At 45.7% G+C, this 119,809-nt stretch overlaps 3 protein-coding genes across 4 annotated transcripts; 2 read left to right on the forward strand and 1 right to left on the reverse strand.

The window, feature by feature from the left end:
- Window positions 1-9,372: 9,372 nt before the first annotated feature.
- On the reverse strand, window positions 9,373-11,858 carry LOC137544766 (homeobox protein OTX1-like). Its single transcript, XM_068265856.1, has 2 exons — window positions 11,030-11,858; window positions 9,373-9,542 (listed from the first exon to the last, which is right to left on the reverse strand). The coding sequence occupies exons 1-2, from the start codon at window positions 11,856-11,858 to the stop codon at window positions 9,373-9,375; spliced, it is 999 nt and encodes a 332-aa protein (XP_068121957.1).
- Window positions 11,859-53,604: 41,746 nt separating this feature from the next.
- Window positions 53,605-77,222, forward strand: TBL2 (transducin beta like 2). The gene is made up of 7 exons (XM_068265858.1): window positions 53,605-53,758; window positions 56,509-56,636; window positions 62,370-62,554; window positions 66,100-66,248; window positions 71,043-71,169; window positions 73,539-73,691; window positions 76,716-77,222. Exons 1-7 carry the CDS (start codon window positions 53,650-53,652, stop codon window positions 77,167-77,169), a joined length of 1,305 nt encoding a protein of 434 aa, XP_068121959.1. The 5' UTR covers window positions 53,605-53,649; the 3' UTR covers window positions 77,170-77,222.
- An 8,122-nt stretch (window positions 77,223-85,344) lies between these two features.
- Window positions 85,345-114,233, forward strand: BCL7B (BAF chromatin remodeling complex subunit BCL7B). 2 transcript variants are annotated; one of them, XM_068270066.1, is made up of 6 exons: window positions 85,345-85,517; window positions 90,597-90,672; window positions 95,987-96,062; window positions 98,551-98,703; window positions 101,667-101,740; window positions 106,652-114,233. In XM_068270066.1, the coding sequence occupies exons 1-6, from the start codon at window positions 85,426-85,428 to the stop codon at window positions 106,739-106,741; spliced, it is 561 nt and encodes a 186-aa protein (XP_068126167.1). In that variant the 5' UTR covers window positions 85,345-85,425; the 3' UTR covers window positions 106,742-114,233. The 2 variants fall into 2 exon arrangements, with proteins under 2 accessions (XP_068126167.1, XP_068126168.1); XM_068270067.1 differs by lacking the exon at window positions 85,345-85,517 and adding an exon at window positions 85,801-85,877.
- Window positions 114,234-119,809: the final 5,576 nt, after the last annotated feature.

A 119,809-nucleotide genomic window follows, 5' to 3' on the forward strand; every position in this document is an offset into this window, starting at 1 on the left:
ATACAATTTTTTAAATATCTGTTCAATTTAAGAATTGCAATACATTTTTCTGACTGATTGTAACATTTCAAAAATATGACCAATGTACCACACACGTATGTTACATTTTTCCCCAATTATGATAAAAATGATTGGAAACTCTGAGAAAATTGCTAGGGTGTGTATATTAATAAATTTACAATTCAACACACACCATACAATCTTTAGTAGAAATTGAAGAGAAATATCTGGCATTCCGGATAGATTTAAATCGAAAAAAACAGGAAATCCGATCAGATTTTTCAATCGAATGAAAAAAAAAGCTTTAGATTTTTTCGAGAGATGCAATAGTTTTTATTGAATTACTGTAAAATTGGATCATTTTATTGTATCGTGTGTGGCCACCTTTAGAAGATGTGAGTGCCCTCCCCACCCAGTGTCACTCTACTCCTTCCCCAGTGTCATCCTCCTGGAGGGTAAGTGCGGTGCAGGGAGAGGGGGACAGGTACATGGGGGGAAGCAGCAGCTCAATGAACCCCCAACACCTAATGTACCACCCAGCAGCACCCAGTGTGTAATATCACCCTGCAGTACAGTATCACCCTCCATATCGTTCTGCAGCAACTAGTGTCACCCTCCCTACCTGCTGCACATAGCATCACCTCCCAGTGGCGTAGCTAAGGCGCTGTGGGCCCCGATGTAAGTTTTACATTGGGGCCCTCCAAACACTCTATACGTAATAATTCATACGGCACCCCAAAAATTGCCAAGGACAACTACAGTGTCAGAGGTGCAATAAGGGGATGGGGAGCAGTTTGTAAATGATTACTGCTATTCAAAGCATCTATACAGTGAGATGTATAGTTCCAATAATTAGTTCTAAAGGTTTTGGAATCAATAAAATGACAACAGTACCCAAATTTATGCACCTGCCTAAATTTATTTAAACAATTATTGCGCACTTTCTGTAAATCCAATAAACTTAATTTCACTTCTCAAATATCACTGTGTGTGTCTCCTATATGATATATTTAACGGACATTTTTTATCGTAATAGCCAACGATTTATACAGGAAAATCATGACGATTAACAAGGTTGCCCAAACTTTCGCATCCCACTGTAGAAGTGATTATTACCAGCACAGGACCAATAAAGAGCTAATACTGAGGTTGAGGGAGGGCCCTTCGGGGCCGCTCTGGCCTAATGGCCACGATGCAGTCACAATCTCTGCAACTCCTATTGCTACACCCCTGTCACCTTCCCTCCCACCCTGCAGAACAGTGTCACCTTCGATCCCACCCTGTAGCACTTAGTGTCACCTCCCCCCCCACACACACCCAGTGGTTCCCTCCCAGAAGCACCCAGTATCACCAGGGCCGGATTTAGGCCTAGGCCGCCTAGGCCATGGCCTAGGGCACCACAGGAGCAAGGGCACCAAAGCAGCAAACTAAACTGGTGCAGTATTTGCAAGACTGCAAATGCTGCAATGCAGGGAGATCAAGTGAGCGCCTAATCTCCCTGCTGCCAGCCACCTGTGCAGCAGCCACCTTGCTCTCTGTGCACGTTGGCGTTGTGGCGTGCGGCTACGGACTTGGGCAGCATTGGAGACGGAGGGAAAGAGGAAGGTTCTGCACTGGAGATGAGCAGAGAAGTGAGTGACACTTATGGCTGCTGCTGTGTAGAGGCAAGCTGTACTGAAAGGGGGGAGTGGGAAAGGGAGGGATTAAGGTAGTCATCTGGCTACCTAAACTGGAGGGGGAGGGGAAGGGGTCATCAGGCTACCTATACTAGAGGGAAAGAGGGGAGGGGTCATCTGGCTACCTATACTGGAGGGGGGTCCTAAGGCTATCTATACTAGAGGGAAGGAGGGAGGGGTCATCTGGCTACCTATACTGGAGGGAAGGGGGAGGGGTCATCTGGCTATCTATACTAGAGGGAAGGATGGAGGAGTCATCTGGCTACCTATCCTGGAGGGAAGGGGGAGGGGTCATCTTGCTACCTATACTGGAGGGAAGGGGGAGGGGTCATCTCACTACCTATACTGGAGGAAAGGGGGAGGGGTCATCTCGCTACCTATACTGAAGGGGGGCGGCTGGTGAAATTGGCCTTGGGCGGTAAAGAGTACAAATCCCTATGCCACTCAGCAGTTCCATCCCACCAGCATCTAGGGCAGGGGTCTAAAACTCAATTTACCTGGGGGCCGCAGGAGGCAAAGTCAGGATGAGGCTGGGCCGCATAAGGAATTTCACAATCGCGGCGCATCGCCACCTCTGCCCGCCCCTTTCACTCTTCCTTCACAGAGAGGGGCGGGGAGAGGCGGCGATTGACGTCAGGAGGGGCAGAGCTGAAGCTGAAAGCTCTGCCCCTTCCAGGAAATGCAGGCGGAATGCTGCCCGGGCGATTTGGGGGCTCTGCAGCCCTTGTTTAGCGGCGGGGATGCGGCGGATTACTTGGGAGCACTGAAGCAAACTATAAGGAAGCTTTTGGCGGCGAGGGCCACAAAATATTATGTCGAGGGCCGCAACTGGCCCGCGGGCTGCGAGTTTGAGACACCTGATCTAGGGGAAAGTACATTTAGGGCTGTTTCACACCAGGACGTTGCGTTTTAGGGGACGTTATGGTCACATAACGTGCCCCTAACGCAACGCCTGGGGGTGTTGGAGCAGGACGCTACCAAGAGCCGCGTTACAAGCAGCTCTTGGTGCGCCTGCTCTGTCGGAGGCACTGCGGAGACCACGCGAGCGGAGCTCTCCGCATCACGTGGTCCCGCCAGCCAATCCGCGGCCGCTCCAGGATGTAAACACTGCAAGTGCAGTGAATAATAAGTAGCCATGTGCCTGGCTACTTAGCGACCTCTCCCCGCCTCCTTTCCGCCCATAAAATAAAAAAAAACCCTACTGAGCATGTGCAAACCGTCTAATGCGGCTTAGCCGCGTGTAAAGTACTGTATGCAGTACGTTATGTAGACGTGCTGCATTACAATGTAACGCAACGTGGGCACTGTGAACAGCCCATTGATTTTTCATTGCTGTGCGTTGGGGTGCGTTACAGGCTGCTCTAACGTGCGCCTGTAACGTCCCACTGTGAAACCAGCCTTAATGCATTTATCTCAGTACAATTTGCAGCATTTCATGTTTTCTGAACTCCAAGTGTAGGAGATAACGGTTACTGCATTTTAACAACTGGGGGTAATGTTTGTCACCTTTAACGTTTGCTGCATTTCAAGTGTCGGAGGTAACGATGGTTGCATTTTAAGTGATGGAGGTAATGGTGGTTGTTTTCAAGTATCGGAGGTAACTGTGGTTGCGTTTCAAGTATCGGAGGTAACGTGGGGGGGGTCTACATCCAGATTCTGCATCGGGGCCCAGAGGTCTATAGCTACGCCACTGGTTAGCAGCCAGCAAAAACAGCTAGTAACACAGCTAATAACACATGGAGGTAATTAGAGTTCCGTACAATGCCTCCTCATTGTCTGATGCTTTAAATTGGGTGCAACCATAGGCCGCAATTTTATGATGTACGTGTGAGAAAAAATTGCCAAGGATAGACACCTTATAGGGAACCTAAAGAAAAATGACAACAAAAGAGTTTTACTTAGGGACTTCTACCAGCCACCCTGTGCTCGCGCCATCCTGGAACGGTCACCCGTCGCATGTAAGTTCCTTTTTTGAGCCACTGCACCTGCGCATACCTGGGTGTGCGTGACCTCGCCCTCGCCGTTGTCCTACGCGTGCATAGAAAAGAAAATCTTGTACTTCGCATGCACAGGATGGCAACGGCGGTGAGAGCGAGAACATCTATGGCCAGGGCCGCACAGGCGCAGCGAACCTAGCCGCAGTGGGGGGCAGGAACATCGTTCCAGGATGACGCAGGCACAGGGCGGCTGCAGGGGGCTGTTAGAAGCCATGATGAGCGCCACCATCGGTGCCCATTAAAGACTCAGCTATTACTGTAAATTTCGACGCTGGACTTTCCTGATAAAATAGCAGGTGAAGGAGGAGGGTCTTTAGGGTTAGGGGGGAGGATGTCAGGGTTAGGCGCCCACCTACAGTTCGCCATGGGAGTGGAGTATAGGGATAGGTCAGGACATAGTAAATTATCTGTTAAATGACCAATATTTTACTATAGTAGATAATAGAATATCTGTAAAATGAGTGATATTCTATAGTGCACTGGAGCATCACAGGGCCACACTGCACATTAGGGGGACAGCGTCAGACCACTGAGGCAGCGGATGTGGCATCACAAGGCTGATTCAAGATCAATTTCAGCATGAAATCGATTGGGAATCGGTCTGTGCTGTATGAGTAGCTGATTGTCTCTTGGTTGAATCTGCCCATCATCAGCGAGGTGAGTGGAGCAGTTCATTAGTTAAAAGGAACGTGTGCTATGCTGCCCTACCGCAGCATAGCGTGCACTCTATCTCTCCTCTCCACTTTTACCTGTTTCCAGCTGCAATTTTTTTTATATTGTTAGGTCTATTCCCTGAATGTTATTTCATATGCATGATTTTTCCTGCGAGGGGGGGTGGACGAGGGGGGCTGGGTCGTCATGGGGTATTGCAGATAGTGTGCAGGGGCCATATATAATTATTATCATATATGTCCCCTGCACACTTTCACACTATCTGCAATATCACGCCGCACTGCACACCGCCGCGGAGAGTAAAGATCGTGCATATAAAATAACATTCATGATCAGCCAGTCAGGGTGCGCATACCTCTGTCCCTGGCCCCTGCACAGCACGTCACTACACAGCATACAGCAGCTGTCTGTGTTGCCGGCTAGCGCTATGGTCATACCTCCACCACGTGCTAAGCCAATGGTTGTACAAGGTCGCCAGGAAGAGCGAGATCTCGTGCGCTGAGGAGAAGAAGCGCATCTTCCTGACAGCCAGGCACTTGTCAGTGAGTAAAGAGCGGGACATGTGGTTACAGCAGCAAAAGCGGTGACAGCGGGGTACGCTGTATCATCAGCCGGGCAGTAATTTATTTTACCTGGGCAAGCCGCCCAGCTGCAGAGAACACAGTATTACCATTTTTCTGTGCCCATTTTTACTCGTGCGCTATTATCTGTATGCAGCCCAGAGGCTCCCCATCCTCCTTCACCCCACCAATTTAGTGCTGGTCCCCCACAAATATATTTGACAAGGGTTTGTGGGAAATGTTTGTACAGCCGCACTCCTGCTGTCCGTGTATGAACGCTAGAGATGGCTCGAACCTCCGATTTTAGGTTCGATAACCTCGAACGCGAACTTCCGCAAAAGTTCAGGTTCACGCGAACTGCAATAGACTTCAATAGGGAGGCGAACTTTAAAAACAACAAACACTTATGCTGGCCACAAAAGTGATGGAAAATATGTTTCAAGGCGTCTAACACCTAGAGAAGGGCATGGTGGAGTGGGATACACGCCAAAAGTCCCGGGGAAAAATCAGGATTTGACGCACAGCAGAGTTTTAAAGGCAGAAATCACATTGAATGCTAAATTGGAGGCCTAAAGTGCTTTAAAACATCTTGCATGTGTATACATCACTCAGGGAGTGTAATTAGTGTACTGCTTCACACTGACAGACCAAACTCACTGTGTAAGGTACCGCAAACAGCTGTTTGTGTAGTGACGGCCGTGCTGGACTGGTGCGCACCATGGCAAGAGTGCAGACGATATCGGTTTTCAAGCCCATACGGTCGCCAGGCTGAGGTAGCTCAATGATAGAACAACAGTGACTGTCCTGCTGATCGAATATGGTCTGTCCACAATGAAGCAACAACCTTATTATCTTAAGTGTGCCCCCCCCCCCCCCCCCGACACACTCATATAGCCGGCGGTCATTGCTTCATTGTGATATGTAAGCCCCTTCACCGCGGCAAGGTAATGATCACGAAGGGGAATTGACACATGTACATGCCTTTTGTTTTGTTGTTGCAGCTGCAGTGCAGAAAAATTAAGCAGACATGGGCACACACCAGAAAAAATAGAAAAAATTGTTATTGGTTTTGTTAGCAGCCACTGCTAGCAGCGGCCTTAAAAATTCAGGAATCCGCCTGGAGTCCTGGACCCTGTTGGTGGTGGCAGAGAAGGCAGTCAAGCGGCATGCAGGCACAGATGCTGTGTGGGGACTGGGGACCGACTTAGTCTTGGAGCAGGCAGTCACACGGCGTGCAGGCAGAGATGCTGTGTGCGGGGACTGACTTAGTTTTCGGGCGGGCAGTAGCCCTCCGGGATCCATGCCTCATTCATTTTGATAAATGTGAGGTACTGAACACTTTTTTGACCTAGGCGACTTCTCTTCTCAGATGAAAGGGTTATGGAAGGCACACCATCTGGGTATGGTCGGGTGCTTGACACTGGGACATAGGCAATGTCTCAATTGAAACTACGACTTCTCTTCTCAGTGACAATGCCTCCAGCTGCGCTGAAGGTCCTTTCTGACAGGACGCTTGAGGCAGGGCAAGACAGAAGTTGGATGGCAAATTGTGACAGCTCTGGCCACAGGTCAAGCCTGCGCACCCAGTAGTCCAGGGGTTCATCGCTGTTGTCTACCTCCGCAGTTAAGGCCAGGTAGTCGGGTACCTGCCGGTCGAGGTATTGGTGGAGGGTGGATCCGGAAGGGGCTAAGGTGAGGCGTTGGACTAAAGAATGTCCGCATGTCCGACATCACCATGAGATCGCTAGAGCATCCTGTCCTTGCCTGCGTGGACATGGGAGAAGGATTACTGGCTGTGGCACCTTTATTCCGTTGTGCTGTGACATCACCCTTAAACGCACTGTAAAGCATACTTGCCAGCTTGTTGTGCAAGTGCTGCATCCTTTCTGCCTTCTGGTGAGTTGGTAACATCTCCGCTACTTTGTGCTTATACCGAGGGTCTAGTAGCGTTGCCACCACGTACAGGTCTTTCAACAGACGGGGGTCTTTCAACAGGCTGGACAGCATGAAAGCCGCCATCTGCACAAAGTTGGATGCAGACGTACTATCCATCTCCTCTTGCTCTTCCTCAGTGATGTCAGGTAAATTCTCCTCCTCCCCCCAGCCACGAACAATACAATGGGAAAGTTGAGCAGCAAAAGGCCCCTGCGACACCTGCTGCGGTTGTTCTTCTGCCTCCTCCTCAACAAAAAAACACCTTCCTCATCTGACTCCTCTTCCCCATACTACCCTTCCTCCTCCCCCCTCTGTGCTGCCGCAGGTGTTGAGGAAACATCTGGTTCTGCTGGTAATTGATCCCACAACTCTTCTTCCTGTTCCTGTTCACGTTCACGTTCCTCCACAGCTTGATCCACCACGCTACGCACGGCACGCTCCAGGAAGAAAGCATATGGAATCATGTCGCTGATGATGCCTTCACTGCGACTCACCATGTTTGTTACCTCCTCAAACGGCTGCATGAGCCTGCAGGCATTTTGCATGAGTGTCCAGTACTTTGGCCAGAACAACCCCATCTCCCCAGAGCATGTCCTTTTACTGTAGTTGTAGAGATACTGGTTGACGGCTTTCTCCTGTTGTAGCAGGCGGTTAAACATCAGGAGCGTTGAATTCCAGCGAGTCGGGCTATCGCAAATCAAGCGCCTCCCGGCAAGTTGTTTCTCCGCTGAATATCGGCCAAGCGTGCCATGGCCGTGTAAGACCGCCTAAAATGCCCACACACCTTCCTGTACTGCCTCAGGACATCCTGTAAGCCTGGGTACTTACACACAAATCTCTGAATTATTTGATTCAGCACATGTGCTATGTATGTCAACTTTCCCAAATTCAAAGCCGAAATGAGATTGCTGCCGTTGTCACACAACACATTGCCGATCTCCAGTTGGTGCGGGGTCAGCCACTGATCCACCTGTTTGTTAAGAGCAGCCAGGAGAGCTGCTCCACTGTGACTCTCCACTTTGAGGCAAAACATGTCTAGGATGGTGTGGCATCGTCGTATCTAGCATGCAGCATAGGCCCTGGGGAGCTGGGGCTGTGTAGCTGGAGAGGAGATCGCAGCACCAGTAGAGTAGCACTGCCACTCAGCCGAGGAGGAGGACGATGACAGAAGAGGATGTAGCAGGAGGAGTAGGAGAAGGAGAGGAGGTGGCAGCAGGCCTGCCTGCAAGCTGTAAAGATGTCACAACTAGGTCCGCTGCACAGCCACGTACTGCCTGCTTGCCAGCGGTCACCAGGTTGACCCAATGGGCTGTGTAAGTAATGTACCTGCCCTGACCGTGCTTTGCAGACCAGGCATCCGTGGTCAGATGGACCCTTGACCCAACGCTGTGTGCCAGAGATGACACCATTTGCCTTTCAACTTCATGGTACAGTTTGGGTATCGCCTTTTTTGAGAAATAATTGCGGCCTGGTATCTTCCACTACGGTGTCCGAAATGCCACAAATTTTCGGAAGGCCTCAGAGTCCACCAGCTGGTATGATAACACCTGGCGAGCTAACAGTTCCGCCAAGCCAGCTGTCAGACGCCGGGCAAGGGGGTGACTGGCAGACATTGGCTTCTTTCTTTTCTTTTTTTTTCTCTTTCTTATTTTTTTCTTTTCTTTTTTTTTTTTTTTATTATTTTATTATGGGAAGGGGGAGGGGAGGCAGATATGGGGGTGACGCCAGATACCATGTCAGTTTTACAAACAATTTTTTTCCACTTACACAGGGACAAACAGATCAAATCTTCATTGACACAAATGAGGCAAGTGTGGAGTGGAGATACATTAAATCGTGAGGCCAATTCAAATAAAGAGGCGCTATAAAAAGTCGTGTGAGGGGTGGGGTGGGGGTGGATGTGATCTATTAGGTACAATGTGCAATACACACGGAGGAAGAATGGATGTGGTCGCGGTGGGGCTACAGTCCATCAGATCACCAAGTCGTGGGAATGAGTGGATCCTTATCCTCCATATTCCTCAGTGAGGGTCTCAGGGCTGCGTCATGGTGGCCAGTTTACTGGGGGGCCCCCAAACACTTCAAATAGCATCTTACTGCTAGTCACACCTAACTCAACCTCATCACTATGAAAGGGGCCATCAATGTGGTGACATCAGTGCGATTAACCCAATATTTTCCAGGGAGTGTCTGGTGACAATTCACCTTCATGGTGGAAAGCATGCTGTGATTTGGTCCACAAACGCCTCAAGTCTCAGGGCAAATATTTTGGTTTCTCCAAGGGTGGGGGGGGGGGGGGACAATGTTAGGCGATATTAAATCCCAGGTTTACACGAAAAAAATAAATTAATCGCTTAGAGATGGTGGTAAGTCCAGGCACAAGTTATTTGACCCCTAGGGGTCTGGCCCTCCATCAAACTCCAAACATTGCCACCTGTCCTTTGCTAACAACACTAGACCTCCAGGGGGCGCTCCTTCCCATGTACACCACGTAGAGAGTTTCCATCACTGGAGCTGGTGGGATCTCAACTCTCACAAGACCTGGAACCTCCATGACACCTGATCTTTGTAGTCCAGACAGTCGGAGGAGTTAAAGTTCAGTTTCCAGGAGGAGGCGGCAACAGCAGCCTGGTCTTTGTAGTCCAGGCAGTCAGAGGAGTTGAAAGGCAGTCCTGTGCTGGCATAGCCTTGGTGGTGATGGTCAGAGGCGTCCGAGCCATTAGGCAGCTATAAATTTTCGCCTAAGGCGACAGGAAGAGGCAAGGGCGCTTCTGCACTGAGTAGTGAGAGAAGAAATGCCTCTCAGCTGACTCAGGTGTCAGTTTACACAGCAGCAGCGGGGCTGACTGGACTTCAGCTCAATGATTCAAAGAACCACAGTAATGAATGAGTCAGTGAGAGAAGGCACTCATCCTAGTCAGGGATCCGAGGAGTACAGCATCATCAGCTCCTGAGTCCGACTCCTGAGAATTCAGTCCCTCTCTCTCTGCTACTGCTAACTGAGTGGATGTAGAGACTGTGTAGCAGCCAGGCATTGACTTCCCCCCAGGCCGCCTTTCATTCAATGATTTAGGGTTGGTCCTGTGTCTGCTGTATTCAGGTTTGTTGATGTAAGGCAATGTAAAATACTAGGCTAGCTGATAAAAGTGCAATTAGAGGGCAGGCTAGCTGGTAAATATACACAGCATGATGTAGAACTCGTCTGGAGGGTCAGTGGGAAAAAATCTGTCTGGTCTCTCCCCATTGTTATAATGACTGCATGTGCAGATAAGGTCTTAAACAGGTTGAAAAGTTTTGACAGTCCCTAGACTCCAGGAGGGCTGCTTGCTGACTTGTGTAAGAGATTGGCAGGGACAGCAGTCCTATTACCAGCAACTAGTCTCTGTGTAATGTGGGACTGCAATACAGATAAACTGCTCCATCTCAGGCTATTCTCAGTCTCACTCCACTCCTCCTATCTCTGTATGTGTATAGTGTATGTCTACTGTGTGCTGTGTATAGTGTGCTCTCTCTCTGTGTGTGTGTGTGTGTGTGTGTGTGTGTGCGTGCGTGCGTGCGTGCGTGCGTGCGTGCGTGCGTGCGTGTGTGTGTTGTGTGCAGTGTGTGTACTGTGTGTGTGTGTGTGTGTGTGTGTGTGTGTGTGTAGTGTGTGTACTGTGCTGTGCGTGTCTAAAGTGTGTGTGTGTGTGTGTGTGTGTACTGTGTATAGTGTGTATGTTGTGTGCAGTGTGTGTACTGTGTGTGTGTGTGTATGTTGTGTGTGTGTGTGTGTGTGTGTGTATAGTGTGTGTACTGTGCTGTGCATGTCTAGAGTGTGTGTGTGTGTGTACTGTGTATAGTGTGTATGTTGTGTGCAGTGTGTGTACTGTGTGTGTGTGTGTGTATAGTGTGTGTGTGTGTACTGTGTGTGGTGTGTGTGAGTGCATGCCGCAATAAGTATATTTTATGGTGAAACGCTCTGCTGCATAACAACTATTTTCTGGTGAACCCATGCCGCAATAAGTACATTTTCTGGTGAAACGCTGCTGCATTATGATTTTCGGGGGTCTTGGGGGTGGGGTTCACCACAGGAGTGGTGTTCACCATGAGGGGTGCGGGGTATGGGACTGGGGGCAATCACGGGGGGGGGGGGGGGGGTGCCACAGGATTTCTCGCCTGGAGTGACAAAATGGCTAGAGACGCCCCTGGTGATGGTGATGATGGTGGTGGCTGGAGGTCTGGCTCAAATGATGGTGATGGCTGGACATAGAGGAAGGAGTCATTGGACTGAGCTGATGAGGGTGGTGGTGAGAGTGCATAGGCGCCAGATAGGAGCTACAATCCACCCCACTGAAGTAAGAGGATGATGGGGCAGGGTAGCCCTGGGTGTAACTGGCAGCCTGACTGTAGCACATCGGATAAGAAGCTGCAGATGAAGAGCCAGAGTGCTGCATGCAGGAAGCGCAGCCAGGTCCTAGGGGGTCGGACGCGGAGCCGGGGGCGGGGCAGGTGCCTGGAGAGATGGAGGCGGGGCTCCAGATGGAGGAAGCTGTTGGAGTGTTGCCGTTTAACGCTGCTCCCAGGGCGGGATTTCCGGAGGAATTGGAACTGTAAGAAGAGGAAGATGAAGATCCGGAGCTGGACACCGCCGGTGGAGTGAACTGGCCGCTGCTCTCCGATCCGGAGCTCTCCCGGGCGGGGCTGCACTTCTTCTTGGCCGGGTGGCTCTTGGCCCCCGCGGAGCTGCTCTGCTGTTGCTGCCGGCACTTTGCGCGGTGATTCTTAAACCACACCTGGACGCGGGACTCCGGCAGGTTGATCTTCAGCGCCACCTCCTCCCGCATGAAGATGTCTGGATAACGTGTCTTGGCGAACAACGCCTCCAAAATGTCTAGCTGCGAACGTGTGAAGGTGGTGGGTTCCCGGCGCTGCTTCCGTGGGGTGGCTGGGTACCCCACAGACGGGTGCAGCAGATCCATTGCGGGTCCTGTGAGCCCCAAGCCATTCATGCCATAGGGGGGCTGTTTGAGGTATGACATGCTAACCGCTGGACTGGGGGTCCCGGATAATCCACAAACGGAATTTATATTTTTTCCTCCCTTTTCTTCTCTTCTTTACAGCCACAAACTTGTATCTTCAGCTCCTTCAGTCCACCAAGGCGGCTCCAGTGAGACTCTGCTTGTCGGAAAAGTAGTTGTCGTACGCCGGGCGCTTTAGGTGATTGGAAATGTGGACTGATCGACATTGGCTTCTTTCTCTCTAAGATTTCCCTCACGGACACTTGGCTGCTGCTGTGGGCAGAGGAGCAGGAACCGCTCACGGTGAGAGGGTGCAAGGGAGAAAGCGGCTGAAGATAATGCACCTGAAGGAGGAACAGGAGAAGGAGGGTGGCTTTGCTTTTGTGTGCTGCTTTTCCTCAGGTGATCTTCCCATTGCAGTTTGTGCTTTCTCGTCATGTGCCTTCGTAAGGCAGTTGTCCCTACGCGGGTGTTGGCCTTTCCATGGCTCAATTTTTGGTGGCAGAGAGTACAGATGGCATTGCTCTCATCTGAGGCAGACACACAAAAAAATTTCCACACTCCTGAGTCCTGCGGTGATGGCACTATGGTGGCGTCAGCAGCTGGCGTTGAAGGGCATGTTGGCTGGCTGTCCATAGGTGGCGATACATGGCGCCGGACACTGCCACGAGCGGTTTCTGACGGCGAGCTCTCCCTGCTTCTTTCAGCAACTCGTCACCTCCTAATCCTCTCTGACTCCCCCCTCTGAACCGTCCCCCTGTTTATCTCCTCTATTAGAAACCCATGTGACATCCATATCATCATAATCCTCATCATCATAATCATCCTCCACAGCTTCGCTTGTATCAAACACCTCCAAAACTGCACCAACAGCAGGTGCTTCATGCTCCTCCTCACTCCCTACGTCCATAATGCCGCCTAACTCAAACATATGAGGTGGTGTAACTTGCTTAGCGCCTTCATCTTGTTGTAACAATAATGGCTGTGAATCAGTTAATTCCCCACCAAATAACTCATGCGAAGTGTCAAAAGTAGCGGATGTGGTGCTTGTAGTAGCACTGGTGGCTGTGAAAGATGAGGTGTTCTGTGTTAAATAGTCAACTACGTCCTGACAATCTTGGGAGTTGATGGCACGTGCCTTCTTCTGAGCACTGTACTTTGGTCCAGGGCCTGCACAAAATCATGTCAGCAGGACTGTTCACTGCACCTGTGTGTTTGACAGCTGCACATTTGTAATACCAGTCCGTGCATACCTGTTCACTGCACCTGTGTGACCGCACGCTGTTTTATATACCAGTCCGTGCATACCTGTTCACTGCACCTGTGTGACCGCATGCTGTTTAGTATACCAGTCACTGCATACCTTTCACTGCACCTGTGTGACTGCATATTGTATTAGTCAAGTCAGTGCATACCTTTCACTTCATCCCCCCCCCCCCCCCCCCCCCCGATATGGACAAAACAACAGGCAGAGGCAGACCCAGAGGCAGGCCATCCGGCAGGTCTGTTCGAGGTCGTGCTGACTTGATTTCGTGTGGCCCTAGACCAAAGTACAGAGCTCCGAAGAAGGCACGTCCCATCAACTCCAAAGGTTGTCAGGACGTGGTTGACTATTTAACACAGAACACCTCATCTTCCGCAGCCACCAGCGCTACTCCAAGTACCACATCCGCTACATTTGACACTTCACAGGAGTTATATCACTGATTCACAGCCATTATTGTTACAACAATATGAAGGTGCTAAGCAAGTTACACCACCTCATATGTCTGAGTTAGGCGACACTATGGACGTAACGTGTGAGGAGGAAGTTGATGAAGTACCTGCTGTTGGTGCAGTTTTGGAGGTATTTGATACAAGCGAAGCTGGGGAGGATGATTATGATTATTATGATGATACGGATGCTACGTGGGTTCCCAATAAAGGAGATGAACAGGGGGACAGTTACAAGGGGGAGTCAGAGAGGAGTAGGAGGAGACGAGTTCCTGAAAGAAGCAGGGGGAGCTTATCTTGCTCCAGAAACAGCTGGTGGTAGTGTCCGGCGCCATGTATCGCCACCTATGGACAGCCAGCCAACATGCCCTTCAACGTCAGCTGCTGACGCCACCATAGTGCCCACACCCCAGGGTGGCTCAGAGGTGTGGACATTTTTTAATGTGTATGCCAAAGATCCGAGCAATGCCATCTGTACTCTCTGCCACCAAAAATTGAGCCATGGAAAGGCCAACACCCACGTAGGGACAACTGCCTTATGAAGGCACATACAGAAAAGGCACAAACTGCAATGGGGAGACCACCTGAGCAAAAGCAGCACACAAAAGCAAAGCCACCCTCCTTCTCCTGTTCCTCCTTCAGGTGCATCATCTTCAGCCGCTTTCTCCCTTGCACCTTCACAATCACAGCCAACCTCCTCCACTCCGCCTCTCACCTTGAGCAGCTCCTGCTCCTCTGCCCACAGCAGCAGCCAGGTGTCCGTGAGGGAAATCTTTGAGCGGAAGAAGCCAATGTCTGCCAATCACACCCTTGCCCGGCGTCTGACAGCTGGCTTGGCGGAACTGTTATCCCGCCAGCTGTTACCATACCAGCTGGTGGACTCTGAGGCCTTCCAAAAATTTGTGGCCATTGGGACACCGCAGTGTAAGTTACCAGGCCGCAATTATTTCTCAAAAACGGTGATACCCAAACTGTACCGGGAAGTAGAAAGCCAAGTGGTGTCACCTTTGGCACACAGCGTTGGGTCAAGGGTCCATCTGACCACCGATGCCTGGTCTGCCAAGCACGGTCAGGGCAGGTACATTACTTGCACAGCCCATTGGGTCAACCTGGTGACCACTGGCAAGCAGGGAGTACGTGGCTGTGCAGCGGACCTAGTTGTGACATCTTCACGGCTTGCAGGCAGGCCTGCTGCCACCTCCTCTCCTTCTCCTACTCCTCCTGCTACATCCTCTTCACTGTCATCGTCCTCCTCCTCGGCTGAGTGGCAGCACAACTCTATTGGTGCTGCGATCTCCTCTCCAGCTACACAGCTTCAGCTCTCCAGGGCCTATGCTGCATGTCAGGTACGACGGTGTCACGCCATCTTAGACATGTCTTGCCTCAAAGCAGAGTCACACTGGAGCAGCTCTCCTGGCTGCTCTGAACAAACAGGTGGATCAGTGGCTGACCCCGCACCAACTGTAGATCGGCAATGTGTTGTGTGACAACGGCAGCAATCTCATTTCGGCTTTGAATTTGGGAAAGTTGACACATGTACCCTGCATGGCACATGTGCTCAATCTCGTAATCCAGAGATTTGTGTGTAAGTACCCAGGCTTACAGGACGTCCTGAAGCAGGCCAGGAAGTTGTGTGGGTATTTTAGGCGGTCTTACACGGCCATGGCACGCTTGGCCGATATTCAGCGGAGAAACAACTTTCCGGTGAGGCGCTTGATTTCTGATAGCCCGACTCACTGGAATTCGACCCTCCTGATGTTCGACTGCCCGCTACAACAGGAGAAAGCCGTCACCCAGTATCTCTACAACTACAGTAGAAGGACATGCTCTGGGGAGATAGGGATGTTCTGGCCGAAGTACTGGACACTCATGCGAAATGCCTGCAGGCTCATGCAGCCGTTTGAGGAGGTGACAAACATGGTGAGCCGCAGTGAAGGCGCCATCAGCGACTTGATCCCGTATGCCTTCTTCCTGGAGCATGCCGTGCGTAGAGTGGTGTATCAAGCTGTGGATGAGCGTGAACAGGAGGAAGAGTTGTGGGATCAATTCTTATTAAAACCAGATGTTTCCTCAACACCTGCGGCAGCACAGAGGGGGAGGAGGAGGAAGAGTCGTGTGGGGAAGAGGAGTCCGATGATAAGGAAGGTGGGTTTTTTTGGAGGAGGAGGAGGCAGCAGAAGAACAACCGTAGCAGGCGTTGCAGGGGGCTTGTGCTGCTCAATGCTCCCGTGGTATTGTTTGCGGCTGGGAGGAGGAGGAGAAATTACCTGACATCACTGAGGTAGAGCAATACGATTTGGATAGTACGTCTGGATCCAACTTTGTGCAGATGGCATCTTTCTTGCTGTCCAGCCTGTTGAGGGACCCCCGTATAAAAAACTCAAGGGGAATGAGCTGTACTGGGTGGCCATGCTGCTAGACCCTCGGTATAGGCACAAAGTGACGGACATGTTACCAACTCACGTGAAGGCAGAAAGGATGCTGCACATGCAGAACAAGCTGGCAACTATGCTTTACAGTGCCTTTAAGGGTGATGTCACAGCACAACGGAATAAAGGTACCACTGCAAGTAAAACTTCTCCCATGTCCACGCAGGCGAGGACAGGAGAAGAGAAGTCACCTAGGTCACAAAAGTGTTCAGTACCTCACCTTTATCAAAATGAATGAGGCATGGATCCCGGAGGGTTACTTCCCGCCTGAAGACTAAGTCAGTCCCCACACACAGCATCTCTGCCTGCACGCCGTGTGACTGCCTGCCCCAAGACTAAGTCGCTCCCCACACAGCACCTCTGCCCGCAGGCCACTTGACTGCCTTCTCCGCCACCACCAACAGGGTCCAGGACTCCAGGCGGATTCCTGAATTTTTAAGGCCGCTGCTAGCAGTTGCCGCTATAATAATTTTTCTGGTGCGTGTACATGCCTGGCTAATTTTTCTGGCTGCACTACAGCTGCAACAACAAAACAAAAGGCATGTACATGTGTCAATTCCCCTTCGTGATCGCTACCTTGCCGCAGTGAAGGTGCTTGCGCATCACAATGAAGCAACGACTGCCGGCTATATGAGTGTGTTGGGGTTGGGGGGCACACCTGACCCAAGAAGATAGATAATAAGGTTGTTGCTTCATTGTGAACAGACCAAATTCGATCAGCTGGACACTCAGTCACTGTTCTGTCATTCAGCTACCTCAGCCCGACCATATGGGCTTGAAAACCACCATCGCCTGCACTCTCGCCATGGTGCGCACCAGTCCAGCACAGCCGTCACTAAACAAACAGCTGTGTGCGGTGTGTTACACAGTGAGTTTGGTCTGTCAGTGTGAAGCAACAGTGAGATTAGGAGCGGCACACCTTTCCGTCCAAGATCGGGTGCTGAGTCCTGGATGCAAAGCCAACATCCAATAAATATAGTAGGGTCCAAGAGTGAGCTCGCACACCAGCTTCTCAGTAGAGCAAAAAGTGTCGTTTATTGATCCATTATATGTCAGACACCAAGCATGTCAGTGTGAAGCAGTACACTAATTACACTCCCTGATTGATGTATACACATGCAAGATGTTTTAAAGCACTTTAGGCCTCCAATTTAGCAATAAAATGTGATTTCTGCCCTTAAAATGCTGCTTTGCGTCAAATCCTGATTTTTCCCAGGGAGTTTTGGCGTGTATCTTGGCGTGTACCACTCTGCCATGCCCCCCTCCAGGTGTTAGACCCATTGAAACATCTTTTCCATCACTTTTTCGGCCAGCATAAATGTTTCTAGTTTTCAAAGGTCGCCTCCCCATTGAAGTCTATTGTGGTTCACGGAAGTTCGCATGTTCGCAAACTTTTGCGGAAGTTCGCGTTTCGCGAACCGAAAATCGGAGGTTCGGGCCATCTCTATTCGCGGGCGAACCGTTCAGGCCATCTCTATCATTCAGCTGATAACGCTGGTTTTGACGGGTACACTTGACGGATCGGTCAAATCCAGTCTGGGAGTGATCCGTGCGCATGTGGCTGGAGGAAGCCCCAGGTATGTAAAAAACTTTTATATTAACTCAGCTGTCAGCTCTGGTTTCCTTTCAGTGTATGGGGAACATTGACTGATTACCTTTAGGCCCCATTTATACCTCAAAACGAAAACGCAAATGTTTTGCGTTTTTGTGCGCTGTTTTTTTTTCCCCTTCCGGCAGTCCACTGCGCTCTGTGTTTTTGTAAAAAGTGCTTTTCTGTGCGCTTTTTCAGAGCGGTTTTGTAATTCACTCCCTGAATCAAGTCAGGAAGTGAACTCTTTGACCTGGAAAACAATAAATACAATTTATTTATTCTTAAAAACGCAATAGCTGCACAAAGCGATTTTGTGAGCGTTTAGCATTTTTCCTATACCTTCCATTATAGCAAAAATGCCTCAAAAATAGTACAGGCACCGTTTTGCTAAGCAGATCGGAAACGAACCGCTCAGCTGTGTACTCTCTCATAGGGAATCATTGCACAAGTTTTTTGTGGGTAATTTTAAAAATCGCCTGCGCTTGAAAAAAAGACGGAAAGCCCCCCTAGTGTGAATGAGCCCTCAGGGTCATTTTGCCTGACTGTGTTTTGGGAGGAACTTGGGCTCATTGCCTAACTCCCCATTTCCTATCTCTCCCCCTTCCCCCAATCCCAGGATGGGCCCCCAAAATCTGGTCACTGTAGGCAGGTAGAAGGTATTTGCGATTATTAGTGACGTTGGAGTCAGCTTTGAGCTTGAATAATCACAAATACCTTCTGTTTCAAGAAGGCAAACCTCTGTTTTGCATAGCATTATAGTAGGGAGGCTTTTGGATCTCTTTCAGCCCCTTACACACTCCTAGGAGTCCTGGTTTACTATGAGCTTGCTGGCAATCTGTAACTCTGAGGCCCCTTTCACACTAGCGCGTTGCCCTGTTTTGCGGCAGGGTAAGGCTATGCCAATGCAGGTCTCTATAGGGCATTTCATACCTGGCGCGGTGCGATACGCCGGAAGTCGTGAATTTGATACACAGGCGACAGCGCCTTAGGGTCTGGCTAAATTTTTTGATGTTTGCATTGCAACGCGCATGCGCTGAAGCATATTTTTTTCACTACACTTCAACGCAGTTCTAATTCCGGCCACAGGAAGTGAGCTCTAGAGAGCATCACTTCCTGCTTGGCCTGCAGCCAGAATGGTAGATTACCGCACGCAGTGGTACGATCAGCCGATTAGCAGTGTGAAGCCGGCCTCAATGGAATATCAAATTCAACTGATCATTTTTTGCCAGTCACTTAACGTTCTTCTGGCTTTGTATTATTCTGTTAAAAGTTATTACGTTCTGAACAAACTTAGTGCCCAGTTCAATTGCTAATCTTGTTAACGAATATTATTTCTGTTTGTATACTATTTGCACTGTGGCTGGGCCACTTTAGGCTCCAGTAAGAACAAATATTGAGATTATTATTAATTATGGCTAAACTAATTGTTTATGTATTCACAGTAGCATTTGGGCAATTATTTTTATACACATGGAAATTAATTATTTTGTTTTTATGTTTATGCACCATTGCTTCTGAACACTCATTTATTTATTTTTTGTGGATTTTGTTTAATGAAGATAGTGGATAGAAGCTTTCCTTTAGCTTAGATGAATTGTTTTTAACTTATTTTACAGTGAGTTGGATATGCATTTTTAAAGGATACCCGAACTGACATGTGACATAATGAGATAGACATGTATGTACAGTGCCTAGCACACAAATAAATGCTGTGTTCCTTTTTTCTTTCTCTGCCTAAAAGAGTTAAATATCAGGTATGTAAGTGGCTGACTCACAGGGAGTGACTACAGTGTGACCCTCACTGATAAGAAATTCCAACTATAAAACACTTTCCTAGCAGAAAATGGCTTCTGAGAGCAAGAAAGAGATAAAAAAGGGGAATTTCTTATCAGTGAGGGTCACACTGTAGTCACTTCCTGTCTGAGTCAGGACTGAGTCAGCCACTTACATACCTGATATTTAACTCTTTCAGGCAGAGAAAGAAAAAAAGGAACACATAGTTATTTATGTGCTAAGCACTGTACATGCACATGTCTATCTCATTATGTCACATGTCAGTTCGGGTATCCTTTAACAAATGTGATTATTACCTAATAGAGCATGGAGGTATGGTCTCCCCGTCAGGGCTGGTTCTAGACTTTTTGCTGCCTAAGGCACACTTGTAAGGATGCCCCCCTTCCCGATTTGGAATGATCGCACAGCACCTGACAATTCCTCCTCAGTCAGAACAGCAGTGCCACCTCCTCCCTTCTGCTGTGCAAGTTAACTGAAACACTGCTGCTCTCCTGCCTCCCCCTCCTCTCTCACAGTCAGACTCCTCACACAGCACAACAAGCTGCTTTTCCCCAATGATGGCCTCCTCCTACTCTGACTGCATGCTGTTAGTGTAAACACAGTACAAACATGCTGCCCCTGTAATCTCTGCCTCCTGATGCAAATGTTTCGCCTTGCTTCATGAGACCTGGCCCTGCTCCCCGTGTTTCAGCTGTGCAATCTGGTTTACTCCCATATCTCAAAAGCATCCTGGTAAGTTAATTTGCTTCTCCTCAAAGTGGCCCTAGGGACAATAGACATGAAAATAAATATAGTATAGACTATGAATGTCAGCGCTATAATAAATACTACATAATGATAATATAAAAGCAAATCTAAAATCATTCAAAAACACAGTAAATACTTAAAAGGAATCTTAAATAGAAAAAAAAAGATTTTAACTTACCTGGGGCTTCCTCCAGCCCCATGAACTCATACTGTGCCCACTATGTCCTCCTGATCCCCTCCGAGCAGCAGCCGCGACCCCAGAAAAGCTGGGCTACTGCGCCGCGCGCACCCTGGTCAAACTCCCGTAGCTGGGAGCATTCTACGCATACGCAGTAGGGGCCACGTGTGCACAGTAGCCGCCGTCTGGCGGCGACAGCCCAGCTTTCTCGAGGTCTTCGCCGCTGCCCGGAGGCGATCAGGAGGATGTTGTGGGCACAGAAGGAGTCCATGGGGCTGGAAGAAGCCCCAGGTATGTTAAAATCTTTTACTTAAAGAGACTCTGAAGTCTTTTTTTTTTTTTTTACATGTTTTTGTCATAAAATCCTCTTAAGCGTGAATGCCCCTGTTGAATCGACGCATCCCCGTGGCAGATGGGTGATTTATTACAGTGTAATAGCCCTGCAAAGCTTCCGGAATCGCATGGCAGAGCTTTAGGCTGTAGCTCTGCCTCCTCCGCAATCTCTGCTGATCGCCGCCTCTCCCCACCCCTCTCAGTCTTCTTTCACTGAAAGGGGCAGGGAGGAGGCGGAGATCCGCGGAGATTGATTGCAGAGAGGCAGAGCTACAGCCGGTTCAGACGGACGGTTTTGCGGCGTTAAACGCGGGCTTTCAAACGCGACTTTTTTGGGATCTACCGCCGTCTCATTCATGGCTGGCTGTTGCAAGTTTTTTATAAACGCCTGGCGGTTGATCCCGGCGTCGCGTCTAGTCTCGAAAGCAACATGCAGCTTCTGGAAGGCGGTTGCGTCTGGCCGCGTAGCGTTCAAACGCGCTCGAACGCCAGTGAAAGCCAGTGAAAAGTCTGCAAAGGCGTCTGGAGGAGGGGACAGAACAGGAAGGAGAACCATAATTCAATGCGAGAGGAAGTGATGAGACAGGCTAGAGCGATGGCGACAGCAGCAGAGCGCAATGTGGAGCTGGGAGAGCTGGTTGAGCAGGTTCATGGCCGCCCTGCCATTAGGGACAGTAGCTGCAGGGAATACAGCAATAATGTACGGAAATTGAAAATTGCGCAAAAGGTGGATCAGCGCAACACCAGGCCGCCTCCGAATGGCCTCCAATCAGAGGTGCGCTGAGCCCCCCCAGAAACTACAAACGCACCTTGAACCCAAACAGAAGCTCTGCATATACACCAAAAGCATGGCTGTTAAGTGGGAGCAGCTGACCAAAAACGAAATAAATTAGTACATAGCAAGGAAATGAACAGCGCTACTTAAAAACAGGCAAGCGCCTACCTGCAAAAGAGTGCAAGCCCCACTTGTGGAGTCGAATAAACACCGAGCATACACATGACCTGTCTACCACTGGAGGAGGATGTTAGTTTCCTGCAACAGCTTGCATGCAACCTATTAAGTACTCGTCCCTCGCACTGCGAAGAAGACGATCCTCCATGGGAGGGGCCTAACACGAACTAAATCCTAACCTATGTATATGCATAGCCTGGGTGCGGCTAATCAAATAAAATTGAAAATTGCTACAGGAAACGAACATCCTCCTCCAGTGGTAGACAGGTCATGTGTATGCTCGGTGTGTATTCGACTCCACAAGTGGGGCTTGCACTCTTTTGCAGGTAGGCACTTGCCTGTTTTTAAGTAGCGCTGTTCATTTCCTTGCTATGTACTAATTTATTTCGTTTTTGGTCAGCTGCTCCCACTTAACAGCCATGCTTTTGGTGTATATGCAGAGCTTCTGTTTGGGTTCAAGGTGCGTTTGTAGTTTCTGGGGGGGCTCAGCGCACCTCTGATTGGAGTCCATTTGGAGGCGGCCTGGTGTTGCGCTGATCCACCTTTTGCGCAATTTTCGATTTTATTTGATTAGCCGCACCCAGGCTATGCATATACAGTGGTGTGAAAAACTATTTGCCCCCTTCCTGATTTCTTATTCTTTTGCATGTTTGTCACACTTAAATGTTTCTGCTCATCAAAAACCGTTAACTATTAGTCAAAGATAACATAATTGAACACAAAATGCAGTTTTAAATGATGGTTTTTATTATTTAGTGAGAAAAAAAACCTCCAAATCTACATGGCCCTGTGTGAAAAAGTGATTGCCCCCCTTGTTAAAAAAATAACTTAACTGTGGTTTATCACACCTGAGTTCAATTTCTGTAGTCACCCCAGGCCTGATTACTGCCACACCTGTTTCAATCAAGAAATCACTTAAATAGGAGCTATCTGACACAGAGAAGTAGACCAAAAGCACCTCAAAAGCTAGACATCATGCCAAGATCCAAAGAAATTCAGGAACAAATGAGAACAAAGTACTGTAATTGAGATCTATCAGTCTGGTAAAGGTTATAAAGCCATTTCTAAAGCTTTGGGACTCCAGCGAACCACAGTGAGAGCCATTATCCACAAATGGCAAAAACATGGAACAGTGATGAACCTTCCCAGGAGTGGCTGGCCGACCAAAATTACCCCAAGAGCACAGAAACTCATCCGAGAGGCCACAAAAGACCCCAGGACAACATCTAAAGAACTGCAGGCCTCACTTGCCTCAATTAAGGTCATTGTTCATGACTCCACCATAAGAAAGAGACTGGGCAAAAACGGTCTGCATGGCAGATATCCAAGGCGCAAACCACTTTTAAGCAAAAAGAACATTAAGGCTCGTCTCAATTTTGCTAAAAAAACATCTCAATGATTGGCAAGACTTTTGGGAAAATACCTTGTGGACCGACGAGACAAAAGTTGAACTTTTTGGAAGGTGCGTGTCCCGTTACATCTGGCGTAGAAGTAACACAGCATTTCAGCAAAAGAACATCATACCAACAGTAAAATATGGTGGTGGTAGTGTGATGGTCTGGGGTTGTTTTGCTGCTTCAGGACCTGGAAGGCTTGCTGTGATAGATGGAACCATGAATTTTACTGTCTACCAAAAAATCCTGAAGGAGAATGTCCGGCCATCTGTTCATCAACTCAAGCTGAAGCGATCTTGGGTGCTGGAGCAGGACAATGACCCAAAACACACCAGCAAATCCACCTCTGAATGGCTGAAGAAAAACAAAATGAAGACTTTGGAGTGGCCTAGTCAAAGTCCTGACCTGAATCCTATTGAGATGTTGTGGCATGACCTTAAAAAGGCGGTTCATGCTAGAAAACCCTCAACTAAAGCTGAATTACAACAATTCTGCAAAAATGAGTGGGCCAAAATTCCTGCAGAGCGCTGTAAAAGAGTCGTTGCAAGTTATCGCAAAAGCTTGATTGCAGTTATTGCTGCTAAGGGTGGACCAACCAGTTATTAGGTTCAGGGGGCAATTTCTTTTTCACACAGGGCCATGTAGGTTTTGAGTTATTTTTCTCACTAAATAATAAAAACCATCATTTAAAACTGCATTTTGTGTTCAATTATGTTATCTTTGACTAATAGTTAATGGTTTTTGATGAGCAGAAACATTTAAGTGTGACAAACATGCAAAAGAATAAGAAATCAGGAAGGGGGCAAATAGTTTTTCACACCACTGTACATAGGTTAGGATTTAGTTAGTGTTAGGCCCCTCCCATGGAGGATCGACTTCTTCGCAGTGGGAGGGACGAGTAGTTAATAGGTTGCATGCAAGCTGTTACAGGAAACTAACATCCTCCTCCAGTGGTAGACAGGTCATGTGTATGCTCGGTGTGTATTCGATTCCACAAGTGGGGCTTGCACTCTTTTGCAGGTAGGCACTTGCCTGTTTTTAAGTAGCGCTGTTCATTTCCTTGCTATGTAATAATGTACGGAAGGCACGCGCATGAGCGGAAGTTTGCAAACATTTTTTCGAGCAGTATCCGGAGTATAGTGCATCTACTAGAGACAACATTTGTAAGTACATGATGGGGCTCACTGTATGATCTTATAATACATTGTACCTCCCTCTCTGGCCCACTGAATGCATTGTACCTCCCTATTGGCCCACTGAATGCATTGTACCTCCCTCTCTGGCCCACTGAATGCATTGTACCTCCCCACGGGCCCACTGAATGCATTGTACCTCCCCACGGGCCCACTGAATGCATTGTACCTCCCCACGGGCCCACTGAATGCATTGTACCTCCCCACGGGCCCACTGAATGCATTGTACCTCCCCACCTTCCAATAAGGATAAGTAATTGAAAGGATTTTGATTTTTTTGTATGGAACCGATGTGAAAATTACACATATTTGATCAAGTTTCTCTGCCTTTGTTTCTCAGTAAAAATGCTTAAAAAAAAATGGAAGTCCATAAGGGACCGGTACGGAAAAGACCTCCGCCACAGCAGGGAAAGCAGGAGTGGGCAAGCTCCTAGTCGATACCGCTACCACCCACTTTTCGAACAGCTAGCTTTTCTCCGCAACACACAGGAAAGGAGAAGGTAATAAAATAACCATTACGTTTTTAAAAACTATAACATCAAAAGTTTATAATTTTCTGCAAAGTAATATATATTTTTTTGTATATCTTTTCTTATAATTCCAGAACAACGACAAATGCTGCTAGAAGTGAGGCACAGGAGGAACCTGAGGAGGAAGATGACGGCAGTATTGCATCTCTCAGTCAATCGCTAAGGTCATCATCTGAGAACAGAGAGACAGAGGAGGAGTCGCTAGAGGACAATGCAAATGTGAGCACACAGTCAACATCCACACCGACTAGTGCGCAACGACCCTCATCACCTGTGATAACTGCCTCTAGAAGAAATAGGTCCAGAAACGTTCAGGAAGCTGCTAATGCGGATGTCGTCTCTTTAATTAAAGATGTGGAGAAAAATGTTGCAAAAATAATGGAGCCACAGGATAGTTTGGGGACATTTTTTAGGGCTCTGGAAAAAGAGGCACGGGAGGTTCCAAAAGACAAATGGGACGACATGAAACAGAAACTGTTTACTATGGTTATGCAAATGAAAACCACTAGTGCACCCACCTCAACTCAAACAACTCAACCTTGGCCAACTCAAGCACCACATGAAGCAGGCCCACCTTACTATGGCCCAACCCCCGGCACTTACACACATATGTTGCACCCTTACCCAGCAAGCTGGTATCCATATAGTCAGCAGCCAAGCACTTACGACCAAGGACAGGCCAATTGTCCAGCGCGTGCACCAACATCAACCGTTACCAGTTTAGAAAGCACAGCAGAGGCTGTATCTGCCTCTCTACGGATGCAGTCCAGGAGTGATGCACCAATAATAGACGACATATAATTACACTGTTTTGCTATGTTGTTTAATACTATGTGTACGTGCCTTGTGTGGTTGAGGTGGAGATGGTCCATCCCCTCATGGCAGGACTATCTGTCTGTGGCTTTGGTATGCTGCTTAGCTTCCCCCAGGCCACAGGCAGAGAGTCCCCCATGAGGTGATGGACTTTCTCTACCTCAGCCACAGACCTCGTTCTTGTGAGGCTATCCCCTGGTGCCTAGTAATGTGTGTGCTACTTTTGTTTACAGCATATGTGGTTGAGGTGGAGATGGTCCATCCCCTCATGGCAGGACTATCTGTCTGTGGCTTTGGTATGCTGCTTAGCTTCCCCCAGGCCACAGGCAGAGAGTCCCCCATGAGGTGATGGACTTTCTCTACCTCAGCCACAAACCTTTGCCCTCTCAGGCTATCCTCCTGTGCCTCCTCTCAGGCTCTCCTCCTGTGCCTCCTACTGTGTGTGCTACTATTTTAGCACAGCATAGACATGTATGTGCTACCACTGTAAACACCATGTGTGGTTGATGTGGAGATGGTCCATCCCCTCATGGCAGGACCATCTGTCTGTGGCTTTGGTTGAGGCTTTGCTTCCCCCAGGCCACAGGCAGAGGATCCCCCATGAGGTGATGGACTTTCTCTACCTCAGCCACAAACCTTTGCCCGCTCAGGCTATCCTCCTGTGCATCCTCTCAGGCTCTCCTCCTGTGCCTCCTACTGTGTGTGCTACTATTTTAGCACAGCATAGACATGTATGTGCTACCACTGTAAACACCATGTGTGGTTGAGGTGGAGATGGTCCATCCCCTCATGGCAGGACCATCTGTCTGTGGCTTTGGTTGAGGCTTAGCTTCCCCCAGGCCACAGGCAGAGGGTCCCCCATGAGGTGATGGACTTTCTCTACCTCAGCCACAAACCTTTGCCCTCTTAGGCTATCCTCCTGTGCCTGTTGTTAGCACGTCAAGGCTTTGTAATTATTTTTTGTACATACAGTTATATACAGTTAATATATGAATAATATTGAAACGAAAAAAAAATTCTGTTAATTTTTTTTATTAAAAAGAAATAATTCAGAAAAACAATGTCAGTTTTTACTTTATTCAATGTGTATTGCTTCCCCAAGGCCCACTATAACCGCATGCTTGTTCCCAAGGACTTTTCCAGGAAGTTGCAAGCGGCTATTGCTTCCCTATGCTACCCCACCACCCCTTATAAAGCGAGTAAGTAAGCATCAGAATATGGACCGGCATGCCATATTTTGCTGCTTCCCCAAGGGTCACTATAACCGCATGCTTGTTCCCAAGGACTTTTCCAGGAAGTTGCAAGCGGCTATTGCTTCCTTATGCTACCCCACCACCCCTTACAAAGCGAGTAAGTAAGCATCAGAATATGGACCGGCATGCCATATTTTGCTGCTTCCCCAAGGGTCACTATAACCGCATGCTTGTTCCCAAGGACTTTTCCAGGAAGATGCAAGCGGCTATTGCTTCCCTATGCTACCCCACCACCCCTTACAAAGCGAGTAAGTAAGCATCAGAATATGGACCGGCATTCCATATTTTGCTGCTTCCCCAAGGGTCACTATAACCGCATGCTTGTTCCCAAGGACTTTTCCAGGAAGTTGCAAGCGGCTATTGCTTCCCTATGCTACCCCACCACCCCTTACAAAGCCAATAAGTAAGCATCAGAATATGGACCGGCATGCCATATTTTGCTGCTTCCCCAAGGGTCACTATAACCGCATGCTTGTTCCCAAGGACTTTTCCAGGAAGTTGCAAGCGGCTATTGCTTCCCTATGCTACCCCACCACCCCTTACAGAGTAAGTAAGCATCAGAATATGGACCGGCATGCCATATTTTGCTGCTTCCCCAAGGGTCACTATAACCGCATGCTTGTTCCCAAGGACTTTTCCAGGAAGTTGCAAGCGGCTATTGCTTCCCTATGCTACCCCACCACCCCTTACAAAGCGAGTAAGTAAGCATCAGAATATGGACCGGCATGCCATATTTTGCTGCTTCCCCAAGGGTCACTATAACCGCATGCTTGTTCCCAAGGACTTTTCCAGGAAGTTGCAAGCGGCTATTGCTTCCCTATGCTACCCCACCACCCCTTACAAAGCGAGTAAGTAAGCATCAGAATATGGACCGGCATGCCATATTTTGCTGCTTCCCCAAGGGTCACTATAACCGCATGCTTGTTCCCAAGGACTTTTCCAGGAAGTTGCAAGCGGCTATTGCTTCCCTATGCTACCCCACCACCCCTTACAAAGCGAGTACGTAAGCATCAGAATATGGACCGGCATGCCATATTTTGCTGCTTCCCCAAGGGTCACTATAACCGCATGCTTGTTCCCAAGGACTTTTCCAGGAAGTTGCAAGCGGCTATTGCTTCCCTATGCTACCCCACCACCCCTTACAAAGCGAGTAAGTAAGCATCAGAATATGGACCCGCATGCCATATTTTGCTGCTTCCCCAAGGCCCACTATAACCGCATGCTTGTTCCCAAGGACTTTTCCAGGAAGTTGCAAGCGGCTATTGCTTCCCTATGCTACCCCACCACCCCTTACAAAGTGAGTAAGTAAGCATCAGAATATGGACCAGCATGCCATATTTTGCTGCTTCCCCAAGGGTCACTATAACCGCATGCTTGTTCCCAAGGACTTTTCCAGGAAGTTGCAAGCGGCTATTGCTTCCCTATGCTACCCCACCACCCCTTACAAAGCGAGTAAGTAAGCATCAGAATATGGACCGGCATGCCATATTTTGCTGCTTCCCCAAGGGTCACTATAACCGCATGCTTGTTCCCAAGGACTTTTCCAGGAAGTTGCAAGCGGCTATTGCTTCCCTATGCTACCCCACCACCCCTTACAAAGCGAGTAAGTAAGCATCAGAATATGGACCGGCATGCCATATTTTGCTGCTTCCCCAAGGGTCACTATAACCGCATGCTTGTTCCCAAGGACTTTTCCAGGAAGTTGCAAGCAGCTATTGCTTCCCTATGCTACCCCACCACCCCTTACAAAGCGAGTAAGTAAGCATCAGAATATGGACCGGCATGCCATATTTTGCTGCTTCCCCAAGGGTCACTATAACCGCATGCTTGTTCCCAAGGACTTTTCCAGGAAGTTGCAAGCGGCTATTGCTTCCCTATGCTACCCCACCACCCCTTACAAAGCGAGTACGTAAGCATCAGAATATGGACCGGCATGCCATATTTTGCTGCTTCCCCAAGGGTCACTATAACCGCATGCTTGTTCCCAAGGACTTTTCCAGGAAGTTGCAAGCGGCTATTGCTTCCCTATGCTACCCCACCACCCCTTACAAAGCGAGTAAGTAAGCATCAGAATATGGACCCGCATGCCATATTTTGCTGCTTCCCCAAGGGTCACTATAACTGCATGCTTGTTCCCAAGGACTTTTCCAGGAAGTTGCAAGCGGCTATTGCTTCCCTATGCTACCCCACCACCCCTTACAAAGCGAGTAAGTAAGCATCAGAATATGGACCGGCATGCCATATTTTGCTGCTTCCCCAAGGGTCACTATAACCGCATGCTTGTTCCCAAGGACTTTTCCAGGAAGTTGCAAGCGGCTATTGCTTCCCTATGCTACCCCACCACCCCTTACAAAGCAAGTAAGTAAGCATCAGAATATGGACCCGCATGCCATATTTTGCTGCTTCCCCAAGGGTCACTATAACCGCATGCTTGTTCCCAAGGACTTTTCCAGGAAGTTGCAAGCGGCTATTGCTTCCCTATGCTACCCCACCACCCCTTACAAAGCAAGTAAGTAAGCATCAGAATATGGACCGGCATGCCATATTTTGCTGCTTCCCCAAGGGTCACTATAACCGCATGCTTGTTCCCAAGGACTTTTCCAGGAAGTTGCAAGCGGCTATTTCTTCCCTATGCTACCCCACCACCCCTTACAAAGCGAGTAAGTAAGCATCAGAATATGGACCGGCATGCCATATTTTGCTGCTTCCCCAAGGGTCACTATAACCGCATGCTTGTTCCCAAGGACTTTTCCAGGAAGTTGCAAGCGGCTATTGCTTCCCTATGCTACCCCACCACCCCTTACAAAGCGAGTAGGTAAGCATCAGAATATGGACCGGCATGCCATATTTTGCTGCTTCCCCAAGGGTCACTATAACCGCATGCTTGTTCCCAAGGACTTTTCCAGGAAGTTGCAAGCGGCTATTGCTTCCCTATGCTACCCCACCACCCCTTACAAAGCGAGTAAGTAAGCATCAGAATATGGACCAGCATGCCATATTTTGCTGCTTCCCCAAGGGTCACTATAACCGCATGCTTGTTCCCAAGGACTTTTCCAGGAAGTTGCAAGCGGCTATTGCTTCCCTATGCTACCCCACCACCCCTTTCAAAGCGAGTAAGTAAGCATCAGAATATGGACCGGCATGCCATATTTTGCTGCTTCCCCAAGGGTCACTATAACCGCATGCTTGTTCCCAAGGACTTTTCCAGGAAGTTGCAAGCGGCTATTGCTTCCCTATGCTACCCCACCACCCCTTACAAAGCGAGTACGTAAGCATCAGAATATGGACCGGCATGCCATATTTTGCTGCTTCCCCAAGGGTCACTATAACCGCATGCTTGTTCCCAAGGACTTTTCCAGGAAGTTGCAAGCGGCTATTGCTTCCCTATGCTACCCCACCACCCCTTACAAAGCGAGTAAGTAAGCATCAGAATATGGACCGGCATGCCATATTTTGCTGCTTCCGCAAGGGTCACTATAACCGCATGCTTGTTCCCAAGGACTTTTCCAGGAAGTTGCAAGCGGCTATTGCTTCCCTATGCTACCCCACCACCCCTTACAAAGCGAGTAAGTAAGCATCAGAATATGGACGGCATGCCATATTTTGCTGCTTCCCCAAGGGTCACTATAACCGCATGCTTGTTCACAAGGACTTTTCCAGGAAGTTGCAAGCGGCTATTGCTTCCCTATGCTACCCCACCACCCCTTACAAAGCGAGTAAGTAAGCATCAGAATATGGACCGGCATGCCATATTTTGCTGCTTCCCCAAGGGTCACTATAACCGCATGCTTGTTCACAAGGACTTTTCCAGGAAGTTGCAAGCGGCTATTGCTTCCCTATGCTACCCCACCACCCCTTACAAAGCGAGTAAGTAAGCATCAGAATATGGACCGGCATGCCATATTTTGCTGCTTCCCCAAGGGTCACTATGACCGCATGCTTGTTCCCAAGGACTTTTCCAGGAAGTTGCAAGTGGCTATTGCTTCCCTATGCTACCCCACCACCCTTTACAAAGCGAGTAAGTAAGCATCAGAATATGGACCAGCATGCCATATTTTGCTGCTTCCCCAAGGCCCACTATAACCGCATGCTTGTTCCCAAGGGCTTCTCCAGGAAGTTGCATGCGGCTATTGCAGGCAACATGCAGTAACAAACCATACATCCATACAATCCACAGTATAAAAAATAAAAAAAATAAAAAAATTAAATCTGGCTGTACTGAAAGGGGTCTTCTCCCACAGAAGATACAAAATAATTCGCAAATTTGTCACGTACAGTTCCAGCTGCTGAGGTGTGACGTATGAAGCTGCCAGTGTGATCTGTGAAGGCCGCATCCACAATTTCATCATAATTCACACCTTCCTTTTCATGTACAAAGTTGTGCAGTACACATGCTGCTTTTATAACATTGTCTACATGGTCCGGGGTCATCACCAGAGTGCTGTGGAAAACCCGCCATTTGTTAGACAACACTCCAAAGACACACTCCACAAAACGGTGGGCTTTGGTGAGACGGTAATTAAACACCTTCTTCTTTGTGTCCAGATCTCTCTTTGGGCTTTAGCTTCATCAAATGGACATGAAGTGCAAAGGCTTCATCTCCGACCATCACATGTGGCATTGGTTCCCCATGTTCCTGGATTGGTTTAGGCCCCGGAAGGTTCAAAGTACCATTGTACAACCGGCTGCCAATGATAGACGATCGGAAGATGTTGGAATCTGCAGTACTGCCATAGGATCCTACATCAATCGTCAGAAACGTATAGTTGGCATGGACAACTGCCATGAGCACCACCGAAAAGTACTTCTTATAGTTGTAGTACCGTGATCCAGAACCACTTGGTAGTTGTATCCGAATATGTTTTCCATCCACGGCACCAACACAATTTGGAAACTTGGCCTTTTTAAGGAAGGAATCTGCAGCATCCTTCCACAACTGCTCAGTCGGTGAAGGCATGAAGATTGGCTGCAAGACTTCCCATATCTTCTGGCACGTGTCGTGAACAATCCCTTGCACAGTTGATCTACCCAAACGAAATTGGTAGTGTAAAGAGGCAAAAGTCTCACCCGTAGCAAGGAATCTAGAAAAATGAAAAAAAATTAGCCTTCACAAACACAAAAAAAAACTTGTAAAACACATCTAATAAACTACATACATATAGGTGTACTCACCGCAGTGTCACCAGGAGACGTTCAGCAGGACTCGCTGGTGAACGCATGTGGGTATGCTGCCTCTGAAGGGAAGGAGATAGCAGGACCAACAGCTCATCAAAGGAATCCCCGGTCATCCGCACGTAGCCAAAGAAACGAGCAGGATGTCTTCTGAGATCGTGGTAAAGGGACATAAATGCACCTCTACTGGACCTCTCTGCAACAATAGGATGAACCCACAGCCTCCCAGCACTCACCCTGTGACCCGTCGGAGGCCTCGACAGAAGCGCCCTGAGAGTCACAAGCTTCAGCTGAACAAGGCAAGCTTGAATCTCATCCATATCTCCAGCAAGAAAAACGCTATTCCAAATACAAACCAGAGCTCTGGGCAAAGTATGTCACCAGCACTCGGAGTACAGGAAGTACAAAGGTATTTCCGCTTCCTGCAGACACATAACCAAGCCCTTTCCCTTTAAAAACGCCCACTTCCTGTAAAAGCCAGCAAAAGCCAACAAAACGCAACGCTCGAAAACACTACTTCATGAAAGCTAATAAAAGCCTTTAAACGCTTAGTAGTTAAACGCTGGCGTTCTTGAAAAAAAAAAACACGGGCGTTTGAACGCGGCGTTTAAAAACGCTCCGCAGACGTCCGTCTGAACCAGCCCTAAAGCTCTTTCTCTCCAGAGCAGCAGAATCTGCTACCTGCAAAGTCGTAGAACTTTGCAGGTCTATTACACTGTAATACATCCTTCATCTGCCACGGGGATGCTGCGATTCAAGGGGGGCATTCATGCTTAATAGGATTTTATGACAAAAACATGTAAAAAAAAAGAACTCCAGAGTCTCTTTAAGTTTCCTTTTAAAGAGGAACTGTAATGCAACTAACATATGGAATAAAATTGCTGATTGTTCACAATATTAATTTATAGATTATTTATTCATTGTTTGCCCATTGTAAAATCTTTCCTCTCTGTGATTTAAATTCTGGAATTTTTCACTGGTGGTGACATCTATTGTTCTGCCAGGTAATCTGTACGGAATGTTCGTTGCTGAGAATTCTATGCACAGAGGGAGATATTGCTTGCTTGGCAATTGGAAAAATACGTTATTTCCCACAATGCAACGAGGTTCACAGGCAGCAAACTGTCAGGACCATGGTCATGACACCACACTGTGGGAGGGGTTGCACCACAATATTAGCCATACAGATTTCTCGTGGGAAAGGGGATGTCCGCTACTGATTGGAATGAAGTTCAATTATTGGTTCCTCTTTACGTTGGTAAAGGGAAACCTCTGTATGCTGTAGCTTAGAGGCTTCCATGATTCTCCTAGACCCCTCTGCAGCCGGAACCTTCTTTTTTGCGCCACTCTGCCCCCTCTGTGTACAAGCACAGCTGGACTACACCGGAGCGAGTCCTGGCCGCTCCTGCACAGTAGCACATGCAGGCAGGAAAAAGCCAAGAACGAGCGGTTTCATGCTACTGCGCCGGTGCGGCTAGGACTAACAGAGGACCATTGCCAAAAATGTGAGTTATCCTGTATTTATCTTTTATTAGATTGATTAAAAGTTTTGTGTACTGGACCTACTACTTAAAGGAGTGAGCCTGCTCTCTTTTTTTTCCCCCTTTGCTTTATATGGTTGAACAGATGAGAGCCGTGTCAAGGGAAAGACTCAGAGTATGGCAGATTTATAGTAACTGCATGTGGGAGCTGGTCAGCGCATCAGAGCATTATTGGTGACTTTAGGTTGCAGTGTTCTCCCCAGGCTCTTTTAGCTGGGTGCTCCACCCGGTTAGTTTTGGTGAGCACCAGGCTGTCATTAGTTCGCCTCCTCATCTTCCTCCAATACTGTAAGCAGAGTTGCGCCGGCCTTGCATTCCCCCATCATACCCCACCCGCCTACTTTTTCATTCCACCTGGCAGGAAAAGAATTCTGGAAAGAACACTGGGTTGGATGCACAAGTTACTATTTGTTAGTACAATGTTTGTACACTCACTTTTATGAAATACTCGCAATGCCAGTTCCAGACGAGATCTGAGGTGTTTTGGTGCAAGCATCGCATTTATTTTGAATGGTGTGCTAAATTTAGTTTTGTTCTGAAATGACATTAGAACAAATATTGCTAGGTCATGAAAGGAGAATAATATTTTACATGGGGGATATCCTATGGGAATTAGGATTTACAATAAAGAGGCAGCAGAGCAGCATGCAACTGCAGGAAATGGAGAGGACCGGTGTCTGTGGCTTATGTAAGTAGTTTCTCTGCTGCTCACTGCTCTGCAAAATGAGAGTGGGACACTCTCCGCTAACAGCCGGTTAGTTGAGGCTACTGGTTCATAGAGTGTCGGATAACAGGAACTCAACTGTATTTAGTCACAGTAGTCATATGCAACCAGATAGAAGCCAGAAGCCAGATGCCCTGTAGATACAAAAAGAGGATACGTCTTCCCCAGCTAAAAGAGTGAAATAGCCATGTGCGCCTAATGTCAGTATTAGATAGCCAGATGTTTCTCCAGCCAATTAGCAGCATTAGGTAGCACTGTGAATCCCCAAGATAGCAGTATTAGGTTGCCAGGTGGGCACTTAGAAGTGTTAAGTGGTGGCCATACACTGGTCGATTTGCCATCAGATTCGACCAACAGATAGATCCCTCTCTGATCGAATCTGATCAGAGAGGGATCGTATGGCCACCTTTACTGCAGTTTGTAAACCGATTTCAGCCTGAAACCGTTCACAATCTGTGGTGGTGGTGGTGCTGCCGCCACTCCCCGCCCCGCATACATTACCTGTTCCGCCGGCGCGAGTCCCGCTGACACCGCTGCTCCGTCTCCGCGCTGGTCTGGTCTCCGGAATGCTTCACTTCTTCCTGCCCGGCAGGAAGTTTAAACAGTAGAGGGCGCTCTACTGTTTAAACTTCCTGCCGGGCAGGAAGAAGTGAAGCATGCCGAAGACCAGACCAGCGCGGAGGCGGAGCAGCGGTGACAGCGGGACTCGCGCCAGCGGGATAGGTAATGTATACCTGCTGTATTGCGTCGGTCCTCGGGCATTCGAACGCCGCTATCGACGCACTCCCGACCCGCCGGCGCTCGAAAAAAATCTTCCGCACGGATGGATCGACTGGAGTCGACAGGAACGATGTATTTCGGATGGAAATCCATCGTTCTGTCAGCGGTGTGATCACTGTGATCGGAACGGCTGTATATCGGCGGGAAAATCGTTAGGTGTATGGGCCCTTTTTTGCACTCTTTTGCACACATGATTAGAGCATATTGCATTGTACAGTAAGAGTTTACGCACATACTCTGCTTACTGCAGTTTAGTGAATATACCCCTTAAACCGTCAAGTGCAATAATTCTTCTAAAGTACTCCCGTACTGAGCATTAGGCTTTCAGGACGGAATGTGGCCTCGGTGACCGTTGAGGAAGGCAGTGAGCAAAAAGATCATTTCAGGATCTATGGAAACCAATCACTACTAGTTGTAATTGGCCGCATATTGCATTGTGCGGTAAGAATTTACGCACACTCTGCTTACTGCACTTTAGTGAATATACCCCTTAAACCATTGAGCGTTAGGCACTCGCCTGTGAGTCCCCCATAAAGAATAGTCTACACATATGTGCCCCCAATTAGCAGTATTAGGTATTCCTGTGAGCCCTACAATTAGCAAATTAGGTAGGCACATGTGCCCCACAAATACTATTAGGCAGCTAGATGTACCCCCAATAGCATTAAATCCCCAAACATAATATGCTCCTGTCTGCAGTCCAGCCTCATAGCAATGCCTATGCTGTGCTCATCACAGTTTTTCCTGCGTACGGTAAAAAGGGGCGCTGGGAAAAAAGGGCGCCGGGTTTTTAACGATAAGCATGGATAACGTTTAAAAATGTATTGTACTATATTTCGTTTAAAATTAATGTTTTTTAAAGTTATAAATCATTAAATAATGTGCATTAAATCGGCAATTGTAAAAACGTTAATCTTTCGTTTAAATACTGAAACGTATAATAACGTTAAAAAAAAATTACTAAGTAACCCTCCCTGTACCTACCCCTAACCCCTAGACCCCCCTGTTGATGCCTAAACCTAAGACCCCCCCTGTTGGTGCCTAAGTAACCCTCCCTGTACCTACCCCTAACCCCTAGACCCCCCTGTTAGTGCCTAAACCTAAGACCCCCCTGTTGGTGCCTAAACCTAAGACCCCCCTGTTGGTGCCTAAACCTAAGACCCCCCTGTTGGTGCCTAAACCTAAGACCCCCCTTTTGGTGCCTAAACCTAAGACCCCCTGTTGGTGCCTAAACCTAAGACCCCCCCTGTTGATGCCTAAACCTAAGACCCCCCTGTTGGTGCCTAAACCTAAGACCCCCCTGTTGGTTTTTTTGTTTAAAAATAATGTAAAAAAAAAATTGTACTGTTTTTCGTTTAAAAATAATGTTTGAAAAAAAATATTGTACTGTTTTTCGTTTAAAAATAATATTTAATTGGGGGCGTGGCCAAGATGGCACACTGATCAGTCTAGCTTCTCGGAGCTCCGCTGCCCGGCTTTTACAATCTGAGTCCATCGCCTCTTTAACTGCTCCCATTTCTGTGCTAAATCTGCTCGACTGCACCAGCTTACCTCCCTGCCTCATCCTGGCTTCTTGGTTTGATCCTCCGGGCAACTCTCTCCCTGAAAAACCCGATCCTCCATCAGAGCCCCAGGAATTCAGCGGCCCCTCCCGGTCTCAACGATCCCCACGCCGTGTACAACCTTACGAAGTGATGGGGGGCACTAAGAAGCACCAGAAGGAGAGGGAAAAGGAGAAGGGGGACAATCATCCTTCTACTAGCAGTACACAGTCTGCCCCGCTGGTCTCTATAACGGCTGCTGATAATCCACCGGCTCAATCAGGAGAGAAGGAGATGGACCACGAGGCAGTCCCTCCTGCCATGCCGACTACTGCTGAACTACTACAGGCTATACAACAATGCCAGACAACTCTCACACTGAAAATCGAACATATCGAGACCAAGTTTGGCCTGCTCCGCCAGGACATAGGAACACTCAGACAGAGAACAACTGACCTCGAGCGCCGTACCTCCGACATTGAAGACCGTGCCCAGGCTCAGACTGCTGCTATTCCAGATATCCGAAAACGGCTCGCTCAACTGGAGACACGTGCAGTAGATGCTGAGAATCGAAACAGGCGCAACAATTTGCGCCTGCTGGGGCTCCCGGAGGGTACTGAAACCAACAACGTCCCTGCATTCATGGAAAACCTGCTCAGGCAACTGCTTCCTGCAGACACGTTTTCTGACTTCTTCGTTATTGAGAGAGCCCACCGCATCCCGGCTACCAAAGGGCCCCCTGGCTCCCTTCCTCGCCCGATCATATTCCGCATGCTTAATTTTAAAGACAGAGATGCCATACTTGCAGCTGCCAGGAAGATGGAAGACATCCAATACGAGAACACAAGATTGATGCTGTTTCCAGATTATACCACCGAAACACAAAAGCTCAGACGTACATTCCTGAATGCTAAAGCTAAACTGCGTGAGAAACAGATCAAGTATGCCATGATCTTTCCTGCACGGCTGAGAGTCCAGGACGGGGGTAATGTTCGATTCTTTGACAAACCGGAGGAAGTCATAAGATGGTTGGAATCACTCCCTGCACAAGGATAGGATAAGTATTTATTATTTAACTATGTCTCTGTGCTCACGGTACTGATACTACTAGCTGCCGCAGACTTTGTGTGGGGCATCCAAGGCTCCCTTACTGCCTCTTTCTGCTGAAATGTGCTCCCTTGGAGTCTGGACAGCTTAGTTGCACTCCCTCCCCTCATTTGTGACAACTCTATATGGTCATAAATGCCTGGGGAAACTTTGACAGAGATAGCATGCAGTGAACTGTTGTCCTACTCGGCACGGGTCAGTACTTTTACAATGTCCGTAATTACTGCACGCATATATACATGTACATTAACAGCGGCAGTGGACCGATACTCCTCCTAAGTATGCTTGGCGGGAATTCACCCGCGCTTTCTCTACACACTGAAGTGACTACTCTGGCCGTACATTTCATGATGCCTTTGATCTTTCAGCGGTCACAAGCCTTCAGGCGGTCTCACTCCACTGAACACTTAGATGCTATCTCCCTTCCAGGACTAAATTTCTTACTGTGAGCACGGGACAAGTTCGTGAGTTACGGTTCCAGTTAATCCTCAAGCTGGTGTTTGGAGACTGCACTAACTCTTGTTTGATCCTTGGGGATGACATTTATTCACTCCTTGGGGCTATACCTTGCAGTGTGTACCGATACCTTTCCCCTGTTGCTGAAATAACAGGTCCCGTATATACCACTAGTGCTATGTTAATACATCTCTCTCCGTGACTGCTCTTTAATCCATAAGCCAATGATTGTTATGGTTCTACAGTGATGCATGCATGTAATGTAAAAAGGATATGTTCACCAATATGTTTAAGATGGTCACCACGATATAGTATGATAGCTATGCTTTTGCTGAGTCTTGGGCTTAGAACTAGTGAGCAGCTCATTCATCTTTCTGCCACTCTGTCATACATATATGGTACTGCTCCAGTGAATGATAAACGGCATGGGTGCTCCCGCCCACCGGACCGCGTTGCTCCCAAGCAGATTTTATTCTAAACATGCATTTGGGCTCTATTAGTGGTGTTCCTACAAGTAATTCTGCAACATGCGGTCACTTCTGCATGGGGCTCTATTCTGTATTGCTACGTCAGCACTGCACTGCATAAATGGGGGAGCGCGGTCTGGGGAGTGGAGAGCACTCTCCTTATATCCCCTGACCTATTTTCATTTTCAATCATATCACATCCTATATACTGTGTATAAGTTATATAATATATCTTGCTTAGCCACGTTGTAGTGGTGCGATGGGTTAGATCTGGGGCCACTAACGATATACTAACGGAGCATTCAGGGGAGGACTGGGACCTTTTGGCCTGGGGGGACAACACAAACTAGAGGCCCGTTTCACGGCATCCCCAGCCCAAAGCCATATCTTTCTTGTGTGCAAATCTTCAAATTGTGATGACTAACAGCCCCAGCCACACACACACACACACACACACACACACACTATGTACCTGATGTCTAACCCCATTTCTCCGCACAATCTACCTGTCTGTCTGATGCCTAACCTTAAAGGAGTTATCAGGCTTTTTTTTTTTTACGAAAATAAGTGCTACTTACCCAGGGCTCGTCCAGCCCCAAGCTCCCAGCATGTCCCTTGCCGCAGCTCTGCAGTCAGCTGTTCGCTGCCGCTGCCTCCCAGCCCCCGGCGATGACGTCAGGCCAACTGCGCCTGTGCGAGCGGCGCTGTCAATCACCGCCACATGGACCAGATCGTACTGTGCAGACGCAGAACTACTGCGCCTGCGCAGTACACTCCGGTCCACGTGGCGGAGATTGACAGTGCTGCTCGCACAGGCGCAGTACAGGCCGACATCCAGGTCGGACTGGTGCCATCGCCGGGGACTGGGAGGCAGCGGCAGCGAATGGCTGACTGCAGAGCTGCGGCGAGGGACATGCTGGGAGCGTGGGGCTGGAGGAAGCCCCGGGTAAGTAGCACTTATTTCATTAACAATGCCTGATAACTCCTTTAAACAACACCCCCCCCCCCCCACACACACACACACACACACACACACAAAACTACCTACCTGGTGATGCCTAACCCCACTCCTGCCCACCCACCATACAAACTACTTGTCTGACACCTACTCCCTTCCCCCCCCCTCCAACTACCTGTTTGACAGTGCCTAACTGCCTGCCTCCCCCCTCCCCTGCCGCCAATCACACCACAAGAAGAAAAAACGTTCCCCCTCAGGCCAGGGTAAGAATGGGGATGATTATCACAGAAAATTTTTTTTAGAGGGCACTGGCCTGGGCAGAGAATTTAATTTGACAGCAGTAGCAGGCAGGCAGCAAAGTGTGAGTAACTCAGTGACAAGAAGGGAGAAGAAGTACAGAAACAAAATTTTTAAAAACCACCTTCTCCTCTGGCAACCTGGACCCGACCTCCTCTATCCTCCTGTCTCCTCAGTCCTACACCTCCTCCACAGCAGCAAGCAGCTATAGGTAGCATCTCCGACTCCCAGCCCCCAGAGTGTCCGACTCCTCCAGCCAGGACAGCCAGCCAGCCACTCGTAGCCGCAGCTCCAGGCCCCCAGCCCCCCCAGCACAGAAAGCTGAAGAGTGAGACAGCTCACTCCGACGACACCTCAGGCACAGCAGCACAGGGGAGGACTGTGTCCGACTCCTCCAGCCAGCCACTCGTAGCCACAGCTCCAGGCCCCCAGCCCCCCCAGCACAGAAAGCTGAAGAGTGAGACAGCTCACTCCGATGACACCGCAGGCACAGCAGCACGTTGCGGGCGGCAATGGCTCCAGGCGGGGGGCGGAGTCAAGCAGGGTCAACCCACCTGGCCGGAGAGGACCTAAGTTATTTGTGTCCTTGTGCCGCTCACATCCACCGCAGGAGCAGCCACGCACAAGGGCACACCACGGCCGGCCGCCTCAGCCCCTTCTTCAGAGCCGGGACAAGGTCCTCCAGCACCCAAGGCTGAGACACCAAAGTGCGCCCCTCCATCTCTCCCACCCCAGCCATCACACACTGATTGCTATTAGACTAAGAGGCACCACAGGGCCCATAGCCTCCCCAAAACCTTAATATCTACTTATATGGCTTGCAGTCACTGCCATGTATCCCCTTTTCTTATTTCTTTCTGCTTCAAACACAATTATTAATGACAGCTGAATGAATTCTGCGCCCCCTCCTACACTGCGCCCTGAGGCTGGAGCCTCTCCAGCCTATGCCTCGGCCCGGCCCTGCCCTTCTTTAATTGGATACTTCAACTTGCTGGGAAATATCGCGCGAGGTTGCGATCCCCACTGCGAACCTGTCATCTGTGGTATGTCTGCGGCCGCTGCGTATAGCAGTGGCCAGCCCTAATTACTTAAGATTCGGGCAGCCCGGGGGGCAATTGCCCCCCGTCCCCCTGGGCCAGTCCTCCCCTGGGAGCATTTCTATGGTCTCTTTCAGTGTAATGCCCATCTAGTTACGACAATTTTATAGTCAATTGGCTATCACCTATGTCTGTGCGCCTACTAGCGCTCTGCTATAGTTATTAAACACAGCCAGCTTCCACTAAGCTATGATATAATCATACAGCGATGTAAACCCGCTCTCACTGAACATATCACAATAGTATGCTATAAGATGGGTATGTGCCTGAATCAGTCCATGGATACCGTAATGCTGGAATCTTGCAGTGTTACTGCACATTATTTGCTAAATGATGTTCTCTCCCTCACAAATCTCTGACCAAACAGCAGGGCTTAGCCCGCATTTCTCTGCCACTATAAATGTACTTCTGTAACTCCGTTCAAGTGTGTGATGAGAATGCATGTGGGATACACCCACCAGATGGCGCTAGCCCCTAACAAACGATCAACATGGACACTGCAGGCAAGCAGGTTGGCAGATTACTTACAAACAACTCTGGCAGTCATTAGTATGAGATGATCATAATCTGGGTGTGTAGTACGAGAAATGGTGGATATGAAGATGACTATTCCTCCTGACTGATTTTTGTTTCATATTGAAATGTATCATATATATTTATATATACAATGTATAAGATCCTGCAATACACCTTGTTTGGCTGAGGGGTGACTAGAACAGAGGGACAAGGGTAAGCCCTAGTATAAGTTAATGGAATACTGTTTTGCATTGTCTACATGTATTATCCCGCCTGATAAGGGCATTAATCCTGTAGTTCAAATGTAATAGACCACCAGCAGGGATCCATTCATGGTCTTCTATAGCTACTAATTAGAATACAGTTAAATACAATTGCAATGCTTATCCAGTCCATAGCAGGTTAAATCTATATAATGCTGTAGGTCTTCCCCGATTAATGCATGCAATATAGTCATTTACTAAATCTTGTCCATACTTTAAGCCTGTTTATAGAGTTTTGGGACACAACTTAGCAATTTTGTCTTTTCACAGGTGTATGTAGTCAAAGCCTTTATTAACATGATCCCATAGTTGGATGTGTACTAATCACATACCAGTCGGTTCTGAGTCGAGTCTGGAGATACCAATCAAGCCTCCCGCGCCATTAAGATTTCCCACCCCTATACATCATATACTATGTATATTTATTCCTATTACCCCATATTGGGCGGTGTACTGTTCACTCATACACTATCCTATTTTAATTATTCGTCCACGAGGCTGGGTCAAATTCTTTAGCGGATATCTTCTTTAGTCGTGATACTGGAGGGATGTTGGTGGCTCACATACTCTCCTTTACCCCCCCCCCTTAATCTTTCCCCCTTCCCACCCCCTGATTTTCCCTATCTCTTTACCTTCCTGACAGTCATTCTATAATAATAAATTCAGGGGAAGCACACTGCAACAAGGGTTCTATGGGCTATATTCCCCTGTGATCAATCAGAGTTAGTTTATGTTCAGCTCCACTATCATTACTATTGTTTTGTACATCACAGGTTTCAAACTTTTAGTAACGTTTATTAAGATGGTACTTACCCCCATCTTGATGGGTGCAGCCGGGTAGCGGGCTAAGCTCCTGGCGTACGTCCCTTACAGAGACAACAGTTAATTCAGTTTGTTGTTTGGGGTCTCTGTTTCTTAGATTGTTAGGGTGCAGACACCTTAAGCATCCTCATGATGTATGGTGTAGGGTGGGGGGTTGGGATGTTTGTTTTTTTCTCGTTGGTGGTTAACTTTTCTTTTACAGGTACTCCACAGCTCCTGCAGGACCCTCTAATGCCGGATCAATATACCTTCTCTCTCTGTCTTCTGTTCTCTTCTCTCTTTTATTCCTTCTTTACAAACCTCTCTTCCAGTGCTTGCCTCCAGCCAAAAGCTATACGGACCTCATTTGGTAAATATTATTGCTACCTTACTTATGTCGACACTTAAATGCATCTCTTGGAATGTGAGGGGTCTAGGGTCTAAAATTAAAAGAACATTGGTATTCAATTATCTTAAAAAACACACCCCACATATTTGCGTTTTACTAGAAACTCACTTAACTGGGAACAAGGTTATGGCATTAAAACGCCCTTGGGTAGCTCATCACTTCCATGCTACATTCTCTACATACTCCAGAGGTGTCTCAGTCCTCATCCATAAGTCCCTCCCAATCACAATTTTGCACAATTTTTGTGACGACAGGGGCAGGTATGTACTACTTCATTTCCAGCTATATGGCACTGATTATGCCCTGGCGGGCCTATACCTTCCCCCCCCTGCTGACAAGCAAATACTCTATCAAATTCTTAACAAATTAGCCCAATGGCAATGTGACAAACTAATCCTAATGGGCGACTTTAACATGACAATGAATCCACTGGTGGACCGAACCAATACTTCTACCAGAGAGGGTAGGGATCTTGCTATTTGGGCTGACTGCTACCAACTACAGGACTTATGGCGATGGAAGTATCAGGCGGTTACTAGTTTCACATGCTACTCAGCGGCTCATAAATCAATGTCTAGAATTGATATGGCCTTTGGGTCCCCAGCGCTACTCCCAATGATACAGAATGTGGAGACACTCCCCTTGGGTATTTCCGATCATGCACCTATACTTCTGACACTTACGGCTCATCTAGCTCCAAAGGATCGATTGTGGCGCATCTCTAGGTTCTATATACAGGAACCTCAAATTCATGCTAAAATAACAAGTCACATTATAGATTACTGGGAGTTAAATCTAAATTCCTCTTCGTCTAGTATAGTATGGGATGCGGGCAAGGCAGTCGTCAGGGGATGCTATATGTCAGCTGTCAAGGAGTGTAAGGCCAGTCTTCGTAAACACATTGCTGATTTGGAACAAAAAACTATAGAGACTGAACATATTTTTAACCAAACTCGCACAATAGAAACATGGCGCTCATGGCAGGCGGCCCTTAGACAGTGGAAATTGGCTCTGGTGGATGAGACTAAAAACACATTACTCCACCAATCGCAAAGAATTTTTGAATTTGGAGAGAAAAATAGTAAATTACTGGCTTGGTTATCTAAGGAAGGCAACGGCTCTCCAGCTATAGCATCTATAATGAATGACTCTGGGGAATTACTAGTGGACCCCGTGACAATCAACCAAACATTTGTCTCCTTTTATACACAACTATATGCCTCTAAAGCTACCTACTCTAGTAATGATCTTCTTGATTATTTACACAATATTAATATTCCAAATTTCTCAGAGGAGACTACCGCTGAGCTAGATAAGGCTATTTCTGTAGAAGAGATCCAACAGGCTATTTTTGAACTAAAACCAAACAAGTCCCCGGGCCCCGACGGACTCCCCGCTGAATTTTATCAATCCCATTCCACTCTACTAGTAGAGAAGCTATGTACAATATTTAATGAGGTTCTGGAAGGTAGTACTTTGCCAAATACATTTAACGAAGCAATCATTATAGTACTTTTAAAACCCAACAAGGATCCTAACCAGTGCGGTTCTTATAGACCTATATCATTACTTAACTCAGACGCAAAAATACTTGCAAAAATTTTAGCTAATAGATTAAAAAAGGTCATCAGTGATGTGATACACTGCGACCAGACTGGTTTTATGCCAGGGCGCAGCACTGACATTAACATACGTAGACTTTTCACTAATATTTCCATGCCAGTACAGGACAAAGGTAGACGCACTGTTGCCTCCTTGGATACAGAAAAAGCTTTTGACTCCGTAGAATGGTCATACCTATGGCAATTACTAAACTTATACGGGATTGGAACTAATTTTATATCATGGGTTAAAGCCCTATATCACTCTCCAATAGCTAGGATAAAAACCGGCAGCACCATCTCTCCTCCTTTTCCACTGTCTCGGGGTACGCGTCAGGGATGCCCACTGTCGCCCTATCTTTTTGCGTTAGCCATTGAACCACTGGCAATTTTGTTGAGGGAATCAGCCGAGGTTGAGGGCATACAGGTTGGCTCCCTTAATGAGAAAGTCTCCTTGTATGCAGACGACACTTTGTTATACTTGGGAGACCCGGAAGCTTCTCTACAAACAGCACTTCATATTATTGACTGTTTTGGGAGGTTCTCGGGCCTCAGAGTCAACTGGGGAAAATCAGTTTTGATGCCATTAGACAACTTTGATACCAATTGCTATCCTAGCCCGTTACAATGGGTCAAACAATTCAAATACCTGGGGATCCAAGTAACTACGCAATTATCTGACTTTCACAAACTAAATATACAGCCAACAGTTGATAAATTTCAACAAAAAGCCTTAATATGGAAGACTCTCCCCCTTTCTCTAATTGGTAAAATTAATATATTTAAAATGATATTTTTGCCTAAATTTCTTTATATTTTTCGCCAAACGCCAATACTTATACCTAAGGCATTTTTTAAGAAATTACATTCACTGATTTCAAGTTTTATCTGGGGAGGCTGTGTGCCGAGGATTGGTCTTGCCACTCTGCAGCTACCAGCAGATCAGGGAGGTCTAGCACTTCCAAATATGTACCTCTATTATTGTGCTGCTGTTTTGGTCACCATAAGATGGTGGTTTTCTCAAGACAAATACAACGCCGCAGTTGCGGTGGAGGCAGCAAGGTTGGGCTCTTACGAGAGGCTAACCCTGCTGGCGTTCAGGGGCACCAGGGGAGATCCAAGATGCACGATTCCTATGTCCACCACAACCAAAATATGGAAAGACATGCTCGCCTATACAGGTAACGCGGGTAAACTCTCTCCCCACACACCACTCTGGGACAACCCCTCTCTGCTTCATTTTTCACAAATACCAGATCCAGGTTTGTGGGCCCGCCAGGGTATAAAAGCCATTCAACATATAATGGGGAATGACGGACTTTTACCTTTTAATTCCCTTAAAAGTGCCTTTGATCTACCTAATAAAATGTTCTTCAGATACCTACAACTTCGCCACGCTTATAATACTCAATTTAAGGACAGTGGGCCACTTTTGGTCTCCTGCGATATAGAGCAAACACTAATGGTAGAGGACCTGGACAAACCTCTTTCGGTAATATATTTTGGTCTTATGAATAATAATACTCATAGTCTTTCAAGATGTCAGTCCAGATGGAACGAGGAAGTTCCGGGATTGGATGACAAGGACTGGGAGGAAATCTTAGAAAACTTTGTCAAAGTACCGATATCTGCTAGAGACAGATTAATACAATTTAAATTTCTCCATCGCACTTATCTTACTCCTGTACGTATGCACAAAATCTCTACTTCCAATACTCCCAATTGTCCTAGGTGCAACGTCGATCCTGGAACTTTCTTCCATATGTTTTGGGACTGCCCTCATATATATTCATTTTGGTCTAAAATTAATGACCTAATTAATGAAATTCTGCAAACACAACTAATACTCTCTCCCCGGGCATTTCTGCTGGGACTGTTAGACGATACCCCACCGGGTAAACACCCCCAATACTTAATTAGAATCCTATGTTTCTATGGTCGTAGGGAAATTCTCCGCACCTGGAAATCTGATAAACCTCCCTCCTTCAACTACTGGAAATGTACTATCATGAAGGCCCTGCCTTTATATCGTTTAACGTATAAAAGCCGCAACTGCTCCGGTAGATTTGACAAAATCTGGGCCCCCTGGTACAATAATGTGGAAGCCCTCCCCTCTGGCCCAGAGGAATGACCTCACTAGCAAATTAGCATTCTTCTTGTTCAAATTAGGGAACTGGGTCGAACTTAGTGTCTACTAGTCCTGGTTACAGAGGCAAGCACTGGAAACTTAAAACTTAAGTCTGCTACTATCTTCACTTTCTGTCTTAATTCTTCCCCCCCCCCCCCCCCCCCCCCTCTTTTTCTCCTCTTTCTCTCCCTAATTCCTCTCACTTTCTCTACAGTTGGCATAGCTTAAGCAACTCTGACCAACTCAGGAGATGTAATAATGCTGGATATCCTTGCATATGTCTCAAAGACCCTAATATGTAATCCGGTTTTGTTCATACTGTATTAAATATATGTATATACTGCATAAGATGCTCACAGCTTTCTTTCCTTTATGTTTTACTTCCCATGTAATTTCATAATGTATACAACTGTAGCTCATCTAATTACTGTCCTTTTGGGTACCTGCGTGTACTTGTTGTGCGTGTTTTCTTAAAACTCAATAAAATTAATTGTTAAAAAATAATATTTAAAAATGTATAAATCATTAAATAATGTGTAATCATGAGAAGCAGTAATAAAACATTAAGTCTCCGGGCGCCGCTTTTAAAACGTTATTTTTCACCGGCGCCCTTTTTTCCTATCGGGCGCCCATTAAACGATATTTATTATAGGAGTGAATGGCGGCGCCCGATTTGTCCACTAGCCTCAGGCGCCCGAATTTACTGTTTCTGTTTTTCCTGGTGTTCTAGCAGTCTCCCCTCCACTGACACAGAATTAGCTGGCAGTCTAAAGGTCCCCGCTTACCTTTATAGTGTTCTCTGGTTTAATTTTTCCTGGTAGTCTAGTGGTCCTCGGAAATCAGATCGGACATGTTGGAAATAATCGATCTGACAGTAAATCTACAAAAAAATCTCATCGTATGTACCTAGCATTATGATCTCGTCCTCCCTCATCCATATAGCTTTCCCTGCTAGTCTATATGATCTCCTACCTCCCCCTCATTGATCTCCTACCTCCTTCATATCGAAGCAGGAAAATCGGGCGCATACAGTGGTTTGCAAAAGTATTCGGCCCCCTTTAAGTAGTCCACATTTTGTCACATTACTGCCACAAACATGAATTAATTTTATTGGAATTTCACGTGAAAGACCAATACAAAGTGGTGTACACGGGAGAAGTGGAACGAAAATCATACATGATTCCAGGTGTGCGTAATTATTCAGCCCCCTTTGGTCTGAGTGCAGTCAGTTGCCCATAGACATTGCCTGATGAGTGCTAATGACTAAATAGAGTGCACCTGTGTGTAATCTAATGTCAGTACAAATACAGCTGCTCTGTGACGGCCTCAGAGGTTGTCTAAGAGAATATTGGGAGCAACAACACCATGAAGTCCAAAGAACACACCAGACAGGTCAGGGATAAGGTTTTTGAGAAATGTAAAGCAGACAGGTTAGGGATAAAGTTATTGAGAAATGTAAAGCAGGCTTAGGCTACAAAAAGATTTTAAAAGCCTTGAACATCCCACAGAGCACTGTTCAAGCGATCATTCAGAAATGGAAGGAGTATGGCCAGTGGCGTACCTAGGGCATTTGACACCCGGTGCTAGGTATTGAAAGACACCCCCCCACGGTACACTACCTGCGGCGCGCGAAACGCGCCGCGGCGAAAAAATGGGCGTGGCTATGACCGGATGGGGCGGAGCTAATTTAAAAGTGCACCCACGTTTTAGTCAACCTTTCTCCAGAAAATTCACATCATTGCGCAGCTTTTCTCCAGAAAATACACAAAATGTCAGAAGCTTTCAACATAAAATACACGTAATGCGAGAACATTTCACCAGACATTACACGTTATGTGAGCAGATTTCACAAGAAAATACATTCAATCATGTCGGCAGATTTGACCAGAAAAAAATCATTCAATCTTGCGGTAGATTTGACCAGAACATACACAATGTCAGCACCAGATTTCACCACAAAATACACAATATCAGTAGTTAAACTGACCACAAAATACACAATGACGGTAGTTAAACTGACCACAAAATACACGACGGTAGTTAAACTGACCACAAAATACACAATGTCGGTAGCAGATCTGACCACAAAATACACAATATCGGTAGCAGATTTGAGTGTTGGCAAGCTGATAGCCTGGTGGGTAGGTGGTGAAGGGTGAGCAGCCTGATTGCCTAGTGGGTAGGTGGGCAGCCTGCTGGGTAGCAGTGGTGGGTAGGGGGGCAGCAGTGGTGGGTAGCCTGCTGGGTAGCCTGGTGGGTAGGTGGGCAGCAGTGGTGGGTAGGTGGGTAGCATGGTGGGTAGGGGGGCAGCAGTGGTGGGTAGGTGGCCAGCCTGCTGGGTAGCCTGGTGGGTAGGTGGGCAGCCTGCTGGGTAGCAGTGGTGGGTAGGTGGGCAGCAGTGGTGGGTAGGTGGGCAGCCTGCTGGGTAGCCTGGTGGGTAGGTGGGCAGCCTGCTGGGTAGCAGTGGTGGGTAGGTGGGCAGCAGTGGTGGGTAGGTGGGCAGCAGTGGTGGGTAGCCTGGTGGGTAGGTGGGCAGCCTGCTGGGTAGCCTGGTGGGTAGGTGGGCAGCAGTGGTGGGTAGCCTGGTGGGTAGGTGGGCAGCAGCGGTGGGTAGGTGGGCAGCAGCGGTGGGTAGGTGGGCAGCAGTGGTGGGTAGCCTGCTGGGTAGCCTGGTGGGTAGGTAGGCAGCAGTGGTGGGTAGGTGGGCAGCCTGCTGGGTAGCCTGGTGGGTAGGTGGGCAGCAGTGGTGGGTAGGTGGGCAGCAGTGGTGGGTAGGTGGGCAGCAGTGGTGGGTAGCCTGCTGGGTAGGTGGGCAGCAGTGGTGGGTAGGTGGGCAGCAGCGGTGGGTAGGTGGGCAGCAGCGGTGGGTAGGTGGGCAGCAGCGGTGGGTAGATGGGCAGCAGCGGTGGGTAGGTGGGCAGCAGTGGTGGGTAGCCTGCTAGCAGTGGTGGGTAGGTGGGCAGCAGCGGTGGGCAGGTGGGCAGCAGCGGTGGGCAGGTGGGCAGCAGCGGTGGGTAGCCTGCTGGGTAGCCTGGTGGGTAGGTGGGCAGCAGCGGTGGGTAGGTGGGCAGCAGTGGTGGGTAGGTGGGCAGCAGTGGTGGGTAGCCCGGTGGGTAGGTGGGCAGCAGCGGTGGGTAGGTGGGCAGCAGCGGTGGGTAGGTGGGCAGCAGCGGTGGGTAGCCTGCTGGGTAGCCTGGTGGGTAGGTAGGCAGCAGTGGTGGGTAGGTGGGCAGCCTGCTGGGTAGCCTGGTGGGTAGGTGGGCAGCAGTGGTGGGTAGGTGGGCAGCAGTGGTGGGTAGGTGGGCAGCAGTGGTGGGTAGCATGCTGGGTAGGTGGGCAGCAGTGGTGGGTAGGTGGGCAGCAGCGGTGGGTAGATGGGCAGCAGCGGTGGGTAGGTGGGCAGCAGTGGTGGGTAGCCTGCTAGCAGTGGTGGGTAGGTGGGCAGCAGCGGTTGGCAGGTGGGCAGCAGCGGTGGGCAGGTGGGCAGCAGCGGTGGGTAGCCTGCTGGGTAGCCTGGTGGGTAGGTGGGCAGCAGCGGTGGGTAGGTGGGCAGCAGTGGTGGGTAGGTGGACAGCAGTGGTGGGTAGCCTGCTAGCAGTGGTGGGTAGGTGGGCAGCAGCGGTGGGCAGGTGGGCAGCAGCGGTGGGCAGGTGGGCAGCAGCGGTGGGTAGCCTGCTGGGTAGCCTGGTGGGTAGGTGGGCAGCAGCGGTGGGTAGGTGGGCAGCAGTGGTGGGTAGGTGGGCAGCAGTGGTGGGTAGCCTGGTGGGTAGGTGGGCAGCAGTGGTGGGTAGGTGGGCAGCAGTGGTGGTAGGTGGGCAGCAGTGGTGGGTAGGTGGGCAGCAGCGGTGGGTAGGTGGGCAGCAGTGGTGGGTAGGTGGGCAGTAGTGGTGGGTAGCCTGGTGGGTAGGTGGGCAGCAGTGGTGGGTAGGTGGTGGGCAGCAGTGGTGGGTAGGTGGGCAGCAGCGGTGGGTGGCCGGGCCGGTGCACCTGTAAAAGAAGAAAACCTTACCTGCAGATGTCTTCCGAGTCCCAGGCAGCCTCCGCAGCTCCTCTTGAATGTCCCGCGCCGTCTCCTGCTGCGTCATCAGTGCAGGGCTACGGGAAGATGGCCGCCGAAGCCCACACTGGAGACAAAAATAGACGGCAAGATGGCGTCGGCGGCCATCTTGCCGTCTATTTTTGTCTCCAGTGCGGGCTTCGGCGGCCATCTTCCCGTAGCCCTGCTCGGGTAAACTGAGGGCGGCTATCAGCCGCCCTGTCAGTGCCCGTTGCCGGCGCCCGTGGAGGGGAAGCGCGGAAGGAGGGGACCCAGGTGAGGGAGATGTGGGGGGTATTTCCCCCCTCCCCGCCGACGCTGCCACCCCTCCTTCAGCGCTGCTTCCCCTCCTGTGTCATCAAGGCTTCTGGGGAGGCCTTGATGACACCCCCCCTGGAGCTGACACCCGGAGCGGAGCGCTCCTGGCCGCCCCATGGTAGGGACGCCACTGAGTATGGCACAACTGTAAACCTACCAAGACAAGGCCGTCCACCTAAACCCACAGGCTGAACAAGGAGAGCACTGATAAGAAATGCAGTCAAGAGGCCCATGGTTACTCTGGACGAGCTGCAGAGATCTACAGCTCAGGTGGGGGAATCTGTCCATAGGACAACTATAAGTCGTGCACTGCACAAAGTTGGCCTTTATGGAAGAGTGGCAAGAAGAAAGCCATTGTTGACAGAAAAGCATAAGAAGTCCCATTTGCAGTTTGCCACAAGCCATGTGGGGGACACAGCAAACATGTGGAAGAAGGTGCTCTGGTCAGATGTGACCAAAATGGAACGTTTTGGCCAAAATACAAAACGCTATGTGTGGCGGAAAACTAACACTGCACATCACTCTGAACACACCATCCCCACTGTCAAATATGGTGGTGGCATCATGCTCTGGGGGTGCTTCTCTTCAGCAGGGACAGGGAAGCTGGTCAGAGTGATGGGAAGATGGATGGAGCCAAATACAGGGCAATCTTGGAAGAAAACCTCTTGGAGTCTGCAAAAGACTTGAGACTGGGGCGTAGGTTCACCTTCCAGCGGGACAACGACCTTAAACATAAAGGCAGGGCAACAATGGTTTAAAACAAAACATATCCATGTGTTAGAATGGCCCAGTCAAAGTCCAGATCTAAATCCAATCGAGAATCTGTGGCAAGATCTGAAAACTGCTGTTCACAAACGCTGTCCATCTAATCTGACTGAGCTGGAGCTGTTTTGCAAAGAAGAATGAGCAAGGATTTCGGTCTCTAGATGTGCAAAGCTGGTAGAGACATACCCTAAAAGACTGGCAGCTGTAATTGCAGCAAAAGGTGGTTCTACAAAGTATTGACGCTGGGGGCTGAATACTTACGCACACCCCACTTAGCCTTTTTTTTTAATGTTTGGAATCCTATGGATCCTAATGGGGCTTCCCCATCCTCCTCCATCCCTTTGTTTAGCCTGCCGGGACCCCCGAAGTGCGGCGATGTAAATATTTACCTCTCTGCGATCCTGTGCAGGCATACTATCTGCTTTTCATTCCGGTAAGGCAGAAATAGCCAAACACGATCGATCTGCTCTACTGAGCAGGTGCGAGTCTGGATGTTGGAATTGAGTCTCCTGTAATGAGAGACCCACGGCACTTGACATAAGTTTTGAAGACAGAGATTTATGCTGCGAAAGAAGAAGACGACCTACTGGGTGTGCTGCTTATCATCATGTGGGGTTCGTCCCATACTTCTGTAATTGCACTTTTAACATTTTGGATATATTCTGCATATTCTGGTGACTGCTTCTTGGTTTTGAACTTTATTTACTCTGCATATGGTTATGTATTTATTGGCGATCCCTGATTTTTTTTAAAAAAGCGATATTTTTATTAGTGATGGTGAGGTAATGTAATATCATACCTCCCAACTTTTTGAGATAAGAGGTACACTTAAAGAGGAACTGTAACATGAAAAGATCCCCTGGGGGGTACTCACCTCGGGTGGGGGAAGCCTCCGGATCCTAATGAGGCTTCCCACGCCGTCCTACATCCGTCAGGGGTCTCGCTGCAGCCCTCCGTGGAGTCCGTGCAGCGGTGACGTCAATATTTACCTTCCTGGCTCCTGCGCAGGCGCTCTGACGGCTGTCGGCTCCGAACTACACGGAAATACCCGATCGCCGTCGGGTCCGCTCTACTGCGCAGGCGCAAGTGTCCTGCGCAGTAGAGCGGACCCGAATGAGATAAAGTATTTCCGTGTAGTTCGGAACGGAAAGCCGCCACAGCGCCCCCGCTGGAGCCAGCAAAGGTAAATATTGAACTGACAGTCGGCACAGTCGCCGGCTGTTCGGAGGGCTGCGGCGAGACCCCCGTGGGACAGAGGACGGCGTGGGAAGCCTCATTAGGATCCGGAGGCTTCCCCCACCCGAGGTGAGTACCCCCCAGGGGATCTTTTTAATGTTACAGAGTCTCTTTAAGCCTTGCCACCCCCTGACAACACCCCCATCACACCCCTATCAAAAAGATTTCATAAGAAAAATATGTTGTTTTAATAATTCAAACCACACTGGTCCTTTCCATCCTGGTTCATTTTCCTTCATATTAACATTTTAAAATTAGTAATATATCAATGTAAAGGATGGGAATAAAGTTTAGAAATAATCAAACACAATTTTAGTAGAGAAATATATATATATATATATATATATATATATATATATATATATATATATATATATATATATATATATATATATATATATATATATATATATATATATATATATTCATAGAAAGAGGGACAAAGTCCTGAAAGAGGGACAAATGAGGAGGGAAGAGGGACAGGGTTCCCAAAAAGGGACTGTCCCTCCAAAAGAGGGACAGTTGGGACCTATGTAAATGTGTAAGCCCACCATCAGTACACAGCCACTTCTGTCATACCGTTGTGCTTTGCAATAAAGTTTTGTTAAAAAAAACCCAGAGCGGCCGGTGCGCGCTCCCGCTACATGTGACGTGGCCGGGTGAGTGGCTTGCAGCAGCTATGGAGGCGGTGGCGCTGGTAGCGGTGACAGTGCTGATCGGAGGGATTATTCTGCTGCTGGCAGTGTGGCGGAGTAGAGGGAAGACTGGCAGCGAGCCGGAGCCCAGCGGTGAGGAGCAGCGGAGAGTCTGCGGGGACGTGCACTGAATGACTAGCTGTGCAGCCGGGTAACACGGGGGACACACTGGAGCTCATTCACAGAACAGGCGCCTGGAGGAGAAGTGCAGCTTCTGCCTGGAGAACCCAGTAGTAGTTATTCCATTTAGCAGCTGTATATGTTCATCTGAACAAATGCTCTGCTCTTGCGCCAGTGTTTTTGGAATGCACCTGACTTTGTAAATCAGCCCCATTGTAAAGCCAGTCTTTAGTGAGCACCATGTGATGTGTGCCCTGCTTAAAGGGACCTTGAGCTCTCCTGCACTTACCTGGGGCTTCCTCCAGGCCACCCTAGCCTGCGAGGTCCCCTGGCGTCCTCCTGGCTCCTGTCCCGTTCCTGCTGACAGCTCTGTTAATCGTCGCAATTTTAAGGAGTGCTCAGGGTCCCTTTAAATCTTTCATTGGCTGGGAATAGGTAGGCTTGCTTTGGTAGATATGTATATGGGTTTTCCTGTTTTGTCGCTTCATTCTTTCTTTCCAACCATCGGGGCCCTTGGGCCAGAGGGCCCCAAAGGGTCCACCCTCTATCAAAGTATTAGCTCTCTATTGGTCCTGTGCTTGTAATAATCACTTCTATAGATGCTTTGAAGAGTGGTAATCATCCCATCCCCTTCTTGCACCTCTGACACTGTGGAAATCCTTGGCAGGTCTTGGTGCGCCATATCAATTGTTATGTATAGAGTGCTTGGTGGGGCCCCCATGTAAAACTTGCACCGGGGGCCCACAGCTCCTTAGCTACGCCACTGTTTCCAACCCATAGTGCAATGCCTGCCAGGTAACCGTACAAGGGATCTCTTGATGGAGTTGGAGCTTTCTACACACGCTATACAAATGTCGCTGAAAACATCAAACAACAATTTTCACCATATCGGGCCACAATCATGAAATATAAGCCAAATGATGACGAGGAAACCAATATCGGGCATTTTGTCTGATTCATTCAGCAGACCAACTGACTATTGGGCAGATATTGTGCAGTCTGACACAAATATACAGTGTCGTTCAAATTACATTGTTACACAGAATGTGTGCATGTCATGTGAAATGTTTCTTGCGTTCCCAGTATTTAAATTACATAGGCTATCATTCATAAAGCATTTCCGCATGCGGAAATGCTTAAAACCGCTGACTTTACCGACCACTTAGCAAAGTCAGCATTCATAAAGCCTCTTTCCGCATGGAAAAATGACACTACCGAGCAGAGTGATAAATCACCGCCTTGTGCGGTGATTATCGGTACAAATGTAGCAAAATGTTCATTCATAAAGATCACCGCAAGCGGTGTGAGCTCGGGAAGTACCGCTCCCTCTGATGTGGCGATAACAATGTAAGTGAATGGAGACACACAGACCTCCCAGGCAGCTGCAGCAGAGTGGAACACGGAGAAATGTATTAACTCTGCAGCTTCCGTGTCTCCGCAAGCCTACCGCCTGCCTACCGCCAGCTTAGTTCGGGGAATCTCCGCACTGCTTCCGCACATGAATACTTTTTTATGAATGCCCACCCAGAAGTCTAAAAATCCACCAGCGGTGTTTTCCCACACTGATTCTCTTTACCGACAGCCTGTTCATGAATGATAGCCTTTGTCGTTTGTGTATCGGTGTGCTCAACGTGGTCTTAAGACTTGTTTTTGGGCGCAGTTATTTGCGCAACTTGAATTTTGTATAGCTTGTTTAATGCCTGGTACACACCATGAATTTTCCCATCAGACAAGTAAAATTGATTATTTCTGACTGGTTCAAACTAATTTTCATTTGTTTTTCTGATCACTTGTATACAAAATAGATCATAAAAACAATCGGACCTGTTGGAAATAATCGATTTGACCTGCCTGATGGGAAATTGCATTGTGTATACCAGGAGTAATACTTTACTCTCCAGTATGTTGCTTAGTGTATTTAAAGCTGTGTACACGCATTGGATTAAACTCTGTGTGTAAGCGTCTGATAAAGACCACCTCAAACAAGTATCAAGCGGGTGTATGAGATCCCTCAACGTTGCCTAAAGATAAAGAATCTTAAGTGACATTCCATGGCTGAACGCCTCCGTTCGCATTATTTTTCTGTGCTGGCTCTCTCGCTCAACACCCCCTCCCTAGCAACAGAATGCATTGCTAGTCTACTGGTTAGCGATTTATCTGTCCAACTTGCCGTTAACCTTTTAGTGACCATTTCTACAGATCAGCAGTAGGCAGCCTAATGAAGACCTTATGAATTATGAAATAAAATAAATGATCCAGGGCAGATAATGTTCCTATGGGACTTTAAGTGAGTGTGTGTCTCCTTATCAACCTAACAGCTGCAGTTCGGTTTTTACAAAAATTACAAGTGAGATTATGGCTTTTTTTTTTCTGACAGTATTCAGTAACTGAATCAAGATTGGTTGTATAATCTGCTAAGGCAAATGTACTGATACGATTCCGTTTCTCATATTACCCGTTCAATGTAGCCAAGCTATAATTAATAATAATATTTTTAGCCAACAAATTCTGTGGCTCAGTACAAAGTAAGGAACAAACCTGGGGTACAAAACATTAGACAATAGTGTACACCAATATACAATATACAGAATTGGAACAAAATACAGAATTGGTAATTACAGTGACAAAAGTAACAGGATGAATAGAATATATAACAAATTGCAAGCCACAAAAGGGTGAGCGAGCCCTGACCTTGCAAGCTTACAATCTATGCTGTGTTTCAGATCAAAGAGCAAATGGACAAGCTGTTCCAGAGAAGCATCCGTCTAAAAAAACGAAGCAACAGAAGCCACGGAAAGAAAGGGCTCAGCAACACAATTTTTCTCATCCACTGCTTGCATCTGCTCTCAAGGTACTTTTATTAATAATTCAGCATAGTTGTAAGCTTCAATTCCTTCTGAAGAAAAGCTCTGTACAGACATATCTCTTCTAACAAAACACAGTACATGGTTTTACAGTACAAAAATGTACAGATCTAGTTTGTAGTACAGTAGATTCCCTTTATAGTAAACTCCAAGGGACCAGGAAAAGTAGATTACTAAATCAGAATTGGTCATACATTGTATATTTATACCGATGCATTTGCTGGGACCTGAGGAATGAGTTTACTATATTGAGGGTTATACCATATCAGCGTTTACTATAACGAGATCCTACTGTATATTTCTAAAGCTGCCTTTACTGGGACCTGAGGATTGAGTTTATTATATATCGAGAGGTTGACTATAACGAGTTTCGACTTTATAAGAGAACTATAGTTTCTTGAACCAAACAAGTCATGTAATTAATATTTGCTGTATATTCTGTGTCACACTGGTTTCTGTATGTAACCGTGTTCTTCTCAGGCTCTTTTAGCCTAGTGCTCCACCCGGCTAGTTTTGATGAGCACCCGGCTGTCATCGGCTCATCTCCTCCTCTGTTGTAAGCAGAGTTGTGCAGAAAAGTGCTGGCCTTCCATTCTCTCATCTCACCCCACCCGGCTACTTTTTCATGCCACCCGGCTGAAAAAAAATTCTGGGTAGAACACTGTGTAATAAGCACCAATGGGGAAGTAAAGATTACAAAAGTAAAGATTTCAAAAGTATTCGGCCCCCTTGAAGTTTTCCACATTTTGTCACATTACTGCCACAAACATGAATCAGTTTTATTGGAATTTCACATGAAAGACTAATACAAAGTGGTGTACGCATGAGAAGTGGAATGTAAATCATATGATTCCAAACATTTTTTACAAATAACTGCAAAGTGGGGTGTGCGTAATTATTCAGCCCCTTTTGGTCTGAGTGCAGTCAGTTGCCCATAGACATTGCCTGATGAGTGCTAATGACTAAATAGAGTGCATCTGTGTGTAATCTAATGTCAGTACAAATACAGCTGCTCTGTGACGGCCTCAGAGGTTGTCTAAGAGAATATTGGGAGCAACAACACCATGAAGTCCAAAGAACACACCAGACAGGTCAGGGATAAGGTTTTTGAGAAATGTAAAGCAGGCTTAGGCTACAAAAAGATTTCCAAAGCCTTGAACCTCCCACGGAGCACTGTTCAAGCGATCATTCAGAAATGGAAGGAGTATGGCACAAATGTAAACCTACCAAGACAAGGCCGTCCACCTAAACTCACAGGCCGAAAAAGGAGAGCACTGATCAGAAATGCAATCAAGAGGCCCATGGTGACTCTGGACGAGCTGCAGAAATCTACAGCTCAGGTGGGGGAATCTGTCCATAGGACAACTATTAGCCGTGCGCTGCACAAAGTTGGCCTTTATGAAAGAGTGGCAAGAAGAAAGCCATTGTTAACAGAAAAGCATAAGAAATCCCCTTTTGCAGTTTGCCACAAGCCATGTGGGGGGCACGGCAAACATGTGGAAGAAGGCTATCTGGTCAGATGAGACCAAGATTGAACTTTTTAGCCACAATGCAAAACGCTATGTGTGGCGGAAAACCAACACTGCACATCACTCTGAACACACCATCCCAACTGTCAAATATGGTGGTGGCATCATCATGCTCTGGGGGTGCTTTTCTTCAGCAGGGACAGGGAAGCTGGTCAGAGTTGATGGGAAGATCGATGGAGCCAAATACAGGGCAATCTTGGAAGAAAACCTCTTGGAGTCTGCAAAAGACTTGAGACTGGGGTGGTGGAGGTTCACCTTCCAGCAGGACAAGGACCCTAAACATAAAGGCAGGGCAACAATGGAATGGTTTAAAACAAAACATCCATGTGTTAGAATGGCCCAGTCAAAGTCCAGATCTAAATCCAAACGAGAATCTGTGGCAAGATCTGAAAACTGCTGTTCACAAACACTGTCCATCTAATCTGACTGAGCTGGAGCTGTTTTGCAAAGAATGGGCAATAATTTCAGTCTCTAGATGTGCAAAGCTGGTAGAGACATGCCCTAACAGACTGGGGCTGTAATTGCAGTAAAAGGTGGTTCTACAAAGTATTGACTCAAGGGGCTGAATAATTATGCACAACGCACTTTGCAGTTATTTATTTGTAAAAAAAAATGTTTGGAATCATGTATGACTTTTGTTCCACTTCTCACGTGTACACCACCTTTTATTGGTCTTTCATGTGGAATTCCAATAAAATTGATTCATGTTTGTGGCAGTAATGTGACAAAATGTGGAAAACTTTAGGGGGGGGGGGGGGTTGAATACTTTTGCAAGCCACTGTACATTACTCGATTTGCCAATTTACTTTATTGGGAGGTGGACTAGTGGCCCACACTCTGCAGGTGAGATTCTATTTGATTCTCCTTCCCTAAACCAGCTGAACAATGCTGATCCTCTATGCTCTGAAATCAAAAATCAATTTTGTAATGATCAAAATTATCTAAACAATAGCCGATTCCTTTACGAATGACTTATTATTTATTGTATTTATAAAGCGCCAACATATTACGCAGCACTGCATAATAGATAAATGGGTTAACATACAAGGTAGGACATACAGGAAACTCACAACAAAACAAGATCATGCAAATGATGTGATAACAGTACAGAGTCATAGGTCAAAATAGAGACTGATTGTAGTCCACAAGAGGGGTGATTGACAGTAAGATTGCATAATCAAGCTGGAAACACTAGGGAGGAGGGCCCTGCCAGAGGCTTACAATCTAAAGACTATTTTCTATCCTGGCTAATCGAGTGGTCTATTCGACTAGATATCTAGCAATTTCCATCAATTGAGCAAAATGGAACAAAATTGATTCTCTTCCCAATCCAAAAAAATTATTGAATCGAATGGTTGACCGAGGAAGAAAATTGAGCAATGAATGGCACCTTAATTCGACCTATGTGCAAACTCCACTTTGATTGTAATTTTGCATCAAAAGAAAAAAAAAAAAAAAAAAAATATATATATATATATATATATATATATATATATATATATATATATATATATATATATATATATATATATATATATATATATATATATAAATTTTTTTTTTTTTTTTTTTATCTGCAAGATATCATGTAGATCATAAATGGCATCACATGTAGCGGCGTGCGAGAGACAACGGAAGATCAGCACTTTTATCTTTTGCATGCCGCATTCCACAGTTTCTAGCCTGCATGGCCCCATTTTAGTCAGACCTGTGCAGACTATTTATTAGGCTAGGTTTCCACTAAAAGCATGCGAACCCCATGTGAATTTTCGGATGAAAAATCGCATACGCATATATGTGAATTTTACATGCAAAGTCACAAAATACATTTTGGTGCATTTTTTTTACGAAGAAGGAAGTCCTATTGAGCATTACGTTTGCGCAAATGCCAAAACTGAATCACACGGCCTTTTGCTGCAAGTGACGTCCGAAAGATAGAAACATGTTTGGATGCGTTTTTAGCATCTAATGGAAACCTGCTCATAGCAGTTCATTGCTGTGCAAATTTGTGTGTTGAAAAAATGCAAAGATCTGCACCTAGTGGAAACACGCCCTACTGTATATCTTTTAAAGAGTAACTGTCGGGCATAAAATCAATTTTTACCTGACTCTTTATTTGGTACGCTGCCGCACAAAGGAAGTTGCAGGGTATGCTGAGTTGTATTTTTTTTTTTTTTTTTTGCTTGCTTCTTTATTTCCCTTCAGACGTAACTAATGTACATAAGCAAAAAAGGACAACCCAGCATGCCCTGCAACTTCCTTTGTGCGGCAACGTACCAAATAAAGAGTCAGGTAAACTGGGGAATGATCGTTTATAAACAAGAAAAGTAATGAGATTTTAACTTTTGGATTGACTGGTTAGCATCCTTATTACTTGTTTACCAGATGAAAATAAAGAATTGATTTTTGAATTTATGACTGACAGTTACACTTTAAATAAAAAGGTGTACAGTACATCTAGATAAATTATAGCATGTATATCTGATCTGTAGCAGATTGCTGATTAGTCATATTAATATGTTTGAATCATTAGCCTTTTAATGGTCAGTGTATTTATTGACGTCTAGCTTGCATTTACAGACGGTCTTGAGAGCGTACGTTCAACTAGGAGTTTACCATATAAAATAAATATTATACAGTATCAGGGCTGTGGAGTCTGAGTTGGAGTCGAGGAGTCAGTGTCGAAGCAATTTTGGGTACCTGGAGTAGGTGATTTAATAAACTGAGGAGTTGGAGTCGGATGATTTTTGTACAAAATCCACAGCCCTGGTAAGTATTAGACTAAGGAGTCAGTCGAGGAGTCGAAGCAATTTTGGGTACTCGGAGGTTTCATAAACTGAGGAGTCGGAAGATTGTTGTACCGACTCCACAGCCCTGTACTGTATGTAACCAATCATGATTGAGTCAGTATCATCCATCATATCCTCTTATGCAGAGGTGCCCACACTTTTTCGGCTTAGTGTTATCTAATGAAAATGGTCTGCAATCATATCATTCAGTCATCATGCAATGATCTTCTTCAACACACTTTTACAATCATCATCAGATCAACCAATCCACATTGTACGTTTACCATCATATCATCATCCAATCGTATCATCCAGTCTACATTGCTTAATCCACAATATAATATCAATCCATATTGTGCACACCTTCAGTCCGCATTGTACACTTCAGCTATACAGTCTATTGACCACACCTCATTGTACAATCATCCAGTCTGTATTGTACATTTAGCATTATACAATCCACATTCTAGAACAAAAATCATCCTACTCTGACTCCTCAGTTTATGAAACCTCTGGCTCTTATTCCAGGTACCCAACATTGTTCCGACTCCTTGACTCTGACTCTACAGCCCTTGCTGTGGTACAAAAATCATCCGACGACTCAGGTTATGAAAACACACATGGAGCTATGATTAAGGAGCCACTCTCGCTCCGATATGCGTGAGCTTTTATCTGTATGCTGTAATGCTGGATTATGGAATAAAGACTTTTCTACTTTCACCATAAAACACTGGTGCAGCAGGATTTTCCTTTTTACTTATGAAAACACAGACTCCGAATCTGACTCCACAGCCCTGCATTATAATATCATTCCAATCATTATTATGTTGTGATTTTCTTGTTACATTGCACATTTTAATATAATGCATTTCTGACCTCTACACTGTGCAGTTGTGGCCACGATTTCAGATGAAAAAGAACAGGATTTGACTAAATGGCAAATGCACAAATAAAACTGCATGTAGTAGAGAGTAGCTGCTTTTTTCACCTCTTCCCTCCTCCCTGGACGGCTGGAGCCTGATCTTTAGAAGTTATTGGATTGGTTGGTAAAATGTAATGTATTTCACAATAGTGCCCCAAAAAGGGACCTCAGCAGACCTCGAGGCACCTGTGCTCTTGTCAGAGACAGTCCCCACCCACCGGCTCAGTCAAGAGAGCTCTTTACAGTACATATATTACTATCAGCATCATGTCATCCAGTCCTGTTTGCATAGTGGGCATTATGCAGTGTAATCCATATTGTACAATCCCTTTTCCACATTACTGAACACCATATCGCCACCAATGGTACAATCATTTCATACAGCACTGTATGAAGCAGAAGTCTGATCCATTGTCTGACAGTATGTTCTTTATCCAGTTTTTTACCCACCCTTTTTTCTCTTCTTGCGTTTTCCGGCAGGCTCACAGTGGGAATATCACCTGCTTTGACTTCAGCAGCAATGGGAAATATCTGGCATCCTGCTCTGATGACAGGACTGTCAGGATATGGAGCACAAAGGACTTCCTTGAAAAAGAGCACCGCTGCATGAGAGCCAATGTGGAGCTGGACCATGCTACACATGTCCGCTTCAGCCCTGACTGCAGGTAATGCTGCGTGTTCATAGCTTGCATACACATTGTTTGCCTTCTGCCACATATTTCTGAAATATTTTCAAGGGACCTGGACAATAGTGTTTGCATGTTGAATGAAATCTGGCAGATTGAGATCTTGTATTCCTAGCGCGTACGAAAGATATCGTCGCGGGAGACTTGGGCGCAGGATACAGCTGGTATATGGCTAATCCTGCTGCCGCACAACTTCCCGGCCACGCTAAATACTATTCCTCCTCCAGGCCGCCATGGATGGTGGGGAATGAAATAATTCGGCTTCCAGCTATTGGTGTTGAAGTTGGATGTCAGATTGAGCCGCGTTATGCAGCTCTTGGTGCCTGTTTTAGTTCTATCTATACTGATAGAACAGCAGCTCCAGGATAGTGATGGGAAGTCCGGATCTTTTCAAGGATTCGGATGATTTGAATCGGATCATTGAAAAGATCCGGATCTTTGAACCGAATCATTTGAACCATTTTATTGGGGAAGCAGACTGGGAGTGAAATGATTAGCAGGACAGGACTTTCCCTGCACTGTACATTCTGTATGTTCCTGTTTCTTCCAGACATACACTGTGAACCGAATTGTTCATTGTGATCCGGATGATTCGACTCACAAAAAAGATCCGGATCAAATGAACAATTCAATCATGATCCGGACAACACTGAGTCCAGGTTACGTCATCACAGTGCAGTGAATATTACTTAGCCATGTGGCTAGTCACTAAGCATGTGCAAACAGTCTAACGCAGCTAAAGCCCAGTATAACGCACAGCATGCTGCACTTTCCCAGAACGTGCAGCGTTACAATGTAATGCAGCCTGGGCACTGTGAACAGCCCATTGATTTTTCATTACTGTGCGGTGGGCTGTGTTACAGGCTGCTCTAACGTGCACCTGTAACGTCCCACTGTGAAAGCAGCCTTAAAGAGAATCTGTACTCTAATATTCTTACAATAAAAAGCATACCATTCTATTCCTTATGTTCTCCTCTGCCCCTCTGTGCTGTTTCTGCTACTCCCTGCTGCAATCCTGGTTTGTAATTAACAGTTTTAGGCAATGTTTACAAACAAAAGACTGGCTTCTAAAGAGAGTATCATAGGCTGAGAACTAGCTTACTGTGTGACTCATGCAGAGCTTGGAGGAGGTGTGTAAAGCTTCTGCCAATGACAAGCAGTGCTGCACATTCCAGCCTCAGCCCGACAGAGGAAAGGAGATAAGATTTATTACAGAGACAGTGCAAGTAGGAAAGGCTGCAGTAAGACAGACCACATTAGAACAGTAATAGGAACTTATAGGATAGAAAAAATAAGGCTCAAAATTTTGTTACAGAGTCTTTTTAAAGTAACCAGCTCAGTCTTCTGACGGTGCCAAAGTTACTCCCTGTGCGCTGCTATAGCCGTAATTCCTATTACGGCCTATGGTGGCGCCGGCTGCGCCCAAGTCTCCAGCGCTAGCCTGTAACTGGGACCAGGGAGGGTCAGTGAGAGGCAAATAATTGTGAGCTGATGCAGAGGTATGTAAACTTATGCAACTTGAAAATTAGCCAATCGAATCCTGTCAAGACGGAATTCTAATGGCCTGTTTCCAGCTGGGTACATTTGCATACACAATTTGCATAATCTTGCACCTCAGAATTGTCTACATTTCATTGACCATGCCTAATTGTAAAGTAACAGCTTTTTAATTGTGAAAATTCTGATAAAATATTTTTACTTACTTTGTTTAATGTTTTGTGAATGATGGGGCAAAACAGTCCTGGCGGTGTACTTTATAAAAGGACTTTATAGACTTTGGGAAGGTGGAGGATGATTTAGAAGTAACCGAACACTGTTCCTCAAATAACAAAGTTCAGTTTTCCATCTGTGGGCACAAAGCTGATGTGACTTGTCAGAAAGCTCTGAAGGACATTCTCGAGATATTCTAGTTGTCAATTTACTTTTTAGCAACTTCCAGTCTGGATTTGTATGTTTTCCTTTTAACAGTGGCTTCCTTCTGGATCCTCTTCCACTGAGCCAATGGTCAATGGATGGTGCGATTACCGACCATTTTAGTTTTTTATCTTTGGAAGTTTAACTCAGCTTTTTGTCTACTGTTCTGTCTATCTGTCCATTTTATCTTTGAATTTCCCCTTGCATCTTTATCCAGGGTGGTTGACTACAGTCACATGAACTTCTTCACTCTGTTTAAAAGTTTGAATAGTGACGGCACAGTTGGAGACAGGCATTATCCCTTTTTAAAAGTAAACCGCTAGTTTGTAAAATCTCTTTTATCCATATTTTTCTAGGAATACTGACAAATTAGTGTAGGGCGTTTTATGCCTGGTACACAATGCAGTTTCCCGTCAGATTGACAGGTCGAATCAATAATTTCCGACCGGCCCGATCTGATTTCCGAATTTATTTTGTACAGAAGTGATTAGAAAATCGATAAAAACAATTGGAAATCATTCAGGATAGTAGAGAAGAGATTGGCATTAGATGTTGGCTGGCAGCGTGGCCCTGAGCTATTGGTGCATCTGAAGTGTACACACTAGAAAAAACATCCATATGTGTAAAGCAGATAAACCCCCACTTCATACCACTCTTTCTATACCCGAATGACCATAATAAAGGTACCGTTTCTTTCATGTAGTGCCGCTGTATCTGCTTTTCTTAGCTACTGATGATCTAGTAATTATCCGTACTACACAACCAATTCATTATATCATAATTTGTTTTCGCTTCAGCGTCTCTTTAAAGGGCAACTGAAGCTAGAGGGATATGTAGGCTGCTATATTTATTTCCTTTTAAGCAATACCAGTTGCCTGACTAGCCTGCTGAATCTCTGCCTCCAATACTTTTAGCTATAAACCCTAAACAAGCATAAGCAGGTCAGGTGTTTCTGACAAGATTGGCTGCATGCTTGTTTCTGGTGTGATTCAGACACTACTGCGGCCAAATAGACAAGCAGGGCTGCCAGGCAACTGGTATTGTTTAACAGGAAATAAATATGGCAGCCTCCATATGCCTCTCACTTCAGTTGTCTTTTAATTGCTTCTCATGAAGCACAAGGGAGTTTATCTATGAACCGTAAGGTCACAAACACCATTGTCTGTAAAAGTCTAGAATTCAGATAAATAAGTAAAGAGGTGCAGAGTTGCATGATCAAATTACAGACAATGTCCTATTATAATGGGGTGTACATTACAAGTGTGCAAAACTATTTTAAAGTGAAATTCCATTGTCACTAAAAATAGTAATATAGACATGCTATCAGTGCTGAAAAATATTTGTGCAATTTAAAATAATCTTCAGGTGTACATTTTAAACTGAAAAATTAAATAAGCACTTGAAAGGCTTTTCTAGATCACCTTAGTTGTATCACCAGTGGTATTATTATACCAGTTACAGTAGCCAAACCCTTTCGCTCCCATCGCTGTCACAACTTTACCACCTCTGATTTATGTTACAACTTTAGATTGTCCTGTTGTTCCTGTGTCTTTTTGTTTTGTTTGTTTTTTTTTTTGTTCACAAGCCTTGTTTCATTCTTTCTCATTCAGGGCTTTTATAGTTTGGTTATTTAATGGGGATACACTCAGAGTGTTCAAAATGACCAAGAAAGAAGATACCTTAACCTTTTCTCCAGGCCACGATGACTTCCCAAAGAGACACAAAGCTTCCATCATTAATATCGGAATAGCTGAAACAGGTGGGAATTATGTTATATTATAACATACAATAATAATTATAAACAAGATTAATGTTTTATAAGAATACAAGTTTTTCAGCCATGCCATCATGGAAAGGGCACACTTTAAACAGAGTATTTGCTTTTTGGCTTAGGTTTTTTTTTTTTTAAATGGACATATTGAACCAATATGTATTTTATTGTACGCCTTGTGTAACTTTCAGTAACTCATAACATCATTTTTGAAAACAAAAAAACACCTAACCTTGCCATATGCTTTCTCCATTTCTGTTGCCCTAACATTTGTTAATCAATAGTTAGGGCAACAGATTTTGTGTTAAAGGGAACCGAAAGTGAGATATATATGGAGGCTGCCATATTTATTTCCTTGCACTGCACATTTTCTGGCTGTCCTGCTGATCCTCTGCCTCTAATAGACTCTGAACAAGCATGCAGATCAGATGTTTGACAGAAATCTGACAATGTTTTTTCATGCACACCTGCTTGTTTAGGTGTGCAGGAAAGATCAGCAGGATTGCCAGGCAACTGGTATTGTTTAAAAGGAAATAAATATGGCATCCTTCATATGTCTCTCACCTCAGGTTCCCTTTAAGACATGTTGCTTAGCTTTGACAAAGCATAATGTGCTGCTCTATGGAAAGGGAAGGAGAAGCGATGAACCGTGAATGACTGAGCAGCGAATAAAAGATTATCTTAGAGGCGCACACACACACAGATGTTGTACTTAGGTGAGCACCACACTATAATAGTCTCAAAATATGAATCTGGTACACCTAGGAGTAATGCAATAAGTGGCTATTGATCCATACAATATGAACCAAATAATGTTGGTGGCCTTGTTAGATGCAATAACTCTGGCAGGTTATGCCAATTAACACGACCACCATGCCTTTATTTGGCTCATGTGCTTGAGGAAGGGTCCACTATGGCCTGAAACGGTCTAGTACTGCTGCACATTTCTCTATGACATTGGATGGTTTATATGGATCACTTGAAGTGTAATTGTCAGCCATAAAATCAAATTCCATTTACCCACTGCTCTGTTTTTTAAGCGGTCCACAACCTGACCCTACATTTCAAGCATTCTTATATAATCATAAATGTTTCTGCTGTAATCTTATATCAATCAGCCTGACTCTTATTTAGTATATTGCTGACAAGAAGGAAGGTTGATATCTCCCCTCCCACATTTCTGCTCCTCACTGATTGGGTGAGGGCAATTCAGTGTGACACAAAGCTGAGAGAGGGGAGAAACTGCTGAAATACGATCTATGCTGTGCTCACTTGTTTATAAAGCAAGCTAGATATGACAGTACAGTTTCTAGGATAAAAATAGAGTAAGGGAGGATGGCATCACGATTGGCTTCAGTTAGAGGCAGTAAAGATGGAAAATGCCTGAAACAGTTTTCTCTTTATTTACTATATCAAATTCACTGAAATCAAAATGTGGACAGTATAATACATATGTTACAGTATGTAAGTAGAACAATTATCTACCTATATATGCTTTTTTATCCCTGGAATAGTATGGCTGTCCCTGCTGTTTTAATAGGATTTTATTGCATTTCTACCAGGTGTATCAGATTTATAGTTTGAGGAAGTAAACAAAAGAGGCAGATCGCCAAGCAGTGCCAAGGCAACTCTGTAAATACTAGATTTTTGGCTAAGAATGCCCCAAACACTCATTTCGGGTGAAAAAGAGGAGAACCGAGAGCCCAATATGGTGTAGTATGTCAAGGTAATTGGATAATTGAAAAGAGTATAGAATGAATACTCACAAACCAGGGTTACCTCCAGGCAACCACTGTATAGGCAGGTGAGGAGATTAACCTGTCCCCACTCAGGATTAAGAAGTCGCTCTCTGTAGGCTTGAAAACAAGACGGGGTATCCCCCTCCACCAAAGGTGGATACAATCAGTGTTATAGTAGAGAACAGAGGCGCCAAAAAGATAAAAACAATATTTAAAAGTTTTAAAAGTTGCTTAGGAGGCAGTGGTGGACTTACCTCCCACAAGCAGACACAACAGACTGTGTATTCACAAAAGGGATATTTATTGGTATACTCCAAAAAAGATCGCAACGTGTTTCGCAGGCCAAGCCCGCTTCATCAGGCAAATACAGGAAGGAGCACACAACTGGGGGTAAGAGGCAACACATTTGTACAAGTCATAAACATACCGCATACAATTAAACACATTTTTATGTAGGAGAATTTGATAGTGTGATTTGAGTGTCATAACATACCAGGAAGGAGTGGCTAATTATTATATTATAGAGGTGGAAGGGAAGGAAAAGAAAAAGGGGAAGAAAAAGGAGGAGGGGGAAAACAAGCAAAGAAGGGGGAATGGAGGGGGGGGGGGGCATTGGTGGTGGGGGGGGGCCACAGGGGAAAGGAAAAGAAGGATAGTTAGTGGGGGGGGGGGGGGGGGTTTGGGGGGGAAAAAAACGGCAGAATAGTAATCATAATTTAAAGTATATAATTAAAATTATGAAAACGTAATATTAATAAAATCAATAATAATGATAATAATAAATATAGTAATAATGTTAACGCATTGACCTTAAGCTTGTGGCCACAAGCTTAAGGTCAACGCGTTAACATTATTACTATAATGATGCCCCCCCCCCAAACCCCCCCCCCCCCCCCCCCCCCCTCCATTCCCCCTTCTTTGCTTGTTTTCCCCCTCCTCCTTTTTCTTCCCCTTTTTTCTTTTCCTTCCCTTCCACCTCTATAATATAATAATTAGCCACTCCTTCCTGGTATGTTATGACACTCAAATCACACTATCAAATTCTCCTACATAAAAATTTGTTTAATTGTATGCGGGATGTTTATGACTTGTACAAATGTGTTGCCTCTTACCCCCAGTTGTGTGCTCCTTCCTGTATTTGCCTGATGAAGCGGGCTTGGCCTGCGAAACGCGTTGCGATCTTTTTTGGAGTATACCAATAAATATCCCTTTTGTGAATACACAGTCTGTTGTGTCTGCATGTGGGAGGTAAGTCCACCACTGCCTCCTAAGCAACTTTTAAAACTTTTAAATATTGTTTTTATCCTTTTGGCGCCTCTGTTCTCTACTATAACACTCATTTCGGGTGAAGATTATCTAGCATGTGTATGAGGCATAAGGTGTATCCATATGTTTTACTATATGAATTGTTGCATGATAGATCTCCATGTGTTATTTTAGATGTCTTTCTCAGAACTGACTTTAGCGGGGTTTTAGTTGTGCCCAGAAATTATTACATAGAATTTTACCCACAATGCTCTTGCCTACATTAGTGTAAATAGATATGCCATAGTTACATGCAATAACAGAAGTGTGTGTATGTGTATACACGCGCGCACACGCATTCCTATGCCCACATTGGTATGGACTAACTAAACTCTGGTGAAGGTCTTAAAAACTCATTGGCTTGCCAAATAGTGTAGCACTGAGTTTGCTTTGTTCACCACTTGCATTTTTAAATCAGAACTAAAATCCTAAAAAAAGAAAACTGCCCCCAGCATTATAGCAAAGTTGCAGCAGTGCTTGTAGTGTACCCTATCTGCTTCCCCCCCACCACCACCACCACCCTGCGCTATATCCCCCCAAAATGGGTGACAATGATTGTTGCTAATCTCGAGGGGAAAGGAGGAGAGGGATTCCCTGCTCAAGATGCCCACTGGGGGCAATCCTGCAGGCTTTTCCCAGCTGCCATTGGGCAGCTGTCTCTTCCTAGCCGCTCCCCTGCCTCCCTGCATGCTGAGAGAGCAGCTCGCTCTCCTTCCAGCGTCGTGACCCCAGAGGTCACGAAAATAAAAGTAAGAAGATGTGGGCCACAGGAGCAGCGGAGATGGCGGCTACCTAATCCACCCCCCGGATCAGGTAGCATCGGTTTTTTTTTGTTTTTTTAAACCTTTTATGTCCCCACCTCAGGTTCTCTTTAAAGCGGACCTAAACTAAAAACTGACCATGCTTGCATAATAAGAATCTCAGATGGAAACCTAATTGCAGAAAAATTGCTGACATTTGCATTTGTCATGCGTCTGAGTTTTTCAGCAGTTCTCATCTATAAGACCACTGTTATGTTTTTTTGTTGTTGTTAAAGAGAATCTGTATTGTTAAAATCGCACAAAAGTAAACATACCAGTGTGTTAGGGGACATCTCCTATTACCCTCTGTCACAATTTCACTGCTCCCCGCCGCATTAAAAGTAGTCAAAAACAGTTTTAAAAAGTTTGTTTATAAACAAACAAAATGGCCACCAAAACAGGAAGTAGGTTGATGTACAGCATGTCCACACATAGAAAATGCATCCATACACAAGCAGGCTGTATACAGCCTTATTTCTGAATCTCAAGAGATCACTTGTGTGTGTTTACCTTCTGTCCCCAGCTTCTCTCATGCACTGAACATTACAGGCTTCCTGCAGACAGCTCTGCCTATGTCGTTAATTCCTCAGTATGTGACAGACCAGCTCCTTTCACAGCCTCCAGAGGAGGATTTTTATCCAGCTCTCTTCTATCACTGATAAGATAGCAGAGAAGCTGCTGGCTTATGTAAATAAAACACACACTGGAGTGTGCATAGAGGAACAGTTCAACACTGAAGAACTTGGCAGCCTTCCAGACACAGGCCGACAAGTCTGACAGGGGAAAGATACATTGATTTATTACAGAGATGGTTATAGTAGAAAGAGCTGCAGTGAGCCAGAACAGATTAGAATAGGTTTAGGAACTTGTAGGATGGTAGAAAAAACATTGTAATTTTTGTTACAGAGTCACTTTAATGTTTCTTTGCTGCCTTACAGGGAAGTTCATCATGACTGCATCGAATGATACCAGCATATTGATTTGGGACCTGAAGGGCGAGGTCCTGGCTTCTATCAATACTAACCAGGTTGCAAATGCATATGCTACAATTTCTCCTTGTGGAAGGTAAGATTGCAGTGTCTGTTTTGTTCTCACACTACACTCAAGGAGAAAATCATCCAGGCCATACAGTGGTGTGGGAGGGGCTATAAGTGTGGGGATGCTAGATTTATCAGATAGAAAGCAGTCACTTTGTCCATTCTTCACCAGCCATTGGACATTCTCCCATCACACTTACATTATGCAGCATCTTGCCAATCCGATCAGTCAGCTACAGACTGTATTAAAAATGTACAGGGAATGGACTAGGAGGACCTGCAGGAAGTTGCTGACTTTAAGTGCGTCAGATTTCGGCATCAACAATTACTGCTAATGTCCAGGATGCTGAGATTTCAGCAGTGGGATCCAGCAACAGCTAACGGTGCATACACACATCCAATCTTGATTGTCCATTTCTACCACTACCATGTAGTATAAGGCCAACAGATTTTAAATACTATGAGCAGAGTGTGTAGGTAAGCTATTATACTACATGGAAGGGGTCAAATTGCCCAATCAAGATTGAATGTGTGTATACACCTTTACCCTTGGCATATGACTATCATACCCACACTCCACACATGCCATTGTACAGCTCAGGTGGCATTATACATTAGGATTTGTAATTTCTAAGCACCATTCTGCTAAAAATAACATTTGCTTTCATTGGCTCAATTTTGTAAAAATGAATTAAACCTCCCTAGCGTTCTGGACGAGCTGAGCTCGTCCAGAGACGCCGGAGGTCACCGCTCAGGCCCCGCTGGGGAAATTTGAATTTTTTTTTTTTTTAAGCTGTGTGTCCTACCCGATCGCCGCCGATCTGCCGCGATACAGGTCCCTGCCCCCACCGAGACCACGTGCGCTGCCTGGCCAATCAGTGCCAGGCAGCGCTGAGGGGTGGATTGGAACTCCCTGTGACATCGCCATGGTGACGGGGGAAGCCCTGAAGGAAATCCCATTCAGAACGGGATTTCCGGACTGTTCTTCGCGCCGGCGGTGATCGGAGGGGTGGGAGGGAGTTAGTAGGGAGGGGGGAATCATGCAGCTATCGCTAGGCTAGCTACATGATAAAAAAAAAATGCACAAAAAACGTTCCCGTGCTGCGGGAATCAGAACACCAGGCAGATTAAAATGTTGGTTTATCAAAAGGAGAAAGTCAATAGTAATGTGGTGCCACAGTCTCCTGTGGTGCTATGTAATGCAAGTGATATGAGCATCATAATCTCAGCAAATGGGATAATTGATGCCAAAGTAAATTAAAGTATTAGTAAATTAAAGTGTTAGTCTTCTGCTGGAGCCGTGTCACACAGCTGTCCCCAGTGCAGCACTGCTGTGGATCGCAGCGCTGTACTTAGTGAAAAGACAGCGGTTTCGCCGTCTAACAGTCTCCCGAAGGCGAGGTGGAGCTCCACCCCCTCCAAGCAGGAGATGCGTGCGCAGCCTGCGCACGATCTCCTGCAGTAGCCATCCCCAGGACCTGACGCCAATTGGCGTTAGGCGGTCCTGGGGCTGCCGTGGTCTTGCCCATGTGCGTAACGCGGTCGTTGGATAGTTAAACACCAAGCCTTTGCAGTGCTGCTGAGTAGATTTTTAGTCTGGAGGTTTACTTTAAAGGGAAGTTTCAGGGACCGTTGAAAAAAAATAAAAATCCAAATGCACTTACCTGGGGCTTCCTCCAGCCCGTGGCAGGCAGGAGGTGCCCTCGGCGCCGCTCCGCAGGCTCCCAGTGGCCGACCTGGCCAGGCCGGCGGCCAGGTCGGGCCTCTTCTGCGCTCCATTGTGCGTTCCACGCCAGCGCGCTGACGTCATCGGACGTCCTCTGGGCTGTACTGCGCAGGCTCAGAACTACAAGACCCAGCCTATAGAGTAGCAGCTGGTGCCGCATGACACCAGGGCACAATGATGGGCTCTGCCTTATGTGCCTGCTGCTCCCCCCTCCTACACTGCACCCTGGACAGTGACCTGCCCTGCCTGCCTCAAGAAATGTGTGTTTCCTGGCAGAGGCTTACAGCAAATTTCCCCTTTTAAAATTTACTACTTACAGAAAAAATTACAAGGCTGAAAAAGGTAATGTGGACCTAAAGTTAGCAAAAAGTATCATGGTAATCTGGCTGGATAATACTACACTAACTGCACTTTGTGCTTCCTCAGGTCTGACTAACGCTCAGTGTTTCCAGCGTTATTCCATAATTCACTCACTGGCTTCTCTACCAACATAGCAAATGCAGAGCAATGGAATTGGATGTTGGTCAAGTTTTCAGCTGACATCAGGAATTTGCAGGGGTTACTTTGCCCTGTTTTTCTGCACTTAGTTTCACTAATGGTGTTGCATAAAAATGGAAGAGGTACTTTTGAGGACTTTTTATACTTTATTGTGTATTTTTTCTTCTTCAAAGGTTTGTTGCAAGTTGTGGCTTCACTCCAGATGTTAAAGTTTGGGAGGTTTGCTTCGGTAAGTCGGGAGAGTTCCGAGAAGTCTGCCGGGCATTTGAGTTGAAAGGCCACTCTGCTGGTGTCTGTGGATTCGCCTTTTCCAATGATTCCCGGAGGTTAGTAAAGTAATCTTCATTGTAAATTACATTAGACAGAGGAAGATTTTATTGAAAGCACTTCGTTCCTTGATTAAAATAATTTGGTAAGATGATGGTACAAGTAGAACAAATCCTAAATAGAACTTGCCTGTCATCCTATATTATATTCATATTTTGTTTTTTAAAGTGAATCTGGAGTGAGAGTAATGTGAAGGCTGCCATCTTCATTCTCTATAAACCATGCCAATTGCCTGATGTCTGTGCTGATGCTCCGCCTCTAACACTTTAAAGGGACTCCGAGCAGTGCAGAAACTATGGAAAGATGCATATCATTTTAAAGCTCTCTTTCTCTCTCCTCTTTCCAATGATATATAAATTGCCGCCCTACGCCTGTTTGTTTTCGCTATTTTCGCGATTGAATTTGCCGCGGCAAATTCTGCTGAATGGAGCTGCTGACTTTGAGAAAAAGTCGCCCTGTGTAATACAATGTAACTATGGAAAGATGGATATCATTTTAAAGCTCTCTTTCTCCTCTTTCTGACGACCCCTAAATCGTCGCCATACGCCTTTTAGTTTTCTCTATTTTCGCGATCGAAATCGCGGCCACGGCAATTTCAATAGCGAAAATAGCAAACTAAAAAGGCGTAGGGTGGCGGTTTATATATCATTGGAAAGAGGAGAAAGAGAGCTTTAAAATGATATGCATCTTTCCATAGTTTTTGCACTGCTCGGAGTCCCTTTAAGCCACTGGGAGAAAATAGTTAGAGGCGCCCCACATAGGGTAGTCAATTCTTTTGCTGACTAGCAACCACCTTTGCTGCCGTGCCAAGGATAGATCCTCTTCTCCTTCACAGAAACAGTCGCATACAGACACAGCGCCAGGTATTCTGTTGCCATTAACATGTGTAAACTCCAATCCACCTCCAGAGATTCCTCCTTCAGTCTGCGTTCCTATAGTGCAACTCCGTACACCCCAAATAAAGAAGCAGAGATAGAATTCTCTCAGTGGATAAAATGTCAGCTTTATTCATGCAAAGCACATCAGGTATGTAAACAAATCACTCACATAGTGAGGGTCCTATTCCATGTAGGACCCTCTACGGAAATAGCGCTTCCCACCCTTGTGGTACTATTCTCAATGGAAATCGATCTCTGGTGTCCAGCCCGCTCTCGTCCCGACTAGCTTTGGCCTTTCGCCGTCATCAGGGGATACCTGTTACTACCTGATGCCCAGAATCAGCATGCAGGTGTGTGACTCAAAAAAAACAAAATTAAAAAAAAAAAAACGCAAAGGCCAAAAGCTAAGCATGGCTGTTTTATAAGGGAACAAAAATGGCAGCCTCTGTAATGCTCTTGCTTCAGAAGTTTTTAATGTAAGTTTTAACTGTATCACTGCCATTCACTCCTGCTGTTTATATTTGTGGTGCCACACAGAGCTGAACGTCCTATCCCTTTCTTGCTGTCAGGAGTGTTTGTCACATAAACGCACACAAGTTTTAAGAATTACTACTTATCAGGGAGATTCACGCTGCAGCCTGTCTTCATGTGACTACAGAGAGGCTGGGATTTAAAGCACTTGGTCAATAACACTGCGCAGCATGGTGGTGTAGTGGTTAGCAGCGCTGGGAACCCGGTTTGAATTCCAGCCAGGGTATCTGCACAGCGTATGTATGTTCTCCCCATGTCTGTGTGGGTTTCCTTCTGGTACTCTAGTTTCCTCCCACATCCCAAAAACATACAGATAAGTTAATTGGCTTCCCCCTAAATTTGCCCTAGACTGATACATACTGTATACTACACGATACAGACATACATACACAGAGACATATAACTATGGTAGGGATCAATGTTGGATTGAGAAGTGGAAAAGCTGAGGAAATCCACCTGCTGGCCAAGCAGCAGAAACCATGTGTCACTCACAATGGAAAGCTGTAGCAAATCTTCACTGTGAGCAGAAACAATGAATACTGCTGCTTGGCCAGAAAGTGGATTTCCTTAGCTTTACCATCTCAGTCTGGAGACACTGGTAGGGATTAGATTGGGAGCTCCTCTGAGGGTCGGTTAAGAGACAAGACCTTATACTCTGTACTGCGCTGCTCAAGATGTTTGCGCTAGATTAATACTTAATAATGAAAACCCTTACAGTAAAATATGTAAAAAAAAAACAGTAATTTACAAAGCATTTTTCAAGCATTAAGCAGCTCTCATGAAGCAATTCATAAACTCTCAGTCCCGTCCCATGTGAGTTTAAAACTGTGCATATATAAACAGTTGGGCCACACAGAGCGTGCGTCAACTGTTAAAGTCTACCTGAGATGACAGATATACAGGTTTTATACATACCTGGGGGCTTCCTCCAGCCCCCTCCACGCTGAGCGCTTCCTCACTGTCCTCCACTTTCTGGATTGTCCAATAGAAGCCCCATTAGCATCGGCAGTCCTGGCATATTGCACAGTACTACTCCCAGCTGCGGGAGTGTGACGGGCGAATTGTGCTAACGTTGCCTAGCCCAGATTGGCGAAGCTAACGGCTTCTACTGGACAATCCAGGAGACAGAGGAGGACGGCAAGGGAGCAATCGGAGTGGAGGTGGCTGGAGGAAGCCCCCAGGTATGTATAAAACATTTATATCCTGTCATCTCCGGTACACTTTAACAGTTGACCCACGCTCTGTGTGGCCCAACTGTTTACCTATGTACACAGTTTGGACGTATGTCTTTTTTCAACCAAAATAACTATGTAACGGTTTTAATCTCACATGGGATGGGGCTGAGAGCTTATGAATTGCTTCACGAGAGCTGCTTAAAGCTTGAAAAGTGCTTTGTAAATTAATACTGTACATTAATCCACTTAGAATAGAGCCTTATAAAAACAAAACTCAATGAGCCATGTGTGGCAAATCTCATGGACATTTTATAGTAACAAACTATATATAATACTACATGTAGACCTATACACTTTAAGCCAATTGCATGTGTATGCTAGATACTTATACTTACTATACTTATTATATTATACTTATTTTTTTGTATTCTTTTTACAGAATGGCAACTGTCTCTAAAGACGGGACGTGGAAGCTCTGGAATACGGATGTTGAGTACAAGAAGCAGCAAGACCCCTACCTGCTGCTTACCGGGAAATGGTGTGGGGTAGAGCCTTGTCGCATTGCATTATCTCCAGATGCCCGTGTTGTTGCCATTTCTAGTATCTCTGACATCACGGTCTACAATGCACAGACAGGGGAGGTGGAGGAAGAGTTTCATTCAGTGCATGCAGAAGTTATCTCCGACCTGGCTTTTGACACGACTAGCAAGTTCTTAGCATCCACTGGAGATCGAGCTATTCGTGTATTCCATAACACAGCAGGCTACAGAGCTGCTATTGCTGATATGAAGGACATGCTGAAGAAAGCCACTAATAAGGGCACAAAGGACAGGCTACAACTACAAATCAGAGATGCCGAGAGGGCACTAGCTGCTGTATGCGAACAGAGCTGAAGGACTCTGTTTTTAGAATTTTTATACTATGGAATTAAAACATTTGTGTGAAACTTGGTATTATGTGCTTTGTAAGTATTATTCTGAGCACCTTTTGGTTTTGTTTCTTGCCAAATGTGGCCACAAGATGGCATATTTGTACCAGTGAGTGGTAAAACAATCAGGCACATCCCAGATTTAGTGGACTCCTGAGCTATCTTAAACGGAACCTGAAGTGAGAGGTATATGGAGGCTGCCATATTTCCTTTTAAACACCAGTTGCCTGCCAGTCCCGCTGACCATTCTGGCATCTGTAATGTATGATTGACACACCTGAAACATGCATGTAGATAATTTTGTCAGAAACCTCTGATCTGCATGCTTGTTCAGGGTCTATGGCAAAATATCAGCAGGATAGCCAGGTAAATGGGAATATGTCAGCCCCCCTATCCTTCTTACCAAATCTGTGATTAAATTTAATGATAAATGCTGGAAAACAGAAAAGGAAAGACCTACAGGCGGTTCAAGAACTGACTGCTGTCTGGATTTTTTTTTTTCTAGTGCAGATTAAATTGGAACTAAACTCAGAATTTTCTCTCTGCTCTAAAAGATAAGCCACATCATAATAACCTTTAGAGAAAAACATTTCTTTGTTACAACTTATAAAAACCCTAGAAATCAACATGAAGTGTTAACTTCCTGCACATTCCTGGGAGCAGAGAAAGGGATAGTTTTCAGTGTTTACATATTATCACAGAACTGTGGCACTATATCCCTGATTCACACCTGCTGAAAACGGCTAATTAGACAGGCTGATCTTCCTAAACGCACACAGAGGGAATTTCTTTGCAGCTATATGTTTTTTTATTTTATGTCATGCAAGAGTGTGGGTCTGCTTTTAAGTAGCTGGATTTGGTAGGATGTTGTCCAGCTGCATTTCTCTGGCACAATTTCCTTTGCCTTATATGGTGTTTTGCCACTTCCTGCTGCTGGCAGTGTGCCCTCTTCATTATCACCCGCCACTCTAGTATGGTAGAGTAGCTACATCACGTGATTTACAGTAACCAGTGATTTTTTTTTTTTTTTAATGGTTTTTTTTTCCCCCACATGAGAATTTGTATTAGAACTTACAATCAATATAAGGCAATAGACTCATTCACAGTCGGTACAAAAATCATCCAACTCCTCAGTTTATCAAACATCTGACTCCAGATACCTAAAATTGCTCTGACTCCACAGCCCTGTTTATATATTGCTAACCTATTATCTGCAGCTCTTTACACACAACCCTAAACCATGCATATCTCTAACTGTTTTTATACGTTTGGTCCCGCTGAGGGAGCAAATCCTCAACCCATTAGTGCACTATGTTACAGGACCAGAAAAAGGATTATGGTATAATTTAGTTACTATCTTCAGTTTTTGGACTTTCTTTGTTATACCTCATTAACAACCTAATCTACTCCAGGCATGTCCCATAGGCCAAAGAAGGCCTGCCAAGCCTTTTTTACCGTTTCCCCTGAAGTGCTCTTGAGTTTTAATTACATGATGCCCGCAGGTCATCACTGCAGCGACACATCCATCAATGTTAGGGCCCAACGTGCCTCCGCTCTACCTACTCCGTTCTCCTGTAGTCCCAAGTGATTACTATAAGACTACAAACAAATGGCCTCCAGAGTCCACATTTGCAGAATTATTTTTGTATTGGGTGTACCCTGGTGGCCAATTATTTGTAGTCCTATATGACCTGGCCACAGGAGTCCTGAAGGAGGAGTTAGAGCAAAGTCAAAACTGGTGAGGGAGAGCAGATGGCACAGAGGAACCAGAGAGAGGAGGCCCAGATAGAGAGGAGGCATTAAGGGGGCACAAATGCCCAGGAGGAGAGGATGAGGCCCATATGGGACTCAAAGTGAAAGCACAAGGTGACAGGAGGAGGGCACTGGTGGCACAGAGAGGAACACTGGAGGCATAAGCGGGCGGAGTGTTCTGCCTTACAAACAAATTCAGCTTAAAGTAAACCTTGGCAACTAACACTTATCTAGATAGAGAGAAGCCTCTGAACCTGCAGAGGCTTTCTGTGTCGCCTCCACCATCGCTTCCTGCGACCCTCCTGATGATCACGATTGTGCTCCCCTTCATGCATATGTGTGGCTGTACTGCACCCGCACAAGTATGGCCATGCCCGTGCAGTAACATGAGCTGCTTGTGCATTAGTGGCTCTGGCTTACTTCGCAGGTGCAGTATGGCCGTGCTCCTGCATGGAGAGAACAGTCTTTTGGGGGTCTGCACATAGCAACCATGAGGGCCAGGAGGATGTGGGAAGCCTCTGCAGGATCCAGAGGCTCCACTCTACCTAGGTGTCTGTTTTTTGTTGCAGGTTTCGCCTTGAGTACACTTTAAAAACAGATACAGTCCCTATCTCTTTCGTTAACAGGGGGCTACCTGTATAATGGGTATAGTGTACCTAGGTACAATCAGCAAATGTGTTTACACTAGTTTGGAGCCTAGCAATTTCAAGAATGATGGCTCTTGGTCTAAAGTTTGGACATCCCTAATCTACTCTATTTACTTTCAGTAAATAGAGCATATCCTCTGCATAACCCCCCCCCCATACTTTTAAACCCTCAACCCTTTGTGTGCAGCTGGTTTAGGAGGCAAGGTATACTACTCTATCTGCAGCGTTTGTATGTTCTTTGTGTCTGCATGGGTTTGCTCCTACAACTCCTCCCACATCCCAAAAACATACATAAACTAATTGGATTTTCTCCTAAATTGGTCTTAAGCCACACACACACACACACACACACACACACACACACACACACACACACTCAACAGCTGTCTTTTACGTTTTCACAACTAAAAAAGTCTTTTGCTATTGTTCAAACAGCTAATAACTGATACAACAGTTGGATTGACTCCTTATCAGCTGTTTGAACAATAGCAAAATACTTTTTTCCAACCGCCAAGCAAGCAACATCTCCCTGTGTGCAAATACTGCAGACAGCGGTGGAGGGGCGGGTGGGACGCATCTGTGGTCATGTTGTTTGGGGTTATTTAATCTGGTACTTGCGTATTATCCCATCTGGAAAGTTTGGCAGCTTTTTGTTAAAGTTCTGTTTGCTCCCCCAGGAAAATCTGACCATTTTTGGAAAGACGAAAGTCCTGGCTTTCTGTTGCATGAGGTCCCGAGTCAGTATAATGCTCAGTTCCCAAGTTATGGGGTTTTGAAGGAGGGGTGTGCCCTGAACTTGGCTGCAGAAAGTGCAATTACAGAAGTACAGGATGAACCCCTCATGATGATAAGCAGCACTCCCAGTAGGTTGTCTTCTTTCTTCGCAGCATAAAACTGACTTCAAAACGTATGTCATGTGCCCTAGGTCTCTCATTACAGATGAAGGAGCAGCACAGCTATGCACCCTCATCCCCTCTGTCTTACTGGCATGGGCAGGAGACTCAATTCCACTATGCTCTCTGCAGCAAAGTGCAGGGGGACACCTATCCCCCCAACCCCCCTAACTTGGGAATGGGGCATCGCATTGACTCGAGACCCAGTTCAAAGGAAAGACTTCAGCTTTCTAAAAATGGTTACATTTGGCTAGGGGATGAAACAACTTAGACAAAAAGATGCCAAACTTTCCAGATGGGATAATATGCAAGTACCTTTAATATTTACATAGCGCTGACATGTACTGCAGCGTTTTACAGTATATATAGTCATATATTCATATCACTAGCTGTCTCTGAGGTTCTCACAAGCTAATGCCTAGCATAGCCATATGTCCATCACAGTATAAGGCCCCATACACATGCTCAACAGCGGTCCTTTATGCTTTTACAACTTTTGTTGTGAAACAAGTTGAAACAACTTAGGGCCGGTTCACACGGACGCTTGGCGGCGTCTACCGTCAAGCGTTCGGGACCCATCGGCTAAACTCTCCCATTCAAGTGAATAGGAGCGTTTAGCATTGCGCGGTTACCGTCGATTGCATAAACGCGGCGTTCTGATCCCGATTTAACGCATCGTTTCGGCCGTCCCTAGAAGCCGCATGCAACGTCCAGGGACGGCTAGCCGGCGCGGCTATATGTCCCCCTGCGGGGACGAGAAACGCCGATCGCGACGATCTCTGTACCGCCGCCACCGAACGGGTCGTCACAGGACGACGCGACTTCCTGGCCACCCCAACGCCGCCTGCCGTCCGTGTGAACCGGCCCTAAAGAAAGCTGTTATTCCCCACAATGCAATGAGGTTCACAGACAGCAAACTGCAGGGAACACACTTGTCTTTCAGTTTTCTGTGCGCGGTTTCCGGCATACTTTTCCTGCACACCAAGTGTGTTTCTATGCAGGAAAACGCGCACGTTTTTTCACAGCAGCTGATGTAATTGATAGAGAAAACTGACAAAATGTGCAGAATTAGGATGCAGAATGTCGGGTTTTTTTCTGCGCGCGAACAACATATTAAGTGTGTACTAGCCCATTGATTAACATGTGGGCTCAGTTTTTCTGTGCAGTTTTTCTGTGCAGAAAATGCGCACGAAAACAGTCAACTGTGTTCCCTACCTCAAGTCTGGAAGCACAGACACACACACAGGGACAGGACGCAGAGACACAGGTTTCATTATATAGGATACGTATGCAGCTTTGTAAGGGAGGGATAAATGAAAATAAATCCTGGAAGCAGGTTTTCATATAGGTTTTCATATTGTTCTCACCAACTTTATTTCCAGGAAAAAATAAAAGCTTTACAAGATGTTTTCATTTTGTCATACATTGAAATGGACAAAGTATACCTGTAGCCTTGTTTCAATGTGTTGTATGATTATTTGCAAGTGTGCCAATAAGTGTTTTAAAAAAAAAAAGTATGCCTATAGCCACATAAAAAAAAGTTGCATACTTACCTAAGAAGATGAAAGGCTCTGGGTCCCTTGCAGCAGGGGTGTCAAACTCAATCACGTAAGGAGCCAAAATCTGAAACCTAGTCTAAGTCACGGGCCAACACAGAGGTAGAGAGGGGGGGGCCCAAACTCCCCCCCCCCCAGTCCCTCACCTGGAGCCCCCATTCAGGAATGTTAGCAGCAAGCAGGGAACTTACCTCTTCTGCATTCCAAGTGGCGACGGAGCTCTGCGTGTCTCCGTCTTCTGTGTCTCCAGCCACTGACTCCACTTCCTGTCAGCGGCTGGAGACATATAAGGTGGAGACAATCAGAGCTCCGTCTTCTATTGGAATGTGGAAGAGGTAAGTTCCCCTCCCACTTCTAACATTAATGAAGGGGGAAACTGGGAGCCCTGAAGGGGGGGGGGAGAGTTGAGCCCACTGCGCAGAGCTCTCTTCCGGGGCTACCTACACACCTGACTAACCTATACTGGGGACACTTATACATCTAGCTAACCTATGGGGGGCACCTATAGAACTGACTAACCTATACTGGGGGTATTTATACCCCTGGCTAACCTGTACTGGGAGCACCTATAGACCTGGCTAACCTATACTGGAGCACCTATAGACCTGGCTAAACCATACTGGAGCACCTATACCTAACTAACCTATACTGAGGGCACCTATAACTGGCTAACCTATACTGAGACAACTATGCCTGGCTAACTGTACTGTGGGTTCCTATGCCTGGCTACATATACTGGGGGCACCTATACCTGGCTACCCATACTTTTTTTGGCGGGGGGGGCATCCAACGTTTTGTAGGGGGGTCCAGTGATTTCTAGTTACATCCGTGGTCTCTTTGGTAAGCTGAGGAGGGGGGTTACCAGCCACACAAGGGGGGTTGGATCCTAAGAGGGGGCCTCATGGGTTGTTGCTGTACCCCACCAAAAACTGACAGTTTCAACCAGAAACACCGGTGTGCTCTTCTGGGTGGGAAGGCAGTGTGCTGTCATTCATTTACTGCTTATAATTATGCACATTTGAAGCTCTGGAGGGCCACATAAAATTGCAAAAGAAGGCCGCATTCGGCCCACGAGCCTTGAGTTTGACACCCATGCCTTACAGCCTTCCCAGTCCTCTTCGCCCCAATGAAAATGTCCTTGTGTGAGGTTTGAGGGGCCATGTGGCTTTCCACACAGCCAGTCCTACCCTGGAACCCCCTCCCCTTCAGAAAATTTTGAACTGGGAACCAGTCCTTGAAACCAAAAAGCCTGGGGACCCCTGCTATATAAGATCCAGACTTTTTTCCCCTTCTTAAAGAGACACTGAAGTGAAAAAAATGATGATATTATGATTTGTATGTGTAGTACAGCTAAGAAAAAAACCATTAAGATCAGATACATCAGTCTAATTGTTTCCAGTACAGGAAGATTTGAGAAACTCCAGTTGTTATCTCTATGTAAAAAAGCTATTAAGCTCTCCGACTAACTTAGTTGTGGAGAGGGCTGTTATCTGACTTTTATTATCTCAACTGTAATTGAACTGTTTACTTTTCCTCTGCTAGAGGAGAGTTCATTACTTCACAGACTGCTCTGAAAGACTCATTTTGAATGCTGAGTGTTATGTAATCTGCACATATTATAGGATAATGCAATGTTAGAAAAAACACTATATACCTGAAAATAAAAATATGAGAATATTTTCTTTGCTGCTATTCTTCTAGTAATTATTCATAGTACACAACCAATTCATTATATCATATATTTGTTTTCGCTTCAGTGTCTCTTTAAGTACCGGTATGTTTATTTTTTTATTTTGGTGGGTGACATTTATTTATTTTTAAATGATGCAAACTGCCTGGCTGTCCTGTTGATCCACTGCATCTAACGCTTAGTACACACTATGCAATTTTCAATCAGATTGACATTCAAATCGATTATTTCCAATAGGTCCAATCTGATTCCTGATCATTTATATACAAAATCCATCAGAAATAAGATCAGGAATCGGATCGGACCTGTCGGAAATAATCGATTTGACTATCATTCTGATGGAAAATTGCATTGTGTGTACTAAGCATAATACTCTACCAATACCTAGGCTCAATGTTATGTTTTTACACATCATTTCACGTATATTCTGGCCCCCCAGCAGTCTAAAGTATGTTGACCTGACCCTGCCCTTGACTGAAAATGTTTGGGGACCCTTGCTCTAAGGCCTCTTTTCCATGGAGTGTTAAACTGTGTGCTCAGCAAGCAGTTACCAGGCAGCAGTGAGCAGTTGTGAGAGTTTGAGAGGCATTTCACTACTTACCAAACAGTTCGTGGAAAAGAGGCTTTAAGGTGGCCATACATCAGGCAACTTGGTGGCCGATTGACCATCCAATTTGAAAATCGGTGCCACCAAGTGCATGCTCGACTGACAAAGCGACCAATTTCGGGACGGAAATTAGTTGCATGGTCGATTGCGCATGCCGCACAATGTCGGGCCGAAGTTGGTTGGTCGGGTGTGCGGTGTCGAATTCCCTAACAAGCAACGAGATGACGAGAACCACACCGCAATGTATAAATGTACCCAACCCCCCCCCCCCCCTGATGTGCATTTATACATTACCTGTCCTGTAGCAGTCTTCGCGTGGTGTCCGTAATCCTCCAGGCGGCTATCTGTACACGCTTCTGGCGTATGACATCAGACTCTATGCATGTATGTATAGATGCCTGGAGGATTACAGACACTGTGCGGAGGCTGCTAAACGGCAGGTAACATATAAATGCACACATGGGGGAGGCGCGTTATACATTGGGGGCAGCGGCAGTGCGGACTCATGCTGATTTCATGCTGAAATCGAACGGGAATCAGCCTGTAGCATATGGGCAGTCAACAAAAAAAACAAAAACGAATTTATCGCTAATCAGATTCGATTAGAGATACATTTGTCTTTGTCGAATCTGCCCATAATCGTCAGGTCTATGGGTACCTTTAGCCATACATCCTGAACAGCCATGCAGATCATAAGTTTCTTATTGGATAAGCTGCATGCTTACTGCTGCCAAATACATCCACAGGACTGCCAGGCAACGGATAAAGAGTGTAAAAAGCAATAAATATGACCTCCTCCCTCTCCCCGCAGGTTTCTGCCTGACACTCCAAGAGACAGCAGCACGTGGGGGCAGCTATCCACCAATGCCTTCGCAAAGGAGAGTCCTCTGCTCTCGCGATAAGCTGTCATATACAGCGCGCAGATGCTCTCGTAGTTCTCCTTATCAGGAGGAGCAACTTTCTGAGACTTCCCGCCCAGCATCTCTCCCATGGGGACTGGCCAAAATGTTACGTTGCAGGCAGAATGCTTGTCAGCCACGCCCATCCAGGCGTCACGCTGGGGTGCCGAGAGGAAAATGTCAGGCCGCTCAGTAAGAGCCGAGACCCGCAGCCGGGCCAAAGATGACATCAAAAAAGTGATGGCGGCCATCGAGAAGGTCCGCAGATGGTGAGCACGAGAACTCACGATACACACACTTCTCTAAACTACTTGAAGGAGAGATTTGCTCCTGTACAGATTGGGGCTGGCACGCCGGTATATAAGTTACAGAGAGGCAAGTGCTGATTGGATAAGCTGCTGCGTGACGTGGTCAATAGCCAATAGACGCGCGGTATTTGCCTCTGAGCTGTCATCGTCCCTCAGCGCAATAGGACAGGGGCGTGTGAAGAGCTAGGTGATGTGGTTGGCAGGGTTGCTCGGGAAAAAGGGATTCAGTGATTGGTTGAACAGATGCATGAGAGAATGCTGAGCCTGTAAAAGAAGTCCGGTGCAGGGTTGCCGTGGAGATCGGAGAGAGATGCAGTTAAAGTGGGAATCTGGCTATAGTGCTGTGACGTTTAGTGACGCAATCTATGGTTTTTACATCTAGCCAGAATCGACCTAGAGACAGATCTCTCTCTTTGATTAGAGAGCGATATCTGTTGGCTGCAGGCCAATTACCGATCAACTTCAGCATGAAATCTTGCAGGAATCTGCCTCGTGACACAGCCTCTGGCCCCATACCCCTATAATGTTTAATGATGGTGACAGCGCCACAAAGCTGATTCCCAAAAGATTTAATGCTGAAATTGAACAGGAATTGGTCTGCAGTGTATGGGCAGCCAACAGATCTCCCTCTGATCAGATTCAATTAAAGAGAGCTCTGTCTCTTGGTCGAGCTGCCCAAATATCGCAACATATATGTGCTTCCTTAGATATTTCAATGTTTTTAGATAACCTCTTTATCACATAATAGTTAAAAGTGGAATTTCTAGTTGAGCGCACTTGTGTGCCGGTGATGTGCACAAGGTGGCTGATAACGACTGCCTTTGACAGGGCTCTTTCATGTGTACAGCGGCTTCCGATCCCCCTTAGCATGTCGACAAGCAGTCCGCCTGACAAACTTGTGCAAGCGCTGGCCAAGCAGGGCCGGCCTTAGGTTTCACAGCGCCCTGAGCGAAATCTGATTTTTGTGCCCCCCCCACATCCTCTTTGCGCGCACACACACACACACACACACTTACTTTTTTGACGTTGTTACACATCACGCCAAATGCTCAGATCTCTGTGACACGTCACATATGTATAACAGAAAAAATACTATTAATAACCACAAATGGATGGAAAGAGTGCATTATCTTAAATATACTTAAAAATGAAGGCTAGAACCTTTTCAGAATATTAATAAAAACAATCAGTGGGACAGTTAGCTGCCCCCCCCCCCCCCCCACACACACACACACACACACCGTTTACAATGACAAAAAAAGACAATTTGCACCACACGTTATAGCCGCACTGTTCCCCCCCCCCCCCCCCCCAAAAAAAAATGCCCTCAGACTCAGTATAGATAGGTAGCCAGGTATAGATGCCATAGTATAGGATCTCATGTGTAGGTGCCCTCAATATAGGTTGCCAAACATAGGTGCCAACAGTACAGGAAGTCAGTTGAAGGTCTCCATCCCCCCCCCATAGGTAGCCAGGCGTAGGTGCTTCCAGTATAGGTAGCCAGGTGTTGGTGCTTTCAGTAAAGGTAGCCAGCTATAGGTGCCTCCAGTATAAGAAATCAGGTGTAGGTGCCCTCAGTATAGGTAACCAGCTAGAGGCGCCCCCTTAGAAGCCGGCGCCCTGAGCGACCGCTCCGGTCGCTCATATCAAAGGCCGGCTATGTGGCCAAGGGCCCGTTTTCACCCCGCCTACTATGTGACTTCTCTCGTACCACTCTGATTTTTATATTTTTTGTTTTTTTTTTTCCCCACATGAGAATTTGTATTAGAACTTTCAATCAATATAAGGCAATAGACTCATTCACAGTCGGTACAAAAATCATCCGACTCCTCAGTTTATGAAACCTCCGACTCCAGGTACCCAAAATTGCTCCAACTCCTCGACTCCATAGCCCTGTTCACAGCTAATGCATTTTTTTGCATGCAGGATAAAAGTTACAACCTGCAGCATAATTTTACACTGTGCACAATTTCTCATTAACAATCATTTAGTTGTTGTTCAGTGCACAGGATGTTTGTAAGGCTACTTATCCGTTAGCCGGGCGCATCCGGCAGGTGGCGCTAACTACTATTCCCCCTCCAGGCTGACATGGATAGTAGGGAAAGATGTAACTCTGGTGGAGTTTTGTCGCCACCTGCCGGATGCGCCTGGCTAACGGATAAGTACCTTTGTAAGTTATGTTATGTTTTGTTGTCTGTAAATAACTTGTGTAGAAGTTCAATAAAATATTCATTTCAAAACAGTCAATTAGTTACTGTAGCAAAATACAGGTGCTGTAAACGCGCATAGTTTAGAAACTTTGCAAGTGGAAAATGCACACTTTCCGTGCAGACAAGTGTAAACCTATATTATGTACCTGTAGGGGCAAACAGTGCTCCAAACGCATGCTTACCTCTCCAGAAAGTCCCCCTCGCCTCCGCCGATCCAGTGCTGGGACTCCCTATACCTCTCTGTCAAGGGTTTGTCGAATAGTGAGCATGGCTGCTATCCTGTCCATGAACAGGCATGACTTCATTGCGCAGGATGCCTGCGCAGTAGCACAGAGCAGATTGGGCCTGGCTTTTCCCATCGGAGCGGTCTCCGTGCTACTGTGCAGGCATGAGGCGTCCTGCGCAGTGCGGCCATGTTTTTTCATGGACAGGAGCAGGGCTGCGAATAGCAAGAGGATTCTGACTTCCAGCGATGATCAAAAGATCGTGGGAAGCATCTGGAGGATCCAGAGGCATCCCACTACCGACGTAAGTATCTTAATTTCTCTCCCATTAATGTTACAGGTTTACTTTAAGGTCTAATTAAATCATGTTAGCATTATTATTTCCAGGGTTTGTAACCTGTTCATGTACAAAGTGAAGCAGGTCCGTCCTACCATCTGTGAGTCCCCAACACTACAAGTAGAAATCAGATTGCAGAGTTAACTGGAATGTGGAAGTGGCTTTTGGTCCACAGCTCCTGATAGTTCCAGAGAAGGGTGTTTCTCGCTTGACTTATTACCCTTAAACTAACATTGAGGGTCCTTGCACACTGGACGATCGCACTGTAACTGGCTAGGAAAGATGCACCGCACTGCACATTTTAGCTGTGAAGCAACTTAAAAAAACAACAACAACAAAACAATTAATGTGGGACTTCCGGTCCACCTATGGGAATTGCAGGGAAACGCACGGCAGCCTTTGCGTTACCCTGTGACGCCCAGAACACTTCCATCGCACTGCGGATACTGTGGCTAGTCACTTGAGGCTTCATAATGGACTGCAATATATAAAAAATGAGGTATGCACACCCGATATATGCAAAAAGACATGAGCTCTGGGTGCTAGGTACAGTTAATAGGACTCATCGTCCTTAGAACCAATAAAATCAATAAATTGACCTGCACACCAACATTGATGCAATAATAAGTGTATTAAATATAGTATCAAATATAGTATCAAACAAATGACAAATGCACATAAAATACAATGATCACAATACAGACTGAGGCCCTTAACATCCAAAAGAAGACACTCTGTGTATATGGTATACCATAGCAGCTTATATAGTTAAAGTGAGTAATTTGCAGCAAGTACTGTAATAATGCAGTGTAGAGGAGACCATCACAGGACAAAGCTAGCCATGGTATTAACCACAACAGACACTATAGCATTATCGTAGTGGATCTCAATAGAGCAGGCTTTAGCATAGTGGAAGCAGGGGATGCCATAAAAGATGTAACAGAGCGTCAGAAAAAGTCCATTACCCTGACAGCGCTGTTTCGGATTTAATCCTTCGTCAGAGGGTTTAGGTTTGGTGGATTCCCACGGAGTGCTGCACTCCGTGGGAATCCACCAAACCTAAACCCTCTGACGAAGGATTAAATCCGAAACAGCGCTGTCAGGGTAATGGACTTTTTCTGACGCTCTGTTACATCTTTTATGGCATCCCCTGCTTCCACTATGCTAAAGCCTGCTCTATTGAGATCCACTACGATAATGCTATAGTGTCTGTTGTGGTTAATACCATGGCTAGCTTTGTCCTGTGATGGTCTCCTCTACACTGCATTATTACAGTACTTGCTGCAAATTACTCACTTTAACTATATAAGCTGCTATGGTATACCATATACACAGAGTGTCTTCTTTTGGATGTTAAGGGCCTCAGTCTGTATTGTGATCATTGTATTTTATGTGCATTTGTCATTTGTTTGATACTATATTTGATACTATATTTAATACACTTATTATTGCATCAATGTTGGTGTGCAGGTCAATTTATTGATTTTATTCATAATGGACTGCACACATGCTGTTATTTAGAACACTAGAAATGGTTCCCTCTTAAAGCGGTATAAAACCCTGACATAATATTCAATAAAAACATGTTTTCCTACTTTTTATATGCCATACGGTTAGCATATTTGCTTTTGTGCATAAGTATTATTATTCATTTAGATATTACAAGTTCCCAAGGTACACTTTTTTTTTACTCTGAGAGCTGACTTTGCATTTTATTCATAACTGCTTTATTCATCATCTAACTTAAGCATACATGCTTTCTGATTGTCTCACTGTCTTTAGGAGATATGGCAGTGTCAGAGAAGGCTTTGTTTACATTCCTCATTTGATACAATTAAACACAAGATAACATTATCTACAAGTTCAGAAGTGGCCAGCTCTGCTGGCAGGGAAGCTTCTAAAGGCCCATACACACGTCGGATTTTTGCGAACGACCCGTCGTTTGAACGTTCAGTCGTTCGCACGTCAAATCCGGCGTGTGTACAGACTATCGTTCGGGTGATAAGACTGGTTTTCAGCAGTCTTATCACCCGAACGATAGTCTGTACACACGCCGGATTTGACGTGCGAATGACGGAACGTTCAAACGACGGGTCGTTCGCAAAAATCCGACGTGTGTATGGGCCTTAAGGCTTGTGTTAACCCTTTGAATGCAGTTCTAGTAAAAGAAAATGCTAGTTGTATATAACATGCTGTAAATAATCTATTAGAGAAAAGTAGAAATGCTGGGTTTCATTTCGCTTTATGATTTGTATTTTATTCCCTGCAGGGAGAAGAAATGGGTGACAGTTGGGGACACCTCTTTGCGGATTTTTAAGTGGGTGCCTGTTATTGATGGAAGAGATGTATGTATATTACATATTACAAATGGAAGCAATGAATGTGTAAACAAAATCATTGCAATTTTTGCTTCAGTATAACATGTATTGTTTTGTTTAAAGGGGTTCTGTGGAGGGGATTAAAAGACAAAATCTGAGACTTACCTGGGGCTTCTATCGGCCCCCCCTGCAGCTGTAATGTCCCACACCGTCCTACAATCTTCGGTTCCTCAAATAATGCTCGCTCCCGCGTGCGCCATCGGGAGCTTATGGCGCAGTACAAAGTTTTCTTGTACTGCACAATAAGCTCCTAATAACGCGTACGGGAGCGAGCACACGCGTGGCCATGGCTGCACAGCCGCAGTTGGATTACATGACGAATTACACAGGGACTGATGGGGGGGGGGGGGGGGGACAGAGGATTGGAAGAGAACGGTGCGGGACATGACAGCTACAGGGGGCCGATAGAAGCCCCAGGTAAGTGTCGGATCTTGTCTTTTTAACCCCCTCCACAGAACCCCTTTAAGGATGCTTAATTCTGCTAATGTGAAATTCAGTTGGTCCAATTTCAAGTTGAATAAATTTGCATGCAATATCTGCATAATTTTGTATCAAATGATTTGCACCTCATTGACCATCCCTAGTCATGTCTAGAGCCTTATAAAAATGAAGGAATGAATAGAGACCTAAAGTATCAAAACTGAAGTAAACCTGAGAAAAAATATAAAGACCAGCATTTATAGTTACCTGGGTCTTCCTCCAGCCCTCTGTAGGCCGTGGGCTCCCTCACCGGCCTCTTAGGCTTCTCCGTTGTCCCACAATCAGCTCTGGTGAATTCCACAATCATCCTCAGTCACGCTCCATTCTACATGTGCGCGTTCCCATTGGCCTGGAGCGTTCTACACAGTTCGCAAAGACTGCTGTGCATTCGGGCATTGCCCGTGGCTGGGACCATGCATCTGCAGCGGAGCATGACTGAGAAATTTACCAGAGCTGACTGCAGGGAGCCTATGGCCTACAGGAGGCTGAAGGGAGCCCCAGGTAAGTATAAATGCTGGTCTTTATTTTGTCTCAGGTATATTTTAAGTATGACTCTAGGAATGCTTATAAGAAATGATCATAATAATTTTTGTTGAAAACTAACATTTTAGTGCTGCAGTTTGCAACATTACTGTTTAGCCATCACACACGCATGCATACCATTTAGCTGGTTAAACATTGGCTGTGGCTTCCTGGTGCTAACCATAGCTTGGAAATTGCCTCCACTACTGCACCAATCAGCCAAGAGGAAGACGAAAGGAACACAGGAAGAGGGATTATGCCTAATTTTTTATAGAGGTCTACACTTGCATACCTATGACACCGCCCCTCAAACTGGCCATGTTGCCATAGGAGCTGAAACTGCGGGTATGAGAACAGGAAGAGTGGCATGAGGTAAAACAAATCATGGCCCTAAATTCCTCAGGATGTGCTATACGTTAGATTTCCACTGTAATGGTTTTGCAGCACTGTCCGATACAGAGGCTGCCTACCTCATATCTCTATCATAGCTCTATCTGGACCCAAGTATTTTTGTTGCCATGGGAAGAGTTATTACCTTGTAACACATAACAGTGTAGCTCTGTCAATACACCAGGATTACAAATAAGCTGGCCAGAAGCGATATAAGGGGTATCCACAAAGAGGTAAATAAACACTTGTAAGAGGCATTTAAGGCTCTAAAAGTATGGCTGGCTTACTTCATCATTCAGCCCTATAGTCTCGGTTTTAAAGTGAACTTGAATTGAGAGGAACATGGAGGCTGATTTTTTTTTTTTTTTTTTAAATAATACACATTGCCTGGCCATCCTGCTGATCCCTCGACGCTAGTCTACTTTAGAGCACCCAGAAGAAAAACTCCAATCACAATACCCTCTTACAGCACAAAGTGTTCTGATTGGCTGAATAGTGTGGCCGTAGTTTACTACAACCTATTGGAAACCTAGCAGTTCGAGAGGGTGCTATCCTCCCAATCATGTTAACTAGATTTTTCTTTGAGGTTTCCTTCTTGGTCCCCTAAAGTAAACTTTTATTGCCGGTTTCACTCATGCGATGGACAATTGTTTGGGAGCATTACTCAGGTGAAAGCAAGAGGCGAAAGCCTGAGCGGTACCTCCATATCCCGGGCGATGGGGAGTGAGGTTTTACGTTGTGGTGCTGTCCTTTAGCACCACAGCCTCGCTCCCCAGAGATGCGCAAGCCCACCGAACATCCACCACCACCTGCCGCCGCTGCGTCTAGGGGTGTCCTTTCTCGTGGGGCCGGCGCACATCGCTGAAGCCCCCGACCCCCCCCCCCCCACCCCACCCGAGTTGCACTGGTCACCCCGTATCAATTTACTTACCCTGCTAGGCATCCGCCACCTCCCGTGGCAAGTGCTGACGCTGTAATTATATTATCTCTGTAACGATCGAGAGAATCTGATCCTTGGCGATCCACAGTATCCCCAAGAATACAGATATACCCGATTATTGAGGATCTACGGAATCGTCAATAATCAAATATGTCTAACCTCTAGACACCTGAGAGAGTGTAAGTGTTTGGTGTAACAGTAACAACTCTGAGTGGGGACCACCAGAGGTGCTGGCAGCCTAAGACTCCTGAGGAATTCACCCCTGACAGTGGGTGATATTCCTGTAGCCTGTGGACCCCTGGGCGAGGGACCGAGACTGGGTGCAGGAAGCCCTCCTGCTAATATGCAAGGAATTGCCCTGAACTGGGCTAACGTAACACAGTAATAGCAATACTAGTCTGAGGTGTGAGGTCCGTAGTCACAACACCCCGGAACTAGTCTGGAGCATAACATAAATGATAATACAATTCCCTAGTCTTGGGTGTGAGTTCCGTGATCATCAACACCCTGGAACTAGTCTGGAGTATAACATAAATAATAATACAATTCCCTAGTCTTGGGTGTGAGTTCCGTGATCATCAACACCCTGGAACTAGTCTGGAATATAACACAAAGACAATACAGTTCCCTAATCTTGGGTGTGAGGGCCTTGATCTCAACACCCTGGAACTATGCTAGAGAATACACAGAAGATATACAGTATTCCTAGTCTGGGTGTGAGGGCCTTGATCTCAACACCCTGGAACTGGTCTAAGAAATAAACAGTACAAGGTAATCTGACTCAGTGTGAATTCCCAAGTCCTCTTGGTTCAAACACACTGTAAGGCTAGAAACCCACTAGGAGAGCTTTTCTGAGCGCTTTGTGATTTGAAAAGCTCTAGCTAATGTAATGCTATGGGTGTGATCCCACTTGAGTGATGTGATTTTATAAAAATCCCCCATAGCATTGCATTACCAAGAGCTTTTTCAAATCACTCACGCTTACAAAGCGCTCCCAGTGGGTTTCTGGCCTTAGGATCTGACTATGGTCTGAATGCTTCCACAAAGTGTTTGCAATGACAGACAACCAGCAACTGACAAGCAGCAGAATATATAGGGCTTGATTCACAAAAGAGTGCTAAGTGTTAACATGGCCGTTTTCATGCGAAACGATAACGTTTTCGCGCGCAAACGCGAATTTCACCGCGAAATCGATATCGTTTTCGCGCGAAAATTCGCGTTTGCGCGCGAAACCGTTAGCGTTTTACGGGAAAATTCGTGATCGCGCGCAATGCGAAAATTCACGCGAAAACGGCCGTGCTAACACTTAGCACTCTTTTGTGAATCAAGCCCAGAGTAGCTGAACTCTGCTGCCCCGCCCGAGCCACTCAGCCAATCATGAGTCCTGCAGGAATCAGCTGATCTTCCTGATCAGCTGACACTTCCCCTGCTGGTATAAAGGTCCTGAGTTCAGGCCCGCGTGCGCGTAGCTCTTCCATCTGCCTATGTGCACTAACAGACCCAGCCACACCAAGCGCACGCCACTGCATGCAAACCGCCGCGTTGGACGCAGAAACGGCCGCTTTGCTGTCAGGACATGCGGCGGCCTTTCCGCATTCCACCATACTACCAGACACGTGTCTATGCGTGCAAACCGCCGCGCTGGACACGGAGTCAGCCGCCTTGCTCTTGACAGACGCGGCAACTTTTCCGCGTTTTCTCACAATCTCTAGCTGTAATTACTGTATTTCATAGCCTGGCAAAGCATCTTTGAAGCTTCCGCTGGGGCTCCCCATTGGTCCATCCCCAGTTGCAGCGGCGCAACACATGCGTTAGCATGTTTAAACCTGCTATTTGCAGGTCGAAACTAATGCCCATGTCTGATGGGAAGTATCGCTTCCTGGCAGCATGAATAAAGTAGGATAGGGTGTAAAGAACTCGCTGGGCGATTATATTGCTGAAGCAAGTTCTTTACCACCGTGGGGTTGGGTGGATTAGGCGATGCACCCATCGCCTAATTTAAGAAGCAAGTTTAGCAGTCTTTGGCTAATGGCGTCTTATGGTCTACTATAGCGTCTTATGGTCCGAATAATACAATTCAGACCAATCTGCGTAGGGCTGCTGCCAACAGTCACAGCTGATCAGGCTGAGGGCAGCATCGGGCAAGCTGTGGATTGGGCAGGCTGAGGATCCTTAACACGAAGAGCCAAAGGAGAGAGGCTCCCATCATGGCTGCTGCTTGCTGCTGAGTGATGTGCAGACCTGCCAATCATGGCTGCCTGCATAGTTACTGGGTCTGATGGGACCACAGCGCTGTCACTTGGCCAATCACTGAACTCGCTTAGTAACAGTGGTCTATCCACTATTACTAAGTGAGTGCTAGCATCTCAAGTGATTAGTAGCAGAGAGCTGTTTGACAACCTCATTTACGATACATAGATCACAGCTCTAGTTTTTTTTAACATGATGTAAAGGAAAACAGACTCCAGACAATTTCTTAGTAAGACTATATGTATATTTATCTCATCATGTCACATGTCAGTTCAGGTATTATTTAAAGAGCATCTCCAGTGTGCTGAAAAAAAATACTGTGTTGCTTGTTTTAAGATAAGGTAGAGTTAGCTAGGGATTTTGGGGTAGTCCTAGTAAAGTTATGTAAATATATCTCAGTACATGTATAAATAAGGATTATTCTATGTATGCAGTTTTGAATGGTAATGATAGCTTTTTTGTGTAGTGCTTATAAATGTGCCTTTATTGTTGTATTGGGTAGAGTTGTCTTACAGGCTAGCATTCACAGTGACACATACCACGTAACTGTGGGGGCACACATGCTGCATTCTGCACAACCCAGTGACATAAGCCTGCCACCCCAAATGTGATATTGTGATATTTGCTATGCATTTACCCCTCAGTACAGTTCCTACTTTTATACATACATGTGGATTGAATCCTTCATTTCTTATGCAGAAAGACAAAGTAAAAGGAAGCAATGCTCTGGGCAGCACATCCGCTTCTAACTCCTCTCTCCTGCTGGAATTTCAGGGTAAGAATCATCCCTTTTCTTTCTTGATTGTATACAAACTGCAGTTGTTTGCTATATCAAGAGTGTCTTTTTATGAATTGCCGGAGTTCTGGGGGAAATGGACATTTGTAACAGAACAGGTTACAAAGCCAGGATAAATTCTGCTTCACTTGACTACACACCACAACACTTGGAAAGAAAGAAATTCTTTACTGATGCGTATCAAAGTGCATGTCAAATCTGTTGTGTAGTGTTTTGACAGAGCAGAGCTCCTCCCACTCTGTCATTAGCCAGTGGCTAGGTCTCCACTGCAGGGTGGTGGGAGATGACTGGTGTGTCGAGCACAAGCTTCTTTATGTGCCCTGAAGTGAACTGGCACCTTGTCACTTGCGATTCACTGCACAATTTTGTTTGTAAATATGTGACGTGTTATTTCTCACTTTTTCCAGAGTATACTTCTTGGTTTCAGATAAGTGAAAATTGAGCTTTTCCTGGGCGTACATTTGAAAACGCCACACGCTAATTTGGGCGTGGTATAAACTGTAAAAAAAAAAAAATCGGGTAAGGGTACATAAAATAGTGGTAGCAGAATATCTGTAAATTTACCAATATTCTAAATTGATATAGTGAAATATCGGTAATATTTGCCAATATTCCACTATGACCTAACCCCTGCCTACTCTCACACAGTCCCATCCCCTACTGGGCAACGAATAACACCCTCCCGGCAGGCAACTAACAACCGCGCCCCCCCCCCCCCCCCCCCCCCCCCCCAGTGCTGCCTAACATTAACACACACCCCACGAGGAAAATGGATGCAGACCACTATTGGTAGCCACGGTTAATTGTCTGCTAAATTTTAGTTGTTTTTTTTGTTTTTTAGCTGCTTCGTTTCCTAGTGTTAGAAACTCATAGCTGACTGCAAATTAAAATGGGTAATTCTGATAACATTCAATTAAAAAATGTCCACCCTTTTCATTAGCAGAAACAAGTGTTTATTTACACGAGACATAACGTTGTCACAGTACTGAAGCAGCTTTGTTTTGGGGTCACATAGGACCCCTTATCAAGTAACAGGTGGTTGGTCACTTAAGATCATCCATTTATTCCACCTAAATTCTGCTTGATGAGAGTGAATGGATCATGTTGCTGATTTGATTTGTAAGTCTTTGAATGGCTGGTCACAATCATCTGATCGTGATTCCTATCTGCTTCTTGCAAAAAGGAAGCAGAAGTGAGACGTGATCGCATGTTCATGAAATGAGTCACCTGATCAGATCATTAAAACAGGGGTTTTTTCATGAATTCTCCTAAAGGACAAGTTATGTAGAATGGATTGGTCATCTCTGTTGGTCACTAATGGTTTTAAAGAGACACTGAAGCGAAAAAAAATAAATGATATAATGAATTGGTTATGTACTATGAATAATTACTAGAAGATTAGCAGCAAAGAAAATATTCTCATATTTTTATTTTCAGGTATATAGTGTTTTTTCTAACATTGCATCTTTCTCTAATATGTGCAGATTACACAACACTCAGCATTCAAATTGATTCTTTCAGAGCAGTCTGTGAACTAATGACCTCTCCTCTGGCAGATGAAAAGTAAAAAATGAACTAACAGTTGAGATAATAAAAGTCAGAAAACAGCCCTCTCCACGACTTTGAAAGTCGTAGAGCTTAATGGCTTTTTTGTATAGAGATAACAACTGGAGTTTCTTAAATCTTCCTGTACTGGAAACAATTAGACTGATGTATCTGATCTTAATGTTTTATTTCTTAGCTGTACTACACATACAAATCATAATATCATAATTTTTTTTTCGCTTCAGTGTCTCTTTAAGAAGGGGTCTTTTGGCATGAAAATGTTGTTCCATGGTATTATACCTACAACTATTACCTACAATAACTGCATTCAGTTACAGTGTTGGTGCGACATGTTGTTTTGTGGGATTGGATGACCTCACTTGTCCTGTTAAAGTGGACCGACAGTGTAAAAAACCTAAAGACCTAAAATGGAGTAGCAGAAAAAAAATGGCTAAAAACTGACCACTTTCTCCATAAAATCTAGGTTTTGTTGGTTAGCCATGCTAGGCAACTGCTAGGCAATAGTGTCATCTGTGGGTGGGAGGAGCCTTATAGTGTAGTCTGAGGGGTACTCTGCTTCTACATATGCCAGTGAGCCAGCCTATCTCAGAGAGGAGAGGTGAAGAGAGGAGTAGTGCAGTGTCAGCCACTGTATGTTGCATTCCAGAGCTGCCACAATTCTTTCCTGCTGCTCAATAAAGTAGTCTGCTGCATTGGGAAAAAAATGGGGCAACGGTCATTGTTACTCTGGATCCTTTTCACCTTAAAATTTACAGTGGAGGTCCACTTTAGAAAAAATAGCAATCTGTTACAATACTGTTAAGATAACATTCTGATTATTGTTGCTGTTATTATCCCACTTTGTATACGTATGTACGCTATGTCGATATGGATTTACTCATGGAGTGTCATTTTCTTACAGATGAGACCAGTAACCAAAGCTTCCTTTCTGACGTGTATCAGCCAAAGGTAGAAAGCAGCAACTCCAGCCCAAGCCCCCCACATAGTGAGTCCCCCAGCCCAGTGCACACATCTGACTCTCAGCCCCCAACCCTAGGACAGGAGAGCCTGAATGGTAAGGATGTGATCTGGCATGTGAATAGACACCTGGAGGGGGTAGCTGGATCACACTGCTGTCTTGTCTTAGCATCAGATGGTTGGCCAGCACTGAAACGAATTCATATAAATGTGTATACATTGTGGATGTTTTTTTGTGTTTCAAAAATGTTATTGAATTTTACACATTTTTAAAGTGTGGATTTTTTTTGGTTACTTTTGGTCCACTACATAGAATCCTGCTGATTCTGGGTCAGCGTGTCTTCAGGTAAACTCACAGTGAGAGTAATATGGAGGTTTACACAAGTATCTGCAGGCCATTCTTCTCAAACAATCCAGCTTATATTCAGGGAGCCACAGGTTTGAGACCAAGACCAGTTGCACCGCTGAATTGAAAGGCAATCATTATACGGTCTAATGGCAAAAAGGTCAGTTGCAACCACCTACAAAACCCCGGAGCTGTCACCAAAACCAGGCAAGATTTTACAACAAGAATGTTCCACTTCACAGGTGTCAATAAAAACATCCAAACTTTATTTGTGCAAACTGTGGACAAGAATATATAAACAAAAAAGCTCATGCGTATCAGAGTGAGATTGACTCCTTAATCATAGCTAAAAGATTGCAGGTGCCACTATATATTTGAGTGGGTGGGTACTACTACTACTACCCACATTGTTCCGCCCACCTTAGTTAAAACTAGCAGCTGAGTCCCATTTATAAAAGGTAATCTCCTAATCACAGTGCATTTAAAAACATCTTATACCATCATAATAGAAGAAATGATATCAAAGGAGAGGGAAAAAAAGAGGAAATGCAAAAAATCATATCATTATACAGTGCCCATTGCCTATTTTGGCAAGATAGCAGTGCAAATAACAGTAGTTCACTAAGGATCGGTTCCCACTTGTAAAAAAATAAATAAATAAATAAAAAAACATACCTGTTCGGTACCTTTTGTGTGACAGACATGCAAACAAATCTAATGTTAAAAATAGTTTGTGCTTTCACTTACTATTTTAATAGATAGCAGATGCATGTCTCATAGAGCCTTATGGTAGAAACATACCAGCTCTGGACACGAACCAGAGGAACAAGCAAAGCAGACACAGAACTCTGTTTCGAACGGAATGGACCCGTTGCAAGTGGGAACTGAACCTTAAAGAGTAACTGTCAGGCTGCAAAAGCTAATTTAAACCTCTATTCTCCTGTGATAAACAGTTTAGAAGAAAGCCAAAAAGGCAATACTGCAGTTAAAAATCTCTCTTACTTTAGATGTTTGCTGACAGCAAGGCTCCGTATTCCCAGGCTCCTAAGGAGGACGCAAGCCGAATAACAGATACTGCAAAGCATTCTGGGGCCCTCCCCTGGCTGCTAGTGAGGCTCAAGTTTCAACAGCATGTAACAGTCTAGCTCACAGCACTAATAAATCTCGGGCAGAGTACACTGCAGTAGTCCGCTATTGTTCCTAGCCACATGGCTAATTAATATTCACTGCACAGTAGTGTTATTCATTACCAGCGTTTGTGAGAGTGGAATCATCAGGAAGCAGGCAGGACATGACGACACATTTGGCTTCATAGGAGACAGACAAACATGGAACCTGCCATGAGCTGTCAGGAGCATCATTCTTTGCAAATACTATATAAAAATTATGTGAAGTACAAACGTGGACAGTGAAATGCATATGTAATGTAAGTACAGCCAATCTTTAGCTACTGATATATGTGTTTATTTTCTCTGAGACCTTATACCTAACAGCTCCTCTTTAAATTTGTGTCACCTTCTTGTGGGCCCAGAGTGTCAATCCTGTGGAAGAAGCCACCTTGAAGTGCTGATCTCGTCCTACCCACATCCCATCCCACCTGACAGTGCTACAAGCCAACCTTTGCGTGTAATTTTTACACAGATCCGATAGTAAATTACTGACCCTGCTTACAATAATAGATGTTAGTGCCTACTACTTATCAGGAGGTCATGTGTGTGTAAAGATGCACGCTAGCGAGCCCTAGACTTCTAGGAAAGCGGGTGCTCAGCAGTACATAGCTATTGGGTAGCATGACTAATCGGAAACCTGGAGTGTATATCTACAGTGAGCAAGTATGAATTCCCCATAAAGTTACAAATGCATTGTAACATGAGTGCAACACCTATGTAATACAGAGTATCCCTATACCCAGAGTGCTAAATTGTGGGTAGTTTTGTGGCGTAAACTAAATGGAAGGTTTGAGCTAATCTGCGTCATGTGTCTCAAAAGGAATATTAAAAATTTTAATATTAATTAGTCTTAATTTTAAATTATCAGTATGGCACTTAAAACTTCATGCAAGCAGTTCTTAATAAAATGTCACAAATATCCTTGAGTTGTTGATCAATTTATTCCCATGTAAAAATCCTTTACATTCAGTGAGGGAGGGCTGTATTTACTTTATGTACCTGTGTGGCACGATGACAGGTCTTCCTCTTTTACCTAATGCTCCTCCTCCTGGAATACATGAAGACTTTGAGTCCGATATTACTCTTAGCATCTTCTCCTGGTCATTGCTCTTTTCCCAATGAATTCCACTGAGGTAGAACAGGTATCCGCAGTGGGCATCAGAGAATAAATGAACATTTAATACCTCAATGGTCACACTCCAGTCAGTGTAGCAATGGTCAGTGTGCCTCCAGCCTAATGGCCATTTCACATCACCTGGCACATCATCAGAAGTAATAGGGCAAGGTAATGGGTGCTCACATCAGGCAGTAGAACATCTTCCCCATATTTACTGTATAGGATAGTGGTTATGCCATCCAAACCTGCTACCCAGTGACCTTGTTTAATAGTGCACATTGAATGTGCTGAAATCTGCAGGAAACTGCTCAGTATCCATTTTTGAGATTGTACAAGTGACCAGTTACCACTGACGCTATGCTGAATCAGATAAGAGGAAGACCTGACGTGCTGCTGTTATTTATGATCTATAATATTTTTTTTTCCAGAGCAATCTGTTGCTGAGGTAGCTGATGAACCACCCACCTTGACCAAGGAGGAACCTGCTCTTTCTGCAGCTAAGGTATCTGTTAGTGCTGAACATTACAGTAGTGCTTCAAATTCTGATATTTTACAATCACAGTGGGCTTAAAGTTACCTTGTATTGAGTCTATTCAAATGAAGCAACAGTTATGGTGTATCCTAAAACGGAAGGGTTTTGTAAACTAGAAATGAGAGGGATATGGAGCCTGACATATTAATTTCCTTTTAAACAATGCACATTGCCTGACTGCTGATCCTCTGCCCTCAAAGTGTACCTGAGATAAATAAATGGAAAACATACTTACCTGGGGCTTCCTCGTCGGCCCTTCAGGCAGCTTCAGTCCCTCACTGGATGGCTTGGTACTTCTATCAGCCTCGCGCACACAACCATCTCACTTCCATAGCCAGGAGCATTTTGCGTCTGCGTCACTATGGCAAAGTACCAAGCAATCCACCAACGGGACAGAAGAGGCCCAGAGAGATGGCGATAGAGCCCACGGCCTGAAGGAGGCTGGAGGAAGCGCCAGGTAAGTGTAAACGTTTTCCATTTATTCATCTCCGGTTTCATTTAATACTTTAGCCGTATACCCTGAAGAAGTATGCATATCAGATGCTTGATATTACTGGTGAATGTTATTCAACAGGTAAGTTTATAAGCCGCGCTTAGGGTACGTTCTTTGAAATCAGTTGACTATAAATTCTGTTCACAACTACTGTCTTACTGCAACCGTTTTTAGGTGGTGCGCTCCAGTATTACAACCTCCTCTGGTTATATCTCAGTAAACATCCCATATACTGGCGCTCTCTGTCCAGAGATTATAATGTATCCATCAACACACAAAATCTTCAAGACGTGTTTGCACCTTAAAATATAAAAACATAAAAAAGACACATCATAGTGCAGGATGCCTCTATATTGCTTGACACCTATGTGCTCCCAAATACCGCACACTATTTGCACCACCAGTGCCGGCAAACACTTCCACTAGGGAAAGAGGTTCACACCCCCCCCTTTGAGTCCCCGCTCACCAGATGGTCTCTTTAACTTTGCATATCTCTCAACGTCGTATCTTGTATCAGTACACGTACACCTCACAAAGATAAAAACCTTATGTGTAAAATCAATTTAATAGGAAGCTTCTCGCTTAAAATTATATGCGTACATTAAAATCTCTTGAAAAAAGCCCATAACATAGTCACCGTTGCCTCCAGGAATTGTTCCGGTCTCGGCTGCGTGTGCTCTTAGTTCCTTATTCAGCGCGTCTCTCTATGCTCCGCCCTACCGTTTTCGTCATCAATAATGACTCATCAGGGGCTAGGGAGCATGCGCTGAAACTTGTGTTATGTAGCTGGAGTCCGTCCAGCCAACCACGCCCCCCTCCCACCTATTGGCTAAACCGCTTCTATCATCCATTACTATAGCCAAGTCCAGATCTTTTCCTCGGGTTCACAAATCATAATCCTTAATTTATATACCCCCACCAAGTATGAGATACCTCGTATAAAGGAATTGTACCTGTTTCTTTCTTTTACTGCAAAAACATCCGTTTACCATCGTTGCGCGCCGCCCGTCCGTCTAAGCGATACCGCGCATGTGTTTGCAGTCTATTACTTTACCGTGCAACCACTATTAGTGGCGCATTTACCGCCTTACTTGTATTAACACCGCCTTTTGTATATGTTCCAGTGCGACCTTATGATCTTATGATACTGTGTTTTAATCCAACACATTTTTGACTGTATTTTATTAATATCCGCAATCTTACATAATTACATTTTTTATATAGTAGAGACCCTATCCGATTACACGTCGTGGGTCTAGGGTTAACCCAAAAACTGCATGTTTTTGCATTATGATGCCACCATTATTCATTTGTACATTTAAACGTATTATGTATTACCTATGTGTGCATTCATTTAAATTAAGTGCATTTATACCTTCACCATATTCATCACAGCATATTATATTCCATCTCTTATTAACGTTGTTACATCATAACTTACATATATATAACCACCATTAGTAATATTTCAAATATAAACCCCCATACCGTGCATACTAATTCTCGCTTATTAAATGTAACAAATTCTCAGATTACTTCAATTCTCAAATCCTCCCAATTGTGATCACGAGAATTAGTATGCACGGTATGGGGGTTTATATTTGAAATATTGCTAATGGTGGTTATATATATGTAAGTTATGATGTAACAACGTTAATAAGAGATGGAATATAATATGGTGAAGGTATAAATGCACTTAATTTAAATGAATGCACACATAGGTAATACATAATACGTTTAAATGTACAAATGAATAATGGTGGCATCATAATGCAAAAACATGCAGTTTTTGGGTTAACCCTAGACCCACGACGTGTAATCGGATAGGGTCTCTACTATATAAAAAATGTAATTATGTAAGATTGCGGATATTAATAAAATACAGTCAAAAATGTGTTGGATTAAAACACAGTATCATAAGATCATAAGGTCGCACTGGAACATATACAAAAGGCGGTGTTAATACAAGTAAGGCGGTAAATGCGCCACTAATAGTGGTTGCACGGTAAAGTAATAGACTTCAAACGCATGCGCGGTATCGCTTAGACGGACGGGCGTCGCGCAACGATGGTAAACTGATTTTTTTGCAGTAAAAGAAAGAAACCGGTACAATTCATTTATACGAGGTATCTCATACTTGGTGGGGGTATATAAATTAAGGATTATGATTTGTGAACCCGAGGAAAAGATCCGGACTTGGCTATAGTAATGGATGATAGAAGTGGTTTAGCCAATAGGTGGGGGGGGGCGTGGTTGGCTGGACGGACTCCAGCTACATAACACAAGTTTCAGCGCATGCTCCCTAGCCCCTGATAAGTCATTATTGATGACGAAACCGGTAGGGCGGAGCCTAGAGAGACGCGCTGAATAAGGAACTAAGAGCACACGCAGCCGAGACCGGAACAATTCCTGGAGGCAACGGTGACTGTTATGGGCTTTTTTCAAGAGATTTTAATGTACGCATATATTTTAAGCGAGAAGCTTCCTATTAAATTGGTTTTACACATGATAAGGTTTTTATCTTTGTGAGGTGTACGTGTACTGATACAAGATACGACGTTGAGAGATATGCAAAGTTAAGAGACCATCTGGTGAGCGGGGACTCAAAGGGGGGTGTGTGAACCTCTTTCCCTAGTGGAAGTGTTTGCTGGCACTGGTGGTGCAAATAGTGTGCGGTATTTGGGAGCACATAGGTGTCAAGCAATATAGAGGCATCCTGCACTATGATGTGTCTTTTTTTTAATGCTTTTATATTTAAAGGTGCAAACACGTCTTGAAGATTTTGTGTGTTGATGGATACATTATAATCTCTGGACAGAGAGCGCCAGTATATGGGATGATTACTGGTGAATGAAAGATCAGCAGGACTGCCAGGCAACTGATCTTGTTTAACCTCCCTGGTGGTAATCCCGAGCTATGCTTGGGCTAGCTGCCGGGAGCTCTATGCAGAGTATATCGGGCGTTTTTACTCACCTCCCGGAGGATCCGTACGTTGGTAGCCGTTCTCCTTCCTGTCCACTGAGGCTCTGAATCACTCTGCTGAGATCGCCCTCACTAATCTCACCACAGAGTTACAGCGCCACCCGGAGGACAGAGGTAAAAATGCAGCGCTGGAGTCAGAGCAGGGGCTGCTGCAGGCATTCTGGCAGCATGATTTTTTTTTTTCTGATTTTGGGGTCTGAAAGGTTTTAAAAAGACCCTAAAATCCTGAAATAATCATACCGCAAGGGGGTAAAGAGAAAAAAATATGGCAGCATCCATATCCAACTCACTTTAGGTGTCCTAGAAATGCTTCTGTTTTAGGATACAGTATAAATGTGGATTCATAGACTCACTACAGGGTCACTCTGATCAATGCCAATTCTCACCCCTCCTTTCCCTAATGACTGTGCACTCAGCATCCCACCATACAGATATTCAGTCTTCACCTTCAGCTCCAGTAGCTGACAGGGACCTGAGCAGAAAACCCACTGTGACATGAATGCTGAAACTTCCTGGTCTTGTGAGTATGGGGGGAGAGGATTTGGGAGGAAGGTCTGCCCTACTGCTGGGATGCTCAAAGTTTAAAAAACAAAACAAAACAAAACCCAAACCTGTAAATGGGCTTTAAAGCAAATTAATTCTAATGCCAACATCAGATCTTAAACCACCCCTGATGTTAGAATTCTGTAATTCAGGAAAGTGATATTAAAACCTTTAGGGTGCAAGCTGAAGTGCAGCTTATGTTAAGTATGCTGTTTGGTGCCTGTTAAATACGGTACTCAAAATCAAATATTAGGCAAGTGAAAAAGGTAGCTGAAACTTTTTTTGTTTTTTTATTGCTCTCTGTACCCCATCTTAATTACTACTTCATGGCCTGACACAGTGGAATGTACTTTTTTTCCAAGCTAAAAAGTTTTCCCTGTAGTTTCAATCCAAGGATTAAACATGCCCTTTGAAGATCAAGAACTTGCCAGCCCTTGTCCTTTTGACCACTATCGCGAAAAAAGTGGGTAGTTAAAATCTGACAGAACCGACAGGTTTTGGGTCAGTCCCATCATGGGGGATTCTCAGGGTTTTCTTTGTTTTCAACTGCATTTCCTGAACAGCAGTTTAACTGCCAGAATAGTAAGATACCAGTTGGCCTCCCTATTTATTTACACACTATTTTGTCAGTTAGACTTTGCAACTGCTGTTCAGGAAATGCTGTTGAAAACAAAGTAAACCCTGAGAATCCCCCATGAGGAGATGGACTGGCCCAAAACCTGTCGGTTCTGTCAGATTTTAACTAAAAACTAGAAGTGATTGCCGCTTTTACATTAAATCATTACTGTATGGTATGTGAATAGTATGCTTACATTAGATGTTGCCCAGGCCAGGTGATGCTCACTGCACTTGTCTGCTCATAGAAAGAAGATCTGGATGAGTCTGGAGAGCCACCGCTGAAGAGGACATGCACAGATGGACAGTTACATCCAGCCACGGCCTTGAAAAGCTAGTGCCAGTTTCAGCACACGTCTGTCTTGGTGTGGCCGCGTTTGAAAGCCTTAGCTGACAATGTTTGCACTTATAGGGAATCTGCAAGGACAGCTGTTATCTGTCATAGCCCAGGCCTACATCCATGGATAGAGGCTGCTGTAGTCCTTCAAGGAACCACATGGCGACCGCTTCCTTTATGGAATGGAAAATTTGTCACACATAAGGTTTTTTTGGTGCTTTTATACATACATTTTCTTTGCAGTAAGGTATGTCATCCAGAAGGAGGTAAGTTCCTTTGATGTACACTCCTTTTTAGTTAATTTATCTTTGAGTGCCTCTGATGCCTTAGTATTGCTGAGGCACCTGCCGGTTTTCCACTTGCTGCTGTTTGGAGGGCGGCCGTCAATGAGGTTCCTGTTGTGACCTAGCTTTAATGGGCAATCCTGGTTTGTGAGTGTCATACATACTCTCTATACTATATTATTCAGGGTCTCTTAGTGGCTCTTGATAGCTAATCCAAACATAGGATATATAATGCATTGAAACAGTGCAAATGAATAATATACATAGGAAAAAATATGTACAGGGTAATTACAAAACTGATATCTACTTTTGTTGCATTTCAAGGTTCTTGACTACACTTTTCTTTTGGCATGGATAACAGCTGTCCTGACAGGTTCCCTTTAAAGTTTAACTGCAATTTCTATATTTTTAGCTTCAGTAACACCGGGTCTGGAGCAATAATGCAATGACTTTACTAGTTACAATCCCCATGAGAACATGCAGTGAATGCCGGCAGCCCAGCTCGTAACTTTCATTGTTGTTCTACAGTTTAAATTGACCTTTCTTTTTACAGACTGTACTAAAATGCTGTGTAAGACCTTTGAAAAAACCAGCTGCCCTCTTTCCCTCTAGGAGTCTTCTATCTGCTTCCAGTGATTGAACTAATTTTCTACAGTTGCAGCAGTGGAGGGACTTGTTTTTGGGTTGCACTGAAAACAGGAAGATGACTTGAAGTGTTTGGTTGAGAGCATCTACTCCTACAAAATTCTTGCACAACCTTTTAAAAATTAGAGAAAAATGATAACTGAAGTGAGAGGGACATGTAGGCTGGAAATAAATATGGCAGCCTCCATATACCTCTCACATCAGTTGTCTGAAGTGAGAGAAATATGGAGGCTGACGTACGTATATTTCCTTTGCAATGCAAATTATCTGGCTGTCCTGCTGATCCTCTGCCTCTAATGTTTTCAGCCATAGACCGTGAACAAATATGCAGAACAGATGTTTTTGATCGAAGTCTGACTACCAGGCAACTAGTATTGTTTTTATAGGAAATAAATATGGCAACCTTCATATGCCTCTTGGGTTAGATGTATTTTAAGTTCTTTAAAGGGAACCAGAGGTGAGGAGGATATGGAAGCTGACATGTTAATTTCTTTTGAAACCATGCACATTCCCTGGCTGTCATGCTGATCCTGTGGATCTAATACTTCAAGGCATGGACGCTGAAAAGCATGCAGATCAGATGTCTATGACAAATGCTAGATGCTTGTTTCAGTTTCAAGTGTGTGATTTAGACCCTATTGACCAGAAAGATCAGCAGGGCTGTCAGGCAACTGGTATTGTTTAAAATGAAATAAATATGGCAGCTTTCATAGGTCTCACCTCTGCTTCCTTTTAACAGAATCACTGAACAAGGGAAATCACTGAACAAGGGGAAGGAGTAAATATGGACTGAGCTAAAATTCACTCTTACGTACATCTTGCATTTTTGACCAGTCCCCAGTTTTGCATTTGAAAAATATAATTGCAGTTACACTTTAGAACCAAGTTGTATGTGGTCCGGTGCTGGAGAAAATCCAAAGATATAACAAGAGAAGCTATTTAGGTAATACCTTTAATGACTAACTGCACAAGATGTTCTTGCAAGCTTTCAAAACTTTGTTTCTTCTTCAGGCATGATGCAGAACTGGTTCAGAGCTGTATAGAGCTATTCCAAATTTTGCACACATTTTCATATGATTTTTTTGGGTTTGCACAGCAACTTGATAGTGATAATTAAGTCATTAAAGCCCCACCGCTGCACATTGGAAGATGGGCAGGTAGATGCAGAAAGCCCCCGTAGTACTGCACTTCAACACACCTGCCCACAGTATGAGAGACTAAATGATTACTGTATTAAGGGGCGGGATTGAAGTTGGGTAATGAATGAGGACATTGGAATACAAATTTATGTAATTATCTAGAAATGTGGAGAATGGACTGAACATCAAACCTGGATTTATGATAAACTATGAGGCATAGCAACATCTGCCTGACAGTATCTATTTTCCACCACCAGTTTATCTTGTGCATGTGGAAAGACAGTCTATCAGGAGACGGTCACTAAGTCCAAAAGTGTGGAGCCGACAGTCACACACTTGATTGAGGACTGCAGTCATAAACATACAAACTTGTCAAATTTTCACACCTTCTAATCTAGATGGTCCATACACATGTGTCGCTGGTCAAACATGCGGCAAAGAGAAACCAGAGGTACCGCGTCTGCGCAGGTGACAGGCCACGTGAGTGGCGCGCAGGTGCAGAAGATGCCAACCTGGCGAGGCATCTGCAACTGAGGGGATCCCGGGACAATGGCACCGTGACGAGGGACAGATGGGCTGGAGGAAGCCCCAGGTAAGTAGATCTTTTTTTTTTTTTTTTTTTTTCTTTTGTTACATCTTGCACCTGTCCACACTTATCAATATTCCAAACGATTATGTAAAAATACTTTGCATGGAAGTGACAATTCACTTGATAAATTCATGCATGCTCTAGTCTAGAACTACGTGGTTTGAATGACCTTGTACACACTGGGGAATTGCACAATGGCCCCAATTAACAAACTTCTTCGAAAATAATTATTTTTCTCCTGAATAATAAAAATAACATTTCAGCACATTTATAAGCAACATAATCAATCACTTATCACTTAATGTTGTCATTTACAATCAGTAACGGTGATACAGTGATATCTGTCATCCGGATGTTTCAAATGGCTTTTATTTAACATGTACAAGCCTTTACTTTCCCCTGGCCTACTAACCCTTTTATTAGTTGATAGTGTTTACTCTCATTATTTGATGCAGCTATTAGATCCAGGCCAGTGTTGCTAATCGTCCATCTTTTGATAGACAGTCTGTCCAAAGTACTATAAATTTTTCTGTCCACAATGCCCGTCCACTTGAGAATGGAAAGAAAAAAACCCTAGATGCTGTAATGTCTTCTGCGCATGCACGCGCTGCGGTTACAGACTCCCAGCGGCTGTGCTAGAAACATCAGGCTGCCTCCTTCCTTCACATGCATGTCTGTCAAAAATTTCGGATGTTCGTCAATTGACAAAGGACACACTACAAATCGCAATGCACTAGTGCTTTGTGAAAACTATTTGAATTGCGTTTCCCAGCGATTTAGGTATTGAGCCAAATGCTCACAAACTGCTTAATACCCTGCGATTGTGTTTAACCCTAATCATAATCGTTCCAGGGGGTTAACACCATAGACTTACATTAGCAAAGCATTTTTGAAAGTGCCAGTGATTGTTGGAAATCCAAAAATACCTTTCATTAGCGAGAACTTTTTAAATCGCAAGAGCTTAGAAAAGCGCTGATAGTGGATGCAATGCATGAATTGTATCAAGTTTCAAGCTGCTGTGTACACCTAGGAAACCATATATGTTTGTGCATGTAAGGAATAGCTTCATAGGGTTCTGATCCAGTTCTGTGTCATGCCTGAAGAAGCTTGGAAGGAAAACTGGTACAGTTAGTCGTTAATGGTATTAACTAAACAACTTTGGTTGTTTTGTCTTTGGATGTACACTTTCAAGTGATACTGAACTCTCAGTTTGAACCTTTGAAGTAGGAGGAAGTCTATGTTACTAGTACACATTCTCATTCACACTCCTGTAAATCTTCCCCAAGTAATTGCCCGCATAGAATTCAAGGAAGTCTGCAGCACATTCACCCTCCTATTCTATTTGGCCATACTCTATCTCAGTGATGGCTAACCTTGGCACTCCAGCTGTGGCAAAACTACAAATCCCATCATGCCTCTGCCTCCCTGAGTTATGCTTAGAGCTGTCAGAGTATTGCAAAGCCTCATGGGACTTGTAGTTCCACCACAGCTGGAGTGCCAAGGTTGGCCATCTCTGCTCTATCTCCTTCGCTGGTGCAGAAGCACGAAGCACTGTATGATGTGAGCAGGGGCGGGGCTTTACAACCCACACATGCAAGCATTGAGGCACTAATGAGACCTGCTGGTGTTCAGGGGAGATCTGTAACTTGGTAGCAGTGTGAATGAGTGAATAATCCTTGCAGTAACACAGGCTTATGTTTCACTTTCAAAGTTCAGCACTGCTTTAAGGAGGGATGTCGTGCAATTATTAATCTTAACCGCTTACGGACAGCGGTGATTGAAATCTACTCTCTGTTTTGATCCCATAATACCTGCCGGGAGTAGATTTCACTTCGCCGCCGCACATTCTCGCCGCTTCTGACGATCTTGTCGCTTTATGTTCGCCGCAGCTCACTCACCCTGCCGTCTCTTTGACATCAGAGCCGATTTCATTGGCTCCAGACCCTGTCGATAAATGTAAGCAACTCCCATTAGCTTACATTAATCACACGGTCAGGAGCCAATGAAAGCGGCTCCTGACCGGCTCTCAGAGCTCTGCCGGCATAAGAGACGGCCGAGTGGGTGGCTTGCGGCGTGGACGGCGGTTGTGGTGGGTATGTGCGGCGATTTATCGGTGTCCGGCGGTTTCTTGTACCAGTGGTCTCTGGTCCTTAAGGAGGCAGAGACCACTGATACTTAAAACTGGTAACCAAAAAAAAACAAAAAAACCCCTCTGGGAGATACTTACCTCGGGAGGGGGAAGCCTCTGGATCCTAACAAGGCTTCCTTCATCCTCCTCTGTCCCGGCAATCCAGCGCTGCGACCCCCTGAACAGCGGCGAGATCAATATTTACCCACCGTGGTCTAGCGCAGGCACAGTAGCTGCTCTTCTGATCATATCCGCTCTACTGCGCAGGCGCGAATCCTTTGCACCTGCCCAGTATAGCGGATCGATCAGGCTCGGCTATTTCTGCCTTAGCCCGAATTAAGAACTGCTACTGCACCTGCGTAAGATCGCGGTAGGTAAATGTTGTTGCTCCTGCAAAGTACTTGTCAGGCATTATCAAGGAAGATTTGGGGGAGCCAGCACTGGATTCCTCCAGACTACAGAAAACTGGGAAACCTCATTGGGACCCTTGGTTTCCCCCCTCCCTAGTTAAGTATCGCTCAGAGGGAGAATTTGTTTTAGTTACAGAGTCTCTTTGGCCTAGTGCACACCGGAGCGTTTCCGCTGCTGTTTGCGATCTGCTTGCGGGTGCGGATCCGCCAGGGTAATGTATTTCAATGGGCTGGTGCACACCAGAGCGGGAGGCGTTTTGCAGAAACGCATACTCCTGGGCTGCTGCAGATTTTGGATTGCGGATGCGTTTCTGCCTCAATGTTAAGTATAGGAAAACCGCAAACCGCTCTGAAAAACAGCACTTCAGAGCAGTTTGCCAGGCGGTTTTTGTTACAGTAGCTGTTCAGTAACAGCTTTACTGTAACAATACATGAAATCTACTATACCAAAACCGCTACACAAAACCGCAAAACGCTAGCTGAAACGCTGCAGAAAAATAAGAAAAAGCGTTTCAAAATCTGCTAGCATTTTGCGGATCTGCTAGCGGTTTTTGGTGTGCACTAGGCCTTTAAGTGTTGTTTTGTTTTTATGCCTTTTTTTTTTAAGCACTTGCACAATACTAATGATTCATCAATTATAGAGAGTCTACAGTTAATTGTGCAATATATGCTGTTTCCATTTACTGTCCAGCTTCACTGCCCTCCTTGATGAATTTTATGAACAGTGATTTTAAACAATTGGCAGTTTTAATTCAATTGTATGATATTGTCCATCCTGCCATATGTGGAAGGCCTTCCCCATGACCTGGCCAATAATGTATTTGAGGCTTAGAAGGTGGACAACAGAAATGATACAATATGCATTCTGTCACATACCACCCAAAGGATGATGAGGCTGATTTATGATAACTGGAGTAGAATCATTAATGCATCATTAAAGGAAACCTGAGACTATCTGGAGCAAAGGCCCCCTGTACTAAATCTGCTCCCTTGATGTCTTTCCAATCCCCCCAGGTGTGCTGCTGTGTAGCCCGTGCGGCTCCCTGAGCATGTGCTGTTCTTGGCTGTGAGCTTTCTCCATCACCCTCCTGTGGTCAGGAGCATTCAATGCAAGCGCAGTTAGTCTTAACGAACTGCGCCTGCATAGAACACTCCCGGGCATGGGAGCACGGTCTGGGGGTGTGGCCAGCAGAAACTGCGCATGCGCAATAGTCTGCAACTCAGTCGCAGACTTTACAGGGCTGACCAAGGAGATTGGGAGGACAGCAAGTGAGCTTAGGCCTCTTTTCTACGGACTGCTGAGGTGTGTCCTCAGCAAACAGTTACCAGGCAGCAGCGAGCAGTTACCAGGCAGCAGTGAGCAGTTGTGAGAGTTTGAGAGGCATTTTACTGCCTATCAACAGTCCGTGGAAAAGAGGCCTAACAGAGCTGGAGGAAGCCCCAGGCAAGTAAAAATCCTTCCCTCCCATTCATCTCAGGTACACTTTAACCCACAGTAAAGAATCAGCTATTTTTTATTTCCCCTTGAAATTAGAAACCTGATTGCTTGCTATCCACAGCTTCGCATTAGTTCCCGTTTTCATAAATGAGCCCATAAGCCCATCGCAATTAACTACCGTATTTCTCCTGAGTTTTCTCCTAGGAGAATTTTTAATCCTCTATTTATCTAAAATAACTTTTCAACACTTTGCAACTAAAAAAGTAGCAAAAAGTAGGTGAAAAAATACTATCAAAATTATTTGGAGTCTTTTCTTGCTTGCTGGTGGTTTAAAAGGAATTTTGACAGTTTTGAAAATATCACCTTAGAGAAAACTCTGGAGAAAAAGTTACCGTAATGGCATATGGGCCCAAGTGTCTAGCTCCCATTCATATGTTTATCTTTTCCCAAGCAGTGCATAGCCTATCCATGCTGACAGTGCAGTTTCTTCTAGATTGTTGGTGCTGCCATCCATAGACCATGTACGCTGTAACTGCATTGTATAGCCTGGCTGTGCTTTGCTGGGGACACGATGATGCACTAGATCTGAAAGTTCGCTTAATCATTGTAGCAAAACCGCACTTGAAAATTGCAGCCTTTTTATTACTGATCGTTTTCAGTGCAATAGTGTGAATGGGCTCACAGCATTTATTCCATGAATTATAACATTTGTTTAATTCCTTAAATTTCACAGAGATCTTGTATATGTTAAGTTTATTTCATACAATCTATAGTATTACATGTTCTCAAAACTTTTAGAACTTTATGAATGTGTTTCAGCACAGCAAAAGATATTTTTTAATAAATTAAGTGATTTGAAATTGTCTCCATTTTTATTATTAATAAAACATACTGTCAATCGAAATCTTCTATCGCTCCAGTCCCAACCTTGCCAATACATTCGGTATCCCTTCTGTCAATACAGATTGCACCTCCGAACCTTACTCTGTCAGTGTGTATTGTTATCACAAGCCTGAACAGAGGAACACGGAATGACCACAGTTTGCAGCTAAGCTGATGCAGAGACCAAGCCGGGACAAGGTCCTCCAGCACCCAAGGCTGAGACACCAAGGTGCGCCCCTCCATCCCTCCCACCCCAGCCGTCACACTGACTGCTATTAGACTAAGAGACACCCCAACACCTTAATCTCTAGTTATGTGGCTTGCAGTCACTACCATGTATTTCCTCTTCTTATTACTCTCTGCTTCAAACACTATAGGGCAGGGGGAGGGAACCTATGGCTCGGGAGCCAGAAGTGGCTCTTTTGATGGCTGCATCTGGCTCGCAGACAAATCCATAGGAGTTGATTCACTAAGCTGTGCTGATCAAGAAGTGCAGCTTAGTGTGGCAGCGCGAGTAATATTTTCAAACTAGGTACGCTACTGCTATAGTGTGCACTACTAGCTTACTCACGCTTCCCCCAAAACTAATGGCCACTCCAATTGTACTTGTATTTAGTTTGAAACATATTGTATGGCTCTCACAGAATTCCATTTTAAAATATGTGGTGTTCATGGTTCTCTCTGCCACAAAGGTTCCTGACACCTGCTATAGGGGAATAATAGCTGAGTGAGTTGTGCGCCTCCTCCTACACTGCGCCTTGAGGCTGGAGCCTCTGCCCAGCCCGACCCTGTACAGAGTCCAGGAATAGGGTGCAATAAAAGTGTTTATTGCCAAGGCACTCTCGGTGCAAAATGTGCATACATAATACATAAATACAAACATGCAATCACTCAATGCAAGATACAGTGGCTTGCAAAAATATTTGGCCCCCTTGAAGTTTTCCACATTTTGTCACATTACTGCCACAAACATGAATCCATTTTATTGGACTTCCACGAGAAAGACCAATACAAAGAGGTGTACACGTGAGAAGTGGAACGGAAATCATGCATCATTCCAAACGTTTTTTACCAATAAATAACTTCAAAGTGGGGTGTGCGAAATTAATTGGCCCCCTTTGGTCTGAGTGCAGTCAGTTGCCCATAGACATTGCCTGATGAGTGCTAATGACTAAATCGAGTGCACCTGTGTGTAATCTAATGTCAGTACAAATACAGCTGCTCTGTGATGGCCTCAGAGGTTGTCTAAGAGAATCTTGGGAGCAACAACACCATGAAGTCCAAAGAACACACCAGACAGGTCAGGGATAAAGTTATTGAGAAACTCCAAGCATGCTTAGGCTACAAAAAGATTTCCAGAGCCTTGAACATCCCACGGAGCACTGTTCAAGCGATCATTCACAAATGGAAGGAGTATGGCACAACTGTAAACCTACCAAGACAAGGCTGTCCACCTAAACTCAGAGGCAGAACAAGGAGAGCGCTGATCAAAAATGCAGTCAAGAGGCCCATGGTGACTGGACGAGCTGCAGAGATCTACAGCTCAGGTGGGGGAATCTGTCCATAGGACAACTATTAGTCATGCACTGGTCAGAGTTGATGGGAAGATGGATGGAGCCAAATACAGGGCAATCTTGGAAGAAAACCTCTTGGAGTCTGCAAAAGACTAGGGCGGAGGTTCACCTTCCATCAGGACAACAACCCTAAACATAAAGCCAGGGCAACAATGGAATGGTTTAAAACAGCCGTGCCCAACCTACGGCCCGCGGGCCATTTGTGGCCCGCGAAGCCAGTTTCTGTGGCCCGTGTGGTGTCTGCCTGCGGAGGGGGAGAGGATTGGGTGGTATTGCGTAGCAACGGCACTCGGCGGGACCCGCATACACCAGCGTGCACTCGTATTCAGCCCCGGGTAGCGCTGGGATAGTTAGAAAGCCTCGCTCATTGGTTACTGCAGGAACCTTCCTCCAATAGGAATCGGCCTAATTCCTATTGAAGGAAGGTTCCTGCAGTAACCAATGAGGCTTTCTAACTATCCCAGCACTACCCGGGGCTAAATACGAGTGCATGCTGGTGTATGCGCGTCCCGCCGAGTGCCATACTACGCAATACTACCCGATCCTCTCCTCCTCCGCAGGCAGACAACGGGACACACTCTGTGACAGCCTCCTCAGCCCCACACAGAGCTGACAGCCTCCTCAGCCAGCACACTACAGGCCACGTGTGGGTAATTAGGCCTCTGTTCCTCCTCAGCAGAGCTGACAGCCTCCTCAACCAGCACACTAAAGGCCACTCTGATACCATTGCTGCATTAATCTGCCCTGTGCATACACCCAGGTACCGTACTGGACTCTGATACCATTGCTGCATTAATCAAATGGTGAGTACAACAATTCTTATATTGTCGTTTTCTTTCCATTTCCAACACCATGTTAACTGTTACTAGAAAAACGTTTTACATCGAAATTTTGTATGCATGTGTTCCGGCCCTCGAGATTTTTCTTGATTTGGGCCAAAAAAGGTTGAGCACCACTGGTTTAAAACAAAACATATCCATGTGTTAGAATGGCCCAGTCAAAGTCCAGATCTAAATCCAATCGAGAATCGGTGGTAAGATCTGAAAACTGCTGTTCACAAACGCTGTCCATCTAATCTGACTGAGGTGGAGCTTGTTTGCAAAGAAGACTGGGCAAGGATTTCAGTCTCTAGATGTGCAAAACTGGTAGAAACATACCCTAAAAGACTGGCAGCTGTAATTGCAGCAAAAGGTGGTTCTACAAAGTATTGACTCAGACAGGGCCGAATAATTACGCACACCCCACTTTGCAGTTATTTATTTGTAAAAAATGTTTGGAATCATGTATGATTTTCGTTCCACTTCTCACGTGTACACCACTTTGTATTGGTCTTTCACGTGAAATTCCAATAAAATCGATTCATGTTTGTGGCAGTAATATGACAAAATGTGGAAAACTTCAAGGGGGCCGAATACTTTTGCAAGCCACTGTATATACAAAGAACAATCAACCAAAGTAATACAGTGTGCACACCGATCCCAGAAGTTAACTAACTAATATATACATACAAATATACAACAGGCAGCAGTACAAGGAGGAACAGACCAGCTCAATGGTCAGGACGGAATAACTTTCAGCAGCAGAAAATCAGATAGGGAGCAAGCATGAGCAGAGTCAAAGCAAGAAATAGGTTCGGCAACAGTGATCGGATCAGGTACACGTTACAGGAGTGTCCAGAATACTCAGGCCTTGAAGCAACGAAGTTCTGGCAACTGGCTGGAGCAAAGAGCAGTCTTTATATAGTCCAGGTTATCAGTGTGATTGGAAAACACAGGATGCAGCTGGTGAAGTGAGTGTGAAGGTGCAGACAGTGCTCCTGAAGCACCCACATGCCAAAATGGGAATTGTGAGTCCTTGAGTACAATAGTAACAGGCCACCTGCTGGGTGGATGGTGGAAGTCCAGGGTAATCCATCCCAATACTTCCATAAGCAGGCAGTAAATGAGACAACAAAAATTTGTGAGATAGGAAATAGGAGACGTATGACCCGATTGAGTACAAATGTTCAGTTAATTTCCAAAAATGGGGGCAGGAAATGATGGTACACGACTCCTAACAATTGTGTCTCTCCGGTCCTTGCTCTGCCAGTGTGTATTGTGCCTCACCAGTCTTTACCCTGCCAGTGTGCATTGTCCCTCTTCGGTCCTCACTCTGCTAGTGTGTATTGTCCCTCTCAGCTCTTTACCCTGCCAGTGTGTATTGTGCCTCTCCGGTCCTCACACTGCCAGTGTGTATTGTGCCTCTCCGGTCCTCGCACTGCCAGTGTGTATTGTCCCTCTCAGCTCTTTACCCTGCCAGTGTGTATTGTGCCTCTCCGGTCCTCACACTGCCAGTGTGTATTGTGCCTCTCCGGTCCTCGCACTGCCAGTGTGTATTGTCCCTCTGAGGGCCGGAGAGGCACAATACACACTGGCAGGGTGAGGACCGGAGAGGCACAATACACACTGGCAGGGTGTGGACCGGAGAGGCACAATACACACTGGCAGGGTGAGGACCAGAGAGGCACAATACACACTGGCAGGGTGTGGACCGGAGAGGCACAATACACACTGGCAGGGTGAGGACCAGAGAGGCACAATACACACTGGCAGGGTGAGGGCCGGAGAGGCACAATACACACTGGCAGGGTGAGGACCGGAGAGGCACAATACACACTGGCAGGGTGAGGAGCGGAGAGGCACAATACACACTGGCAGGGTGAGGAGCGGAGAGGCACAATACACACTGGCAGGGTGAGGATCGGAGAGGTACAATACACACTGGCAGGGTAAAGAGCGGAGAGGGACAATACACACTGGCAGGGTGAGGACCGGAGAGGCACAATACACGCTGGCAGGGTGAGGACCGGAGACAGGGCCGGCCTAAGGTTTCACAGCGCCCTGAGCGAAACCTGATTTTTGTGTCCCCCTTCATCCTCTTCACGCATGCGCGCGCACACACACACACAGGCCCATATGCAATTCATCTTTTCTCCTAAGTCAGTGGTTCCCAACTTTTTTGGCGTCATGACACATCACGCAAAATGCTCAGATCTCTGTGACACGTCACATATGTATAATAGGAAAAATACTATTAATAACCACAAATGGATGGAAAGAGTGCATTATCCTGAATATACTTAAAAATGAAGGCTAGAACCTTTCAGTATTATTAATAAAAACAGTCAGTGGGACAGTTAGCCACCGAGGCCCCCCCCCCCCTTCCTTTTAGAATGATAGCACAGCACCGACAATTTGCCCCACGCGTTATAGCTGCAGTGCACCCCCACAAAAAAATGCCCCCCCTATCTCACGTGTAGGTGCCCTCAATATAGGTTGCCAAGCATAGGTGCCCCCAGTATAGGAAGCCAGTTGAAGGTCTCCATCACCCCCATAGGGAGCCAGGCGTAGGAGCCTTCAGTATAGGTAGCCATGTGTTGGTGCCCTCAGTAAAGGTAGCCAGCTATAGGTGCCCCCAGTATAGGAAACCAGGTGTAGATGCCCTCAGTATAGGTAACCAGCTATTAGGCGCCCCCTTGGAAGCCGGCGCCCTGAGCGACCGCTCTGGTCGCACAGGTCAAAGGCCGGCTATGACCGGAGAGGCACAATACACACTGGCAGGGCGAGGACCGGAAAAGCACAATACACACTGGCGGGGTAAAGAGCGGAGAGGGACAATACACACTGGCAGGGTGAGGACCGGAGAGGCATAATACACACTGGCAGGGTGAGGACCGGAGAGGGACAATACACACTGGCAGGGTGAGAACCGGAGAGGCACAATACACACTGGCAGGGTGAGGACCGGAGAGGGACAATACACACTGGCAGGGTGAGGACCAGAGAGGCACAATACACACTGGCAGGGTGAGGACCGGAGAGGCACAATACACACTGGCAGGGTGTGGACCGGAGAGGCACAATACACACTGGCAGGGTGAGGGCCAGAGAGGCACAATACACACTGGCAGGGTAAAGAGCGGAGAGGGACAATACACACTG

Source organism: Hyperolius riggenbachi, chromosome 2, assembly GCF_040937935.1.
Source record: "Hyperolius riggenbachi isolate aHypRig1 chromosome 2, aHypRig1.pri, whole genome shotgun sequence".
NCBI classification, from domain to species: domain Eukaryota; kingdom Metazoa; phylum Chordata; class Amphibia; order Anura; family Hyperoliidae; genus Hyperolius; species Hyperolius riggenbachi.

What these genes read in the sequence shown, in the direction of transcription:
- LOC137544766 (XM_068265856.1), bottom strand. Translation starts at nt 11,858, where the DNA reads ATGTCATACCTCAAACAGCCCCCCTATGGCATGAATGGCTTGGGGCTC. An exon ending in CCACCACCATCATCACCATC is followed by an intron (nt 9,543 to 11,029) that starts ACCAGGGGCGTC and finishes CGGACGCCTCTG; the next exon opens with ACCATCACCACCAAGGCTAT.
- TBL2 (XM_068265858.1), top strand. Translation starts at nt 53,650, where the DNA reads ATGGAGGCGGTGGCGCTGGTAGCGGTGACAGTGCTGATCGGAGGGATT. An exon ending in TATCGGAATAGCTGAAACAG is followed by an intron (nt 66,249 to 71,042) that starts GTGGGAATTATG and finishes GCTGCCTTACAG; the next exon opens with GGAAGTTCATCATGACTGCA. An exon ending in ACAATTTCTCCTTGTGGAAG is followed by an intron (nt 71,170 to 73,538) that starts GTAAGATTGCAG and finishes TCTTCTTCAAAG; the next exon opens with GTTTGTTGCAAGTTGTGGCT.
- BCL7B (XM_068270066.1), top strand. Translation starts at nt 85,426, where the DNA reads ATGTCAGGCCGCTCAGTAAGAGCCGAGACCCGCAGCCGGGCCAAAGAT. An exon ending in ATCGAGAAGGTCCGCAGATG is followed by an intron (nt 85,518 to 90,596) that starts GTGAGCACGAGA and finishes TATTCCCTGCAG; the next exon opens with GGAGAAGAAATGGGTGACAG. An exon ending in AGGACAGGAGAGCCTGAATG is followed by an intron (nt 98,704 to 101,666) that starts GTAAGGATGTGA and finishes TTTTTTTTCCAG; the next exon opens with AGCAATCTGTTGCTGAGGTA.